This window comes from Macrobrachium nipponense, chromosome 47, assembly GCF_015104395.2.
Source record: "Macrobrachium nipponense isolate FS-2020 chromosome 47, ASM1510439v2, whole genome shotgun sequence".
NCBI lineage: Eukaryota > Metazoa > Arthropoda > Malacostraca > Decapoda > Palaemonidae > Macrobrachium > Macrobrachium nipponense.
Genome location: NC_087222.1, coordinates 1,886,963 through 2,022,258, shown reverse-complemented (window position 1 = coordinate 2,022,258; position 135,296 = coordinate 1,886,963). Strand labels below are relative to the sequence as shown.

Genomic DNA, 135,296 nt, shown 5'->3' with positions numbered 1-135,296 from the left:
CTCTTTTTTGCCAGATCAACCCTCTACTGACAATTATTCTAGATATCGCACAGGCGAACGTAGTACGTGTCAGGATAAGTGGGTTCTTCTGCTTTATAGACTTACATTGGTGAAGAGAACTGATTATTCTATTTAGAGGTCTCTCGCTTTCCTCAACCTTATGAGACAAGGGATAGAAAATATATCGGACTCATAAGTTAATCTGGGTGCAGGTTTTTAGAAAGACCTTGGCAACCCCTTTTTTATTGCATGTTTCGGCTAGTCCTTGAACCATGCACTCTCTCTTTCTCCTCTTTCATTGTTATTAAACAGGATGGTATATTATCCTACCCTCCCTGTAAACATATAATAAGGAAGACCTTGTAATGTTTTGGTACTGGAAAAGACTCGTAGGAGCTCTCCAGTATTGGGTGAGAGGCTCTTTCAAGTATCTGAACCGTACATTACGGCCTGATGTCCTAGGATAGGAATCTTGAATGATTCTCCTCGATCCTGGATCAGTTAGTAGGAGAATAGGAATAATAATTAATTTTGTTTTCAGAATAACGATGATAGAATTTTTCCATTCTCTCGTTGCCAGGCACGAGGACAGGAAGAGGAAAGAATATAAGAGAGAGGTAGCAATATACGCCATCTTTATGTTATAGAAAGGTGGGAATAAAATTTAGTCTTTTTTCCCCTAAAAGATAAACTCTTTACAGAATGTAAGACAAAGGGCGTCAAAGAAAGAGAGGATATATGTTATGCCTCATTTTAGACTTAGTGAGGTTGGATTCTCAGAGGTCACGTTCTTCTCACAGCAGGTTTTGGAAGTCTTTTCCAAGACAGTCTGAATATTCTTTCAACATCTATTTTGAATGGACCTTAACAACCTCTCCACTCTGAGTCTGTCTGCGTGCAGACTGACCAGAAGTGGACATGAATGAGAGGATGTTTCAAGGTAAATGACAGTAGTCATGGATAAGATATATAATTACTGCAGATCGTGCTTGAGGGAATGAGGAAACTGTCCTCTTCCGATACCTCTGTGAACCACATAGCGGTTTTTTTCTTCCCTTTCAGAGAAGAATTACCTTTGTATATATCTGCTGTATCAAAGAACGCAGTAAAAGGCTATACTCTGTCTCTATAAAGGGAATTGGAGATAGCAGAGCATTAAGATCTTCGGGATCTTGCACAATACCTCTATACGACAAGACTTGGAGATCTTATAGTTACAATGGATCCTATTTGGGCCTCAGATTCCGTGTTCTGACAAGATGGAACTGCTCCTCATCAATGTCTCTCTTGGTACTAATCGACCAAAAGGACAAGTGAGATTTTGGGCTTGGAATCTGGAATCAAATTCTAGAAAGATACGGCAATGGTTCCTGCCAGCATGGTATGTTTGGCAAAAGAACTATAACCTTTTATTCCTGGATCAACGCTTTCAGATAAAGGATTCGTTGTCCAGGCAATGTATTTACGTTGTTATCTACAAAAGAAGATAAGATTTAAACGTTTGCTGACAGTGTCTTTGGAATACGATGAGGGCTCAAAACTACTTCCCAGAAGGTTCGAAGAGATATATTTAAAAGGAGCTAGAAATCGGGAATCCTCCCAATTTCAGCTCAGTCTCTCCTTAAACTTCCAGGCTCTTTCCCTGCCTTCGTGCAAGGATAGGGAAGAGTTTGCAACAAGAGAACTCGTCAACATGTAAGGAAGAGTGCTCGTTAGCAAACTGAGTATCAAGTATGATCTCCTCCTCGGAGGAAGACTTGGTGGTCTACTCGGACTATTAGATTTCCTATCGTCTACTGGATGTAGCCGACTAAAATTACTCCCCTTGTTGCAGAGGCCATAAGCTCAAAGTGAAAGAATTTCTTCCACCCTTTTCCTTTCTCCTGATAACGATTGTGGATGTTCAGACTTTCGGACAATGTAGCGCCAATCAGGCGCCAAATGCCACAGGTGTAAAGACGCCAGAGCAAGACAGTCCATTAAAACACTGTCATTGTCTGATGAGGAGAAAGGAGTAGGCCTCCAATCTGGCGCAGATGCGCTAGAGGCGAATGAATCAGGCAAATAAAGTGTCCGAGGTGGACATCGCCAGTTTTCATCGAGACTCTTAACAAGCTCGAATCTCCAGCAAGTGGGGAGAAGTCAGCAGGCGCGAGGAGCCAGCCAGGCGCGAGGCGCCAGGCAAGCGAAGCACCAGCCAGACGCGAGAGCACCCAGGCAGGCGCGAGGCGCCAGCCAGGCGCGAGAACGCCAGGCAGCGCGAGGCTCCAGCCAGGCGCGAGGCTCCAGACAGGCGCGAGGTGCCAGTCAGGGGCGAGGCTCCAGACAGGCGCGAGGCGCCATTCAGCGCGAGGCTCCAGTCAGGCGCGAGGCTCCAGTCAGGCGCGAGGCTCCAGTCAGGCGCGAGGCGCCAGGCAGGCCGCGAGGCGCGCCAGCCAGGGGCGAGGCGCCAGCAGCGAGGCGCAGCGCCAGCCAGCTCTGGGCTTCATCTAGAAGAGATCTGTTGCAAAGAAGCCCTGGTCTTCTTTGGAAGAGTGGAATCTCTAAAGCACTTCTTGAGTAACTTGACGTTTCCTTCAAACAGCTAAGAATTAAAAGCGCTTGCAATGTGCGAGCTTTTAACAATTCTTCTTGTTCTTTCCATAACAATATGTCGTGAGAGTCATATAGCTGTATAACGGGAGATGCAACTCTGTGTTGACTTCTCTTTGCACGAAGGAGATCAAGTGGGCCTATGAGAGATCCTTCTCTCTTTGTTATACGTGTCCACGGACTGCGTTGCTTGGGATAGGGACCGACACTGAATCATTAAACTAATTTTGAATTAAAATTTTTTATTTTTTTTTATTTTTTATTTTTTATTTTAAACATAAGTGTATTATTTTCTGGGGTTATTTGAAATGAGTTTGGGGATAGCTCTTTTCAAATTAAGCACAAACCCTCGTGTTAGGATCAGGTGATCGGGATCGGTGTTGTGCTCCTTAAATTATGCCAATAGGCATTGGTGTATTGTCATGTAAGTGGATAAGACCCCATTGACAAATGACCACTAGATTCTGTCAAGTAAGTGGATAAGACCCCATTGACAGATCTACAAGAACTCTTAGCCATAGGTCACATCCTCGCTGAGGCTCTTGAGACGAAGCAGACTACTAGCAATAGCTAGGAAGTCGACCCCCCCTTCGTCTAAACACATAGGAACCAAGGTTTTATTTATTTATTACCTACAACGTATGTTGTTTACCTGTCTATTCAGTAATAGCTGTCTTTTACCCTCCACCAATGGTGTGAATCAGCTATGTATATATCTGACAGGTAAGTTGAATGTATAAAAATGATATTTTCATACAATCAACTTACCTGTCAGATATATACATAGCTAAGACTCCGTCGTCCCCGACAGAAATTCAAATTTCGCGCCACTCGCTACAGGTAGGTCAGGTGATCTACCGGCCTGCCCTGGGTGGCAGGACTAGGAACCATCCCGTTTTCTATCTATTTTCTCTGTCGCCGGTGGTATCAACATTGTTGTTATTACCTCTTGACTTGGATTCTTTTTTCAACATTTGATCAACGTTTTTTCGGCTTTTTGGTGACGTATTTGGATCGTGTTTTGGCATTCGCTACTGTGGACTGTTTTTGGAATAACTCTTTTGGATTTTTCTCAGTATGTCTGATTCTAATGTGAGTGTGAGAATGTGTGTGAATGTAGGCTGCAGGGTGAGGATACCGAAAGCTTCGGTTGATCCTCACACTGTATGCCGTAAATGTAGGGGGTTCAGTGTTCTGCTATTAACACTTGTAAGGAATGCGAGGGTTTGAATGCAGAAGAATGGAAGACTTTGACTTCTTATTTGAAGAAGTTAGAGAGGGATAGAGTTAGACGACTGAAAGGTGTGAATTCAAGGCCTATTAGACCTTTCACTGATAATTCTAACCCTACTACTGTAGATTCTCCCTATAAATCTCATTCTCAGAGTGTCTTTTCGGATTCGGCATCGGAAATCGCCAATCTGAAAGCGACTATTCGAGACATGAAGTCCAAGATGGCGGACTCGAAAGGTAAGGCTAGTGATAGTGAACATTTTAGTGAAGTGAGTCCTATCAGTGTTGTGGAGGGGGCGTTTGATCGTCCCTGCGGCGCTCCCAGGCCTAGACCTCTTCCAAGCTCACATGCCCAGAGGAGAAGGAAAGTCGAAAGCCTTAAGGAGGTCGTGGGGAATCCCCAACGGTCAGACGTCCCTTCAGCTAGCTCTGCTTCATGGCAGCCAGCTCAAGGGCGCTATAGAAAAAGCGTCCTTCGCGAGTGTTTCTCGTCCTCATCCTCTCCCTCACCTAAACGAGGGTGGAAGGAGTCGAACTTATCGAGACCAGCTTGAAGCGTCATATGAAGCAAGACATTGATTCAAGCCCGGAGCGCTTCTCGGATGACGCCCCGTCTGCTATTAAGAAGGCGAAGGTGGCGTCAACGTCATCGGACGCTTATGAGGAAGTACCCCATCATGCTTCTTCCCAGAGTGATGACGAGAGGCGTCAGGCACTAGACGTAGGAGAAGCGTCAAGAAAGATTATTATGGCGGTTCAGGAACAACTGGTCATCTCTTGTGGGAGTTTTAAGCGCCCCGTCGGAAGGACGTGACGCTTCCAATTAAGAGTCTCGTCCTCTCGCACCTGCTCGAAAAGACGTCTTTTAGAAGTGAAGCGTCAATTCAAGCGGATCTTAGACGTGACGCTCCGTCCAAGATTGTGACGCCGAGTAGAAGCCTTAGAGAGCGAAGCGTCTTCCAGACGCGAAAGCGTCATCAAGACGTCAACAAGAGACGTCATACATGACGCTCGAGAGCGGAAGCGTCATACAAGACGTCTTCTAAAGCGCGAGAGAAGCCGCAGGTTGTGACGCCTTCCAAGTCGATCAAAACGGGAAAAAGGAAAGACTTTCATTCCCTTAGCCCCTCTCCGATCAGGAGTTTGTCTCCTCCAGAAGAGGAAAGTTCTGAAAGGAGAACAGAAACTCAGGATTATCACGAGTTGGAGCAAAACTCGGATGATGACGATCATGGAAGAGAGGGCTTGTCCAACTATAAGGTGTTGACTACCCTGCTTCTGGAGGAATACGGAGACGAGTTGACTCCGGCTGCTCCTCCTTCTCCGCGCTCGCTCTTTTCGAGTGCGAAGGCGAAGAAGCCTTCGTCTTTTCTGGAGATGAAGCCCACCCCCATCTCGATGAAGCGGGCTTTACACGCCTTAGACTCCTGGATGAAGTCGAAGAAAGACTTATCAGGACAGTATTTTGCATGCCTCCAGCAAGATTAGCTGGAAAAGGAGGCAATATTGGTACAAGACGGGGGAGGATATGGGTATCGCTCTCCCTTATACTACAGAGGCAGACTTTTCGACGTTAGTTGACGCTTCAAGGCGTCCAAGTTCTTAATTCTGCTCGCATTACATGGAGTATTTCGGAAACTGGATCATCTCCTCAAGGGACTTTTCCATATATTGGAAGTCTTCAACTTCTTAGATTGGCCCTTGGGGTGATGTCCAAGAAAGCTCACGATTCGCAGGGAATCGAACCTGAAGCCCTGTTATGCATTTTGTCTTGCATCGACAAAGCAGTACAGGATGGATCTTTGAAGTCTCTTCATTATTTGAGCAGGTCTTTTGAAGAAAAGGACAGTGTATGGCGCCTTCTTAACAAAGGCAGTCTCGCATGCTCAGAGGGCAGCTCTACATATGCACCTCTGTCGGACTATTTGTTCCCTTCTAAGTTAGTGAAGGACGTAGCTCACTCTTTAACTGAGAAGGCGACACAGGATCTTCTGACGCAGTCAGCTAGGAAGAGAAACAAAAATGCTTTAGTTTCGGACAAGAAAGCACCTAGCACTTCTATGCAGCCCTTTCGAGGTGGTCCGATCTCCAGACCTCCCGCAAGAAGGAAGGCTCCAGAGAGAAGAGGTAGGTCCGCCTTTCGTCCCTTTAAAAAGGGAAAATGAAACATTTCTCCTCCAAACACCAGTAGGTGCCAGGCCTCCTGGGGATTCGTGGAGGCCTGGACAACTGATAGACGCAGACGCGTCCTTCACTAAATATCATAAGGAAGGGATATCGTATCCCTTTCCTGAATACTCCGCCCTAACGTCAATACCAAGGGAACTATCAGCCAAGTACAATGGATCCTGTGCTGAGGGATACTCTTCGATCGATGGTGGAACAAATGTGGGACAAGAGTGCAGTGGAACTAGTACTGGATCAAAACTCCCCGGGGTTTTACAATCGCCTTTTTCTAGTGGCGAAAGCCTCGGGAGGCTGGAGACCAGTACTAGACGTCAGCGCTCTGAACAAATTTGTTCAGAAGGAGAAGTTCTCCATGGAGACTTCTGCTTCAGTCCTAGCGTCATTACGACAAGGAGATTGGATGGTGTCTCTAGATCTCCAAGACGCCTACTTTCACGTCCCGATCCACCCTTCATCGAAGAAGTACCTCCGTTTCATGACGGGGGAAGGATCTTTCAGTTCAGAGCCTTGTGTTTCGGCCTGTCCACGCTCCTCAGGTCTTCACAAGCCTGATGAGGAATGTGGCGAGATTTCTTCATCTCAAAGGAGTGAATGTCTCGATGTACCTAGACGACTGGCTCATCAGGGTCCAGGATCGGAGAGACAGTGTTTGGAGGACCTAAAGTTAACTCTGGATTTGACCAAGCGTTGGGATTGCTTGTGAACCTCGAGAAGTCTCAGCTGACAACCCCAGACAAGACCTAGTCTATCGTGGGGATTCGGATGGATTCTCGGGGTTTTCGAGTTTTTCCTTCGCAAGAGAGAACCGCAAAAGGTTTGAGGATAATCTCTCTCTTCTTAGAGAAGCAGCAAACGTCAGCGAGGGAATGGTTGAGCCGTTCTGGGGACGCTTTCCTCGCTGGAACAATTCTTCCCTCTCGGAAGACTTCATATCCGTCCACTTCAATTCTTCCTCAAGAAGTCTTGGAGCTGGAAAAACGGACAACTGTCGACGTTTTTCCCATTCCAGTGGGAGGTAAAGGCACACCTACAGTGGTGGTTGCTACCTCTGGAAGAGAACAAAGGGATCTCTCTAAATCACGAACCCAGACCTAGTGTTGTTCTCCGACGCGTCGGAGACGGTTGGGGAGCGACATTAGGCTCGGAGGAAGTGTCAGGCACCTGGGAACCAGCACAGGTGTCCTGGCACATAAATTGCAAAGAGCTCTTCGCCGTACACCTGGCTTTGGTTTTGAAGAGCCTAGAAACCTCTGGTGAGAGACAAGATTAGTGCAAGTAAACGTGGACAACACCACCGCACTTGCCTACATTCGGAAACAGGGAGGGACACACTCCTCGTTCCTTTACGAACTCACGAGGGACCTATTACTTTGGACGTCTCACAGGAACATCTCCCTGCTGACAAGGTTCGTACAGGAGTAAGGAATGTGAGGGCGGACAGGCTCAGCAGGAGGAACCAGGTCCTTCATACAGAATGGACTCTGCACGAGGAAGTGTGTCTCGATCTCTGGTCTCTGTGGGGAACTCCTCATGTGGATCTCTTCGCAACATACATTTCAAAAGGCTCCCAGTGTTTTGCTCGGTCGTGGAAGACCCAAGAGCAATTATGGTAGACGCCTTCCTGCTAAACTGGTCTCGAGTGGACGTTTACGCTTTTCCCCCATTCAAAATCCTGGGTTAGTATTGAAAAAGTTTGTGGCGTCAAAGAGACGAGGATGACTTTAATAGCCCCCTTTTGGCCAGCCCAGGAATGGTTCACGGAGGTGGTAGAGTGGATCGTAGACTTTCCAAGATCCCTACCAGAAAGGACGGATCTTCTCAAACAACCACACTTCAAGAGGTTCCATCAAAACCTCCCCGCTCTCGCTCTGAACTGCCTTTCGACTATCGAAAGACTTGTCAGAGCGAGAGGGCTTTTCTCGCGAAGTGGCAAGCGCGATCGCGAGAGCTCGAAGAACCTCCACTACGAAAGTATACCAGTCGAAGTGGGAGGTCTTTAGAAGGTGGTGTAGAGCCAAGAAGTTGTCCTCCTCCTCTACCTCTATAGCGGAAATTGCTGATTTCTTGCTATTCCTGAGAGTAAGATCTCATCTAGCCGTATCCACAATAAAGGGATACAGGAGTATGCTCTCGGCTGTATTCAGGAACAGAGGTTTAGATCTGGCAAATAACAAAGATCTCCACGATCTCATAAGATCTTTTGAGGACTTCAAAGTCTAAGGAACCAGTACCTCCGAACTGGAACTTGGACGTAGTCCTCAAATATCTGTCTGGATAGATTCGAGCCTCCGCATCGGGCATCATTAGAGACAACTAGAAAATGCCTATTTCTTTTATCGTTAACGACGGCAAAAAAGAATTAGTGAGTTACAAAGCTCTGCAGGATAAGTAGGATTCAAGGGAGACTCGGCGATTTGCTCGTTTAAGACTCTGTTTTTAGCGAAAAAACGAGAATCCCACGAATCCCTGGCCTAGGTCATTCGAAGTCAAAGGAATGTCTAGTCTCGTAGGCAGAGAAGCAGAGAGGTCTCTATGCCCTGTTAGAGCTTTGAAGTTCTATCTTCAGAGGAAGCGTCAGTTGGGAGGCTCTAGACAAGGTCTTTGGTGCGCGGTAAAAGACCCCACAAGACTGATGTCAAAGAATGCTCTAGCGTTCTTTGTAAGAAACGTCATTACTGGACGCTCATAAGGTCTGTCCTGACGAACAATTACAACTACTGAGGGTAAAAGCTCATGAAGTAAGAGCGGTTGCGACGTCTCTCTCGTTTTATAAGAATATGTCGCTTAAAAACATTATAGATACGACATATTTGGAGATGCACTCAGTATTTGCATCTCATTACTTGAAAGACGTGCGTGTGACGTATGAGAAGTGCTTTTCTCTAGGTCCTATCGTATCGGCAGATACGATTCTGGGTAACGGGAGCCGACACCAATCCTTAAATGTATATACTGTTCTTCTGTTTTTGGATATGGTCGAGAATCTCTTCGAACAATGGAGGATTCAGGCTCGCACGGGCGGCCGTCTATGTTGTTCATAAGAGAATTCTCGTCATATCCAATTAGTTGAGTATAATTTTTTTTTGAAAAATTATGTATGTGTGCGTAGTGGTTTTTGAGTTACGGTTGTTTGTGACGAGTTCGCGGGGATAACTCGTAACAATCCTTAGTTCTAACACATGGTTAGGATCAGGTGTTCGGGATGGTTGTGTTTGCTCCTTCATAAGGTGTATTGTCATATAAGTGGATCAGCACCCATTGACAAAGTCCTTTTAGGCTCTGCTGAGTAAGTGGGTAAGACCCCATAGGCAGACCCACAAGAACTCTTGGCCATAGATCACTATCTCGCTAAAGTTTCTTGAGTGATGGCAGACTACTGGGCAAACACCCACCAAGTCTACCACCTATCAGGTAGGAACCAAGGTTTTATTTATACCTACAACATATGTTGTTTACCTGTCTATTCCATATAGTAGCTGTCTCTTACCCTCCACCGAAGGGTGCCAAATCAGCTATGTATATATCTGACAGGTAAGTTGATTGTATGAAATGATATTGTTATGTTACAATAAAGTTTCATACATACTTACCTGGCAGATATATACAATTAAAGGCCCACCCAGCACCTCCCCGCAGGAGACAGGTGGAAGAGAGAAAATATGATAGAAAACGGGATGGTTCCTAGTCCTGCCACCCAGGCAGGCCGGTAGATCACCTGACCTACCTGTAAGCGAGTGGCGCGAAATTTGAATTTCTGTCGGGGTGGACGACGGAGTCTTAGCTATGTATATATCTGCCAGGTAAGTATGTATTAAGAAACTTTATTGTAACATAACAATATCATTGTTATGATACAATAAAGTTTGATACATACTTACCTGGCAGATATATACAATTAAATGGCCCACCCAGCCTCCCCTCAGGAGACAGCTGGAAGAAAAATATGAATTAGAAACGGGTATGGTTCCTATTCCCGCCACCCAGCGGTCGGGGGTAGATCACCTGACCTACCTGCCGCGTGTTGCCGCGAAATTCGAATTTCTGTCGGACGACGGAGTAAAAGCTATGTATATATCTGCCAGGTAAGTATGTATCAAAACTTTATTGTATCATAACAATATCATTTTTCGGAGGGTGGCCAAAAATGTGGTAGTCAGTGAGTTGGCCAGTCCAGTCGGTTGTTTACCCTATATGAAACCGCCATAGGAACTAAAATGTGCAGGTAAGGTCTTCGTAAAATATGTTTTTAAACATCTAACTTACCTGGATAGGTTTATATATATAACTTACCTGGTAGTTATATATATAGCTTAAGTCCCTGTGACGTCACGCAGAATTTCACAAAACTCGCGGCAATCGCCGATTGGGTAGTCAGGTGTACCACCTGCGCCCTCTACCCAGGTACCTGGAACCATTCCAACTATTCTCAGATCTTCCCTGCCGAACAGTTTCGGTGAACATCGTGGATTTTTGCTCGTCGCTTTCGCCCTTGTTTTTTTTTTTTCGCAATTAGTTTGGTGAAGTACACTTTGGCTTTGGCTTTCGCTTGTTTTTGGGATTTGATTTTTGGATTTTCTTGGTACTGTTTAGATTTTGTTGGTTCAACCCTTGCTTTTCTTGATCTCTCTTTGACTTTTCAATATGTCTGACCCTTCGAGTTGTTAGGAATGTGTGTGTGGGGATGTAAGACCCAGCTTTCCTAAAGCCGCCTTAGACCCTCACTCCATTTGTGTGAAATGTAGAGATAAGGTTTGCGAGGTTGGATAATAGATGATGAAGTGTAATTTTGAATAATGATGAGTGGATGGAATATGATTGCTATGTACATAAACTTTAGAGAGACAGGATCAGAAAGGAGTAAAAGTAGTATGTCTCGTTCTTCCAGGGATAGTTCTGTTTCCCGTGTTAACAAGCCTATTAATCCTTCCCCTGTAGAAGTTTTTCCTGAGCCCACTCTTGATAAATCTAATGATCCAACTCTTAAAGATATGTTGGTAGCCATTCTAGCTCTGGGCGAGAAAGTAGAATCTCTCGCAGAAGACAGAGCAAAATTGTGGTCAGATGTTAGAGAGTTAAAAGTGCAAGTGCTAGTGCTCAAAATCAGTGCAGTGGAGGGTGCGGCTGCTCGGACCTGTCGTGCTTCTAGTCCTAGACCTCTTCCAAGCTCACCAACCCCTGTGAGAAGGAATGTCGACAGACGAAGGGAGACGAGAGGCGTTAGCTCCCGAGCAGTCGTCCCCTCGAGCGTTCCTATTGACGCTTCCCAGGACGCTCACCCTGGCCATTGGAAAGGCGAGGTAAGTGTATGCTCTTCATGTGATCTATTAAAGAAAAATGGTGTTTTATTTCGAGTTTCCTAACATGTAAAGATCATCAAATTATTAGTTGATAATATTGTCTGTTCGTCACTTTGTATCATTTCACCTAATATATAAATGTTTTAAATTTCCATTACATCGTTGTTTTAGCTCAAATGTATTAGAGAAATGAGATAATGATAGATTAATAGCATAATTCTGGTACAAAATTGCACCATATTTGGCATAAATTCTTGCTTGGACCGACTAACAATTTAGCAAAATTGTTTACAAACATTCAAACGTGTCGTGTCTTGTAGACCTTTGCGCGCATTTTCGTTTGCTTTTTCGGTGGTATCAACTCTATAAACGCAGTTACCTTTTGATTCATCATGGGTCCCAACATTACTACTGGCTATCTATGTTCAAACCTTTCGCTATTGTTAATCTCTGAAATAATGGAAAAGTGTTTACATGGCATCTCGCATTTTCCTTCTTCAAAATGTTTCCATCATTTCCAACTCCAAAATAAACCTTAAGTTTCGTCTATCCTCTCGCATGGAAGTGATGAGCGAAAAAAAGATTTAATCAAGCACCCTTGCTTGATTTTTTTTTTTTCAAGCGTAGACATATCTAAAACCATGCTCACACTTGAGGCGCACGTTTCAGTAGCAAAATGCAATACGTATTTAAGTGTTAGGTTTGGAGTGAAGGCAATGTTACGTACGTAGGTTACATGTGTGTTTCGGTAGCGAATGCAATCTTTAAGCTTTGTTAAGCTTGCCGGTATAGAAGAGGTTAGCCATAGCTTAAATCAGAGAAGCCACTATGCCATATTAAGTGCGTAGTAATTAAGAAGAATCTTTTATGTCGTACTGTAATACGTCAATGTTTACGTGTAAGATTTGGTAGTGAAACCAGTTACATACGTACATGTTCGGTTCAGTAGCAACGCAATCTAAGCTTTTTAAGCGTGCCGGTAAAGAAGAGGTTAGCCTTAGCTTAACTCAGAGGCTGCTACGTCATTGTTTACGTGTAGATTTGGTATGAAACCACTGTCACATACGTAACATGTCCGTTCGGTAGCGTACGCATCTTAAGCCTTGTTAAGCTTGCTGGTAAAGAGGAGGTTAGCCTTAGCTTAAATCAAAGCCGCCGCTATGGTATAGAATAATTATAGAAATTAAGACGATTCTCTTATGTCTAATGTAAAAAGACGTCAATGTTTACGTATGAGATCTGGTAGTGACACAGTTTTACATATGTAACGCTTGCGCGGTCACGAACGCCAATCTGTATGCTTGGTTTATAAGCGTCCTTGTAAAAAGAGGTTAGCTTGATATTAAACTCAAGAGATGCTGGTATGCAATGGTATAGTAATTATAGAAATTAAGAAGATTCTTTTACTTATATACGTACGTATATATGTACAATGCAGTAGCATAATTGTCAAAGTCCATAAGCTTGAAACCAGCCCTGATATTGGACAATTTGCTGTAAAAAGACGCACCTTTTTTATAAGAACATTTATGAAACAAAATCGTTAGTATCATAACACTACATTTACTGAAAGATAATTTTCAGCGATTTTGTATACAGTATTGCAGTCTACGCCGTAAAAGATTTACCATAAATTAATATAGAATGTAAACGTTTCTAGGCTTTAAGCGACGATATGTTTTGTTTTACTACCATAGTCCCGATATAAACCACCAGGGCTGCGCTATGGTTTGTTTACATCCTTAAATGCCGACTTACTGTAGGCAAATTTTTGCAAGTTTTTGATAAATATAAATTGGGTTGGGTTTAATTTTAATAGTTTATTAATTTACTGTAATAATTAGACTTGCTTTTCAATGTTTTTATTATGTTAGCAACACGTTTTATGCCTACCCACTACACTACGTTCTACTTATATTTACCTAGGTAGCCTATGGCGCTTGGTCAACAATTGGTTGGACACACGCTAGTTTTCTTTTATACTGTATATTATACATTTAAAATTATGAATATACATTTAACATGATATTTATTTAACTTTTAACTTATTTAGTTTGTAATTTACATGTAATGTATTGTATAAAAAGGCAAGGTTAGGGTAATAACTGATGGTCAAGAACGGATTAATCCATTTTCAGTTATTTCTTATAGGAAAACTTGATTCAGTTCTTGAAATAATCGAATTTCGACGCTCCTTCTGGAACGAATTAGCGTCGAGAACCGAGGCTCTACTGTATTATGTATTATATAATAATGTCACATTACGTAACTAAAGTGAAAATATTGAATATTGCTGTTTGAAAAATTTTGCCATCTGCGAATAATTTTATAGGTACGTTTCACAGAGAAACCCGCGAATGAGCGAGTCCTCCTGCGAATAATTTTTAGATAGGTTCCAAAGAAAAATCCGCTAAAAAATGCTGTTCCTCCAACAGCCCTGGTATTAAAACACCTTTCTATTAACCAAATGAATTTGAGACTTTCATTTTATTGACCAAATGACTTTGAGAAATGTGTCTCTTTGGGTCAGCACCACACTTTGTTGCCTATACGACAGACTTCTTATTGACCACAATACTCTACTCAGTTTTCTATTATAGATTGAGAATAATTCAATCGGACTGTTCATTTGTCCTTAAAGATGGTTTGAGATAGAGAGTTAAACAGGTTTCAAGAAGACCTGTAGTCATATAAAACTTCAATTATTGTTTCAACAGCCTGTGCGAGGCTTGAATTGGGGACTTATGGATATACAGTAAGCTTGTTTAGTCTTTAGGACATTGTATATTGATTGTTACTGAGGAAAACATTAATGCCTGTATACTAATGTAAGCCTAGCATATTTCCTATATGTATACATATTTATAATGATAAATGTCTTTATATTGCAGATAATTAGTGATACACCAAATGCAGACTTGGTCAGAGGTCCCAGAGAAGTAAAGTTAAAGTATTTGATCATCAAGAAGGAAGTGTGTGTTTTGTTCTTGTTGAGAACGTGTTAGGATTGCTATCCATTTTATTTTTCAGTAAGTATTTAAAAGATTCTTTGCATTTCTGTGAACACTGTCGTTTATGTATGGTTTAAATTTTAACTCCTGAGGCTAGGAACATTCTAAGTTTAGGCTTAGCCACTTGGCATCAGAATTGAAACAAATCAAATTATTTACTCCCACAAGGAAATAAACCTTTGTCTGCTATATGGTAGTACAGGTACACACTGTGTACGACAGAAATCTGTTCCTATGGTTTGCTGTGGGTAGAAATCTGGCATAAGTCAGAATAATAAGTAACACTGGGTTGTTTCTACGCCAATACTAACCTTCATTATTTACATAAGGCTATTACTTGCAGCACGAGCTGGAAACGACCATTTTAACTTTTAAACAAGATAATGTAGTTAGCTACCAATGGTAATGGTGGGCGGGACTGTTGGTATATGCACCAACTTTGCTTTCAGCTGTTGTCAAGTGTAGACATCTCCTCTGCCCAACTAACTGTTTGACTTACCATCTTTTCCTTTTTGTGTGTGAATACTTTTGCTATGCGAGTGCAATGGTTACTTTGTGTATACTGATATAATGCAAACCCACAACTTATCCAAGCCTAGGGAGAGGAAGCCGTGTGTCATGAGGCGTTTGCCTGGCACCGACAAACCATGCATCGCTTCCTCTCCTCTCTTGAGGTAACTCCTCATACCCTCTGTTCTTAATAAGGAAAACGTGTAACCAATATAGCCCTTGTTCTGAATGTCATGTCTAGCAGTCAGAAGAATGGATGCAATTTGCCAGGGAAAGGGAAAAAGATAAGAGCTTTTCCTGGTGTTTTCGGACTGCCGAGGGCTCTCTCTGATTCCTTTCTGCCCTGGGCCAAACTGGCTTCTGTTGTTGCCACTCCTAAGGAAGCATCCTCCCACTACTTTGTCAGTAGAGAGTTGGTGAGGAGGGGGGGGACGATGATATCCAGAGAATGATTGCTTGCTAATGGCATACACGTGGTCTTTATTATATTAATCACAACTGCAATCCCAAATAAGTTAAATCAAGTAAAAAATTCAGCCATCCCCCCATAAGAATGAGATTTATTTTTCCCATCTGAGTCAGGTCCTTCCCAGCATCATATTTCATTTTGCCCTCTTAGGAGTATTTTGACTTTCAAGCCCTTAATGGAAAACCGGGAGGAGTACCCCCTTAAATCCCAGAGGATAAATGACTTGTCAAACAAACTTTTTCCAAAGGAACCGATTCCCTCAGAAAAAAAGTGTGATCCACACCTGCAAATTACTTTTCTAGTCATACCCCCTAACCTCTTCATGGATAAATAATACCTGTCTGGCTGTAGCTATTGGTAGCATAAGAATTCGCACCTTTCACTGACCAGACTTAAGGTTCCAGCCTTACCATCCGGTCAGTCCCTCGTTCCATCCTTTGACCCATTAGCGATGATCTGAGGCATGACCCTGTCAGCTTTTAACAATTGTCATCCTCTCTTTCTTAGAACACATGCACTCGTACCCCCCCCCCCCCCCTTCTAAAACTCATACTGGCTTAATTGCTGTTTTCAGGATTTCAGTCTCCAAGAGGAAGGACAAAGGGAGCTGCGCTATCACTTCTCTGGGAATTCAGGATTGCAGCAGGGCGCTGCCGGCTAAAACACCGGCACCCATGCGACTTCAGTTTGGGGGAGGGCGACTCCCCAAAACTCCAATACCCTTCTTTCTGGGTATAGATTTGCCCTACGAAGTGCATACCCTCGCAGTGTCGTATCATAGGAGGTCAAAGACATGAAGGAGCACCCGCGACGACTGATTCAGGGTTCAAGTTAGAAACTTTAGTGCAGTCTTACCTTCACATCGCCTATGAATTAGGCTCGCAACCACACTCAACCGAGTCCTGGACACGGCTAGCGTTCGTGTCAATCCTCGGCCAACTATGAGGAGGCCTGGTCACTGGATTGTGACGTAGGCAGCTTGAGGCCATGGCCGCACCTGTGCGCGACCTTCACCATGGTGATTGCTACTGTTTGTTTTCTATAAGGTCAACGAAATCCTATCGTTACATTCTTATTATCATTGTCTTTTTATTCTCCAATAACGTACTTATTGCTAATAGCATTTTGTCCATGAAATGTTTGAAGTTTTCCAATATTTCTGGTAATCAAGACAGGGAAAGGAAAATGGTTTATATTATGAAAGACATTTATTCAGTTAGAAAATGTACGTATAAAGAAAAAAAACTAATCACGTGTTATTACAGGAAGGAAAGTAATGAAAAATAATTAAGAACAATAATCTGATAAAAATAACATTAATCATGATAAAAATAACATTGTTGAAAAAATATATTAATGGGCATTGGAAGTTAAAATTTACAGCTGTTTTTTTTTCTTCACTTCTACCATGGGCCAACGAGTCATTTTATTTCCTAGAAATATTGTTCAATATTGAATTTGTTGATGCCCAAACAAGCATTTTTTTCTATCTTTTCTGTGCTATGACCTGCATCACATACATCAGTGGGAAATCCACTGTCATTGTCTGTAAGTGCTTTCATTGTCAATGCCAAAGCAATAATTCGCTTATTCATTGCCCCTAGAAAAATTTTCATTTTAGTTATTTTACTTAGAATTACAGAACTATATATGATAATATTCACAGTTATAGCACTTGGGCGTAATAGAGAACCTCTGCTGACAACATTTATATAATTATAAGTTTGGGAAGCTCTTCATCGCTCGAATGTGTCGTAAGCTCTTTGCAAAATGAACATTTTATTTTCTTGTCAACAGAGAAATGGCAGTAACCAGCTAAATAGACTAAAACTGGAATAACTTCTTCACATTTGTCAAAATCTTTCCGTTCGATATTCAAATCCAAGTCCCCTAAATCTACGTGCTCATTATAATTCTTCCCACTTAATTTCCTTAAATTCAGCTAAATTAACAGACTTGCCATTAAGAGGTAAATTGTATCTGAGAATCATCATTCTAGTTTTTTTCTCATTAAAAAACCTGACGTACTGATATGTTATAATTGCCACCCTAGAGCTGACGGTATTTATTAAATCGTTCTTCCAGATTATCAGTTTGGAATTTGCCCATGAGAATGTAATCCATTTTCAGTTATGAAATAGTCATTTGTAAGCTTTATAATTGCATGTGTTGTGCGTTTCAAAGCTGTAAACGTTTCTCGTGTCAAATTTTCCATAGCTCCCATACAACATCTTCAGGAAAAAAATGTAACTCACACACCTGCAATGAAATGAACTACATTTCAGCAGATGTTCTGTATGTTGCTAGTTTATATCTTGTTTGAAAACTGAAAGGTATTTTGTATTCAGACAAATATAGATAAAAGATATGAATATACAACAAACGAGACATATATCGCAGGGCATTTTCTTTCAAACATATAGAGTTGAATTCGAGTGTCCCTTATATATTATTAATTTCTTGCTGATATTTTTGTATAACCTCAAATACGAAATATCAACAAGAAATTAATAAATACAATGGTTATGGGAGTTCAAATCAGTATTTTTGAAAATCGAGGTACAAAAATGAGCCACTTACCCTGCTGTTCTTTGTTGGTGTATATCCTTCTTCTCTTTTAACCACGTGCAGCCACTTCCTTTTTAGATTTTCGTCCTAAGGGAAGGAAAATGCACAAGCTTTTGCATTCTTATCGTAATTCCCTTGACAACGAGGCACACAGCACTTGTCTGGCATTATAAAACAGTGCAGAAAGGAAATATAAATCGATAAAAAATTATGTAGTAACCCAGTCCGAGGTTAGTGGAATACTGATTCATCTCAGTGATGAGGCCTGGATGATCGCCTCACCTTGATGACGTAGGTAATCTTTTTAGGTTCAGTGGCCAGGCCTCCTCTATAGGTGGCCATGGTCAACCTCCACTTACAGTCATGTGTCATACAAGCAGTCTGCATTTCCACAGTGCCTACAGAGTGCTAGGCCTCCGCCCAGACCTCTCCCGCTCTTAGGAGATAAGGTAAGAAAACTCCAGTTGGTTGCCAGTATTCACCTCTTTTGTCTTGCACTCCGGTTTTCATCACTGCCAAATTCCCATTGTTCCAATTCCCAAACTCTTTAAGATTCCGGTTTTTAGTATTTATCCCTTGAATGGTGTGTTTTCTTGCTTGTTATATATAAATGCTCTCACCCCCATTGTGAAGTAATAAGTCGAGTAAATTTCCAGTTTTGATTAATCGTCAGTGTGAAACTGTTATTGCTGCCGTAGGCATTGCACAATCCCAAACTCGTGTCATTACTGAACATTGCAGAGACCCCTCTCCGGTCCTCCGTTGTGTTCCCTGCATTTGCAGACTCCAGCAGAACCACCTCAAGTCTAACCGCCAGGAAGATCACGGGGTGCCACCCCTGCACTGCCAAAGTTATAATCTTTCACGGTGGTGCTTTACCACTGGACAGTGTTAACCTTAAGCTACTCTAGTTCAAAATCGTACTGGTTTAATTGCTAATTGGCACTAGTGTTCTGTGCTCAGTTGTTTATCCGAGTATATATAATATTCTTATCTCTGACACATTCCATTATAAGACTACTCAAGGAGGGTTCCTTCCTCCCTTTCTGTTTATATCTGCCAATCTGCCCAGTCAGATTTTGTTAAACCTCACACATTTTAAAGTATAAATTTATGGAAGAGTGATTTCCCAGGATTTGTCATATAACAATGACCCAGTATGACTTTTTACCAGCAGTCTCCTTTTGCTTGGGGGTTGGGGCGGGGGGGATTTGTTCCGATACGTAATACAAACCCTCGGTCCTTTAACAATAGGAAGGTAACTAGCGGCAGCTGGGACGGTCGTAAGCTTCGAACAAGGGGAGAACGGTAGTTAACTGCTTGTCCGATCGTCCGCGCGCCCGCGCGCCCGAGAGGTGGAGAATCACTTTTGCTTTCGGCCGCGGGTGTGAAGGACGTGTTCGTCATCGCTCTCTGCCCGCTTCATCGTCGTATGCTTTGTTTATATTGTGTTTTCTACTAATGGTTTGTTTGACTTGAAAATGAAACTGTAAGTACACTGTTTTCATTTTCATTACTTAATTATGAATCAACATGGAGCTATCGCCGTAGATGCGGCGATTTCCGCTCTTTCCATGAAATTGACTTGAATTATGTCTCGGTGCCGAGGGCGGGCGCACTCGCGCCGAGTCATGCATTTTGGGCGAAAGTGTGTAATTGAAAGATGTAAGTACTCTTTTTCATTATATTTTTGCCCTGTGCGTTCGTTGCCGAGCGTGATTGCGCTCGGCACGAGCCTCTTATTTTGTATGAATAGAATGCAATGAAAGTGGATTCCGCATGCAATATTTCTTTCATTTTCATTTATTAATTGCATCAAATTTAATTTTGGATCAATTTCCGCTCTTACCCGGGAATTAATCCTTACGATTTATTTCTGTGAAAGTGAAAATCGCAAGTGCAGTATTCTGTTTTTTCATTTTCATATATATTTTTATGATAGCATCATATTATTATGGGATCAGTTTCCGCTCTTACCCGGGAATTAATCCTTACGATTTATTTCTGTGAAAGTGAAAATCGCAAGTGCAGTATTCTGTTTCATTTTCATATATATTTTATGATAGCATCATATTATTATGGATCAAGTTTCCGCTCTTACCCGGGAATTGATCTTTCCCCCTTTAAGTTCTATGAAGTGAATCGCAAGTGCAGTATTCTGCGTTTTCATTTTCCATAATTACTTTTCACTGCTGTGCGGGGTAGGGGAAGCGAAGGTCTGCCAGGAAGTCGTCGGAAAGCTCTCCCGCGACTCCCTTGGTATCCGATTCTTCGTCTTCTTTCCTGCCCCCCGCTCAGCTTCCTCGTTGTATTTTGTATTTGGGGTCTTCCTTGCGTTTCGGGGGTGGGGCATGTCTCCCCCCCCGTGCGTGAGGGAACCCCTCTTACTAACTCTGTCTGTGCTACCGCAGGTGCTACATCCGTGGGAGACACCTTGGACAGGTATGGGCCACTGCGGCTGCAGGGCGTGCCTAGCATCCACGATCTGCTGCAGCGTCTAGCGAGGTCTGGGGCGGGGACCTTGGAGCGGTCTCCACTACAACCTCCACGCCGCTTATGCTGCTTCCCCTCCCCCCGCTGGTCTACACTCCCCATGCTGTGTCGGTGACGCCGTCTGCCGCTACTAGGGCCGGTCGCCGCCGTACCGAGGAGGGGTATGCCGCCGCCGCCTGTGTTTTCTTCGTGTTGCCTGCCCCAGACTTCCGCTGTTCCAGCAGCTCGCCCCTGGACCGGCCGCCAGTACCCAGGTTCCCGCTGGCTGCCGATGATTCTACGAGGCGATGGCTGGGCCTGCTGTACCTGCCGCTGATGTGGTTCCCGCTACTGGCTTGGCTGTCCCTTCTGTGTTTACCGCTGCCGCTGTTCCTGTCGCTCCTGACTGGTTGCTGTTCCTGTTGCTCCTGGTTCCTGCGCCTGTCCATGCTGGTCCTGCCCATGGTGTGTCTTCCCCAGTCCCAGGTCCTTCCGGACAGGTACAGTCGGGTCATGTTGCTTTGGCAATAGGCCCGACTCGCCTGGATGGAGGACCTGACGACTGTCCTGCGTGAGCTGACGAAGAAGAGGAAGGTGTCATCTTCGTCTTCGTCTGCTGCTGCCTCTTCCCCTTTGACTTCTAAGGCCCATAAGCCGAAGAAGAAGAAGGCTGCCTCCCCCCGCTAAGAAGTCTCCTTCGGGAACTTCTAAGGGCCCGTCCCACCTCGGTGGGACGGGGGGCGGGGGGGTCCTTCTTTTGGCTGGTCCTCCTGCTCCTTCGGGGAAGCGGGGGGGCGCCCGTCTCCCCTTCCGTAAGGAAGAGATAGACGGGGACCAGAGAGTATCGGTTAGCACTGGTACTTCCTCGCCTGGTGCTAGCGGCGATGGCCGCTACACCAGGTTCCGGCTCGGTCTCTCATTCGCGGGAGATCCCGAGTGTACGCTCTCCCCTCGGGAGACCGTGCAGCCAAAGTTTCGGCGCCAGAGTTCGCTCGGCGCCAAGACCACGGCACGGAGCCAAAAGAAGCTGGCGAGAACCCGCTCAGGTGACTCTCGCCAGGCCAGCGGCCGCTCTCGCAGCGACCAGCTGGTAACCCGGGTTTTTTTTTTTTTCCCCCCTAAGAAGACTCCTTCGGGAACTTCGAAGGGCTCGTCTCACTCCGGTGTGACGGGGGGGGTTCTTCTGCTGGTCCTCCTGTTCCTTCGGGAACGGGGCCCGTCTCCTCTTCTGAGAAGAAGAAGAAGACGGGGACCAAGGGTGTGCTGGCTACCGCTGGTACACCCTCGCCTGGTCTTGGCAGCTCTGCTGCTAAGCCAGGTACCGGCTCGGTTTTCTCATCCGCGAGAGTTTCCGAGTGTACGGTCTCCTTCGGGTGACCGTGCAGCCAAAGTTAGACGCCTGAGTTTTCGCTCAGCATGAACCGAGGCATGGAGCAGAAGACTGTCGAGAGCCGCTCAGGGTGACATCTCGCCAGGCCAGCGGCCGCTCTCGTAGCGACCAGCCGGTACCCGCCCCTCGGGTGGATGACGGTCTCTGACCGGCCACGGGTTGAGGCTGGGAAGAGGTCCCAGGTCCCCTCGACCGACGGTACCAGCCTCGGCTGGTACCCAGCGGTTTGACGTGCCACGAGGACGGCTCACACGCCCTCTCACCGTGAAAGCGAGCTCTGCAGGTCACCTGACCGCCGCTCCCACAGGGACCGGGCGGATACGGTTAACCAGCAGCAGCTCGTCTGACGCACGGGGTGGGAACCGGTGGGTCGACGTGCTCAGTCGAGCCACTCGCCACAGGTGAGCGGCACGACGGCCACGGCCTGCAGATCGATCCCCACCGCGGGTTGGTGATCGGCTGCAGCCCCCACGTACGCTGGTCCTGCAGCGAGAGGGGGGGGGGGGAGCGTCAGGTCTGTCTCTCCACTACCTTCAACTTCCTCGGGGTACGCCGGGAAGAGCGAGGTAGCTAGGAGTGATCGTGAGAGGTGCGCCGCTCACGATCCCGTCACGACGCCGCACGTGCCACGTATGGTCTTAGGACCAGCCGGACGTACGCGCAAGTGATTGGAGGCGACCGTCAGGGGGGGTGGGGGGTGGGGGGGGGTAGCATCAGTTCTGTCTCTCCGATACCTTCAACTTCCTCGGCATACGCCGGGAAGAGTGAGGTATATAGGAGTGATCGTGAGAGATGCACCGCTCACGATCCAGTCACGACGCCGCACATGCCAGGTATGGTCTTAGGACCAGCCAGGACGTACGCGCAAGTGATTGGAGGTAACCGTCAGGGATCTGTTTTGCTGGTCCTTCTTCTGAAGGAGGCAGGGTCTTGGGAGCTGCTCTTGTTGGAGGGACTGGACGGTCCTACTCCTCAAGACGCTGTAACTTCCGAGATTCAGAGTAACTTTGCCCATTGGTTATTGCACTGATTCGTCAGCACAACGACCTGGGGAGAGGATCGCCGCTCCACGGCTCAAGTCGTTCTCGAGCCCGAGTAGGGAACCAGACTGACGGTGGGCTTGCCGCGATAAGAGCTTCTCGACTCGGTTCTGAACCAGGAGAGCCTCTCGTCCCCGGACGAGAAGGCTCGCTCAGGTTCTAGCCGGTCGGGCAAGCTACTTTCCCCTCCCTGTGCCGCGGACAGCGGCTTTTTTTTTGAGTATTGCAGCTCTTCTTCCCCCCCCCTTCCGTCCTCCTGAGAGGTTTCGATCTCGACGAGGACTGGAATGAGTAGAGGACGGTTTTGGCTCTCCTGTCAGGTGTCGATCAGCCCACGCAGACGAAGTTCACAGTGGTGGCAGATGCTTACCTACAGCACGAGTTCGGTGACTCCTCCTCGGGGGGGAGGGGGGTGGGAGGAAGGCCATCGCCGCAAGGTGATGGCTGCTCCTACTCTCGTCTCCAAATGCTAGTGCCGCTGGAAGGCGAGCATATCCTTTTCCTTCCCCATTCCCTCTCTCCTTACGGCTACGAGGGAAAGGGGTAGGATCCTACAGACTTCTCTGTAGGATCCCACGATTGGGGACTGCGCTACCTGGGGGACCTTCGGGTCCTACCTGACGTAACCCCGGTCGTGGAGGAGGGACCCTGCACCATCTCCGATTTCTACGGGAATCGATTGAGGACAACCAACCGATATTCGTTTAACGAATGCGGTGGGGGTTTTGCTGGGCGCTTAGAATTCTGCAGAATTTCTAGCACACATGGCGAGACCACTGTCCAAGGGAGTTAGACGAGTATTCCCGATAATTGTTACCACGATAATCGGGGATCTCGCCGAATGCTCGAATTCCTGGAGTTCTTAGCGTTGGAAGAAGACTGTCGCCGAAGGAAGATATCTCACAGTGGCGGCCAGCCCTGGATTAGAGAGAACGGACGGGAATATCCAGTTTGGCTTGAATTTTCGTCTTCGTTATTCTGTGCACCATTGAAGCTTTCCTTCGGGGAAGACTTCTCCTTCTCTCTCTTTCTTAGAGATCGAAGGCGGTCGATCTCCAATCTTATTTTGTTTTCTTGAAGGGAAAGAATTTAGGATGGAGATCGTTGTTCAGAATCCTACAAATATACTACGTATATTAACCTCGCGACATGATTCGGCTAAGCAGTTGAATGGTCTGAGGGGTAGGCGCATATGTATCTGGATTGCGACGTAGACGAGAAGTATTCTAATTGAACTGCAACTCGGGGTTGCCTGCAACCTCCCTGGAGTTTCCAGTTTCAATTTTATATACTTATGGTCACAACAACACCATTTAAGCTTTTATATTTACCGAAATTCGTTTCGCATAAATATAATTGCTCGAGCATATCTTTTTATGCTCGGTGGTTCTAGCCGAACGCATTCCTTCGTGGAAAGGATTACTTGGCAACTCAGGATGACGAGTCAGCAACAGCTACTGCGTATTGAATTGCCCGAGGCATTTCAGTACCAGCTGCCGCTTCGAGATGCACGGTTGGCTATGTCTTTCTCACCTGCTTTGATTGAATACCAACCGTATCTCTGCCCAACAATCACGGACTTAAGTCTCTGATTAACGGGGATTCTCGCATACATGAATGACCATCTACTGCTGTGACACTAGTATTCATCGTCTTCGGTATTGCGAGAATTTTAAACATAGATATCTCTTCAACTCTCATCTTTCTGTTTACCGCACGGTAACAGAATTCTGTAATAGTTCTCTTGCTGCATCGTATCGCAATAATGCGAATGATTTTTGCGGAATCTGAAGTTTGTCCTCAAAATATCTCTTATTCGGAGGTGTGCAATTGTTCATTGTTCACCCCCCGGATTAGCAGATGTATTGAAAGACATCGCCTACTCCCACACCTGCCAGCTCTACTTCCAAACGTTCAGCCCATGAGAAGCAGTTCTTCAGGCGGCTCTCCCCTGTGTTGTCATTACTGAAGAACGCCCCGCTTTCATTGCACACCGGACAGCAATGAAATGGCGGTTAGCGTTTTCAGTCATTTGTAAGCACAGGTTCAGAATCTTGAGATTCCTTCTCTCGATTCAGCTGGAAGACGTAGGTTACATTCATTACCTACCTTCGTCTTCAACGTCACATAGTGTTGTTTCTCCTTAAGCTGAGATTCAACGTCTATGAGATTTTCTTGCCATCAGGGACCTCGGTCTTTTGAAGGCAATTGACTTTCGCCTTTTGAGTTTATGCATTAAGAGAATCATCACCGCGCCGTCCGGCATCGTGACTAACCAAATATATTATTTGTTTGGTCTCTCAGCATAACTCTTTAAAGGGCGAAGGTCACGTGACTTACCCGGATGCTTGGACAACTTGCCGATTCCGAAACAGTCAGTCGGCAGCTGTCAGAGCACCCGAGTCAGTTACGAACTACGCTGTGGACTTAGTTCGGTTGTTCCAGAGCAATCATTACTTCGTCTTAATAGCTTATCAGTATGAGTACTGTACATAACCAAAGTCGAGAAGAGGGATAGGTCATACGACTATTCCCTTCTTTTCGTCTTAGGTAACTGCATGACTTTTCTTGCAAAGTCAAGCACAAGGGGATGGGGATTTGTGACGCTCGATTACGTACCGATCTTCATAGCGAAGACTCAGAACCCTTTGGTCACTGACAATTGGTTCGAGTCCTTCACAATACCCTCCCTAATGGACTTCACCGCCTCCGATACGAAGGCTATGCTGCTTTGTCCTGTGAAGGCGCGACGGAGCTGTCTGAAGAAACTCGACACCCAGGATGAGTGTGGACGCCTCTTCATCATTCTCTCGCGTTCCGCAAGAACTTCTCCGTGGCGCAGCAGGTAGTGAAGGCAGGGGCCTGGTCCAACCAGACCGCATGCACCTCCTACCTACCTTCGGGATATTGCCCACAGTTTCCTTGGATCTTTTTCCTTGGGAAACCGTGGTGGTTGCTCAACACGTGTAGTTTAACCCAGACCCTCGCAGGCTGAACAGCATCGAGTCCTGGTGTGACCGTAAGAATGGATGAGTGAATGAGTGTGAGACTGGCTCCTCTTCCCATCTTTTTCTCTCCTTTACCTCTGGGTAGAGGGACACGGTCGTCACCCTGCTGGGTAAGGACGAGATGCAGGTGAGCTACTCAATAGAGCACCATCCTATCCCTTTCAGTAGGGATAGGAGTAAATATCCACCACTTCCTCCAACAAGGGGGAGGAAGTGGATGCCAACTTGAGACAAACCCATCATTTTATGATTGTCTCTTGCAAACAGGAACAAGTTCTTGCTTGCTGGTACGAAGAGATACGCTTGCCTCTCTCTTAGTACTTGGCCCAGAGGTCTGACCATTGATCCTGCGGTGCACACCCCGATCAATCGGACAGAGGTTTGGATCCCTCCCTTGCTCTTACGACCAGGGAGGCACTCCAGGGTTGGACGAACACCAGTCTGTTCACCAAAAAGACTCAGATTCCTCCCACCAATAAGTGAGTCTTCCTATTGTTAAAGGACCGAGGGTTTGTATTACGTATCGGAACAAATGACAATTTGTCGAAAATTGCATTTTTCCTAACTATACAAACCTGAGGTCCTTTACATATAGTCCCACCTCATGTCACCCCTCACTCTGCAACTTTTTGCATGGGCCTAAAGCAAAAGTGATTCTTCACCTCTCGGGCGCGCGCACGATCGGACAAGCAGTTAACTACCGTTCTCCCCTTGTTCGAAGCTTACGACCGTCCCAGCTGCCGCTAGTTACCTTCCTATTGTTAAAGGACCTCAGGTTTGTATAGTTAGGAAGAATGCAATTTTCGACAAATTGTCATTTTTCCTCGGAGCAAAGGGAGAGTGTCCCTCTTAACCCAGAATGTCTTGCAGGCGTGGTGGAGCCCAAGGGGCTCAGTGAGTTATAGCTCTCCCTAGGTCTCCTGGGGAGCCTTCCTTGGAGGGCTTAATCTCACACTTGAGGGCCACAAGTGCCCCTCCAGTGGCCTCTTATTCCATGACCGTAACCACAATCACGATATCTACGGGATATAGGACCACCACTACAATGTTGGTTCTTACAATCCTGCCTCCTATATCGTGCCCCCAAGTGCATACCCAACTTCCCTTGGGAGGGGGGGGGGGATGTCCTCAAATCCATGTTCAAAGAGGCCTGTCATAACCATAAGAAGAGGTTGAAAAGGAATAGTTACAAAGTATCTTCATCATCATCGTCGTTTCCATTGTGTGCCTATGCCTCCACCCCTTCTTATAATGCTAGCAAGCCAAGGAAGAAGAAATTCCTCGTCCCCTTCCAGCCATAAGAAGGCCTGTAGGGCTTCTAACGGTCGGCCTTCTTCCACGGAAAAGGTTAAGGGATCTGTCGTTTGCTCTTGTGATCAGTCTAGGGGGCGTGGGGACCATTGCACGGGGTTCTATGGATCCCTGTGTCATGGGAGCAACATGTGCATGGGTTCCACAGACCCCCATGTCTCCAAAACTGGTCACGGGAAGTCATGTACCCAGGCTGGCAAAGGTATTCTTCTACCGCTGCACTGGGTTCTGCTGACCCCCATGGCATTGGTACTGGTCACAGAAAGTTGCCTTCCAGAACTGGCAAGGGTCCTTCTACCACTGCACGGGATACCCGTGGCTCTGGCACTCTCCCTGGGACAGCCCCCATCCACATCCGCAAGAATGGAACTGCTCCTCTACCTATACAGCCATCGTTATTGCAGGTTAACAACAGCCCAAAGCCTTTCTCACACATTGGGGCTTTGGCAGGTCCATGAAAGGTGCTAGTCATCTTTCACCTGTCCCTTCCAGCTCCTCGGGATTTTCTAGGAACCTGGAGCAGGACAGGCCTAGGGCTCAGTACCAGGAATATTCATGCTTCGATCCCAGCCCAACCACGGAAGCATATGCATTAGGTATGGTCCTCGGTCACACTAGTCATACGCTTTAGTAGAGTGATCACCAGAGGACTGGTGAGCGTCTCTCTCCTGCAGAGGGAGTGATCTTGGAAGACTGTGACCTGGAAGGCCTCGAGAGCTCTACTGTGTATCCAAAGACTTGGATACCTCTGAATTGCAGATTTTTTTTTTAGAGATCATCCAATATGATACAGCAGTTTAACGATCTCGAGGAAGACCGTGCCTTTTCCCATGGACTGTTCATAACCATCAAAGCTTTTGGAGAACCCAAAATGAACCCAAAGTCTCGACGGGCTTGCCATAGTCGCCTCTTGTGGAAGGGGTCTTAGACCAGGTGAATTCGCTTGTGTATGAGCAGGACAATTCACTTAGGTTTAGCTGATCATGCAAGACACTTAATCATCGTCTCCATCAAAGGGATACTTCAATACCTTGGAGAGTCCTTTGCTGACCAAACAGGTTAACCCGGACCTGGTTCACATGTGTCCGGGTCCATCACTGGACAGCGTCCATGCAGAGGGAGTTATCCTTTTCACAGCAGGAGTCAATAGCTATGGAATCGACTGCCATAGCATCATTCCAGATGGTCTCCTGAATAGATTTTTGGTCTCTGTAATGGCCAAGATCACTTCTTTCTCTTTGGGTTCTTGTAATTTTGAGGAGGAATCCACTTTAGGGGTTTGATATCTGGAGGCAGAGCCATCACCTTCTTAGCCCACCAGACAGCTAACCTGTTGGCAAACTTGGTGCTCAGGAAGAAAGATGCTGTGTCAATTCAGGTCACCAGGTTTGTTGATTCTGATTCGGCATTGGCACTCAGGAACAGACTGGTACTGGGTTCCTCATCCCTCTTCCTTAGAGGAGAAGTGGATGCCATGGTGGACTCCTCATCCGTCCTCCTTAGAGGAGAAGTGGATGCCATGGTGGACAAGCAAAGGATCAGAAGTACCGATCTGTTCATTTAAGAAGCAGTGGCCAAGAGTTTGACACTGCAGTCTGACCCTTCCTCTTCTGGCTCTGGCAAGTCCCAGGCTTCCAAGGCCCCTGCTCCCAAGAACACCCAGTCTTCCTCTGCCCTTGCTAGGAAGGGTGCAAAGCAGTGCTCTGTTCAGCTCCCTGCCCTAGGAAAGGGGCCTAGGGTAAGAAGGAAGAAGGATGACTAGGTGTGGCATTCCTCCCCACCTGCTGCCATTGATGGGGTGAATACCTGTTGAGCTGTTGGAAAACATAGCAGTGATATGGAGCAGAAACCTTTAAGTTCCCGTCACCCCTCACCAGTGTTCTGGTCTGCTCCCAGACATACATTCCAGGCTTGCCAATGAACCTCAACCTGTGGGAAGAAGTGAAGGTGATGCTGAAGAAGACACTTTAGAAGTTGTGACAGAGTGGTCTGCTGGGGTTTTACAGACGTCTTTTTATCCTAGAGAAGACGACGGGTGGCTGGAGACCAGTCATGGATCTTTCTCCCCTGAACCGATTCATTCACCCAACTTGGTTCAAGATGGAAATGATATGGTCGATCCTTGGCGCCATCAGGGAGTCTTGACATCATGCTTTTGGAAGACTTAAGGATGCACATTTTTTAATACCCATCCACCAGTCCTCTCATTAGTACCAAAGATTAACCTCAGTTCTGAGCAGTGGCTCCTGAACAGACTGACTTCTTGATGTTAGTCACTACCTGGTAGTGCAGATCAATATCAAGAAGTCTGATCTCCCACCCAAGCAGAGGGTACAGCATTTGGTTATGCTGATAGATTTGGCAACAGCTGGAGTCTACCCCTCAGACTCGCATATCAGCAAGTTCAGAGAGGCAATGCAGATACATATTCCTGTCTAGACCGGAACAACCAGCTCGACAATGATGATTCATTCTTGGAGAAGTTGGTCTCTCATGGATGGCTTCACCTTTGTTTCCTTCAATGGAGAGTGAAGGGGTTTTGGTCTCTGGCAAGAGCCCCGGTTCTTCCCGATCCCTCTCGCGTAGGAAGGAAGGACTTAACCTAGTGGTAGGATGACTCACTAGGAAGAGTTGCTGGTTTTAGGTGTGTGAACCTGGAAGGATAGACATCTCCACATGAATATTCTGAAACTCAAGGTTGCATTTTAGCTCTACAGGAGTTTCAGGATCACGTGATGGGCACGCCATGGTGCTGATGAACGACAATTCCATGGTAGGGGCATATGTCAATTGTGTAGGGGAAAACTGGTTTTCCTTCAGCTCCACATGTTGGCAGTGCAAGTGCAGGAGTAGACGGAAGCGCAGTCAGTAGAGCTTTGAACCAATTACATTCCAGGGAAACGGAATGTAGTGGCAAACAATCTCAGTCGCCAGGGTCAGGTGGTAGAGACATGGTCCATACACCCAGACATTGTGGAAAGATTTTCTGATATTGGGGACCTCCCAACGATAGCTTTCTTTGCAACCCAGCACAACTGAAGCTGCCAGTGTTCTGTTCTATTGTTTCCAGAATCATGGGCAGTTATAGAAAAATGTCTCCCAACACTCTTGGGACAATCTTCAGGTCTAGATCTTTCCTCCGTTTTGTCTGATTCATTAGATGATCAACAGGGTCGTGATCACCCCGAATCTCAGAATGACCCTGATGGCTTCCAAGTTGCCACATGCTGAGTGATATGCAGACCTGCTAGCTCTACTTTCCAAAGTAACAAAAGAGATTTACTGTTGGCACAACCTGCTATGCCCACTGCACGTAGGAAGGTATTACCAGGCTGTGGAAGGGCTGTCACTTTGTTGCGGGATCACAAGCTTAGAAAAAACAAGTAAACTCCCCACAGTTACGTTAATCGTACCAGCTGACAAAATTTCCCACACTCACACTTTCCCCTTTACGTTACCTTTAACCTGCAGGACAATTGGTTCAATGAAATACCAAACACACAAAACACAAACAGGTACTCACCTCTGGCTTCTGATACTCAGGGCTAGCTGTGCTGTCCACCGGATATAGGCTATAGGCTAGCCGACACACAACCACCGTCGACAACCAAACACAACCCAACCAACTGAGACCCACAACCCCACAACAACCCAATAACCCAAGAAATCACTACAGACGAACACCAACAGCCCGAAAGAACACGACAACCACACGACTTACAGAAGCACAACAACCCGCCAAAACCAACACTGCCCCAACCACCACTCACATACACCGAAAATGCACCACCAACCTCCTTAACCTCACCACAACCAGACAGACACACGCACAACAACTTCACAACCCCAAAATCTATCAAATAACACCAAAACAACTAACCACCAAAGGATAACTGCTGTCAAAACCAACTCTGACTTCACCAGACGCCTCACTCCTTACGACTCTCGTAACAGACTTCCACTGACAAACTACAGAGCGCCACAACAGACATGCTTCTGACCGCCATTTAACCACTCCCATTCATTCTTCCACCAATCTCTCTCTCTCTCTCTCTCTCTCTCTCTCTCTCTCTCTCTCTCTCTCTCTCTCTCTCTCTCTCTCTCTCTCTCTCTCTCAACCTTTGGAGACGTCAAATATAAACTATCATTACTCCTCCATAACTTTACACCTGGAGACTATCCAGCATCTCTTGCGAGCGAGAGTTTTTTTCTAGCCACAAGACAACTGAGATATCTGGGTACCTTTATATCCTCTGCAGCTGGATACCAGGGGAAATGGACCTTTTCCTGTGGTTGGTGTTGTTTACAGGGTCTGTCTCTGGTAGGAGCTACTCTTCAGCAGGTAAAGGACTTTTTCACCTGACATCAACAGAGAGTCGGTGAGCTTCATGAGATTTCCTTCAAGGGGATAGAGATCTGTCACTTTAGTTTGTCCCAGAGCTCCTAGCAAAGACTCTGAATCCGTCAGTTTCTAACACTAGATTCAAATCCCCTTCGATCACTTTCCTAAAGAACTTTGTTGGTCATGATCAGGACAAGATACTACTGTGTCCAGTCAGAGTGCTGCAGTACTTTCTTATGAGGACTCGACATCACAAGCCTGAGTGTTGATGACTCCTCATAAGTGGTGGCTCGACCAAGAAGTGTTCAAGACCACGTTTTTTTTTTTTTTTTTTTTTTTTTTTTTCTGGCTTCGAGATAAGCAAGCAAGCATACTCTATCTGATAAGTTAGATGGGAAAATTCTTAGAAAGACCTCAAAGGTTAGGGACTTTGGCTTGTCCCAAACACTCCTGAAGAACCTGTTGGTTCTACATGGATTAAGGTCGAGTGCGGTCTTGACAATCTACGTTCACGTCCCTCTACCTTCAGGACATTGCCCACAGGTCCTTGGACACAATTTCCTTGGTTCCTGTGTTGGCTGCTCATCAATTTGTGTGGCTCCCCTGGCTTCCCTAGAGAGACAGATAGCATCTCGCCTAAGGTGCATGGTCGCGAAGAAAGAATGTGAGTGAGTGACTGCTCTTGTCCCTTTTCTCTTAAACCTTTCCTCTCTCATAATGGAGAGGTGAGTGATGTACTGACACATAATGCACTGGCGTGGCATGCAGGTGGCCCTGCATAATGAGTATCCTTTCTATAAGCTAGAGTAGATTATTAGATGCAAGTCCTCCCCCTCTCTCTAGCGAGGGGAGAGAGGAGCTGATAATAAAATAAACCTGTAGGTTGTTTTTAGCCTTTTACTGTCTCCAACACTTGGGGTTCATCCAAGCCATTTTTAAAGTTATGACAAACTCATTAATTTAAAAGGCCCAGAAGCCTGGCAGCTGAACATTCCAAATGTTCAACAGATCAGAGGCAAGGGACTCCTTTCTATGCTCTTTGAGACCAAGTGAGCAGAACTACCAGTCGGTTCAGAGGTTTACCCAGAATCCACCCACCAAAGGGTATGTGTCCTGTGTAAAGACTGAAGGTTTGTATTTGTGTAAGAACAAACGTCAAATTGTTAAAGTAATTTGTATGTTTATATAAGTAATTTACCGGGAATTACATGGCTAATAGTTTCAACTCGTATGGCAGCTTAAATTCAAATTCTGCGATATTGCTTCTGATATTCACTGGTGGTGACTAGTCCCACCCACTAATGAGTGTGTCAGGAACGCCTAGCAGACAACCTCATTCTGTTTCTGGCGTACCAGATGTAAACATTGGGTATTTGCAGAATCTTTGTTTATTATTTGTGGGTTAATTAACTGGATTTCGATGAAATATGCCTATTCAAGCCAAAAATCAAGTAGCCTCCAAGCTGAAAGCTTTTGGGATGAGTTTTTTCTTGTTTTGTTGATAAGTTGATTCAGGTTCATCAATAATTTGCAGTTAAGATTAACTGCTTCTTATCACACTTTCCTTTCCAGAATTGTTTGAAGTGTAAAGGTACTATGTAGCAGGACAGAATTTATCTGTAATGGGCTTCAACGAGATGAGACCTTCTCGACAGCCGAGAACCGTGCCTGAATGCCAGTTCTGATTCCGATACTTGCTTCGGCAGTACACATGTTGAATTTGGAGGAAAGATTAGCATAACCCCTACACTAGGATGACAATGCAAACCATGAAATGTTCCACCTTTCTTAGTGCTTGCTCTTGCTCCAAGCACCCAGGAGCCCCTGCCAGTTCCTGAGCTACTAGCTCGCCTGGCACCATCTGTAGCCTGGTGCTGTCTCATGCTCCAAGCACCCAGAAGCACCCACCCTCCCAAGCTACTAGCTTGCGTGGCGTCATCAATCACTTCTGAAATTCAGGTTATGGAACAACTGCTGCCAGCTCATGTTTTGAATGCCCAGAAGCACCCACCAGCTCCCATGCTGCTAACTCTGAGGACACAGCACCTGGTGCCATCTCTCATGCATTTTTTTTTCTACTACTAACTTTAATTTTTTATCCATTTGCTCCTGCACCTAGCTCCCTCACTTCCTTCCTGTGCCATTGCCAGTCTTGTGTTTGGGTTAACAGATGTCAACCTTGTAATAGTGAAGTGTTGTGCAGTGGAGGAGGTGGCTACTCGTCCCTTGATGCTCCTAGATAAAGGTTCCAGTCATACTCTCCTAAACCTGGGAGGAGCATGCTTGAAGTCCAAGGGATATTGGGGGTTAACACGCATATAGTCGGTCCCTCACTCGATCCTGTTGTTGGTCCCAGGTATCAACAGACAGCCACTGAAAAGGCATCTTACTGGATGTGTTGCTGAGGAGGTGGCCATGCAGCCCTATAGGATCTCCGAAACCCGGTTCTAGGACAGAATCCCCCCAAGAACATAATCCCCTTGGACAAAAAAATCCCCCTGGACAAAATCCTGCAGGACAAAATCCCCCAGGATAAATTTAAAGTCATGAAAATGTAAGCAACCAATAATATTGTTTTATTTTCATACAATCAACTTACCTGTCAAGATATATACATAGCTAAGACTCCGTCGTCCCCGACAGAAATTCAAATTTCGCGGCACACGCTGCAGGTAGGTCAGGTGATCTACCGTCCTGCCCTGGGTGGCAGGATTAGGAACCATTCCCGTTTTCTATTCATATTTTTTCTGTCGCTTGGAATGTAAACAACGTTTGCAGTTCCTCCTGACTTGATTTTTGGATTTCATCGCCATCGATCTTCTGGGCTATCTTTGCAGGGAAGTACTGGATCTTTGGTTCGGCATACGCATATTAATTTGTTTTTATAACTTTGGCTTCGAAAATTTCGAAGAATTGTTTACGTGTAACTACCGAACTTTTCGGTAGACACTCACATAGTTTGCAAGAAGGAAAATTTTAATATTTATTCATAATAACGTGTAGTAAATGTTAGAATTGATTGAGCTAACTTCCTTCTTGAAGATGTAAGGAAAGAATAGTTACGCTTCCTTTAGAAGTTTATATAGCTCTCGTACTAACGAGCAGTTAGAGCATTAACATTACTAGTAGTGTGGTATCCTCATCTCCTTCTTACTTCACAGAATCTTCAAATTCATATTGCAATTTGAAGACAAAGGAATGTAGCTCAAAATACGAGCTATTGAAAGGTAAGAAGTGATTTTAGTGTTAGTGCAGTGGAGGGTGCGTTCTGTTCGGCTGTTTCGCTCCCAGGCCTAGACCTCTTCCAAGCTCACATACCCAGAGGAGAAGGAAAGTCGAAAGCCTTACGGAGGTTATGGAGAATCCCCCACCGATCAGGCGTCCCCTCGGCAGGATCTGTAGAACGTCCCAGACTGCCAAGTTCGCCATTGAAAGGCGTCCTAATTAGTAGAGGGTGCGTTCAATCGGCTCTGTCTCGCTCTCAGGCCTAGACCTCTTCCAAACTCACAAGCCCAGAGGAGAAGGAAAGTCGAAAGCCTTACGGAGGTTATGGAGAATCCCCACCGATCGGGCGTTCCCTCGGCAGGATCTGTAAAACGTCCCAGACTGCCAGGGATAGCCATTGCAAAGGCAGCCTTTAAAAAGTGCGTCTGTTCTTCTTCCGTTTCTTCATCTTACATCCGAAAAGACGAAGAATGTACATGTTAGAAGTTCGGACGATCTGGCTCGTTCTCTGAATAAGAGAACACTGACTCACTGAGCGAGAGGCTGAGAGCCAGCCAGCAAGCTAGCGCGAGTCACGTTTCCAACAGCCAGCAGCGAGCCGCGTTCCAACAGACTAGCGCGAGCCGCGTTCCAACAGACTAGCGCGAGCCTCGTTCATACAGATAAACGCGAGCCGCGTTCCAGCAACTGAGTGCGAGCCGCGTTCCAGAACTTTTTCTTGGCGCAAGGCGCCTTCAAAGAGAAAACAGACGGCTTAACTAAGGAGCCTTATAGTAGAGTGGCAATCAGAAGGATGCTTCCATTGAACGTTTTCTGGCAAGAGGCTCGTATAACAAGACTAGAGGCGCTCGGATCTATTAGGGCGCACGGGACCTTCCACGCAAGCGGAACGTTCCAGGAGCGAGTCTCCTTTCTAGCGTGCGGAACATTCCAGGCGCGCGGAACTATCCAGACGCCAGGCGCTAGGCGCAAGGATCCAGACGCCAGGCGTCAGAAGATTCCAAAAATCTTCATTTGAGAGAGAGGTCAGTCGCGAGACTCCTCTTTGAATTTTTAACTTGAGCAACTTTCCCCTGGCAAATGTGCAAGATGTCGCACAGGCGGCCGTTGCTTTTGTCAGAAGGATTCTGATACTAAGAGAAGCCCCTTTTCATTATTCAGAAGACTCCTTTGTTAGGCAGTTCCTCTCAATGCGGACTCTCTCCTTCATCCATGCTCTCCTCGTTTTGAGGAGGCAAGAGCTTTGGGAGTTTTTCTTAATAAGACTCATCGACGTTTGGGTATGATGGCGGATAGAAAATATCTACTTCCTTTCCGTAAACCCTAGTGATGAACAGGAATTCTGTCTCTTCCGCGATTTATGAATAAATCACGAAGATTTAAAGAGTTCCTTGATTAACTTCGTTCCTTAAGGATATATATATACTCTTTCTATCGTTCTATTAACGAAAAGAACGAAGATAGTAGAAGGTAGTAGAGTTTTCTGCGTTTGAGAATACGATACGGTCAAATCATAAACACATAACCGTAGTTACTTCTTTTCTGTGCAACTCATTACCAGTATCCTTCTACGTCTTTCCTAGGAAGGACTACGCTTAAAGGGATTGTTAAGACAACACCTACTTAGCTTCTAGATTTATCGAAGTCTTGTTTCGCTTAAATATGCTTTAATAAGAACTTCCTGAAGTTCGATAATATTTTATAAAATTCCTTTATTAATTGGAGTAGCTGGCAACTCTGGAAGAGTAAGCGGGGACTGCTTTCGCTGAGAGCCTGAGACCAACGCAGACGCCTACGCGGCCAGTTACTGTCAGTACCATGTAGGTGTCAGTCATGAGCGGTCGGGCGTATCTCTCTCTCCTGCTGGATGGAATAACTATCCGTATCTCTCCCCTACAATCGCGGTCTTAACCTCGGATTGAGGGGATAGTTAAGCTAACATAAATAAAATATTGTATGCCTTTTGCTAAGAAGCTTTCAATAAGAGAGATAGTACAACCTTTCAATGCTGTTTACCGTAGGTAACATTATTAAAGGATTCTATCGCAGCAGAACATTGTATTATGTAATGCTCTCAGGCTTACGAAAGCATAGCTTATTAGAGTACCTGCTCAGAAGAAGAGGATGAGTCTGATGGGAAACATTCTCTTTGGGGCAGAACTTGTTTCCCTGAATGGACTATACTACGTATATAAAGCTTTTTCCTACTAAGAACGGAATTAACATGTGAAAGGATGTCGGGTACCATAAAGGCACAGGTGTTCTGGCACATAACATAAAAAGAATTAGAAGAAAGCGCCAGTCTGGCGCGTAGTACCAACCTGGCGCAATGCTCCAGAAGCGCCAGCCTGGCGCAGTGAGCCAAGAGCACCATCCAAGATTTTCTCGTTTTAGCGAGTTATTAACCTAAGAGTCCAGTAGCCTATCGGACACCAAGCTCGGTAACGGCAAGATTCGTTCCTGATTTCGTTACCCATTTAATCACTTAAGCCATTTCCACGACTCTCATATCGCATAGAGCATCGAGAATCTCTTTTTTTTCGCTCCTATTCGCGTTAACAAAGAGATCCTTCTCGATCGACGATAATAACTGTTAACATGTTTAACATTTATTGGAAAGAGTTGTGAGAACCTGCGGAAAAGTCTTCTCATAGCAAGAAGTCTCGTCCTCTCTCCCCTGTGAAGCGAGAGGCGTCATGCAGACGTGAAGCTTCCAAACATATCGCAGAGGCTTTCGGTTTCGAGAGCGAGATCGGGAGAATCTTACGGAAGACACGTAATGCCAGAGAGACGTGAGACGTCGTCAAGATATGAATCGTCATTTAAAGCTGCTTTTAGACGCGAGGCTCACCAAAATTTTGGCGCCAGTTAGGACGCCTTTTGAGAGCGAAGCGTCTTCCAGGCGCGAGGCGTCATCCAGACGTCAGCAGCCACACAAACGGGAGGCGTCAGCCAGGACGCTTGGCGGACTAGAAGCGTCATCCAAGCGGGAAGCGTCATCCATTTATGGAGAGAAGTCTGGGCTGTTGGCGCCTTCCAGGACTATTAAAGCGGGAAGAGGAAGGAATATCATTCCCTTAGCCCCTCTCCTATTAGGAGTTTGTCTCCTCCAGAGGAAAGACGTACTGAATTAGCAGTGGAGACTCATCTAGACCCCGAGTTAGAAGTAAACTCGGAGGAGGAGTATCAAGGAAGAGAATGACTGTCGAACTATAATGTTTTGACAGCCTTGCTTCTAGAGGAGTATGGAGACGACTTGACTCCTGCCTCTCCTTCTCCGCGCTCTCTTTTCTCGAGTGCAAAGACGAAGAAATCTTCGTTTTTTCTTAGAATGAAGCCCGCCATTTCGATGAAGAGGGCTCTTCAGTCTTTAGACTCTTGGATGAAGTTGAAGAAGGAGTTAGTTAGAACGGTCTTCTGGCATGCCTCCAGCGAGACTAGCTGGTTAAAAGAGGCATTTGATATCAGACGGGAGAGAATATGGGTATTTCTCTTCCGTCTACGTCAGAAGCGGACTTTTCTACCTTAGTTGACGCTTCACGTAGACAAGGTTTGAACTCTGCCCGTATAACTTGGGGCATTTCAGAACTGGACCATCTCCTCAAGGGACTCTTTCATGTATTGGAAGTTTTCAACTTCTTAGATTGGTCCTTGGGGTGATGTCCAAGAAAGCCCATGATTCTGAAGGACTCGAACCAGAAGTCCTTCTGTGTATTTTGTCTTGTATAGGACAAAGCGGTTCAGGATGGCTCGGTTGAGATCTCCTCTTTGTTTGGAGCAGGTCTTCTTAAAAAGAGGACAGTATATAGTGTCTTTTTAACCAAAGCGGTCTCCCACGCTCAGAGGGCAGCGCTTCTGTACTCGCCTTTGTCTGACTTTTTGTTCCCTTCTCAGTTAGTGAAGGACATTTCTCGTTCATTAACTGAGAAGGCGACTCAAGACCTTCTGACACAGTCAGTAAGGAAGAAGAAACCTGCAGACAGCCCCAAGAACACTGTCATTGTCTGATGAGAAAGAAAGCCGGGCCTACAACCTGACACAGATTCGCTAGATGCGAACATATAGGACATATAAGAGTGTCCGTATGTGGACATTGCCAGACATCCTCGAGACTCTACCAAGCTCGAAGCTCCGGCAAGTGGGGAGGAGCCAACCAGGCGCGAGGCGCCAGGCAGGCGCGAGGTACCAGCCAGCCGCGAAGCTCCAGGCAGGCGCAAGGCGCCACTCCAACCGGGCGCGAGACGCCCAGCCAGGCGCAAGGCGCCAGCCAGGTCACCAGCCCAGGCGCGAAGCTCCAGGCAGCGCAAGGCGGGCGAGGCGCCAGGCAGGCACAAAGCGCCAACCTGGCGCGAGACGCCAGCCAGGCGGCGAGGCGCCAGCCAGGCGCAAGCCAGGCTCTAGGCGCGAATCTCTAGCTAAGACGCGAGGCGTCAACCAGATGCGAGGCGCCAGTCAGCGAAAGGTACCAGACAAGTGCTAGCGCCAACCAAGAGCGAAGCACCAGCCAGGCGCGAGTTCCTGCCAGGCTTCAGGCTTCAGTCGGGAGAGATCCATTTCAAGAAAGCCCTGGTCTTCTTTGAAACATGGAGATCTCCTAAGCACTTCATAAGTGACTTGATTCCTTCAAACAGCTGAGAATTAAAAGCACAGGAAGTGCGCGCTTTTGCAAATTCTTGTTCTTTACATAACAATATGTCATAGACATATTAGCTGTGTTGTACGGTAGAGGCAACTCTGTGTTGACTTCTCATTACACAAAGGATGTCAAGTTAACCTACGAGAGATCCTTCTCTTTTGGTTTATACGTTTCTGCGGATACGTTACTGGGATAAGGAGCCGACACTGATCCTTAACTTTGAGTTAAAGTTTTTTAACTTAGTGGAATTATTGGGGTTTTTGAAAGGAGTGTGTGGATAACTCTTTCCAATTTGAGCGCGAACCCTCGTGTTAGGATCAGGTGATCGGGATCGGTGTTGCGCTCCTTCATAAGGTGTATTGTCATAGAAGTGGTTCCAGTACCCATTGACAAAGTCCTTTCGGGCTCTGCCGAGTAAGCGGTTCATATCCCATCGGCAGACCCACAAGATCTCTTAGCCATAGATCACATATCTCGCTAAAGTCTTGAGGTGATGCAGACTACTGGGCAACAGCCACGAAGTCTACCACCTATCAGATAGGAACCAAGGTTTATTTATACCTACAACATATGTTGTTTACCTGTCTATTCCATGTTAGCTGTCTCTTACCCTCCACCAAAGGGTGTCAATCAGCTATGTATATATCTGACAGGTAAGTTGATTGTATGAAAATGATATTGTTATAATACATAAGTTTCATACATACTTACCTGGCAGAGATATCAATTGAATGGCCCACCCAGCCTCCCCGCGGAGACAGGTGGAAGAGAAAAAATATGAATAGAAAACGGGAATGGTTCCTAATCCTTCCCCCGGGCAGGACGGTAGATCACCTGACCTACCTGCAGCGTGTGCCGCGATATTTGAATTTCTGTCGGGGACGACGGAGTCTTAGCTATGTATATATCTGCCAGGTAAGTATGTATGAAACTTTATTGTATTATAACAATATCATTTTTTATTGCTTAAATAGTTCCAAGCAGAAATATATTAGAATACTTGTACAGTCATTTGCTGGTTTTACATTTGTTATTGCATATATAGTTGTAGTTTATTACTGATCGAATTTTTTTTAACTAACTTGGCTTTTATCTTCAGGAGATGGAATTCTTAAAAATAAAAATATTTGAGGAAAAGACAAATTTCAGGAAAAATGCTAAATTGTTTATTCAAAGACTGAACATGTGTTTCAAAACCTAAGTTAAATGCAATGCCTCTAAGATAATCTAAATACGTTTTTTCTTGGTATGTTAGAACAACTGATTTGATTCGTGATGTGACATCCTTATATTTCTACCTAGGTTGTTCACTAGCGATACCAGGTATTAATCTGATTCATCTGAACATCTTGAAAGTTGTTTCTTGCTCTAAGAGACTCATAAACTTCCAGATGACTGGATGGGAACACCCAGCAAGTGATACGAAACTGCGGTGCCATCCTTCCACAGAATTATTGGTACAATTAAGTTCATCGTCTGTTCTTGCATACATATTCCACAGAGGTATGGTAAATGTGGGTTTTGTACATTTAACTTCGCGGCACACGCTACAGGTAGGTCAGGTGATCTACCGCCCTGCCGCTGGGTGGCAGGAATAGGAACCATTCCCTTCTTCAAATCAGATTTTCTCTGTCGCCGGTGCCTACAACATCGTTGTTGGTACCTCCTGACTTGATTTTCGTATTTTCATCGCCGTTGATCTTCTGGACTGTCTTTTTGGTGACGTATTTGGATCTGTGGTTTGGCATACGCTTTTGTGGACTGTTTTTTTTGGATTTTGCTTCGGATTGTGCTCAAAATGTCTGACTCTAGCTGCGAAGTTAGAAGATGTGTGAATGAGGGTTATTTAGTTGAAGACTCACCGAAAGTGTCGTTAGATCCTCACAATGTATGCAAGAGGTGTAGGGGGTATGAATGCTCTAGAAATAACACTTGTAATGAATGCGTGAATATGATTGAGGAAGAATGGAAGACTCTAGATTCCTACTTAAGGAAACTAGAGAGAGACAGGGTTAGAAAAGCTGCCCCTAGAAGTCTGAGTAGATCTCGCTCTAATTTTTTCCAGCTTCAGCGCTCACTCGCGAACACCGCCGGCATACGGGAGACACTTTCGGAAATACCGGCTCGGCGTTTAAGGGTTATTTCTTGAAATACTGGTGCGTGTGTGTGGCTGTGTAATTACATTTTTGATGGACCATCACCTTGCCTCACTTAGACTTTTGCTTTACATGATGCTTTAGATCGCCTTCTTTCACATTCGTATGATACACACCGTTTGCCAATTCTTTTTGTTGAACGTAAATATATCCCTCACGGTGCAATTTCACCTGTCCTTTAATTGCTCTTCACAAACTTCATCTTCTATGGATGGAAGTACTAAAGTGATTTGTAATGAACTCTTTGTAAACTATGTAACTAAATGATTTAGTTAACCCTTAAACGCTGAAGCGGTAAAAAAAAAAAATGTCTCCCGTGTGCCGGAGACGTTTCAGAGTGAGCGCGGAAGCGGAAAAAATATTTAAAAAATCCCAGCGTGCTTAGTTTTCAAGATTAAGAGTTCATTTTTGGCTCCTTTTTTTGTCATTGCCTGAAGTTTAGTATGCAACCATCAGAAATGAAAAAAATTATCATTATCATATAAATAATGCGATAGATGATAGCGCAAAAACGAAATTTCATATATAATTGTATTTAAATCGTGCGCAAAACTTTTAAAGGTAACAAGTTACTGGGGGTTTTTTTTTTCGTTGTAATGTACACTAAATTGCAATCATTTGGTATATACACATTGTAAAACGATAAAGCAACACAGAGAAAATATTATCACAAAATAATGCATGAATTCGGTACGCGCTGACGTAAACAAATATTTTTTTCAAAAATTAACCATAAATCTAAATATTGTTCTGGAGACTTCCAATTTCTTTTAAAATGAAGACAAATGATTGAATATTACTATACTGTAAGAATATTAGCTTACAAATGCAGTTTTCGACCATATCTGACGAGTTAAAGTTGACCGAATGTCGAATTTTTTTATATATATTATTATTTTATATGCAATTATTACGGAAATAAGAAAAGCTACAACTTTCAAATAATTTTAGTTTTATTCTACATGAAATTGCACACATTTTCATATATAAAACTCTATGAAATGCCTAATATGAAACGGAGCAAATATTCCGAGAATGGGACTTTCGCATTTCGGAGATTTGTGACGGAGAATCCGCGCGCGGAGGGAAGGAAAGATTTTTTTAAAATTCACCATAAATTTAAATATTGTGCTAGAGACTTCGAATTTGTTTCACAATGAAGATAAATGACTGAATATTACTAGACTGTAAGAGTTTTATCTTACAATTGCGTTGTTTTTCGACCATTTCGGTAGTCAAATTTGACCGAACGTGGTTTTTTTTTTCTATTTATCGGGATTTATATGCAAATATTTTAAAAATGAGAAAAGCTACAACCTTCAACTATTTTTTGTTGTATTATACATGAAATTGCGCACATTTTCATATATAAAACTTTATGTAACGGCTAATTTAAAATGGTGCAAACATTACCACAATCTCACGTATGATTTTTTTGGAAGAGTTACCGCGCGGACGTAAAGAAAATGTTATTTTTTTCATAAATTCACCATAAATCAAAATATTGTGCTAGAGACTTCCAGTTTGTTGCAAAATGAAGGTAAATGCTTGAATATTACTAGAATATAAGCGTATTTTTAGCTTACAATTGCGTTTTTTGACCATTTCGGTACAGTCAAAGTTGACCAAAGGTTGAAAAATTTGTCATTATCATTTTTTATATGAAAATATTTCAAAATTGATAAAGCTACAACCATGGGTTGTTTTTTAGTTGTATTGTGCATGAAATTGAGCACATTTTCATATATAAAACTTTATGTAACGGCTAATTTAAAATGGTGCAAACATTACCACATCGCATGTATGATTTTTTTCGGAAGAGTTACCGCGCGGACACAAGGAAAAAGTTTTTTCATAAATTCACCATTAATCGAAATATTGTGCTAGAGACTTCCAGTTAGTTGCAAAATTAAGGTAAATGATTGAATATTACTATAGAGTTTTAGCTTACAATTGCGTTTTTTGACCATTTCGGTGAGTCAAAGTTGACGAAGGTTGAAATTTTGGCACTTATCGTTATTTATATAAAAATATCTCAAAACTGATAAAAGCTACAATCATGAGTATTTTTTTGTTTTATTCTACATAAAAAATGCACACATTTTCATATATAATACTCCATGTAACGGCTAATTTAAAATGGTAAAAAAATTATGTCAAAGTGACAATAATTTCTGAGATGTGTCACAGATACTTTTTAGTGCGGCAAGAAAGAAATTCGCGCTTGCGCGCCTGCGTAATGATTGTAAACAAAACAACACCTTGATCCGTGAACTCCCATCATCCCCCAAGGCGCGTGATTCAAGAGTTTTCGGCTGGTAGGCCTAAAAGTATTTTTTCGCGAATTTTTAAAAAAACTTTTGTATGTCGACGTAAAATACGTCCAGTCGGCACCCGAGAGACAAAAAATGTCGACGCAAAATACGTCCAGTCGGCGTTTAAGGGTTAATGTGGCTGTTAGTAAAAAAAAATATTGCCTTGTTAGAAAAACAAGCAAACGGTAGAAAACGGGAAATTCTGGCAACAGGGATTTTGTCCTCGGGGTGTGGGGGATTTTGTCCTGATACCTCATAACCCAGTCCCTGTCAGACTCCCTTAAACCTGGGAGGAGTCATAATGTCAGTCTGTGGGAAGTCTTAAGGGGCCGGCCCGGAACCCCTATATACGGTGATATAGGGCGAAAAATGCAAAGTCATGAAAAAATCATGGAGCTTCATATGGCAATTGAGAATACGTATACAAAATATTTCGTCAAAATTCTCTTACTTTCGTAGTTACAAGGTAATTAGTAAACATAACTCAATAAGCCTAAAACATTCATTCCGTACAAGAAAATGCAATATTTCTTCTGTTATCGTAAATTTTGATAATTATTGGCAAAGAAATTGTGAGAAATGGCATCTGTAGAAGCGAGTATCTGGTTCAACCATGAATCAGTGCGACATAGACTTCAAGTAGATTACACGTTCAAGTTTCACCTCGTGACTTTCGCTTGCTTTCACATATGTTTATGTATGTTTCGGCAAGAAGTTCATCATGCCAGTGAGGAAAAGACAAGGAAAACATCTCGCTAACATACAGACGAAGGGAAAAAATTGCCCAAGCATTATACAGAATATCATAATATATGCGTAGTTAGTGAGGAAAGAGGGGAGCGTTGCTTAGTAAACGCCCCCTTCTGCCTGACAGCACACGTCACACTATGCCCAAGGCTACGACCTTTGAGCAAAGAGATCTTCATTTATGATAAATAACATAGTTTTGGTTTTTTAATACCCAAAATGGACTATGAAATTCATAATAATCATGATTTATTAAATTGCCTTTGTAAAAAGAGAGTACATCTTCAAGTTTCACCTCTGACATTCTCTTTGCATTTATGTTTGTTTATCTTTGTTTCGGCAAGAATGTCATCATGCCAAAGAGGAAAATACAGGAAAACATCTCGCTAACATACAAGAAGAAGAAAATTCGCTGTAATAAGCCGAGTTATTGAAGGGGAGAGAGGGGGTTACGTTGGAAGGAGTTGCCCCATCTTGCCTCAAGCAGTGCCCCAGGCTACGATATATGAGCAAAGGGATCATCATTTATGATTAAATTATGATAAATAAAATAGTTTTGGTTTATTTATACACACAAAAAAGAAATATACATTCATAATAATCATTATTTATTAACATTGTCTTTATAGAAATATGAAGGAAAACTTTGAACGCCCGTATCTCAAAACTATACTTATTGACCTTCAAAGTCTATCTCCTCACTTAGTTTTAAAGCTATAACATTGGAATTTGGTATATAACTCAGAAAGACATTATAGAACAATCAAATAGAGCCCTTTTTTCCAATTTTTGTTTCGTCTTTTTTTTATACATTTTTTTCTTGTGATTTATAGGGTTTATTTTTTTACCATATTGAAAAATTCATATCTAGTCAAAAAATGACTTTTAGAAAAAAAAAAAACTCCATTTGATTGGAGGTCTACATCAGGTCTTATATATGGTAGTAATCCCAGGTCTTAATATTAAATATCAAGGGAGGAGATAGAATTTGAAAAGTGGTTATTTTCGGGATAAATTGCCCTCCCATGGCGTCACAAAACCGAAGGTCAGAGGCGAAAATCATATGCTGTTCGGAGATGTCCCAAGTCAAATAAGTGGTATGAATGTCAAAGTCCTGTCGTTAAAAAACTGGCATTAGCCGCCGGCCGGCCCCCTTAAGGGGTTTTAGCCCCGGATAGTTGCCCCGTCAGTCAAGCCTGCTGTTCGCAAGTGTTGAAGGACAGCCATTGGAAAGACTTCCATAGGGATGGGCTTTTGTTGTCCTCTAGTGATACTTCAGTGTAGGTAAGAAGCGTAGTTGGAGATTTTCCATGTGAATCTCGGCCTTTGAAGAGGCACTTTAAAGAATGATTAATCATTCTTCTCCCCACCTCCTCCGGTAAATGTCTCAGGGAGCAGAAGCATTGTCCATACCTTATAACTTCTTGAACTGGCTGGAGCTTTTTGTCTCCCAAACTTCTGGTTGTGGAATGCCAGTACAGGCGGTCCCTGGGTTACGACGGGGGTTTCCGTTCTTGAGACGCGTCGTAAGCCGGAACATCGTCAAAAATCCTAAGAAAACCTTACTTTTAATGCTTTGGGTGCATTGAAAACTATGTAAACTGCATTCTTATGGCATTTTTCATAAAAAACCTTCAAATATTGATTATTTTGCATTTTTGGTGTCATATTTCATCTTCCTGATGAGTGTTTGTAGGCGTCTTAACCCTGGAACATGCGTCGTAACCCTGGAAATAACGTCTATTGACAAGCGTATCGTAACCTCGGAACGTCGTAAGCCGACACCGTCGTAACCCGGGGACTGCCTGTATAGTCTTCTCCCAGTATTTGCAGGGAATGGGTACCAGACACCCCCCTCCCCCCCCCCCCCCAGATAGTTGAAACCCACTATAAAAAACACTTAAAATTGCCTATTTTGTTAGTTAAAACTCGAGAAAACCCGCCACAATGTTTATAGTATTTGGTTTTTTAAATTTTTTAAAGTAGTTTTTCACATAAATTGCATTTTATGATGAAATTGATAAAAAAAAAAGGAATGTGGATATTTCTCATAGAAAAATACTGCGATTAATTGTCGGAGAGAAATCCGTGAGTAAGGGGGCTCCGCGAATGATTGAGGTGTATGTTCCAGAGAGAAATCTGCGAGTACGGGGGTTCACAGCATTTGGCCCCAAAATAGACCAGCGGTGTCCAAGCAGTCTGAGCGCCCAGCAGTGTCCAAGCAAGCGTCCAGCATCATTCAAGTGTCTAGCAGTGGCTGAGTGTCTGAGCACTCGGCACCAGCTCCTCCTAAGAGCAGTGGATGAGCCTACCCTTAACTCCATTGTTCACCGAGATGTTAGTCAAGTTGGACAGACTTCATAGAAGAGTTTTACAACTCTTCGTCCAGTTTTCTTCCAGTCCCGAGCATTCCAATGCACCTGGAAACGCCATAATGTCTGAACCCTCTTTGGTTGGACTGGCTTTGGAAAGCGATACCTTCTCATCAGTACATTTTTTGTTGATTGACCTTACTTCGGCTTCAGCAAGAAAGAAAGTGCCATGAACCCTCTAGAACCAGTGCTCCCATGGGTGCCCATTCTTGTACACCTGTGCTTAACCCTGGAACTCCTGTCGCCAATTTCCCTACACACGGCGCCGATTCCTGAGCGCTAGACACCTGTTCCACACCACTTGGGACTTTTCCTATTTGTTGTTAGCTCCCACAGCTGGACACACAGTTTAGGGACCTGTGTGTGCTCCGACCTCTCTATGACACTTCTGTTACTCACTCAAGATGTATGGCAGAAGCTATTGCAAGATGTAGAAATCCATCTTCTTTCTTCATCTACCAGACTTAGGGGTTGATTTTCTGAAACTGTTTCTAAGCATTGCATCTCTTCTTATGAGACATCTATGACCTAATTACAAATTATCGCCTTTTCGGAGGAGATCCGGAATCTCTTATTCCACCATCAAACGGTATTGAATTTTGCTTAACTCATGTTTAAGCATAGAGACCTAGTTCTTTAATCTTACCTATCATACGACCTTTCAAGTCCTTGACACGTCCAAGCAAGGAAGGAGACATGGTTTGCTCATTTTCCCTTGGATCTTTAGCCAAGGACGAGGACCCATCCAAGACCTGGATCTGTTTCTTTCTCCCTTAAGAACTTTATGGACATCCTTTACTTTCAAGAGTACGAGCCTGTTCCAGAGCTCCTACCTTGCCTAGCACCCAGCTTTCCTGGCGCCAGCTCATGCTCTGAGCGCTCAGAGGCACTCACTAGCTCTGAGGAAGAATACAGACCTCTCTATCCAGTTGGAATGTTCAGGTATTACCTGAAATGGACCAGAAGTTCAAAGGCCATCCGTAACCTATGGTGTTATAGCAAGAGCTTGTGTCGTCCTCTGTTTAGAATGTCTTGTCGTTTATCTTAATGGACTTTATTTTTTGAGACAGATTTAAGAGAACATTTTCCTCCTTTTAAGTGGAAGCTAAAGACCTCAGAACAGCTTCTATCTCATTAGCTTTCAGGCACTATATGCCCCTATGTATATTTTACGGTCGACTTACTGGAAGTGTAATCGATCTTCGCTTCTCACTATTTTGGAAGAAGGTGAAAACAGTGTTAAAATTTTGAAGTTCCTTGCAAGTCTGGAGCACCCACCACTCAGTGGATGGGTTGTGATTTTATTTCATTGAAGGTGACAGTCTTATATGGTTTGTGTTTGTATTGGAACTTTGCTGAGGTCAAGGGCACTTATGGATGCTTTGCTAGCTTGCTAGCCATCGGTTACATCCTTCGCTGCAAAGCTCCCCTGATACTATGAGCCATTGGACAGCTCCTTTGCTGCAAAGTTTCCACTTAAGTAGAGGAGCTCCACAGCTTTACTGCCATGCCACTACAGGTCAAGTTGAGCACCAACCAGTGGCAGTTTCTATTGCAAGGCTCTTTTAACTAACATGGAATGACAAGCATTGTATTCAGTGCTAGCAACTTTGCTATTTTGAATTCATTACATGAATGAATGCTTTGAAAAAGAATATGTCAATGTTTCCCACCTCTTGTCAATGTGGGATTCAGCTTGTCACCTGCACTGAATGTCAGAAGCACTACTACATTATTTTTAATTTAAGCTGCCATATGAGTTGAAACTAATAGCTATGTAATTATTTGATAAGTATGTATAAAACTTTATTTGATCATGAAAATGTCATTTTTCCTAACATACAAGCCTACATTTATGGCAAACCTCAGCCACCTCTCATTCTGTTACTTGAGCAAAAAGTCAAAGTGGAGTGCGGACCTACAAGTGGATAGGGCTTCCACCCCTACCGTTGGGAGCTAACTACCTTGTTTGAAAGTTTGAAAGCTAAATCTGTGTAAAGACCTTCATGTTTGTATGTTAGGAAAAATACAAATAACACAAATTACTGCATTTTTGTTATATACCTCATATTGCCAATGTAATACAGGATTTTTTTATGTTGAAGAAAAAGATAAAATATTGAAAATATTTGACATTAAAGTACTGTAATGTAAGATATGACAGTTTGCATTATTGACTGAATATTTTGTTTGCTGTGACAGTTTGCATTATTGACTGAATATTTTGTTTGCTGTAACCACCTAGGTTTCTAGCTGGATTTTAATTATATACAATCTGTTCACTAATATTAGTGATTAGTTTTAAAAAACATCAAGAGTTATAATACTTATTATAACTTTTGATGTTTTTTTAAAACTATTCTCAGTATTATTACCATTATTATAATTACTTTAATACTACTTCAGCAACTATGTGGATATTGTTGATTATTCATTTTTTATCATGTTATCTCATGTATCTAGATTGTGTATGTTATTCTCTATTCTGTGCATATTCCATGTTTATGGCCTTGAGCTGAAAATAAAATTTATTTATTATTATTAATTTTTTATATAGTCCTCCAATTCAACTTGGTGTATTTATAGTGTGGGGTTCCGGGTTGCATCCTGCCTCCTTAAGAGTCCATAACTCTTCTTACTATGTGCACTGTTTCCTGGAGCACACACTTTTGCATTAGTCCTGGAGTTAGCTACTTCAGCCTCTAGTTTTTCCAGATTCCTTTTCAGGGATCTTGGAATTGTGCCTAGTGTTCCAATGATTATGGCTAAAATTTCTACTGGCATATCCTAGTATATCCTTATTTCTATTTTAAGGTCTTGACACTTAACGATTTTCTCCCTTTCTTTTTCTTCAAATCTGGTGTCCCATGGTTATTGCTAACATCAATGAGTTATACTTTCCCCTTGACTTTGTCAATCAAGGTCACGTCTGGTCTTTTTGCACGTATCACCCTATCTGTTCTGATACCATAGTCCCAGAGGATCTTTGCCTGATCATTTTCTATTACTCCTTTGGGTTGGTGCTCGCACCACTTATTACTGCAAGGTAGCTGGTGTTTCTTGCACAGGCTTCAGTGGAGGTCTTTTGCCACTGAATCATGCCTCTTATTATTATTATTATTAATTTGTTGCTAAGTGTTGTTGGCCTCGTGAAATATTTTGGTTTTTAACTAATATGATTATGTTTTAGTTTGTGCCAGATTGATTCTATTTTGGTTGAGGAGTTCTTTTTTTGTATATGAATATTTGATACACAGTATCATTGAAAACAGGCTGAAAAGGAGCTAGGATTATGTTGAACTTATAAAAGACCAGAGTGCAACCTACCATTCTGTGAGATGTAGATTTTGTGATAACAGGAATGAAAATTGTTTGGCAGTACTTAGTTGGTTCATGTTGAGAACTTTTCGTGGATGAAACTGCATATTCATTGACATGAAACTGATTGTTTCAAAGCTGCATATTTAACATTTATTGAGAATGGAAGCTAAAAAATCAGTTTTACCTTCGATCAAACAATAAAAGGGCAATATAGTGATGAACATACCAAAATCACAGTTGATGGCTCTTTATTAGTAGATTCTTCCATATAAGTCGATGGGGAGCCAGAATATATTGATTGAGGTTAACCCTTAAACGCCGACTGGACGTATTTTACGTCGAGATAAATTGTCTGTCGGGTGCCGACTGGGCGTATTTTACGTCGACGTACGAAAGTTTTTTTTTAAATTCGCGGAAAAATACTTATAGGCCTACCAGCCTAAAACTTTTGAATCACGCGCCTTGGGGGATGCTGGGAGTTCACGGATCAAGGCCTTGTTTTGTTTTGAAGCGTGACCCAGGTGCGCATGCGCGATATCCCTTCTTCTTGCTCCAGCCAGCATGAGTAGCGCACCATCCGAGAGCGATCTTTCGTGAAAAGCGTGTTTTTCTGGACTTGTGCGAGACTTTGAGCATTTGTATTGCTACAGGACATTCATAGATATGTCTCAACGACGTGTGAACCGTGAAAGGCGCGTTTTACCCGTCGGAAGGGATCGTGTAAGGCGAGTTTTGGACCTGGATGCTGGCGAGGGGCCAAGCACCCAGCATGACCCCGCGCCTCAAGGCCGTTCTGTGCGGCCACGTGTGGCTGAAAGTGTTTCAGGAACACATCGTATGCCTTTGGTTACCCCTAGGAAGCATGTGGGCGTCCTTAGGGGCATTCGTAGGCATTTGGGAGGCCTCCAACCAAGGGACATAGATGAGTATCTTTCGGAGCTTGATCGGGAACATGTCGCAAGTCCTCATTTTGATGGCGGATGGTCATAGAGTGATGAGGACATCGGTCCCGATGAAAGTGAGGATGAATATTTGCCCCCAATGTCCGTTCGAGGCTCATATCCCAAAAGCGAGCTCGAATTCAGTGGGTTCAGTGCTTACGAGGGGGAATCTGAGTAGTTAGGGGGAAGGAGGAGGGGGAGGGTGGGGATACGGGCTCAAGTTTAATCGCAGAGGACGATCAGAAAGTGAGGGCCTAAGTGAGGGTGATGGGCCAACGTGGGTAGTGTGCATCGTGCCACACCCGTACGCGCACGGGCACGTAGAAGGTCGGCTCGTCGCACCAGCCAAGGTGAAGGTCGGTCGTCGGAGAGTGACAGGGTGGACGGAGGACCCCACCCCTCCTAACATGCACCCCTTCATGGCAACAACCCCTGGGATGACCGTACCAGTACCCTGACTGTTTTGGGGTTCATCCAGCTTTTCCTGACGCGGGGAATTGCTGGAATACCTGGTACACAAGACGGTGGACTACGCTCGGTACTGCCGGTATGAGCTGAGGACGACCTTGTCGTATTACTGGCGGGGTTGCAACCTCATTGACATGGCACATTTTTTGGGGCTCCACATTTATTTTGGTATGACACCTGCTGTCGACGTCTCAGGCAATATTGGAGGAGAAATTATTTTTTATGTATGCCAAATGTGCCTGGCGTTATGTCCCGTGATAATTTCCTGGCGATGGACAGGTACTTCAACGCTTTCAACCGAAGGGCCATACCCGGAATAACAGGGATCGCCTCATTTTAGTGCGTACAGTGTTGGATTATATCCGTGAGCGGTGTAGTAATCTCGTGATTTCCTGGAAAGAACCTGTCTTTGGATGAGGGGATGATGCCTTACAAAGGACGTCTTAGTATAAAAAGTGTATAACCCCAAGAAGCCAAAGAAATATGGTGTGAAATTCTTTCTCATTACCGAGGCCAACACTGGATACGTTGTGGACTTTCAGTGTATACCGGGGTCTTCTCCACGCTGCGTGACACTGTATTCAACCTTGTGGGACGTTTCCGTAACCAGGGATATCACCTGTTTATGGATAATTATTATAACTCGGTATCCCTGGCCCAGGAACTGTATGAAGCAAGGTGTTCACGTCAGTGGTACCCTTCGGTTGGTGCGTGGGGCCCCGAATGTCCTCAAGAGGTTCGCTAAGTCATCCACAAACACCTGGCAAGAGGAGAGACAGAGTGGCGGCGGAAGGGCGCTGTCTTCGTCATCTGTTGGAAGGGTGTCCGACTCGTCCCCATGATTTACAAGGAGTCATGAACCCATCCAAGAAGAGATCGTACAGCGGAAGAAGACACGTCGACAGGGCCGAGTTGTGTTTGAGGAGTTTCGTACCGAGCGGCCTACTGTCATTGGGCACTACAACAGGCACATGGGAGGAGTTGATCTCTTTGATCAGCTCATCCAGTACTATCCCTTCGCCAGGAGAACCAGAAGGTGGACACAGAAGCTCCTCAAAATACATCCTTCAGTTGGCCCTCCAAAATGCCTACATACTGTACTGTGGGTACCGCGGTGACAATCTTCCGAGGTTGACCCACATACAGTTCCCTAGAGGTAGCGGGAATGCCCTCATCAAACTTCGATCCCGATGAGTGGCCTTCCATAACTGACCCCCTGCCCCGAGCTGCAGATATGCCCCTAGAGGAAAGGGCAGATAGGAGGGCCAACTTCGTCGACCTCGACCGCCCTGCCGCCGCCCCTGCTGCGCCGCCGCCCCTGCTGACAATGCCCCTGCTGCCGCCGCCCCTGCTGACGACGCCCCGTCTTGCTGCCGGCCCCGCCATCACCGCTTCTCGTTGGGTAGTGGACCCTGCGTGTCGGCTGCAGCCAGGGGAACACATACTGGAGGCCTTAGAAGGGCGAAGGCAGAAACGGTGCCGGGTGTGCCATATGAATGGCAGAAGGAGAGACACCCGGTTCTTCTGTCGTCTCTGCAAAGTTGCTCTTTGCAGGATAGGGGAGTGTGACCGAAAGTACCACACTAAGGTCATGTATTTGGAGCGCGCCCCCTAAACCGACAGCGGAGGGCGCACGGGGGGCGGGGGCCGCCGGGTCCATCAGCAGTAAGGGCGCGCGTCTCCCTCCTCCACCTGTACCTCGTCATGTCGAGTGGAAAGAAAAATGCAAGACTCTTCAATGGAGGAGGGAGAAAACAAGAATAGAACGAAGAGTCAGGATTACGAGTGAGTATTCTGCATTTATTTTATATTTAGTTTTATATTTATTACAATTTTTTATATATCTGAATGTGTGCATGATAAAATAATAATAAGACATTTCATTGTATGCGAAAAGAGAAGTGTCACCTGCATTCCTTTTATTTATGTCTTGGTACCAGAATCGAAGAATGTAATATATATATTTTACGTATATACATATTATATATATATTATATATATATATATATATATATATCATATATATATATATATATATATATATTATATATATATTATAAATATTTTTTTTTGGGGGTAAGCAAATTACTTACAGTCTAGTAATATTCAATCATTTACCTTCATTTTAAAACAAATTGCAAGTCTCTAGAACAATATCGCGATTTATGGTGAATATTTGAAAAAAATATTTTTATTCCCTCCGCGCGACGATTCTCGGCCGAAAAATCTCCAAAACGCGTAGGTCACATTCTCCTAATATTTTGTGCCTTTTCATATTACGCTTATTTTATAGTTTTATATATGGAAATGTGTGCAAAAACATGCACAATATAACAAAAAATATTGAAGGTTGTAGCATTTCTCATTTTTAAAATATTTGCATATAAAGTACGATAAGTACGAAAAAAACTACGATCGGTCAACTTTGACTCGACCGAAAAGGTCAAAAAAGCATTTATAACATAAAATCTTACAGTCTAGTAATATCAATCATTTATCTTCATTTTAAAACAAATTGCAAGTCTCTAGAACAATATCTCGATTTATGGTGATTTGAAAAAAAAAAAATGTTCTCCCTCCGCGCGCCGATTCTCGGCCGAAAATCTCGGAAACCGCGGTAAGGTCACATTTCTCCTAATATTTGAGGCTTTTCATATTACGCTTTTTTTAAAGGTTTATATATGGAAATGTGTCAAAAACATGCAAAATATAACAAAAAATATTGGAAGGTTGTAGCATTTCTCATTTTCCGAAATATTTGCATATAAAGTACGATAAGTACAAAAAAAAACTAGGAATCGGTCAACTTTGACTCAACCGAAAAGGTCAAAAAACGCATTTATAACATAAAAAATCTTACAGTCTAGTAATATCAATCATTTATCTTCATTTTTTAAAACATATTGCAAGTCTCTAGAAACAATATCTCGATTTATGGTGAATTTTTGAAAAAAATATTTTTTTCCCCTTCCGCCGCGACGATTCTTCCGGCCGAAAATCGTCCCGAAACGCGTAGGTCACATTCTCCTAATTAATTTGAGCCCTTTTCATTAAGTACGCTTTTTTTTTAAAAGGGTTTATATTATGGAAATGGTGCGCAAAAAACATGCACAATATTAAACAAAAAATAAAAAAAATTGGAAGGTTGTAGCATTTTCTCATTTTTGAAATATTTGCATATAAAGTACGATAAGGTAACGAAAAAAACTACGATCGGATCAACTTTTGGAACTCAACCAAAAAGGTCAAAAAACGCATTTATAACATAAAAAAAATCTTTACAGTGCTAAGTAATATTCAATCATTTTATCTTCAATTTTTAAAAACATTCATTGCAAGTCTCTAGAACAATATCTCGATTTATGGTGAATTTTTTGAAAAAAACAAAAAAATATTTTTTCCCCTCCGCGCAAACGATTCTCGGCCGAAAATCTCTGAAACGCGTAGGTCACATCTCCTATTTGAGCATTTTCATATTACGCTTTTTTAAAGGTTTATATATGGAAATGTGCGCAAAAACATGCACAATATGTAACAAAAAATATTTGGAGGTTGTAGCATTTCTCATTTTCGAAATATTTGCATATAAAGTACGATAAGTACGAAAAAAAACTACGATTGGTCAACTTTGACTCAACGAAAAGGTCAAAAAACGCATTTATACATAAAATCTTAGTCTAGTAATATTCAATCATTTATCTTCATTTTAAAACAAATTGCAAGTCTCTAGAACAATATCTCGATTTATGGTTGAACTAATTTGAAAAAATAAAAAAAATTTTTTTATTTTTTTTTCCCCCCCCTTTCCCCTCCAGCGAGCCCGATTCTCTGGCCGAAAATCATCGGAAACGCGTAGGTCACCATTCTCCTAATATTTGGAGCCTTTTCATAATACGCTTTTTTTAAAGGTTTATATATGGAAAATGTGCGCAAAAACATGCACAATATAACAAAAAATTACGGAAGGTTGTAGCATTTCTTCCATTTTTTGAAATATTTGCATATAAAAGGTACGATAAGTACGAAAAAACTATCGATTGGTCAACTTGACTCACCGAACAAAAAGGTCACAAAAAACGCATTTTATAACATTTTAAAAATCTTATTAGTCTATAATATTCAAGCCATTTATCTTCAATTTAAAACATATTTGCAAGTCTCTAGAAAACCAATTATCTCGATTTATGGTGGGCAATATTTGAAAAAAATATTTTTATTCCGTCCGCGCGCCGATTCTCGGCCGAAAATCTCGGAAACACGTAGGTCACATTCTCCTAATATTTGAGCCTTTTCATATTACGCTTTTTTAGAGTTTTATATATGAAAACATGCACAATATAACAAAAATTATTGGAAGGTTGTAGCATTCTCATTTTTTTATATTTGCATATAAAAAAAAAATTTTAAACAAAAATTCGACATCGGTCAACTTTAACTCGTTCGAAATGGTCGAAAAACTGCATTTGTAAGCTAAAACTCTTACAGTATCATAATATTCAATCATTTTCCTTCATTTTGAAACAAATTGCAAGTCTCTATAACAATATTTCGATTTATGGTGAATTAAAAAAATTATTTTTTTTACATCCGCGCGCTACGAATTCATGCATTCATTTTGTGATAATATTTTCTCTGTGTTGCTTTTATCGTTTTACAATGTGTTATATATCAAAATGATTGCAATTTAGTGCACATTACAACGAAAAAAAAGTAACTTGTTACCTCTAACCGTTTGGCGCACAGCACGATTTGAATACAATTATATATGAAATTTCGTTTTGCGCCATCAATATATCGCATTATTATATAATGATAATGATAATTTTTTCATTTCTGATGGTTGCATACTAAACTTCAAGCAATGACAAAAAAAGGAGCCAAAAATTAACTCTTAATCTTGAAAACTAAGCGCGCTGTGATTTTTTGAAAAAAATATTTTTTCCGTGCGCTACGAATTCATGCATCATTTTGTGATATATTTTCTCTGTGTTTGCTTTTATCGTTTTACAATTGTGTTATATATCAAAATGATTTGCAATTTAGTGCAACATTACAACGAAAAAAAAGTAACTTGTTACCCTCTAACCGTTGGCGCACAGCACGATTTGAATACAATTATATATGAAATTTCGTTTTTGCGCTATCATATATCGCATTATTTATATATGATAATGATAATTTTTTTTCATTTCTGATGGTTGCATACTAAACTTCAAGCAATGACAAAAAAAGGAGCCAAAAATGAACTCTTAATCTTGAAAACTAAGCGCGCTGTGATTTTTTGAAAAAAATATTTTTTCCGCTTACGCGCTCACTCTCAAACCCCTCCGGCATACAGGAGTCATTTTTTTATTTACCGCTTCGGCGTTTAAGGGTTAAGTTCATATGAAATATACATGCCAGTCTATAAAGAGTGAAGAAGACCAGATCATCCAGATTTTGATGTGGAATGTGGAAAGAAGAGTACTAGAGAAGAAAATATATACCACTTTCTACTGCAATTGCTGATGATTTTCACGTTACTTACGTCTTGCAGAAAAGTATTTCATGAGCAATAATTTTGTAATATTGATGAAGGTAATTATTAAAACTTATATATTTTTTTTTAACAGAACACCAACATGGTGGGGAAGTCTATAGTTTGTGCAGAATGTCAGATTACTTTTTCTCACTTGAGTCATTTCGGAATTCACCTCAGAATCCATGCTGGAGAGAAACCGATTTTCTTGCACTGAATGCCAGACTACTTTTACACACTTAAATCATCACAACTCTTGCATGAGAATTCCTACTGGAGGGAAACCATTCACTTTCCCTGTATGTCCAAGTAGTTTTTCTCACTCCAATAATCTCAAAATACACGTGAGAACTCTTAATAGTAGCGGTTTGGAACAAGGAGGAAGATGTGACAGTACCCATTGACTCTGATATTAGAGCTGAAAGGCATAAAATACATAGCAAAATACCAAGACCTGAAAAGCACATGGGAACTGAAGGAAATAGAAATAATACCTGTGGTGGTAGGGGCAACATGACATAAAGAAAAACCTGAGAAAATATCTCCAGGCAATACCAAGTTTCCCAAGTATAAATGAGGTGCAGATTGCTCCCTTCAAAGGAATGGTAAACATTAAGCCGAAAATCGTCGTAAACCGGAACGACGTCGGAAAAATGTATTAAAATAATAAAAATATTTGTAAAAACCTTTCTTGTAATCCTTTGGGTACATTGCATGTAGTTTCCTGATGTTTTATGTACAATCTGGAGTTGTTTTCATCCAAAAAATGGTGGTTCTGGAATGTAAAAGTACACAATTAGTACAAAATACTACACAAAGTCCTGAATGCAATATGTAGAGTATATCAAGAGTAAAAGAGTGTTTTTATACATTCAACTTACCTGTCAGATATATACATAGCTATTACTCCGTCATCTCCGACAGAAATTCGAATTTCGCGGCACACGCGGCAGGTAGGTCAGGTGATCTACCCCTGCCGCTGGGTGGCGGGAATAGGAACCATACCTGTTTTCTAATTCATATTTTTTCTGTCGCTTGGAATGTAAACGACGTTTGCAGTTCCTCCTGATGGATTTTCGTGTTTCATCGCCATCGATCGTCTGGGCTAACTTTTACAGGGAAGTAATGGATCTTTGGTTCGGCATACGCTTTTGTTAACTTTTAGAATTTTTTGATAAAATTAACTTCGAAAATTTTGAAGATTAGTGACGTGTAACTACCGAAGTTTTCGGTAGACACTCATCCACTTTCACGAAAGTGAATTACTTATACTTTCATGAAAGGGAATTACTTATATTTATTCATTAATACAAATAAGAGTTAGAGTTTGATTGAGGAAATGTATATCTTTTTTCCTAGTTGGGGAAGTCAGAAAAGTAACTATCCTTTAGAAGCTTTATTAGCTCTTGTGTTAACGAGCAATTATAGTAGTACAGTACTAGTAGTTGTTGTATCCTCATCACACACCATTCTTACTCTCCGCAGAATCTACAATATCATATTTGCAAATTGTAGACTTTGGATATAGTTCAAATGCGAACTCTTAGAATGTAAGAAGTGAATATAGTGTTCCCCCCATTACAATGGAGGGTGCGTCTGATCGGCTCTGTCTCACTCTCAGGTCTAGACCTCTTCCAAGCTCACAAGCCCAGAGGAGAAGGAATGTCGAAAACCGTAAGGAGGTTTCAGAGAATCCCCACCGGTCAGGCGTCCCCTCGGCAGGTTCTGTAGAGCGTCCCAGACTGCCAGGGATAGCCATTGGAAAGGCATCCTAAAACAGTGTTTCTCCCGTTTTTATGCTTACTGTTCTTCGATGGATAGAACTTCGAATGAATGAAATTGGCAAAGATCCTCGTATAATGCCTTCTGGTAGAATTATTCAAAATGGAGAATGACATTATTCGATCCACCTTTCGGAATCAGGCGACGATTTAGCGCCTTCTAACTATTAGAGATCATTCGATAACATTTGTGATAAAGTCATTGTTCGAACATTTTTTCGCAACTAGCCGAGAGCGCTATCCCATGGGGGTATGAAATTGTTATTTCAACATAAAAATTTCAACATAAAATTCCCCATCGGTGCATTTTTAGATATAGATCTATTCTGATGAGAACGATTTAGATTATTTGTCAATCGAATGAATTATATGGATCTCGTTGAGTGATAAAGCATATATGTATGACTTTTAAGCTTCTAGCTCCTACCACGCTTAGGACAAATCGCCTTAGGACTAAGGTATGGCAAGGCATATACATACCGAAATTTATGCTATAATGGTCAAGTGAAATCCTTACAAATTTCCTAAACTAATACGGTTTACCTTAATGTAACAGTATTATAGAGGATTCTATTACGCTAGAGTATGAGTTATATGATGCTATCGTGTCTTCGACAAGTGATCAGAGAAGCATATCTTTATTGGTGGATTGAAAGTAGGATAGAACATTTTTCTTCGTGTTAGAAGAGGTTTCCATGAATATCCAGTACCCTTCTAGGACTTTCCTAGGAAGGAATATGTTTAAAAGGATTGTTTAGAAGACACCTATTTAGTTTCTAGACTTGTCGAAGTCTCGTTCGCTTAATTATGCTTATATAAAAACTTCCTAAAGTTCGATAATAATTTTATAAGATTCCTTTTTTTAATGGAGTAACTGGCAACTCTGGAAAGGGAAGGCCAGACGGCTTTCGATGACTGCTTTCGCTTTGAGATTGAGACCAACACAGTACCATATTGTTCTCAGTCGTGAGCGGTCGTTTACAGCTCTCTCTCCTGCGGAATGGGATAACTAACCGTATCTCTTCCCTACAATCGTGGTCTTAGCCTCGGATTGAGGGAATACTGAAGCTATCATAAATAAAATATTGTCTGCCTTTTGTTAGGAAGCTTTCAATAAGAAGGATATTACAACCTTTCAATGCTGTTTACCGTAGGTAACATGATTAAAGAATTCTAATGCAGCAGAACATATATTTTTAGAATGCACTCATACTTACGAAAGCATGCTTATTAGTACATACTTATGAGAAAGAGAGATGTAATAGAGATTCACTTCAAGACTATGGTATGGTTAAGTCTTTCGAGAAGGACACAACCGTATTTAGATTCGGATATTTGCGCAGGTACCAAAAAGTTGTATGAGTCGGATGGGAAACATTCTTTTAGTGGGAAATGGTTTCCCTGAATCGGATTATCACTACGTAGATAAAAGTTTTTCATAAGAAAACTGGAATTTAACTTATGAAAGGGATGTTCGGGTACCATAAGACGCAGATGTTCTGGCACATAACATAAAGATAATTAGTAGGAGGCGCCACCCTGGCGCAAGTTGTGCCAGAAGCGCCAGCTTGGTGCAATAAGCCAAGAACACCATCCAAAATATTTCTCGTTTGAGCGAGTTATTAAATAAAAGCAATGCAAGAATTTGCGAGTCCGTGAGAACCTCGATCGACGATAATAACTGTTAAAGTATGTCTAACATTTATTGCAAAGAGTTGTGAGAACCTGCGAGAAGTCTTCTTCATAGATCTCTTAGCAAGGTAGAAGACGAACAGTCTTTCTGTAGACTGCTTCCTTATCCTCAAACCATGCCATAAGGAATCATAAGCGCCAGCCAGACGCCTGGCTCTAACTAGAAAATAATTAGTTAATAGATATACCTTAGAGCAAATTATGCTTTCCTACATAGAGCTGGGAAGTTACTCAGTCCCTCGCACTGGAGTAGTCCTTCTCGTTCAGGAAAAAGGGGGGGGAGGGGGATACGGAAGAATTAACCGAAGATAGAATAATTCCCCTTCCGATATACTCGAATTAGAGGAAAATTGAGAAGAAACATCCAACTATGGAAGTACTGTAGAATTATAGGATTCTTACAGCACCTCTTCTTATTTTGATATCGAGATTTCCTGACCACGGTTGCAAGTAATGGGCCATAAAGGCTCCAGCCAGGCTTTAACCAGGCGAATAGGCGCCAGCCAGGCGCGAGGCGCCAGACAGGCGCGAAGCGCCAGCCAGACGCGAGGCGCCAACCAGGCGCAAGACATCAGGATCTCCAATTTCTCAGTATTTGGAGATAGACTTTCCAAGAGTTTCCTCTTTGAGAACTGACACAAGATCAGTTTTTTCCTGACAGGGACACAAGTTGTCGCACAGGCGGCCGTGGCCCTTGTCAGGATTAACTGAATTGCGGAAGTCTCTAACAAGAACAGAATTCTCATGTCAGGTAATATAGTGGTCGCGTGAGCGACTTCTTTCCTGGCAAGAGGAGTTGTTTTGGGAGAAACTTTCTTTGCCAGATCAACCCTCTACTGACAATTATTCTAGATATCGCACAGGCGAACGTAGTATGTGTCAGGATAAGTGGGTTCTTCTGCTTTATAGACCTTTACATGGTGAAGAGAACCGATATCTTTAGAGGTCTCTCGCTTTCCTCAACCTTATGAGACAAGTGATAGAAAATATATCGGACTCATAAGTTAATCTGGGTGCAGATTTTAGAAAGACCTTGGCAACCCCTTTTTTATTGCACGTTTCGGCTAGTCCCTTGAACCATGCAGCTCCTCTTTCTCCTCTTTCATTGTTATTAAAAGAATGTTATATTATCCTACTCCTATGTAAACATATAACAAGGGAGACCTTGTAATGTTTTGGTACTGGAAAAGACTCGTAGGAGCTCTCAGTATTGGGCGAGAGGCTCTTTCTAGTATCTGAACCGTACATTACGGCCTGATGTCCTAGGATAGGAATCTTGAATGATTCTCCTCGATCCTGGATCATTTATTAGAATAGGATAATAATAATTTGTTGTATTGCAGAAGAACGATGATAGAATTTTCCATTCTCTCGTTGCCCAGGCACGAGGACGGGAAGAAAGAATATAAGAGATAGGTAGCAATATACGCCATCTTTATTTTATAGAAAGGGGAATAAAATTTAGTCTTTTTCCCCTAAAATATAAACTCTCTACAGAAAGTAAGACAAAAGGCGTCAAAGAGAGAGAGGATAATACGTTATGCCTCATTTTAGACTTAGAGAGGTTGGATTCACAGAGGTCACGTTTTTCTCACAGCAGGTTTTGGAAGTCTTTTCCAAGACAGTCTGAATATTCTTTCAGCATCTATTATAAATGGACCTTAAAAACCTCTCCACTCTGAGTCTGCGTGCAGACTGACCAGAAGTGGACATGAATGAGAGGATGTTTCAAGGTAAATGACAATAGTCATGGACAAGATATATAATTACTGCAGATCGTGCTAGAGGGAATGAGGAAACTGTCCTCTTCCAATACCTCTGTGACCCACGTAGCGGTTTTTTCTTCCCTTTCAGAGGGAAGAATCACCTTTGTATATATCTGCTATCAAAGAACGCAGTAAAAGGCTATACTCTGTCTCTATAAAGGGAATTGGAGATAGCAGAGCATTAAGATCTTCGGGATCTTATACAATACCTCTATACGACAAGACTAGATCTTATTCTTACAATGGGATCCTGTTTGGGCCTCAGATTCCGTGTTCTGACAAGATAGAACTGCTCCTCATCAATGTTTCTCTTGGTACTAAATGACCAAAAGGACGAGTGAAATTTTGGGCTTGGAATCTGGAATCAAATTCTAGAAAGACTCGGCAATGGGTTCCTGCCAGCATGGTATGTTTGGCAAAAGAACTGAAGCCTTTTATTCCTGGATCAACGCTTTCAGATAAAGGATTCGTTGTCCAGGCAATGTATTTACGTTGTCATCTACAAAAGAAGATGAGGTTTAAACGTTTGCTGACAGAGTCTTTGGAATACGATGAGGGCTCAAAACTACTTCCCAGAAGGTTTGTAGAGATATATTTAAAGAGCTAGAGATCAGGAATCCTCCCAATTTCAGCTCAGAGTCTCCTTAGACTTCCAGGCTCTTTCCCTGCCTTCGTGCAAGGATAGGGAAGATTTTGCAACGAGAAAACTCATCAACATGTAGGAAGAGTGCTCGTTAGCAACGGAAGTATCAAGTAGGATCCTCCTCGGAAGAAGACTGGTCTCCTCGGACCTATTAGATTTCCTATCGTCTACTGGATGTAGCTGACTAAAATTACCTCCCCTTGTTGCAGAGGCCATAAGCTCAAAGTGAAAGAATTTCTTCCACCCTTTTCCATTCTCCTGAGAAACGATTGTGGATGTTCAGACTTTTGGACAATGTAGCGCCAATCAGGCGCCAAATGCCAAACAGGCATAAAGACGCCAGAGCAAGACAGTCCAAATAAACTCTGTCATTGTCTGATGAGGAGAAGGAGTAGGCCTCCAATCTGGCACAGATGCACTAGAGGCGAAGAAATCAGGCAAATAAAGTGTCCGAGGTGGACATCCGCCAGTTTTCAATCAAGACTCTTAACAAGCTCGGAATCTCTAGCAAGTGGGCGGGGAGAAGTCAGCCAGGCGCGAGGAGCCAGCCAGGCGCGAGACGCCAGGCAAGCGAAGCACCAGCCAGGCGCGAGGCGCCAGCCAGGGGCGAGACGCCAGGCAGGCGCGAGACGCCAGTCAGGCGCGAGGCGCCAGGCAGGCGCGAGGTGCCAGGCTGGCGCGAGGCACCAGCCAGGCGCTAGGCGCCAGCCAGGCGCGAGACGCCAGGCAGGCGCGAGGCTCCAGCCAGGCGCGAGGCGCCAGCCAGGGGCGAGGCGCCAGGCAGGCGCGAGGCGCCAGGCTGGCGCGAGGCACCAGCCAGGCGCTAGGCGCCAGGCAGGCGGCCAGGCGCATGCCAGGCTCTGGGCTTCATCCAGAAGAGATCTGTTTCAAAGAAAGCCCTGGTCTTCTTTGGAACAGTGGAATCTCTAAAGCACTTCTTGAGTAACTTGATGATTCCTTCAAACAGCTAAGAATTAAAAGCGCTTGAAGTGCGAGCTTTTAACAATTCTTGTTCTTTCCATAACAATATGTCGTGAGAGACATATTAGCTGTAATAACATGGAGATGCAACTCTGTGTTGACTTCTCTTTGCACGAAGGAGATCAAGTGGGCCTATGAGAGATCCTTCTCTCTTTGTTATACGTGTCCACGGATGCGTTGCTGGGATAGGGAGCCGACACTGATCCTTAACTAGTGAATTAAAAATTTTTTTTTTTTTTTTAACATAAGTGTATCATTTTCTGGGGTTATTTGAAATGAGTTTGGGGATAGCTCTTTTCAAATTAAGCACAAACCCTCGTGTTAGGATCAGGTGATCGGGATCGGTGTAGTGCTCCTTAAATTATGCCAATAGGCATTGGTGTATTGTCGTGTAAGTGGATAAGACCCCATTGACAAATGACCTCTAGATTCTGTCAAGTAAGTGGATAAGACCCCATTGACAGATCTACAAGAACTCTTAGCCATAGGTCACATCCTCGCTGAGGCTCTTGAGACGAAGCAGACTACTAGCAATAGCTAGGAAGTCGACCCTTCGTCTAAACACATAGGAACCAAGGTTTTATTTATTTATTACCTACAACGTATGTTGTTTTCCTGTCTATTCAGTAATAGCTGTCTTTGACCCTCCACCAATGGTGTGAATCAGCTATGTATATATCTGACAGGTAAGTTGAATGTATAAAAATGATATTGTTATGATACAATAAAGTTTTATACATACTTACCTGGCAGATATATACAATTAAATGGCCCACCCAGCCTCCCCTCAGGAGACAGCTGGAAGAAAAAATATGAATTAGAAAACGGGTATGGTTCCTATTCCCGCCACCCAGCGGCGGGGGGTAGATCACCTGACCTACCTGCCGCGTGTGCCGCGAAATTCGAATTTCTGTCGGAGACGACGGAGTAATAGCTATGTATATATCTGCCAGGTAAGTATGTATAAAACTTTATTGTATCATAACAATATCATATTATTTATAATTCTTTACTTTTAGTTTAAAGTTGTGCTATGTAACCCTGGACAATGCTTTTTGTGGCCACATAGCCTACATCATTCAGGGGTTCTGGGATTCTGGAATGTAAAAAAAATTATATTAATATTGAAGTCCTCTATGCAATAAAGTATGTTACAGTAGTGCATATACCATACAGTAGTTTATAAGATATAGCATGTATAAAACTTGGTTAGGAATTCCTAACACACTTACCAACTTTTAGCGAGTCTCAAAGCTGTTAGCTAGGTTGTGGGAGATGGAGGTCTGCATGTGTAGGGAGCGTGCAGTGATAAGGATAATCACAGGGTATGTGTATGTACAGTAATAGAAGTTCTATATTATTTCAGGTATTTCAGAATGCTATGTTTAGTACTATCAGTCAAAACTAGAAAAAGATGACTTCCATACCTAATTTCAGTGTGCTTTTAACATATGATAGGTTAGGATGAGGGAGCTTGAAAAGGTGATGGGCAGCCTGGAATGATATAGAATATTAAAGGACACTGAATACAATGCTTGTCATTCCATGTTAGTTAAAAGAGCCTTGCAATAGAAACTGCCACTTGTTGGTGCTCAACTTAACCTGTAGTGGCGTGGCAGTAAAGCTGTGGAGCTCCTCTACTTAAGTGGAGACTTTGCAGCGAAGGAGCTGTCCAATGGCAAAGGATGTAACCGATGGCTAGCAAAGCATCCATAAGTGCTCTTGCCTTCAGCACAGTTCCAATACAAACACAAACCATATAAGACTGTCACCTTCGATGAAATAAAATCACAACCCATCCACTGAGTGGTGGGTGCTCCAGTTATTAATGATGATTGCAAGGAACTTCCAAATTTTAACACTGTTTTCACCTTCTTCCAAAATAGTGAGAAGCGAAGATCGATTACACTTCCAGTAAGTCGACCGTAGAAGTAAACTGTTACATAATTAACAATTTATAACATTCAAAACACTTGAGAATTCTGGTTTATGTACAAGTTGTATGTCAGTCTGGAATGATAATGTACATATGATTAGTAAAGTTACATTTACTAAGTACACTAATATATACAGTATGTACATATTACATGTGTAATCAAATGTATAACAATTCATAAAATAAAAAAAAAAAAAAAAAAAAAAAGTTTCCTTACCAAATTCTAGTGGTTGGCTTGCTTACTGGGATGGGCATATGGTGTAGATGAGAATGGCTGGGCTATGGAGTGGAATCTGCAGGTGCTTGGGAGTCTGGAATGATAGAAAATAAAAATGATAGAGTATGCATGTAGGTATTATTAACTACTGCACACAATAGGTATAGTATTATTTACTGTTTGACATATATAAAGTTTAAAAAATGAAGAATTCCTTTATCTGATGGAGTTGGAGAGGTGATAGTATCAACTGATTTGGGCTCTGAGGAGGCTACATCTAGATCTGGAAAGAATGATAGGGTACATAATAAGGTGGATGTAGTACTTAGTGTACATACACTTTTTTAAAATGTCTATTAGCAATTTATAAAACATTTTAAAAAATTGTTAAGGATTCCTTACCTGATAAATAGGGTGAGACATCAAAACCATGGAAAGGCTCAGGGTCATCTGGGTCATCATCACTATCAAAGGGTTCCGGAAGGATAGGAAGGATACATAAAGAAAAATATTAGGTTATGCAACATCAAACACATTATGTAATAGTACATAGTATGTAATAATGTACAAACAATTTACAACATGAAAATGAGAAAAATGAAATTCCTTACCTACTAGAGGTGGATGGGCTGCTACGGAAGGTTCAGGTACAGGGGGATCTGGATTTGGCATCACTTCCGCAATAAAATACAAATGATGAAAATTAATGAAGTTACTATACACTAACAGTTTCATTAAAAAATTACCACATTTTACATTATACATACATTTTATATTACAATATGTAAACAAAATAAAAGAGTTCAGAATTCCTTACCAGGGCTAGGAGTGGGAGGAGGTGCTGGAGACTTCTTGAAGAAAATGTCAAGCCTAGACTGCACACTTTTGTTCATCTGCTTCTTCCTCAGGGTTTCCTTATAAAAAGTTACCAAATCCATGATCCCTCTCCGAATTCTGTCAAACCTGGCAGCGTTAGGGTCTTCTCCCTCAAAAGAAGTCAAAGCTCTCTCCTGAGGAGTAAAACCCTCTGACAAGCCTTTGACAGTTAATGCCCTGAGTTTTGGGTCTAGTACCTCTAACTCTTCCACAATCATCTGCTGCTCCAGCTCAATGAGGTCCTCTGATGACAACTCCTTTCCATGGGATGCCAGCAGCTCTGTGACATCCTCAGCTTCCAAATCTAGTTTCAGCCTCTTGCTTAGCCCTACAATTTTCCTCGTCACAGTCTCGACATCTTCTGCCTCGTCAAATCCTTCAAAACTGTGCACAAACTGTGGACACCATTTCTTCCAGGCTCCATTTAAAGTGGTCGTCTTCACCTCGTCCCAAGCACTTGCAGTATTCCTGACTGCATATGCGATGTTGTAGCCCTTCCAGAACTGCTTCAACGTCAACTCCTCGTTACCTTCGATAGCCCTCAAAGCAGAGCGTATTGTTCTTCTAAGGTAGTATGCCTTGAAGTTAGCAATTACTACCTGGTCCATTGGCTGTATGAGTGATGTTGTATTTGGTGGAAGGTACGCCGCCTTCACATTAGGGTGCATGTTGCTCAAATTTGAAGGGTGACCAGGGGCATTGTCCAGGACTAAGGGGGCCTTAAAAGGCAGACCCTTCGAGGACAAATACCGTTCCACTGCTGGTACGAAGTGGTCATTGAACCAATATTCGAAGACCATCAAGGTAACCCAAACCTTCTTGTTAGACTTCCAAATGACAGGGAGTTGACTCTTGAAAATGCCCTTAGAAGCCCTGAGATTCTCTGCCAAACAAACTAGCAAGGGCTTAAGTTTCAAGTCACCACTAGCATTGGCCCCAAAAAGTAAAGTCAGTCGCTCCTTACCAGCTTTATGGCGAGGGGCTGACTTCTCCTCCTTGGAAAGGTATGTATGGTTGGCATTCTCTTCCAAAATAAGCCAGTCTCATCTACATTAAATACTTGGTCAGCAGTAACCACCATCCTTAATTATTTCAGCCAAACCACTAGTAAACAGAAAAATTTCAATAACTTGTATTTGTTTTTCTTAAAAAGTGTTCTACCCAAGCAAGCTTCCAGCAGATAAACAACTTGTGACGTAGTGACGCTCTTGTAGAGCAGTACCCAGGTGAATTGATGCTCGACACAATATTGGTTGTCGTCTGCAAAGCAGCCAAGTCAGGAACAGCATTCATTTTCCTTGGCGCTCATTGTCTGTACACTTGTTGTTGATTGAAACCTGAGTCCCATTTCACGAACATGGAATTGTGGGTACCGCGCATCTCTTAGCTTGATGCCATGCCAACCCAGCACCACTATGTAGAGTTAGCATTCGCGGATGTACTAGTACATAATTGCAAAAATGTGTTTTATGTATCGTCAAATATCTGTGTGAATCATGCTGAAAATGGCTCCTAAAAGCACCTTCTCCTTCCAAGCCTTCTGGCCTTACCTTACCTTACAGACCTTACATCTTGTTCAGGTTGCCCCAGGTCTCTCAGTGTGAGGCACCTCTAATGTCTACCAGAGAGTTGCTAGTGCATCTTCCGGTATATTTTGCATCTTCCAATCTTGGATGGTCTGGGATGCAATGAGCCTTGAAGAAAGAAGGCGGTCATGAAGCTCGACGAGAAGGTGAAAGTTCTCAATATCTTAAAGGAGACCAAAAGTTTGCTGTGGTTGGTCGCCATTTCAATGTGAATGAGAACACAGTGAGATACACAAAGAAATTAGAAAGTGAAATAAGAAAGAGTGGAATCATAACCTACTTTGATACAGCTAAAACAGTGTTCACAGTTTGAGACAAAACAATCTTGCCAATGGAATCTGCGCTGGTGTACTGGAATAAGGACTGCCGGAAAAAGAACCTGCCCCTTTACTCCATTATTTGTGAAAAATCGTGACAACCTTATCAGCAGATATCAGCAAAGGAAGGTGGGGATCTAGAGACACCGAAGGGAAATTGGAATATGGCTTTGATGAATCACCTCCTGAAGAGGAAGAGGAAAAGGAGGAAGAGCCACAACCAGGAGCATCTTCAGCTCCTGTAGGTTTTCAAGTGAGCAAAGGATGGTTTCACCGCTTCCAGATCTAGATCAACAAAGTCCTTCCGGAGTACTGGTTCCGTCAAAGCTTCATTCCTCAAGTTAGTCAATACCTGAGTGGCTTGGGCATGGCATTCAAGGTCTTGATATTAATGAACAATACTGGTGGCCATCCTCTCGATCTTCATTACAAAGGTAGTCCAGCTTGAGTTTTTCCCTCCCAACACCACCTCTCTCCTCCAGCCTATGGACCAGGGCATGAGCCATGCTTTCAAGGCACTCTACACTGGGAACTCTCTCCAGCACCATATTGATGTAATGGATCATGCCAGTGAATTTACAATGAATGATATGTTGGAGTAAATTCACAGTTGCCAAGTGTCTGTCCATCATTGACCGGTCGCTGAAGGACATGAAGCCCTCTTGTACATAAAGAATCCAGGGGGAACTCATTCGTTCTCCTGTTATGAGATGACGAAAGACCTCCTGCTGTGGGCAGATCTGAATCCTACCACTCTGTTGACGAGATTTATTCAGGGGAAACTCAGCATTCAGGATTTGTCGTTCTTAATTAAATCCTACGATACTACAGTAAGATCCCAAAATTATGCAATTCGATTTGCGCAAATTCACAGTAGCGCAAACTTTTCACTAGAACCTACTCAATTATCACTTGCGAGTTCTTCACAATAGTGCAAACATTTGTGAATCCTCCAGAAACACTGTAAAACTCTGCAAAAGTGTTTGTTTAATTATGTAAATTTTTAAGTTTTAAAGCTTTTCTGTGGAAAATCTTTATTAAAAGTGCATTATTTTTTTATTTTTGTACATGCATAAATATGATACAAAGGTAATTACAGCACCTACAGTTAGTGCATATATATACTTTTACAAGATGCATTACATTCAGAAAGTTACTGAACTTTTCAAAGATGATATTCCTTCTGAAATTGTTTAACCCTTAAACGCCGAAGCGGTAAAATAAAAATTGTCTCCCGTGTGCCGGAGGTGTTTCGGAGTGAGCGCGGAAGCGGAAAAAATATTTTTTTCAAAAAACCACAGCGCGCATAGTCTTCAAGATTAAGAGTTCATTTTTGGCTCCTTTTTTTGTCATTGGCTGAAGTTTAGTATGCAACCATCAGAAATGAAAAAACTTATCATTATCATATATAAATAATGCGATATATGATAGCACAAAAGCGAAATTTCATATATAATTGTATTCAAATCGCAAAATTTCATATATAATTGTATTCAAAACTTTTAAAGGTAACAAGTTACTTTTTTTAGTTGTAATGTACACTAAATTTCAATCATTTTGGTATATAACACATTGTAAAACGATGAAAGCAACACAGAGAAAATATTATCACAAAATAATGCAGGAATTCGTAACGTGCGGACGTAAACAAATATTTTTTTCAAAAATTCACCATAAATCTAAATATTGTTCTAGAGACTTCCAATTTCTTTCAAAATGAAGACAAATGATTGAATATTACTATACTGTAAGAGTATTAGCTTACAATTGCAGTTTTCGACCATATCTGACGAGTTAAAGTTGACCGAATGTTGAATATTTTATATATTTTTTTTGTATGCAATTATTTTGGAAATTAGAAAAGCTACAACCTTCAAATATTTTTATTTTTATTCTACATGAAATTGCGCACATTTTCATATATAAAACTCTATGAAATTCCTAATATGAAACGGAGCAAATATTCCAAGAAAGGGACGTACGCATTTCGGAGAATCCGCGCACGGAGGGAAGGAAAGATTTTTTTTTAAATTCACCATAAATCTCAATAGTGTGCTAGAGACTCCGAATTTGTTTCAAGATGAAGATAAATGACTGAATATTACTAGACTGTAAGAGTTTTAGCTTACAATTGCGTTTTTCGACCATTTCGGTAGAGTCAAAGAAAATGTAATTTTTTTCATAAATTCACCATAAATCGAAATATTGTGCTAGAGACTTCCAATTTGTTGCAAAATGAAGGTAAATGATTGAATATTACTAGAATATAAGCGTTTTAGCTTACAATTGCGTTTTTCGACCATTTCGCTAGAGTCAAAGTTGACCGAAGGTTGAAAATTTGTCACTTTTATCATTTTTTATATGAAAATATTTCAAAATTGATGAAAGTTACAACCATGGGTTGTTTTTAGTTGTATTGTGCATGAAATTGCGCACATTTCCACATATAAAACTTTATGTAACGGCTAATTTTAAAAGGGTGCAAACATTACCACAACCGCTTGTATGATTTTTTTCGGAAGAGTTACCGCGCGAACGTAAGGAAAAAAGTTTTTTCATAAATTCAAATATTGTGCTAGAGACTTCCAATTAGTTGCAAAATTAAGGTAAATGATTGAATATTACTAAAATATAAGGTTTTTAGCTTACAATTGCGTTTTTCGACCATTTCGGTAGAGTCAAAGTTGAAATTTTGGCACTTATCATTATTTATATGAAAATATCTCAAAACTGATAAAAGCTACAATCATGAGTATTTTATTGTTGTATTCTACATAAAAATGCGCACATTTTCATATATAATACTCCATGTAACGGCTAATTTAAAATGGTACAAAAATTATGTCAAAGTGACAAAATAATTTCCGAGATGTGTCACAGATACTTTTTAGTGCGGCAAGAAAGAAATTTGCGCTTGCGCGCCTGCGTAACGATTGTAAACAAAACAACACCTTTATCCATGAACTCCCAGCATCCCCCAAGGCGTGTGATTCAAGAGTTTTCGGCTGGTAGGCCTAAAAGTATTTTTCCATGAATTTTTAAAAAAAACTTTTGTATGTCGACGTAAAATATGTCCAGTCAGCACCCAAGAGACAAAAAATGTTGACGTAAAATAAGTCCAGTCGGCGTTTAAGGGTTAATTTCTGAAGTTTGTACAGTACGGCCCCCAATAATTCAAGAATTTGGTTGATCCATGGCCTCGCACAGCTGGAAAATCGCAGATTTCATACCTTATGGGAATAATTCCATTTGGGTCAAGGCAAACGGCAACTTACCCAGTCAGACTTTTTTTACTACCCATTTCAGTACTTTCTATGTACTGTACTGTATTTTTTTTAATATGAAATTGTTCTTATGGATAAACAAAACATTAAAAATGTTTTAAAGTTTTGATAACTTTAAACTGTTCAAAATTACACCCAGGATGGTGAAAACTCCCACACGCAAATACTGTCACCATTGGGGGCAAGTGTACTGTATGATACAGTCATTTCCTGCTGTATCAATCTTTTAAAAAACCTTTTGGGTGGAATTTTATCTACCCATCCTCTGGCCAAAAACTTCAAACTCCTCTATCACATCCTGCGTGAAGAGTTCTTCTGCAGAGAAAGTCTGTGAACCGTTTAAGGTTTCGGGGACTGGCGGATCATGCATGTCTTCACTTCCCTTAGGCCTAACGAACTTGGTTATGAGTGCCCATCTCACTTTGTTCTGTTTCTGGATGTGAAGATCCTAATAAAATCTACCATATACTACTACTCATGTAATGCGATCTCACATATTGTGCGACCCCAAATTTTTACCCTAAAACAATGATTTGATCATGTATCTCATGTAACATGCGAATTAAATTTTTGAGACCAAATTACAATAGGCTAGCCCCTTTTCCTCCATCTCTTTATCTATCCCATCTTCCAGTTAAGTTAAATAAGTAAAATAGAATGCTAAAAGTATCGTTAGTAATGTGTAAACCCATACAGCCAGAAACAGCTGGTTAAGATTACCGTAGTTATGTTACAAATGGCGTTAAGTAGAATAGGACTGATATATTTTTACATTACTATATCCTCATTCGCTATGGAGTAAAGATCGACAAGGGCATATACTGCTAAATTGAAGCTGCATGTTGTAGCTGAAGCTGAGGAAGGAATGTTCTTCAGCTAACGACTATTATCATGCATCAGCAACATGGAAACTTTGGCATAGAACCATCAAACTCAACCTTAAAAAAAATTTGAGAGGAATGTGTTTTAATCAAAACTATTTGGCATGAAAGAACACATTTTACTGTGTTCACTCCAGTAAAAGATAAATATGTAAAGCTCGTAATATTCTTAAGAAATCAAGTGAAGATATTAAACGCAATCTGTTTATTTTTTTATGCCAAAATCATTCGCTCAGCACCGTCTACTAACGAAAAAAAATAACAATGTCGTTCACAACGATACATATTCAAGTGATATTTTGACATGAAAACACTTCATATAACTTAAAGTAACCGTGTCCCTTATCAATAGAGTATGTTGAGATTCATTTATGCTAACTAGAAGCAAGAAAATTGCTCAGATTTGAGTTCAATACAGCAAAAAAAACTTACCTCATAATCATCCTCAGCTGATTTCCAAACCAAAACATTGATTGCTATGTTTGTATTTTATAATACAATAGTAATAGTATGAAAATACATACAATACTATTGGATGCAGTGAAGTAAAGCATAACTTTATCAAATTGAAAAGATCCATGAAAAAGATGCATATTCATTATGTTTGCATTTTATCATACAGTAATTTTATATCTCATGTGTGATGCGATTCCCTTAAAATTGGCTCCAAAATTAGGTTTCAAAAGCCGCATGATATGCGAGTATATACAGCGAATGTTTGGTTGGCACTCTGATTCATCTCAACCTTCCGAACCTCGCAAATTAGGGAACCCCCCCCCCAAAAAAAAAAAAATACTTGAAAAGACAATAGATTTGATGCGTTTTGTGGCTCATGACTCTCAGACTTTGAATGGCTTTGCAGATACAGAAAATTCTACTTAGAGAACTACCGACCACATGAAAGGGGGAATTGCACAATCCGATCACGCATATTTCGGGACCATACTGTACTAGTATGCTACAATTAGTATAAGTTTTCATCCTTTTAAGTGTAAAATCAGTATGGAGATTTTGTGTATGCTATTTATATTTTTGAAAATAATACAAAGGCAGTACATAATTCGCAGTGGTTGTCACTATATAAGACCTCCATGATCAACTAATAAAACAACACATCAGAGAAATAACAGAGTTGTCGTTCTGTGAAAATTACTTTCATAACCTCGGAGAAAAGTGCTGGTACAATCTGTATGTACTACATATGTTACATAATCACAAAACATACAGTTAACGTACTTTCAGAGGATGTGATCTCATTTGCACTTTTTAAAGATGATAGTCCTCCAGAGTTTTACCTCGCATGACGTACGTATTTCTCTCTCTCTCTCTCTCTCTCTCTCTCTCTCTCTCTCATAGTTAGCCCTCATACTAGTATACATGATTTTAAATTGATTGAATTTTACCTTCACCCCATGCAAACATTACGTATGTACATATGTACATGTTTTCTTTATTTTATTGAATTGTATATCTCTGAATTGTATATCTCTGTTATGACTAACTTGTTAAGTTTACCTAGACGCAATGTTATGACTAACTTGTTAAGTTCACCTAGACGCAAAGAAAACTTCTTTTACTCTGAGGGAAAAAGGCATCCTATGAATTATGGGTAACATTAGTATAGTACATACCAAAATGAATACGCATGTACGTAGTAGTTACTGTAACTATTTTTATGTCAACCAGTTATTTCTTTTTTAAGGGTAATGTAGTAAACTAGATTTTAAATCAAATTACAGTAACTTTAATTTCATTTAAAAGTTAGCGTAATACTTAGGGAGCATGATTAGGGTCATATTTAGTGTTCAAACTCTAGAAGTAAGCATTTATTAGCATTTTTAGAGACCGTGATAAACTTCAGTGAAACTTCCCCTTGGGCGAGGGGATCTTGAACCTAACCTTGCGTAAGTTCAGGGTATTACTGTCCGGGACAGGAGGAAGTGACAGTGTTTCCTTGTAATTTAGATATCCATTTAACATGGTTATCAGGCTCACGTTTTGAACCATTAGATGCAATCTCTCTAAGAGATTTTACTAGGAAAACCCTTTCCCCAGTAACATTAGCTACTGCAAAAAAGTATCAGTGAAATCCACGCTTTAGGTAAAAGGTGGGTTTTCTGTAGGCTTGTTAGCCAAAAATGAGTGAATCTCTAATCCTTGCCCTGCTCTTTCATGATTAGGAGCCTGTCAGAAATTTTAGGTCCGAGCGACTAAGAATGCTATGTCCTGTGAGAGCTCTAAGTTTCACCTTCGCAGAACAGCAAAGATGCGGGGTCCTTTGTCATCATTATGGTGTTCTGGTAATCCCACATGACCTCTGTTGAAGAATGCCCTGGCATTCTTCATTGGGGATCTGAGTACAAAAGCTCATTCCTCTCTGGTAGAGGACAATTTCCCATTTTGCAAAGTGGAAAGCTCATAAAATTAGAGCCAGAGCCACTCCCATGGCTTTTAAACGTAATTTGTCTCTGCAATTTTGCAAAGAAGTCGAAACTGTCTTATGATAATTGCAGTACTTTGGGGCCATTTTGGTGGCTGGCATGGTGTTGGGGGAGGAAGTATAGGAAGCATCCCTTTCTTCCTTTCTTCGCCTTGAATTGTGGTGTTGGATTTTATGGGAGTCTGGGCCTACTATGTACCGGTGTACCCTCCAGTTATTTTTGGTTGGGTAGTGGTGTAATTTTTTATTTTTTTTTATTTTGGTGGTGTTAGGTGACATTAACTTGATTTGTTGTTATGTACTGCGCCCTGGGTAAGAGCAACTTGTCGTCCTTGTCAGCATTGGAAACATCCTTGCTACAAGACACCCACTATATAATAGGCAACCTTCGGCTTTACTGCCGCACCACCATGAGATAAATGAGCACCATCCAGTGACAGTATCGTCCTGAAGTAGCTCATTTATCTGGTAAGGAACAACAGGCATTATTGCAATGTTAGCAGTCTTTTCTGTGTTCAATTCATTCTTGTTACTTGTGTGTTGGAATAGATGTGTTCCTATATCCCCCCACCTGTCATTGTGGGAATCAGCTATATAATTACTGGGCAAGTTACATAGTTAAAAAGGACATTTTTATAATAAAATAAAGTTTTAATTATACTTACCCAGCAATTACATGATCGGAGCCATCCCTCCTCCCCATGCATGAACCTAGGCATAAACAAATTGAAGCCATGTTTGATAGTTGTTCCTCTCTAGCCCCAGAAGTGGTTGGGGCTCATCACCTAGCCATTAGAAATGGAGTGACCTGCAAATTGTCAAAATTGTTGCTGCCAATTTAGAAACTTTTAGCTATGTAATTATGTACTGAGTAAGTATAATTAAAACTATTTCATTGTAAAAATTTCATTTTTATCATTCCTTTTCTCTCAGAATACAGAATACATATGAGAACCCATACTGAAAAGAAGCAGTCATTCACCTATACCAAAGGAGTTTTTCTCTATCCTGTGTTCTCAAAAGGCACACGAAAAGACTTACTAAATAGAAATTATTTAAATGCAGTCTGTCCAAGTAGCCTTTTCATTAGAGCCACCTCAAAATGCGCATACAATTCATATAAGGAAAAACCATTCTTCTAAATAGTTTTATAATACTCCCAACTCGGGAAGGAAAAATGCTGTTTATTTGATTGTTGAAATTAGAGCAATTCCAGAATTTGTAGTAAAGGCAAAAATTGGTTGTCAACCAACTTTGGCGTGAATAAATTTGTTGAGTCCAAACAGAATGTAAGGCTCGTTTTTTCTTTTTGAGACAAATTGCGTTTAGATGACATTTGTTTCCACAGTGGATGCTTATTTTAACAATGGAGAAAATCACATCCAGGCACTCCCCAGTTATTGGCAGGGGTTCCATTCTCAATGGCATGAAGATAACCGAAAATCAGCAATATCAGCGCCGATAACCGGTGATCAGTGCTGCTGTTAAGTGGCAGTTGGTGCTGATAAGCAGAGATCAGCACAAATTGGTGCCAAAAATCAAGTTATTGTCATCACTAGACAAGCACTGTAAAACTGGATTGGCGATAACAGAGGCCACCAATGACAGGGGACTGCGTGTAACTGTAACGTGAAATTATTTTGAATTTCTCATTGTGTATTCTTGACCATTGCTATTCCGAACATGGTTTTCTCATATTTTTTATTCTATTTCAGATTATTCCAAACTGGAAAATTTCATCAGGTCCTAACTAGGATTGAGAATTGTAAGTAGAACGTCCTGTGGAAATGCCGTTAATCAAAGAGGAGCAGAATTTGGAGGAGGATCTTTTTGAAAACACGGATGAAGGGTCTTCACTTGCAGATCCTTTAGAAGTCAAGACAGAACCAGAATATTTTAACCATAGTGTATTTGTTGTGGACTGTTCGTCCCAACCTGTCAAGTCCGAGGACAGTTCACCAAGCTGTGATGATGAAAGGGGAAAGAAGATCTGTATTGCAGAAGAAAATAGACATTTGGATGGAACAAAAGTATTTTCAAAGCGAAGCAACAAAGCAGGGAAGGAAATAACATGTGCTGAATGCCAAAGGACATTTTCAAAGATGTCCCGCCTGAAAACCCACATGAGAACTCATACAGGAGAGAAACCATATACTTGCTCTGTATGTCAAAAAAGTTTTTTTGATTCAAGTACTCTCACAAAACACATGAGAACTCATACAGGAGAGAAAGCATATACTTGCTCTACATGTCAAAGACATTTTTCTTGTCAAAGTCACCTCAAAAGACACATGAGAACTCATACAGGAGAGAAACCATATACTTGCTCTATATGTCAAAGAAGTTTTTCTTTTCAAAGCGCTCTCAAAACACACACGAGAATTCATACAGGAGAGAAACCATATACTTGCTCTATTTGTCAAAGAAGTTTTTCTCAATTAAGTCCTTTCAAAACACACATGAGAACTCATACAGGGGAGAAACCATATACTTGCTCAATATGTCAAAGAAGTTTCTCTCGTCCAGGTGATCTCAAAATACACACGAGAACTCATACAGGAGAGAAACCGTATACTTGCTCTATATGTCAAAAAAAATTTTCTCAATCAAATAATTTCAAAACACACATGAGATCTCATAGAGGAGAGAAACCAAATACTTGCTCTATATGTCAAAAAAGTTTTTCTCGTCTAAATAATCTCAAAAAACACATGAGAACTCATACAGAATAGAATAGAACCACTCACTTGCTCTGTCCGTCAAAGTTTTTCTGCTTCAAGTCATCACAAAACGCACGGGAACTTGTACTAGTCAGAAACTGTATACTTGATCTTTGTCCAAGTAGTTTTTCTGATTCTGAAATTCTCAAAAGACACATTAGAAGTCATTGTAGAGATGGGTTAGTCTCCAGTCTTAATGTAAAAAATGTTACACGACTTCAAGTACCTTGAAGTGACTCATGAAAATTTTTAATATCTAGAGGGCAATTTAATGTACTGAATCCTAAAAAGATTTTTAGTTATTTGGTATCATCACTTTCTTGTGTTCTTTAAAAGGAAAAATAAAGTCCACAGTAGTATATATGTAGTATATTGCTAAATACAGGTAGCTTTTGCCAACTTGATCAGTTAGCCTCCTCAGCCTGAATAAACATAGAAATAATAATACATTTAGGAGAACCTGCTTGAAAAATGGAAAAACTGCTTATTATTCTTTCAGGTAACTCCAGAATTGCTCTATGGTCTGTTGTTGGTCATACTGCTTGTCGGGTTCCCAAAATTGGCGAATTAGGTGGTTCTTCGGTTGTTCCAGAAATTGCTCTTACATTATTAATTACTTCAGCAGGGCATAATGCAGAAGCAGAAGCAGGTGGAGCATTCAGAAAAGAATCTAAATTTATTTTGGCAGCTGAACAAACAAACTTCTTAGCGTAGAAATCTTCCCGAGTATATGGTTTATTATTCTCAAAAGTTGAATTTGTAAGGGGCCCCTCTACGACCCTACGCTTGCCAATATTGCTACTCCTTTACAATATTTCAGCATTTAACCAATCTAGCCCTTGGGTTCACCTTCTTAAGTCCTGTACACGCCAATTTATGCATGGGGTTTACGGAATCAGAATTTATACTATTTGTCCCAAAAATATTAGACCTTTCGTTTGGTTTAGATATATTGACGATGTCTTTATTATTTATATCAGAAAGGGATAGATAAATTCAATGAATTGTTAACTTATGTAAACAGTTTAGTTCCATCAATAAAGTTTGCTGTGGAATATGAAAATAATAATAGTTTACCTTTCTAGATGTAATATTTCACCACAATCCGGATACCTTTTCTTTCACTTTTGAAGTATATTGTCAGCCAAGTTATTCATAAATGTATATTCATTATTTTTCCTACCATAGTTCTAGTGTAAAGTCTAATCCCATAGTGAATTTAGTTACTAGAGCCCTTAGAATCTGTGACCCTTGTTACATTGATGAGGAATGTGAACATTTAACTTAAGTTTTTCTTGATTTGGGTTATCCAAAGTATTTCATAACTCAGTGTTTTCTAGAACAAAAGGTAACTATACTACAATCCCAAAATAAGGAAAAATTTGATGTCACTAACACTTTAGAGCGCCTCAGTGGCGTGGTTGGTGTGGTATTGACGTCCCACCACGGTGGTCACGGGTTCGATTCTCGGCCATTCCATTGAGGAGTGAGAGATGTGTATTTCTGGTGATAGAAGTTCACTCTCGACGGGGTTCGGAAGTCACGTGAAGCTTTTGGTCCCGTTGCTGAATAACCACTGGTTCCATGCAATGTAAAAAAAACACCATACAAACAAACACTTTAATTTTGCCATATCACCAATCATTATCTGGGGCAAAAAATTTCATGCAACATAATACATTATCATCCAAAAGGGGGAAATTAGTCTTTAGTTATAAGATTTCTGTAGTAGTCAGGTTATAAGAGATAGGAAAATTAAAAGTTGAGAATATCTTAGTTTTCCAGACCACTGAGCTGTTTAACAGCTCTCCTAGGGCTGACCCGAAGGATTAGATATTTTTACATGGCGCTAAGAACCAATTGGTCACCTAGCAACGGGACCTGCAGCTTATTGTTGGATATGAAGCACATTATATAGAAATTAATTTCTATCACCAGAAATAAATTCCTTTGATTCCGCGTTGGCCAAGCCGAGAATTGAACTTCGTTCCACCGGATTGGTAGATGAGCGTAAAAACCACTCTTCTAATGACAAACCTAATAGGAAAATGGTGCCACCAATAAGGTAGTTGGTGTTTATTTACCTTTCAAAGACTGCAATAAAAGATCTTATAGTGGAACAGGAAGAGAACTTTCTATTCGTGTAGAGGAACATAAGCAAGATTGCAGAATAGGATCCCAGAAAAGTATAGTAGCAAAACTTAATTTGGAATTGGTCCATAGGATAGATTGGTTAAATGCTGAAATATTGTATAGGAGTAGCAATAATGGCAAGCATAGGGTCATAAATTTAATGTGTACTTTTGATAATAATAAACCATTTACTCAGGAAGATAGATTTCCACACTAATAAGTTGGGTATGTTTAGCTGCAAAAATAAATTTAGATTCTCTTCCGACTACTCCACCTGCTTCTGCTTCCCCATTAAGCCCGTAAGAGCAATTTCTTGAACAACCGAAGAACCCCCCTAATTTGGCAGGTTTGGAAACCCGACAAGCAGTACGACCAACAACGAATATGCCAGCCTCTTAACATGGTAATAGTAGACCATCGAGCAATTCTGGAGTTACTTGAATGAATAATAAGCAGTTTTTCCCTTTTTCAAGCATGTTCTCCTAAATGTATTCTGATTAGATTTTTAGTATTCCTCTGCTCTCAAAAACCTTATAAGATATGGCATTCACTTATGAGGGCCAAAGGAGATATTTTGAATCAAGGTGTCTTAAAAGGTGCGTGAAAACTTATATATTATATATATATATATACTAGAAAAAATCATATATGTTCAACTAACCAAGTGGAAACAAAAAGAATGATTTTTCATTAAACACCAATGAAAATTAAGTGCAGTTTTATTTGATTATGACTTTTTTCAAATGTTCTTGGTTTCGGTATCCTACAAAGAATGTGTTATCGCATTAGTGAATCCTAATGCTTTGTATTAGCCCACTGGAGACAATGGGCTGACTAAACTACTGTATGTGTTACCAGTTTGAAGTGTTGACACATTACTTGCCAGTCCCCAGTTATAGGCCGGGCTTCCGTTCTCGGCAGGGTGCTGATAAGCAAAAACCGCCGTTAACCGATTGGAAGACAGCTTCCCTGGGTCCTCCTCGGTCTCCCCACTGCCCCAAGAGCCAACGGTGCCCACCAGCGCCTTCTTGATACAGAGACCTGCCTCTCCCGTCCATTCACCAGAGGACCAAGGGCGCCCACCATCTGCTCCATCCTTCCCCACCACAGATACGCCTCCCTCCTCCAGGAGTTTCCGGACGTCTTCGGCCCCGAGCTTCGCCAGGTGGCTGGGGCCGCACCCAAGCATGGTGCCTTCCACCATATTGAAACCAAAGGCCCAACACACGCCAAGTTCCGCCGCCTCCCACCAAAGCTCCTTCAGGAAGCCAAGACCGCTCTCAGAGAAATGGAGAAGATTGGGATCTGTAAAAAGGCAGCAATCTCCGAGGGTGTCCTTTCTCCACAATGGTGAAGAATGCAGGCGTTGCGTTGAGGCCCTGCTGTGACTACCGGCGCCTGAACCTCGTCACCATGCCTGACAGCTACCCGTCCTCGAAAAATGCCAAAACATGCTTGGAAGCTGATGGGATCCATTAATGGAGTCAGTGTCGTCCTCTAAATGGAGCTTTCAGAGATCTAAACTGTGGCGCCGTATTGATTCCGCTAAAGGTTCTCTGAAGGTAAGCAACCGTAATTAGTCCGTTAAAGGCTGGGCCTAAACTGCTGTGTCACCGACTGAAGAAGGTCACCAGTTGTGAGGACCAGATAGTAAGGCAGACAAACTGGGTTGACATGGACATGTGCGGATGGATAAATAGTACTCACTCGCACCAAAAGCAGAAATGACTCTTGAGACAGTAGATTTGTTTTCTTACAGACGTACATTCAAAGATAATGAGATATACAAATAATGGTATTACATGAGTTATACATTGGCGGAAAGGAGCTCATGATGCTCTATAGAATGGTTAAAGGAACAATGCTGATTGATGATTAGATACAATAAAAAATAGGGAAAAGCATTGTCCTTACGGTAACATAAATTCAAGATCCAAGAAAACCAAAATACCACACTTATCTTCATCCTTCGTTTCCAATAGGTCATTTAGTACCACTGAACATATAATTGTTTCGGTTGAATATAATTGTCTGTAGTATGCTAACTGGCAATCGGGAATAACACTAACTATTTAATAAGTGATCCACTAATTGTGTAAAGATCGCTAGTCCATAATTTATATATATATATATATATAAGCAATTTGATGCAGGCCTATATGAGCTCATCTGGTAATCAACAGTACCCTTTAAAACATGGCTTACAACTGCAATTTTCTTAGTTATAGGGAATTTTCATTCAGAAATGTAGCAATTTACAATCTTCAAAATCACATAATCAAAAGACAAAGTTCTCTGCTGCAACTATTTCTGATATAAGTATGAAGACAGGAGCAATTACTCATAGAATAAATATACTATATTCGAAAATGAAGAAGCGTTCTGTCCTTTATCCATTTATTAGCGCCAAAGTTTCTTATCAGCTTGTTACATTTTCGAGACTGAAATTGCAAGTAGGTACATATCAGTTGCATATAAGCAGTAAAAGATATATACATTTAATGTTTACTAACGCCATAATTTTAAACCTATTTAAATCTTTTTATATACAATAAATAAAGAATAAAAATGTAATAAAAAAAAGAAACAAAGAACAACAGTGAAAGGGCCAAGAGCTAATAAAAAAAAAAAAAAAAAGACGCCCCCCACAGCTGTAGCGTAAGGAAGACAAAAAATGGTTATTGAGGGAATTGGTGATTAATTCAAGGGTAGTTCGCTCGTGTATATGTCGAGAACTTCGTACAAAATCAAATTGACTGGGATCCAAGTGTGTGTTGCAACTTTTACTATGATTTCCTATGTTGGATTGTTCTGGATTTGGTAGTCGACAACCCGTTCTGTAGCTAATTCCTTGATGAGAGGAAATCCAGACTTTTAGCAGCAGCCTCCTGGTGCAACCGATGTAAGTGCCGAGATCACATCTGGGACAATTATACTTATAAATGACACCGGAGGTGAACAGGGCGCTGATCTTATCCTTAGCTTGGAAGAGTGATTGAGCCGATAGTTCGGGGGTTTATCGGCATTAGTTTTAAACTAAGGGCAGGTAATTGTTTTTTGAATAGGCTGATACATTTTTTCTACATTTATTTTTATGCAAGAAAGGGAAATCTAGCAAACATACGGAGCTTGAGGACACTATGGACTATTGGGGGTGGATTTCAAGTTAAGTAGCTTGTTAAGGGATCTATGAAAAATTGCTGAAGGTTAATAATTATTCTTTAAAGTAACCAGCAAGGAAAGTAACTTCAGTGTGAAAGGTAGACCACCTTCTATAAGTACCAGTATGAAAGCCATACTCGTCCTTAGATATCCTCACATCAAGAAACGGAAGTGAATTCTGTGTGTGTTAATTGTTTCAACTGTAAATCTAATGTTCGAGCGCCTCAGTGGCGTGGTTGGTTTGGTGTTTGCTTCTCGCCTCAGTGGCCGCGGGTTCAATTCTTGGCCATTCCATTGAGGAGTGAGAGATGTGTATTTCTGGTGATAGAAGTTCGCTCTCGACGTGGTTCGGAAGTCACGTAAAGCAGTTGGTCCCATTGCTGAATAACCACTGGTTCCATGCAACGTAAAAACCATACAAAAAAAAAAAAAAAAAAAAAAATCTAACATTCAGGTGTTCTTTAGATATTCAAGAAAGGTATCAGCACGGTAATCGGTAATCGCATCTGGACAGGGGCAAAAGTGTCAGCTACGTATAGCTTTTTTATAAGAGTGGCCGGAAATTAGGGGGACATAAATCCAGAGCTTGCTCCTTCAGGGAACACACAAATATGTTAGCAAAAGTAGGACCCAGAGGTCTTCCCATGGCCATCCCCTCAGTCTGCTCAGAAAACATATTATTGCAAAAACAAAGGGCATGTCCAGCATGGCTAATTCTAGAAAAGTCTTCAATTGGGTTCTATCAAAACTTGAACGAGGAAACATAAACATCAGTGGGGAATAGCCTATCTAAAATGACGTCAATAGTCTCGACATGGAGAACATTGTTAACAGAGATTCCACATAAAAGCTCGCCATGTGCAGGCAGATTCCTGCGTGGTAGTGTCGTGTTAGTTTATTCACACGATTCTACGCATGTGTCAAATCCCTTGATTCAGGGGGTTGATGATCACAGTGACTAAAAATTCTCATTTATTTTCTGAGTTACAATCCCTATAAATTCAACGGGAGAAACTAGATTTTGTTTCTATATTTCAGCTTTTTCATCCCTTTGCATTATCTTTTTGACAAGTAAAAAGTAATCAGACGATGTACTGGAGAAATTGTACATCTCTCCTCAACTTTTATATTAATAACACTTGGATTTATAGCACCACATAAAACCAGGTCTAACGTTTGAACACACATATTGCAGTAGTCATTTACATTTCATATGACAATGCGACGCCAAGTATATCATTGAACGCTTCGACACCTTCACAGGTTGGATCATCCATTCCACGGTCTAGTTACAACAGGTCAGCCAGCGTGCAGCTTTGGGTATGAATCACCAATACCGTGACTTCACATGCCCTGGTCTCTCACTCGTGGTTAACCAAAACAATGCTTTTATTTGCTACCCAGAGTCGTAAGGTAAACAACCGAACTCGTTGTGTGTGCCCATATATCTTTTTATTCATTCATTTAGTCTATCAGCTATAATGCCAAGTAACTATACGTGGTATTTGGCTGTTCTAATACACGTGAAAAATGAAAAACTCCAATATATAATACCATCGTTTTCCAAAAGAAAAACCATGCAAAGACCATTTGGTACATACATGCTTGTTGTCGTGCAGACAGAGTTAACGTTGTGTTCTCTGACGTTCCCCATTTAATTAAATTAGTAGGAAATAGTTCCATTGACTCTGGTTTTTTCCTTAATAATGGAGAGTGTATTTCAGATTCTAGCATACGAGAAATGCTTAGTAAAACCAAAACAGACTATGGGCTTGCTTATAAGATGAATGAAATGCAATCAAATGTAAATGGTCAACAAAGACATCGCGTTAAATTAGCAGTGAAAATGGTGTCTACATCATGTGTCAATTCAGTAAAATATTTAGGCAAAAGGGGACTGTTGAAGTGTCAAAAGTGGAGTGAAATGTCTGATTTTATTCTTTTGATAATGAATGATTGGCTTGACATCATGAATTCTTACATGTATGGAGAGTTTGGCTAACTGCTGACACACACAATAAATTTTGTTGCCTTGAATATTTCTATGGGCACATATGGCAAATGGATGTTCACCGTGATCATCCGAAAGCATTTAATTTTAAATTCAGGCTTAAAAAATTGTTGTTAGGGAAGGATGAGGGTAATAATGTGTAATATCACCTCAGTTGAAAAATCCCTTGAATCTGCCAATGAAGATGAATATGTAACAAAAGGAAGGGAGTTTGCATTACAAATATTTCTAACTATAAAAATATTTAGAAATTTAGATTTGGATTTAGAAAAAAATGTTTTTGATGAAGAAGACAACGTTTTGAGAGCAAACACAGAGATAAAAATAGATATCGAGGGAGTAATTGAGGAGAAGGCACTCAAATCTAGGGGGGGGGGGGGGGGGAATAGTCAAAAATTTTTGTGTGAAATACCCCCGAGTTAGGAAATAAGAATAAATAAATACCAATGAATGATACTTGGATAGACTGTGTTAGTAGGGAGGAGTTTGTATGCACTTTCTAGTTTTTTTTTTCTTTTTTTTTTTTTTTGGATTAGTACTAATGCGGGAGAGATCTCATGCCGTACACGGGATAGCACTCATGGAGGGCAAACATAGTTTTAAAAAGCTTTGCTTTGAATTGGAAAAGTCTGATATTGAAGTTCCTGATGATGTTATTGCTTTCTTTTGTAAAAATATCGGTATATTTTCGAATATCTTGATAAAATGATAAAGTATATGAAACGTAAATGGCAACCATGCATGCAGGGAGGCACTAAGGAAAAAAATTGTTAAAGTTGTAACTTGATCAAATATTTCCAAAAGGCAAATGTTGTTTTATTTACAATTTTGGACACTTGAAAGATCACATTTTCAAAAACATTTTCTTCTAAAAATAGAGAGAGAGAGAGAAATTCTTGACGGTGTGTTAGACCTATAGACGTTCTTAATGGTGGCCGAATCACAAGCAAAAAACAAAAGCAAGCAACAAGATCTTCCACATTTACATTAATCGTTCTGACTGACAAATTTTTCCACAGCCACACTTACCCCTTTATGTTACTAAATACACGGAGGACAATTGGCTTGACGAGATACAGAACAAAACACAAACACATGTACTCAGACACTCGGGGCGAGACACTGTGCCGTCCACTGGATACAGTCGTCGAGACAAACAACCGCTGAATTTCAGTACACAAAGACAGAAGCATCAAAACCATACAACAACTCAAAACAACAACACAACATTCACTATGCAACGAATACCAGCAACTCGAAAACAACACAACAAATCATGCAACTCAAAACCAACACAACAACCCACAAACACCAACACTGTCTTGAACAAACAACTCACAAACATCAAAACACAAAATCAAGTACAACAAACACTCTTCAGCTCAACAACAACCAGACAGACACACACACAACAACTATACAATCTCAATATCAATTAAAAAAAACACCCAATAACAACTGAACATCAATAAACTCTGCCAATAACCACCGTCTTCTAAGACTACTCATCACAGACTGCCTGACTGACCCGGCAACCACGCTAGCAGACGACCCAGACGATCGGCCAACAAGCAAACCACGCATTAACTGTCCATTCACACGAATACAAACAACTTAACGAGACAACAACCAAACAACCAGCGACTCTCACCTTCTCTCTCTCTCTCTCTCTCTCTCTCTCTCTCTCTCTCTCTCTTACAAGCGGCCCTTGAGAACGTTGTCAAATGCAACTACTAGTTAGTTAGTTAGTTATTTTTATTGACAAGATATACAAAATATAAGTACAAACTTGTCCCAAAAAAGATACAATACAAAAAAATACAGAGTAGATAGCTATCTCTTCTTTTTTCTGTAAGTACAAGGCCCATAATGACAAAAAAAATACAAACATCAAGTACACATTACATCAGCACATAATATCATATACACGAAAAAGTAAAGAAAAAAACATATCCACCTATAAACCTTGGCTTATTATTGTTAAGTCTCAAACACAACGCTTGCAAAAGAGAGAAAAAACCTACTTGAGAAAAAAAACATAAAACAGAAGACAAAGACGCATATTATTTATAACTAAGAAGAACTTCATAAACATATGCACACAAATCAGTAATATAATTACTTTCATTTAATAAAGTATTCAAAGACTCGTAACTTAAGTTTGGATATTTATGTCTACACGGCATTGACAGAGGACAATTGATGAGAGCGTGTGACTCGTCCTGAATAGAACTATTATCACAGGCACACACCCTTAACTCTGGAGGAGTTCGGCTCCACCTACCCGTTTCTATACAAAGGTTATGGGACATTAACCGTAAGCGACTGAAAGCTACGCGAATGTAATCAGCGACATATAATTTTTACGGTATATAATCTCTGAACTTCCAAGTTGGGATTCAGTTTGCTTCTGTAAGTAACATATTTAGTTGCTGAAGTTGGTCTATTTCTAATTGATGATACGATGTCGTCTAGTGGGTCAATTTGGTCATTGAAGGTTAGGGAATTTTGAATAAATCTGTACCCAGGGGAATCTGCATCCCTACACATTCCATATACAATATGAAAAGGCTCATCCATATCAGGGTTAGACAACTTTGACATAAGAAAACGTTTCCGTTTTTTGGCCACAATGAATTTCGCTGGGGGTATCCCAGACTCAACCAAACACAAATCTGTACAGGTATTTACCCTCACATCTAGCAAACTTTTGACTAAGTGATTGTAATTACTTATTTGGTTTTTGTAATACATTTGTTAACCATGTTTCTGACCCATAAAACAAGGATGAAGTCGCCGCTGCTTCAAAAACTTTCTTCTTAAAATAGAATGGCATCTTGGTATTCGTGTTACAAAATATTGAGAACTTGTTTAAGGTGATTGCCAGTTAGGCTGATGTAAAGAGAGGCAAGTTTTCAACTTCCCGTCATCTGTGAACCAAGTTCCCAGATAGAGATAATGGTCACAGTAACTCACAGTTTGACCTTGAGCTGTTATTGGCAACTGGTCACCTACATTCTTGTTTATCACGAAAAATTTGCTCTTCTTACCATTAAGCTGCATGCCATATTCATTACAGTAGTTCATCATAATGTCAAATTTTTTAATACACATTTCTCGAGAAGTGGCAACAATCACTGTGTCATCCATCAACAAAAGCACATGTAAACTACCCAAAAAACCATCGACTGGAATTGCATCTTTTAACATCCTAACCATTTTATCCATATAAATGACAAACAGTAAACAACTAGTGGGGGCTCCCTGCCGAACACCGACAGAGCTTTCGATCACAGCTGTTCTTAAAACATTTTTAGTGTTACTGTACATCTCTTGAATTGCAGACAACATTCTTTTCCCACATCCTAGTTCCTTCAAATAACTTATCATTTTTCTTCGGGGAACTCGATCATAAGCTTTACTGAAATCTACAAACATTATATACAGTTTTTTCTTCTTGAAGATAGCCAAATCTATTAACAGTCTTAATGACAATATTTGTTCTATACATCCTCTTTTCCTCTGTGCTCCAGCTTGACACTTATCTATACTGAACCATAATTTCAGTCTATTTAATAACAATATGTCATATATCTTATTACCTACAGTATCCATGATACTTATACCTCTATAATTCCCACAATCCATTCTGTTTCCAGATTTAAAAAGTACAACAAGTTTACTGTATCCCCATGATAATAAATCATTTAAATTCAAGAACAAAGCATTAAACACGGCCAAGAAAAACATCAGCCACAAGGCGGGCAGGCGAACGAACAATCCAGGGCACAGGCCACAGAAGCTCTTATTCATATTCACGTCTTTCCGAGCCTCGTCCAGCTCTTGTGGGGTAAAAGGGTCGTCAAGAACAGGGATGTAGGGGGCGTCATCAAGAGCACTTATACCTTCACTTTGATTATCATTATTACCTGGGTTTAAAAGTGATTCGAAATGAGTCTTGAATTTGCCGTCGTCTGGTTGCAATGTATTTGCCTCTAATATCTGTCCCCTCCAGTCTATAGCTCTCCAGATTGCTTTAGAATCGTTAGACTCAAGTAAACGCTCCCATCTAGGTTTTGTTACCTCCCAATCAACACTTCTGCCCTTCACGTTACATTTTTCGGCAACTCTCCTGATCGTCTCTAAGCCTTCACTCATTATAGTTTCTATGTGGCCCCTGTCTATATTAGTCACATCAGGAGGTTGAATCTGACTCATGCACTGTACAAATTTATCAATATCAACATTGTTATGTGAAATAGTTTTTTTAATCAACCGATTATTATCATATTTTATATAAGATAGTCCTAAATTTTCTGCTCTTTCTAATAAAAATTTAAATGACAGATTTTTGACACCTGTGGCAAGCACCACACTTAAAGGGGCGTGATCAGACCCCCGTATGCCTTGATGCACTTCCAAACTTTCTAACAACCGAATACATTCTCCTGACATTATACACAAATCCAATTCTGATACCCATTCTCTCTTTCTATATGACAAATTTCCACCCATTTCTTTCCCCTTATATGAAAGATGATTCACCACAACCAACGATCTATGGTTACAAATGTCCAGAAGCTTCCGTCCATTGTTATTAACGTGATTATCTTGAATATTCTTATAATACATAAGGAACACCGTCTTTCATTGACAATATTTGGATAGCCTACACGGGAATTAAAATCTCCCATAACTATTTGTTCATAATTGTTCATCACAGACTCCAGATTACCAAATTGCAATACATCAAAGTAAGGAGAATCCTGTGGTGTAATGTATACACCACCGAGAAAGACACCTGGCCAACAAGACAACTGAACCCAAATTTGGCCTTCACAATCAAGCTTTACGTTTGTTATCAATCTCATGATGTTGCTTTTAACCAACAAAAGTACGCCACCCCTATGTTTGCCTTTCCGAGAAGGGTTGTGATATAAACAAAAACCTGGCACACTCAAATTACTTACTAATTTCGCTTCTAAAAGCCACACAATATCGTAATTCAAAACAAAACGAAAAATATCAGGATCCTGCAATTTATCTCTCACACCCGCAACATTCCAGGAACATATTTTTATTTCATTTTTCCAAGGACCTAGAAAAAATTTACAATATATTTATCAATAACTACATTGTCTCGAAGAAGAACACGATTTTTCCAGTCGTACCTAATATTAGTACCAGCATTTTCTGGCTTACTCTTCTCTTCTCGTTCTCTCTAAATCTCTAAAAGTCGAGCCATCTCCTTCCTTACTGCTGGATGTAGGTCCTTCTTGATGAATATTCTAGCAAAAGGTCCGTCACAGTTCTTCAGATTTTTTGCTTTCTCCAAGATATGGTTCCGTTGTTGCTGGTTGTTAAGCACGACAAGAATGGGTCTATTACGTCGATCGTTCTCCTTTCCAAGACGTCTTATCTGCCACTTTTCCGGCTCCATTCCCATGTCGTCTGCATAGCCAGTTGCCTCGATCACTTTCCTAACCTTGGCAGCATCGTCGTCTCCGATCTCGTCGCTGTTCTCTGATAACCCAGTTACAACAATATTTCTGCTTCTTTCTCTTGCATCAACTGCTTCTAAAAACCTTTGCTGCTGGCTTATAACCTTGTAAGCTTCGTCCAGTCGGGCTGAGAGATCCTTAACCTCTTGTTTAATTGCCTTTACTTCACTGATTTCGCCTCTGAGTAGCTTCAACTCATCCAGTATCTCGGTATTGGATGGCTCTTGATTTCTACTGGCATTAATCATTGTGCTTAAAGCTTCTTTCAACTGAGGATTGGTAAGTTTGCTTAACCGGTGTTGTGATAATGCTGTCACGGACTCCACACTGTCATAGGTAGGCATTTTTCCTGAATTTCAGCACTAGGCCCAGTGCCTAAACTCGAGTTTATTAAGCAGCGTTGTCAAGGACGCGAGGCGTTGCTATGGCTACTGCGCATGCGCAAAAAATCTAGAAACGGGGGGCGTGTAGCATGAATTTCAAAATTTTTCTCCTCAAATTACGGCTAAGTCCAATATAGACTAAACTGCTTTCTCACGTCTAAACAACCACTGGACATTCATGCATTCGGAAATAGGTTTCAATGCTTACAGAACCTTGTAATTTCCTTCAAATCTCGACAGAACATCAGAGCTTCCTTAGCCTGTTTGTTTATGTCCCAAACGCCATCTACATCCTCCCCTGTTACATTTTACATCTCCTCACATACTCACAACATCCATGCTATAATGCTTTCCTTAAAACCCAGGGATGTTCGAATACTGGCCCCCTGGATCTTGTTCGAGGCCCCTCATACACTCTCTCAAGTGGCATTGTTATTCAGTCCTTCCATACTGTTTCCATTCAAACTCACACTACTTCCCTCGTTACTGTCCTCCCAACTCCCATCTACTATCTCATGTACGCCTTCTAAATCTTGCCCCAATATCTCCTGTAACTCTGCCACCAAATCACTCACTTCATCTATATTCCCGCCAAACTCCCGAAGAGACTCATTCATACTGCTAATCACTTCCTTACTACTTGGTTCCCCTCCTGTCAAAATCTTACTTAACTCTAATCAACTCAAACTCACACACACTATATGTCTCATCCATCCCCTCCTCAGACTTAACCGTATTGAACGCCTTATCAACCATCTCTACCCTAACACTAACCCCTCTATCATGCATTCCCTTCTCTTACCTTCTTCCGCTTTCTTCCATTCTCTTTACCCTAACACTAACCCCTCTATCATGCATTCCCTTCTCTTACCTTCTTCCGCTTTCTTCCATTCTCTTTACCCTAACACTAACCCCTCTATCATGCATTCCCTTCTCTTACCTTCTTCCGCTTTCTTCCATTCTCTTACCTTCCGCTTTCTTCCATTCTCAACCAACACTAACTGAGGATCCCTCAAATCTATGTGCTCACTGATGCTTGGCTCATATTTATTCACTTTCAACTATGCACTCATTGCATTCTCACGGACATACTGTCGCATACTAGAGGACCCACCCAACTAGTTTCTCGAATTCCCACACACACTTGCCACATGACCTTCCATTCCACATTCAGCACACTTTGTACGCTGTTCCTACACATCCTAGCATAATGCCCATTCTTTCCACAGTTGCCGCAAACCACGTTTATATGAGTACCGTGACATCCACTAGCTATATGCCCCGTTTGCCCACACCTATAACATTTAATGTCCCAATCTCTCTGACACTCACTAACTAAATGACCCATCTTCCCACACCCGAAACAAGCTCCTAACGCCCACCGACATTCATTCTTCTTATGCCCTGATTTCCCACATCTATAACACTTCTGCCCTCGCTCACAGCTAACTGACCCTAAACCTTCCGACACTGTACTTCTATCTCTCTTAGGTTTCACCACACTTACATTACTTGCTCTAACGCTCCTAACAACCACTAACTCTGCCATTCGCCTCGGTCCTGACGCTGACACTTCTACTCTCTTTTATACATCAATCTAGCTCATAATCCCCAACGATCTCTTAAAATGTCATTCCATGTTAACCTCTCATTCGTCCATCTCATTTTCTCCTTATGTTTTAGATTTATAAACTCTATACACTCTCAGGTACAGTCGCTAACAACTTCCTCACTAACTCCTTACACTATTTTTATTCCACTATAACAACATGCTAAATTCTAATGTACATTCGTCTTATGGAGAATTCTCAGGCATTTACACTGATACTATATATCCGTCTGCAGCCTCCTTTATGACCCATGTTTACCTGTAATGAACATCAGTACACAGTTACCTGTTTTCCTCTCTTGTCCTGACAACTGGTGACCTCCTGGATTGGACGGTGACAAAGCGGTTTTGGCTCGGCCATTAATGGACTTATTACGGCTGCTCACCTTCAGAGACCTTTAGTGGACTTAATACAGTGCCACAGTCTAGGTCTCTGAATGTTCCTCTCCGCAGTCGACCCAACACCATTAACGGCGCTCATTTTGAGTCTCGGTGTGTGAGACAATCCATGAGGATGGTAGCTGGCTGCTGGTTAGCCACCACACAGAATCAAGTGGCAGTCCAGACACACCCACATCGACGCCGTGGGTTTCCTTGCCTCAATCGGGGGACGCCAGATACTTTTTCATCCAGCCCAACACTGCTGCCATACCTACGGGCCTCCTCAGCTCCTCCCTGATGCCACAGCCTCACATGCGAGTCCCCAGGCAACCTCTTGACGTTGCTGCCACGCCCGGGGAACTGCTCTGCCCGCCCAACGTCGCTGCCACACCTGTGGTCTGCTCGGCCCACATGACGCCACTGCCTGTGGGCCCTCTCGACACCCCGACACTGCTGTCACTCCTGGGGGCTCTCTTAGCCTGCCCAACGTCGCTGCTGCACCTATGGACTTGCTTGCCCTCCCGATGCCACCACCTGTAGTCCTCCTTGGCCCGCCAACGCCACTGCTGCACCACTCTGCCCGCCTGATGACGCTACCGCTGCTACACCTGGGGACCTCCTGGGCCCAACCGACAACGCCGCACTTGGGGACTGCCTCGGCCCGTCCCACGCCACCACCACAATGCAGCTCCCTCCTTGGCCTTCATTGCCCACAGTCGACAGTCAAACCCCCTAGGCAACCGCCAGGGGGGCCATCCTGTCGGCCTGCAACGCCGAATGACTCAGTATCAATAACGCCTCACAACAAGTGATCACAAGGACATGGGGTCGTCTCCTGCCTCCAAGATTTTTATCATCCGATCATTATTCCATAATAATTGTCTTGGTGTGGAGAAGTATTTGTAAAGACAACGTCCTTTCGCTATTTTTATTCCACTACAACATGCTAAATTCTAATGTACATCTTATGTAGAATTCTCTGGCCTTTCTGCCGATATAATTACCTTGTATGAACACAGACTGCATCTGTAGCTGATAGCTATTTATATATAATATATATATATATATATTATAGATATATATATATATATATATATATATATATATATATATAGATGATATATATATATATATTATATATATATATATATATTTTATATATATATATCTATTTTGTTTTCAATTATATATATATATATATATCTATATATATATATATATCTATATTTATATATATATATATATATATATATATATATATATATATATATATATATATATATGACTGTAAGAAAACAATTCTGATGGCTAAGACCCAGTTTTCTCTCTCTTCGGGTTGGATACTACATATCTGACCGCAGCTTCCTTTATAACCCATGTTTACCTGTAATGAACATCAGTACCCAGTTATCCTCACAATATAATTTACTATGATACAACCTTCAGGCTTCTTGTAAATGTTCATACAGATTTCTGCATAAAATAACATTTCAAGGTGTTAAAAAAGGGATCTGAAGGTTTCTTGAATGATTCTGAAAAGTTTGGTTCAACAAAAATGGTTAAAAAAGTAGCACCAACAGGTTGGATTTAAACCTGATTCTTAATCTTGTTCAAAACTTATGTCAGAAAAATGGTGAAATGTTACAGAATCTCTGCGATGTTCACTAATGTTTTTTTCAAAAGATATTACACAAGGATAAAGCATCGCTGTGCGGGCACTTACATGGACTAATGACCCACTTTTTCACTATATTTAATTGGTGAAAAAACGACGCAATTCAATATTTAAGCATACTGTTCAAAAGATTGAAGTTTCGTCAACAAAATTAGATATATGAAACGGCCATACGAACTAAAATAAGCATGAGGTTTTTTGTAAAATATGTTTTCGAGGCAGTTTTTTTTAAATCCAATATGGCGTGGTATTGTTTCGCAGACACCAGGCATACACTGGCGGACACGTCCTTCCCAGCTTTTCCAGCGCTCATTTGAACAATTATTTGCATATCTATGTAACGTTTATTTCTTTTACTCAATATTACAGTTGTAATCAGCACAATAAAACGCCATTTTGTTCCTTATATGAGTGAAAGTATGAGAAGTCTTATTCCCGCGATCATGCTTTGACCTGAAATGCATTTTTACCTTGTCATCGATGGTTTTATCCTTACTGCCATCACGAATGAAACTCCACAGTGCTTATGTGATTGTAATTTTAAATATTACGTTCTTAATTCACTCCAGATCAACTTAAAACAAGTGAGTTTGTTCACGGCGGGAATAATTTTGTACGTCTGGCAGCCAGAATCCACAAGTCGAGCAGACGACGGTTTAGTAAATTGTTTATGAAAAAAAAAAAGGACTTTGTGCTAGCACTTTTCATTTATTTAAATCTATATTACTATTTTGACTTTGAAAAAAAAATTATAATTGTATGGATGAAACTGTTCCCATGAATTCTAGATGTTAGATGTCATATAGTAATGCATAATGCTAAAATTTCTGTAATATTAATGTATATATATATATATATATATAATATATATATATATATATCTATATATATATATATTATATATATATATTGTGACGAAGTGGCCAAGAATATCTGGGTCTGGATACCATCAATACTTGGTGCACGAAGTAGCCAAAGATCTGTGTCTGTACACCATTAATTAACCCAAATTGCCAAGTATCTGGTTATTTCACTTAACATTTGTACTTGTTAGCATAAGAGAACCATTTATTCCTGGGTCTGGGACACCCTTTGTACTTAGGGCACAGTTTGTTCAAGTACCTGGTTATTACTTACCTCACTACAGCCAGACGCCTGACCCTTCATCACAAATACTAAACGACTGAATACTCTAAAGGTAATAGTGATCCCTTATAGAACTGAACAGTCAAGAAAACAATCAGTCTAAGTTCATTAAAATTTATGTGAGGTATTCTTAATTAAAGGGCATCACTCCTTCTATAATTTCAAATCTAAGTATTTCCCTGATTCTGATTTATTTGTGGGAAACGGCACAATTATCACTCTATATTTCTACCCAGACAAAAAAATAAAATATAATACTGGTGATATAATAAAATGCTCATATAAATTTAAAATAAATTTTTTTATTTCTAAATTCAAAATTTATAAGTGAAATTCACAATCTCAGGGAAATTTTTATTACTTGAAAACAAAAGTTTAATTAATTTTTGATATAATTATTAAGCAAAATTAAATCAAAGTTTATAAAGAAAATTAATTATGTAAAATTATAAAGCAATAATTAAATTTGAAATGAAATTTAATTAAATACAAATTAATTTGCAAGTGCTAGATTCAAACAATTACACAATAGAATATTATTCAAACTAATTAAACAAAATAAAGACAATGCAAAAAACAATATGTATAATATGAAAACAATTAAAGCATTGACAGTACAAACATTAAGCATATAAAAATGGACATGTCATAAGAACAAAGCAAAAGAAAAATGTATTGAAAATGATAATTTTATCCAACGGTAAAATAAAACCTCGAAGTGCACTTCAAAACATTTGTAAAATACCTGTATACGCAGCTGCAGCTTAATGGCCTGTTACACACTTTTACACTTTCGTGGGTGCCTTCACAAAACTAATAGAAATAATACTATGTTCAGATTCCACACATATTTTACTAAGAATTATAAGAGTGACCACCTCAAATACAAAATTGATGTGAGTTACATTCAGTTAATGAAACAGCCTCGCAAACGAGCGAGCACAAGAGAGAGAGATACTATCCCTCACGCCCGCGGCTAGGTCTCGGAATCGAATGAATAGTTATCTATCTCCCTATGAGTATCGGCATATGGGCAGTTAGCAAGACGAAAACATATTACGTCATCTCTATAGGGATATCAAGTATGGGGCCTCTTCGGCTGCGTTCGCATATGTCTATGAACAAGGCTTCCTTGTGTTCCTCATGGGGGCACTTCGGACGATAAAAAATTAGCTTAACTCATCTATTTTCAAGGGGTTGGATAACAGCAAGTTCTGCTCGGACAAAGCAGGCTCTCTCTATGTTAAACATGAATAACATCATTGTAGGGAAGGTTCTCAAAGGACTCGATGCGGCATGGGAGGTCCCTATGCACGTGTTTGCGCCGATAAAGAAATCAGCTGGGTCAGGCCTTCTCGAGGTGTGATTAACAACCTTCTCTGAGGCTTAAATATAAGCGCTCACTCTTTCTCTCTGTCTTACGTATGTTTCAAAATGAAAAGTTGCACTTCTTAATATGTGTTATCTTTATATGTGGGAATCTGAACACCAAAACATACATTTCATAACATGATACACAGGTTCTGAGGTGAATTAATCATATTAACTAAATTATAATTGCATTCCAAACCTAAACTATAAGAATATGCATATATATATATGTATATATGTGTATATATATATATTTATATATATATATGACCCCGGCCTGGGTCGCGTGGATCTCTTAAGTTACTGTGGGTCATGCAGAAATCAAACGCTCAGTGATTAATTTAACACCGGTCATATATTCTAATGAATTTACACAAAGGCCCGAGTGAAATGAACTTAATATCTACAGTACCAGCGAGGTTGAGACCGAACGAGGAAACCGACAGAGGCGATGAGGGGTAGGACGTCTTCCCCAACTCTTGACCGATGCCTAACTGCCACCTTCAAGGGGGCGGCTTGGTTTCCTCTCTCCTCCAATACCCCACAAAACCCCCCGATATATTCCTTCTAGGCCATGATTGGGTCTGGCACCTGTCCTTAGGTCTATTGGCCAATGATGTTGGGGGATGTTGGGGGAGGTGACGCTCTTTTTAATCTGAGAGAGAATGACCGTTAACGACCTCATGGCGTCCCGTGAGACGTTCAGAGATTCTTGGGGAGATTCTTTATAAGCCCTCTAGAATGGTTTATCACTCCCTCCCCAAGTTCCTTTGCGTCCTCGCAAAGCTGCAGCGTCTGCCTTGTCCCAGCTCGAGTCTCGTCCCTCTAGGTACTGATTTATCTAAATTAAAATGAACTATCTTAAAGGGGGCCATTTGACGTGTGTACAAACGAAAGGTTACAAGTAAATATAACACGTCTTACAACATCATAAGATCTTTAAAAAAAATTAGGAACAATCACTCTTTCCTGGAACAGATCAAAACCAAAAAAAAAAAAAAATCATTCAATAAGTTCAGGTTCATAATCAAAACAAAATGGTGAAAACAAAGAGACAGAAAATTCCACACATTCAGCCACTGCCCTTGGCAATCACGACACATGGCATCCATTTTTAATGATATTGTATCACGTTAATCTATTAAATTTCCTCAAAATAACAAAAACATAATTTAAACATACACAGAACAAAAATAATGCAATGGAATTTTCACGAAAATAAGAGAATCCTCTTGGAACAATAATTTACATTTAAACAACCACATAAAGAATATAAAAAAAATAAAAATGGTAATTAGGGCACTAACAAAAAAAAAAAAAAAATTTTTCATCATCTGTGAAAATCTGAAAAAAAACTTCCCAAGCATTAGTGTAATTTATGAAGGATAAAACAGGATGGAATGGGGGTTGCGGCAAATTTAACACATATAAGAAACAATAAATAAAAATAATAAAATAACGTATATAAGCAACACAACCACAACAAAACAAAATTACACACAAGAATATGATCCACAGGTAATAACATTTGTTCTGAAAATAATTTGGACAAGTTATATCAAACAACATAAATTCGTGACACATTACAATCTGATCGAGATATCAAGAAATAAGATTAAAAAAAAAAAAATAACACTGGTATGATTCTGAATCCTAGGCAAAGACGTGGGTTGGCATTTACAGACTCTGTTCACTGACCCCTGTTATTTACTTTGCAACAGCATTTACGTATGACATAGGCTCGGGAGCTCAGTCTTGTGCTCCCGGTGGGGCGCCCACTTGCGCTCCGGTATTTTTTTTCTGGCTCGTCTCCCAGGTACCCGGCCAACCCCAGGTATGGGGGTACTGTCCTCGAGCGCCGGACGTAAGTGCGACAGGTGGTGCTTGCTCACAGCCCCTGTACGAATATGCTGAATCACAGCAGAGGAGTGCTTGATCTCATTCACACGATACGGTCCCATATATGACGGTTCGAGCTTGTGTTTCGACAGTTGCATTTTCTTCAAGTAGATTCGATCTCCAACCTGTATTGGGGAATCGTGAGCTCGAAACCGTCTGTTGTACCACAAACGGTACTTTTCGTTTGCCCTCAACAGCAGACGTTGCGTAGCTTGGAACACACGTCGGGTCGCGTTACAGAACCACACCCGGTACTGTTCCACCGTATAAAGGGGCATCTGTTGAGGGTCCAAGACCACCGAATACGGCAGTCGGATGTCTTGTCCATACTTCAAAAAGAAGGGTGTGTCCCTAATCGAGCTGTTATATGTGGCATTAATAGCCATCTCAGCCGTCTGCAACAGAGATGGCCAGGAAGTCGTATTATCCCCGATGAGATATTTTAAGATGTTGACTACCTCTCTGTTGTGAGACTCAATGAGTCCGTTAGCAGACGGCCGATAAGCCGTGATGGTGAAATGATCTACTTGTAAGAGGGCCGTAAACTCGCGAATTAGTTCATTTACGAACTCACGGCCGTTGTCCGACACTAGTATTCTGGGACACCCAAATCGATTTACTAGGGAATGCAACGCTTTAGCCACTTCCTTTGCCGATTTGTCTATCATTGCGCACACATGTTTGAAACGTGTGAACGCATCCACAAATACACAAATATATCTAGGTTGTCCTTGCACTGAAGGTAGTGGTCCTACCACATCCATATCCACTCTATCCCACTTCACCGGCACCACAGGCCATAATCGGGCCTTCAGAATCACTGTTCTGTACTTTTTCATCATGTTGCATACATGACAATTACTTACAAACCTAGTTATGTCCCTACACATGCCAACCCAAAAGAAATGTTCACGGGCTCTTCTAAGAGATCTTTCTATGCCTACACGTTCAGCATAAGGACTAACATGAATCATGTGTATGGCTCTCTCTACTAAGGCTCGAGGAAGAACGACTCGGGCTCGGACATCTCCGGGCCTTTTTTCATATTTACACAACAAGACGTCTTCCTCAATGAAGAACGCATCTTTTGACAGATGCACAGAACTCGGGAACTCGTTGCTCTCACCTTTCACACAAGCCTTGATCTGACTAATCCAAGCTTCAGACACCTGACTTTCAACCAATTCTCGCACACTCCAACCACAAAAATCAATCACACTTTCATTCTCCGGGCATTTATTCTGGAATCCCCCGGACGAAGTTCCACCTGCATTTGACCCGCTACCGCCTCGGGCATTCCCATCCACCTGAGAGTGCGTTTACGTTTGTTTGACTGTCATTGTTCGGAACTGTCGGAACGTTGCTGGCACTATCGCCTGCAGTGCCTGTGCCACCAACGTCACGAGGTTTCTTTTGTCGTTCTTCCTTGCGCCTTGCGGCACGAGTTGTTACTCTTATGATGTTCCTGGAGAGAGCATCAGCCACCCTATTACTTTTCCCTGGGATATGTTCAATCTTTACGATGTCAAACTCTAAAATTCGCTCGATCCATCGAGCTTGGTGATTTGTAATCTCGCTCTTCTTTAACAGATATGTTAATGGTTGATGATCTGTGAAAATCTTTATTTTGTGTCCCAGCAAAAAATAATGGTGTCTCTCCAGCAACCATAAGACCGCCAAAGCCTCTCGATCGAAGGCACTATAATTTTTCTCTGCCCCTTTTAATGCGCGTGATGCAAAACAAACTGGTCTTTCATTACCTTCATCGTCAATCTGGGAGATTACTCCTCCTATCGCAATATCACTTGCGTCTGTGGTCACAAAAAAGGGCAATCGAACCTTGGATAAGCCAAGAGTTCGTCGCTCATCAGGGCATCTTTTAGTTTCTGAAAAGCTTCTTCCTCTTTCTCACCCCATTGGAAGTCAGGTTGCTTCCTTAATGCATCTAATGGTCTCGCTATCTGTCCGAAGTTCCTAATGAACTTCCGATAGTAACCCGCGAGTCCGATGAAGCTGGTTACATCTTTCGCATGTTTAGGTCGTGGGAATTCTTTAATTGCTACAACTTTATCGGCACAAGGCTTAAGGCCTTCAGAAGTTACTAGGTGCTCCAAAAATTCTACTTCGGCCTGGAAAAACTTACATTTTTCCAAATTTATTTTCATCCCATGATGCCTTAATGCTTCCAAAACTTGTATCAGGTTACCTTTATGCTCCTCTACAGTAGCACCAACTACAATGATATCATCTAAATATACAAAAACCCCAAGGCCAATTATAGAAGCTAACACGGACATCATTAATCGTGAAAAATGAGCAGGGGCGTTCTTTAATCCAAAGGGAAGGAAATTATATTCATAAAGCTGATTATTCGCTATAAAGGCCTTTTTCTCTTTACTCTCATTATCAAGGGGTATTTGATGATAGCCAGACTTAAGATCCAATGCGGTGAAAAATTTACTCTCCCTTACTTTAAGCAAAAGTTCCTCGATCGAGGGCAATGGATAGGCGTTGTCCTTGGTAATGGCATTCAATCGTCTATAATCAACACACAGCCTGAGAGAGCCATGTTTTTTCTTAACTAAAACGATCGGAGAAGCCCAGGGAGACTCACTTTCCCAAATTATACCCTGATCCAGCATCTGTTTTATCTTTTCCCCAATTACTTGTTCATGACAGGCAGGTGTTCTGTAAGGCTTACTTCGGATAGGGGGATGATCTCCTGTTTCTATTTTAAAAGGTAACTTATCTATTCTCCCTGGAGGCTCTTCTCCTATCGCCATCTTGTCTTGATATTCCCTTACTATTTCTCCTACGCAACTATGATAATTCAAGGGTGTTGCTTTAACAGCTGTTTGCAATAATTTTCTAAGCCGGGTTTCGCCGTGACCTTGACTCTGGGTAGTCAAGGCCGACACTGCGTTATTGGCTTCTACAAGGGAACACACTTCCAAATCACATAGAGACTCGTTACTTAATTCTAATCTACTACTACTCACATTTACAAAAGGGACAGTTGCCTTGCCATCGACGATGGTAGCGATACCAGGCAACATAAAGTCTGCCCACTTTCTATGGGGATTTATATACACCAACGTTCCCTCTTGTAGTTTCCTTGCCGGGATGAGGGGAAGGGAGTAGAGATAGGCGGGTGGGATCACCTCCCCCACCTCAGGGCTAGTGGGCACCACTCCCATATCCCCGTGGCGGCCAGGGCAATTCGGACAACTTCTTTTGTTTCCCCAAGTATGGAGACCCGTTGGTACTGTCCCTCTCCTACTAGCACCGCCACTCACACCTCTCCTCCCCCTACCCCAAGGAGAAGCACTCGGTGCTCGCTCATGAATCTGATTCCCAGTAAAATGGGAATGCCAGGGAGGTGGGTGGTAGGCACCACATAGAATTTGTGAGTGAACACTCGTCCACCGAGGGAGATAGTTTGTTGCACTGTTCTCTGCAACACGATGGTATGCCCACTGGCACTGTGCAACGTTAGATACCCTTTAGATGCCGAAATGGCGACCCGTCACTAAGTGTTCCTCGATCAAAGAGACACATGCCCCACTATCTAATAATGCGTTTGTGGTTTTTCCAAGTCTATTCTCACTTCTAGAATACGTAACGCTCCATCTCACCCTCGTGAGGGAGGGGCGGAGGGAGACATCCGTCCAGCCTCTCCTACAGAAGCACTCACCCCAGGGCCAGTGGGAGCACCACAGGGTGGGGGTAGGTCCCTTCTTACTTGCTGGCTGGAGGTGGCATCGCTGTCGTTCCTCTGGTCGCGGCTGCCGCTGGCCCTTGAAGTGCCGGAGGGGGATTGTTCGTCGGCATTCGCTTTCCTCCCCTTCCTCACGGCCTTCCCCTTCCTCTTGAGGGAGGGACCCCGCGATTTGGTGCGGCGCCGTTTTTTGTACACTGGCTGACCAGGTGATCAGCTGCACCGCACCCATAACAACCCAAAGAAGGGGCATTGTGGCGCCAGTGAACCCTACTGCCGCACTGCCAGCAGCGCCCCCCGGTCGTGTCCACGCTCCCCCCTCCCTGGGCTCCCCTCTGGCGCTTGGCACTAGGGCCAGCCCTGGAGTTGGATGAGGCGGGTAGGGCGCGCCTTCTTGTACCAGGACGGCGGCAGCTACGAAAGGGCAGAGAGCAGCCCCACTTCCTTCTTGTTCCTGCCGTGTGGTATCCACTAGCGATTGTATGGCTGGGATAGCGTCTTCTAACGGCGCTTGTAGTCCTGCGTTTCCATAGAGGATACCGATAACACCTGAGGGAAGGGCCTTCTCCAATATATGCCTGCAGAAGGCATCTTTATTGTCTTCCGATCGAGCCATTGCAGGTGCCAGACTATCATAGTCCTGTGACAGTCGGTCGACAAAAGAGGCCACGGTCTCCCCCACCCTCATCGTGGGGTGGTAGGCTGCCCATAACCTTCTTCGTTCACTCTCCCGGAGGCCAAAACGGCGGATCATTTTCTTTTTGAAATCACCCCAATCTTCGAAAGAGCCATGTTTCCACCCTACCATCCTACGCTGAGCGTCCCCGGTAATTTTCTGTTTGGCAACCAATACTCTTTCCTCGTCCGTCCACCTTTCCGTAGCGAATTCCACATATGTTAAAAAGGCCTCTACGGAGAGGAAACCTTCTTTGGGCCGCGAACCGTCGAATTCCGGCTCATACCCTCCAAGGGCGGGTAATTTTCTTACAGGACCTGGTCTTTTATCTGCGGCCGGAGGCGGAAGCGGAGGCGGTAACATACGTCCCGACGATGTGGATCCGTTTGTTACACTTTCACCGTTACTATTTGTGTTTCCCGACGGTCTGCTACACGGTCTGCTACTGTCCGAGTCCCTCGCGTTCGTCTGGTTTTCCCCCCCACGCTGTCTCCGTTTCATGAACGCTTTAAGAAATGCATATAGCCCGTCTATTTCTTGATCTATCTCGCTCCTTACCGGGCTACTTTCTACTGCTCTAGCGTCTCTCACGCCCTCGGCATCACTGTCAGGCATCTGGGCCCTCGTGCTTCGTGTATTATACACCATTGTACCTCACTGTTTTTCACTTTTGCGGTTAATTATCAAGTTGGCACAACCTCAATGACCCACAGTTGGTTAACAATTAACCAATTAGCGTATTGCACTGTATTACGACGCACACTATGGCACCCCACAGATCGCTATATTTAACGTTAATTAGTGCTTTGCAGCGCACCCCACACCTGACACCAGAATTATGACCCCGGCCTGGGTCGCGTGGATCTCTTAAGTTACTGTGGGTCATGCAGAAATCAAACGCTCAGTGATTAATTTAACACCGGTCATATATTCTAATGAATTTACACAAGGGCCCGAGTGAAATGAACTTAATATCTACAGTACCAGCGAGGTTGAGACCGAACGAGAAAACCGAAAGAGGCGACGAGGGTTAGGACGTCTTCCCCAACTCTTGACCGATGCCTAACTGCCACCTTCAAGGGGGCGGCTTGGTTTCCTCTCTCCTCCAATACCCCACAAAAACCCCCGATATATTCCTTCTAGGCCATGATTGGGTCTGGCACCTGTCCTTAGGTCTATTGGCCAATGAGTGCCCAAGTAAGGGACGCTCATGCCCAACGAACTTTTGGGGGGATGTTGGGGGAGGTGACGCTCTTTTTAATCTGAGAGAGAATGACCGTTAACGACCTCATGGCGTCCCGTGAGACGTTCAGAGATTCTTGGGGAGATTCTTTATAAGCCCTCTGGAATGGTTTATATATATATATACATATACATACACTAAATTCACTTATTTTCATAGTTTTTTGTTTGTCTTATGCCAAGTTTGGAGGGTAAACACAAAACACAATTGGAAACAGCATAGCTAAATCACAGCAAAACCGATGAAATTTGTATCAGGAATCTGATTACTTTTAGAACAACGAATATTTTCAAATGAATTATCATGAATACGTAATAAATATATGCAATTCATAACCTTATTCTGGTCTTTAACTAATTATCTAAATGTTATCTAGCGCACTCTTCTTCTTCCTCTTCCCGAACAAACGACATGTTTTCCCAGCTGGAGGCCTATACACCTCGTTGTTTAAGATTGTTGTGAATAAAGTGTCCCAGCATCTATGGGTACAAGTGGTGTGCGGATTTAGCACAGGAAATGGGAAATTAATTGACACAAGTGATTCCACAAACACCGATATGGTGTCAATCTTCTAAACATAAGGTGTTATAAGTAAAATTTCGAAAGCGTCATGGAAGTGAGTTTGCAATGCTCATGGATAGACTTTCATTAACTGTGTTTACCCAGAAACTATGGCATTATTTTGTGACTTGAAAGAAAACTCTTACTTTGAGAGGAAAGTGGAGGTCTCAATCTGTTGTTTCTATGGTGTAATTAAGCAAAACAATAATGTATCATCATTTAGACATTGATAAAAGTACAGCACTTCCCATATCTTTAAGGCAAATGGCACAAATGATAAAAAGACAGTTATCAGAGTTCAGCAACCATAATTGTTTTTACGGAAAATATTTCTTCAAAACTGAAAACAATTGCCAACACTAAAAAAAATAGCAAAATGTGTTTTATGCATCTGTAAATATATGATTGATAAAACTGAATGGATTCGAATGACCAGTACAATCATTTGTCCTTAACTTCCCGTATCAGTAAAACTACATCTCACTAAAGGGCTTATTTTATTTTTTTTTTTGTGAAGATGGTGAGGAAGGTGTACTATTGTAGAAGCAAAGCACTGGATTAGGTTAGCTGTTAATGATAGGTTCTAGACCTGTCACCTGCCATGAGCAATTGTTAATAATATGCCCACGTTATCTGCCATATCTACAGCGAAATGAAAATTCCTTCCTCTGTTAGGTATTTGATTTATGTTTTTCTAATTGACCTACGTAAATGCAGTTCGTATCTAGTTAGAAAAAATTACAATTGATATAGCTGGGGAGTGAATGATAGTCTTGAATACAAGCAAAAGAGTGAATATGACTAAATGGGTTTTGCGAAATGCACGAAACTTTTTCAACATCATTCGTCCTCCTCCGATGATTGACAGAAAGGGACATGCCGTCATTCTGTGTCACTTTTCTGGGCTGTGATTGGCCAAGCAGCCGTATGTTATGAATATGCTTCCTGCTTATCACAAGCGACAGACCTGAGAAAGTACACGCGCATGCGTATAAAAACTGTCGTGAACCTAGCCTTGGGCTGTGGCTACAGTTATGGCTGCCGTAACTGTAGCCAGTGTTATTTCAATATCCCTGGTGCGATTTTCAGTGATGTTTGAATGATTCGTTTAATCCCAGATGTCATGGGACGGACGACCTAACCTTTAAGAGGAAAAACTTGCAAACAGGTAGGTGAAGACTGAACGAGGATGGCATTTTACAAGGATTTTATTGCAAATATTAGACTGATAAATTTAACATAGAAAAGAAGCATGGAAATGTAACATCAAAAGCTTACTCAAAAGAACACAATAGGGAATTTTGAATATCACACATTCACACCCGTGGCGTTAAGAACTACCACTAAGCCAATTTTCCAATCATGGGAAAAATACCAAAATTAATTCGAATTGTATAATAAAATAAATCTTTATTTTATTAACGATTGCAATCCAAAGTTAAATCCTTTAGCAACCTTTTCATAATAAGATAACTTCCTTGCCTAATGGATGGTAAGATTATTTACAGAGAAACCTGATACAATCCCAACAGTTATGGGCTGCTCCAGGAGGAAGAGCCCGTGCCAGGAGAAGGCTGGCTTAATCTTCAACAACAGTCCTAACCTTATGAGTTACAACTGGAGCAAGGCAGACTTGGCCATGGGCCTGGGGATGCCCCCAAAAGATTGGCAAGAGTCAAGGCGCTCTACCCAAAGAGGCAAGAAAAGAAAGAAGCATGTCTAGAGGAAGAGCAGCCCCAAAACCTCAGCCCAGAAGAAAGTTTTACACCAGAGAAGAGCTGGAGGAATCCAGGAAGGAAACAGGACCCTGCAAAAAGAGAAACAGTTCCAGGTCTGCAACGAGAAGGCCCACCCTGCAACGAGTTCTCAAGTACCTAAACCATGCCAAGAACCATATTCATAAAAACAGACTTCTCCAACCGCATCATAGAGGGAGACATCAATGCAGAAACCGTTCAAGAGTTCATAGAAGTACTACTAAAGAGCTTCATTAGAGGAGCTTCCAAGTCCCCTCCCCCTCTACACTATGCAGGAGGGCAGCAACCCTAAGTTGCAGCAAACCCGCTCCTCAAACCCCTCACCCTCTACCTTCCACATCCTCCCTCAACCCTACACCTCCCACATCCTCTTACTCAATAACCCCCACCCCTCCAATTCATCCAACTCATCCTCATCCTCATCCTCATCCTCATCATCAGTCACTGAATACATGACAGGTGAAACTGGAAGAACTTGCGCACCAAGAGACCCAAGACAGTTCTTGTCAACATACCAATCATGCTGAAAATCATCAACTGGGACGCTGGTGGAATAAGGACGAAGGCACTACACTAATTGCAGTCTGCAAACGTGTGTGTGGGACTCGATACTAATACAATAATAACTGGTTGACGCAATTTTAAGCATGATGCAATACTGTGGCAATACTCTGAATGAAACGCGTCTGCCGATGACGTTATATACGTGTCCTGATAGTTACCCACAAGACTTTACTGTTTTGAAGTCCGTTTTCTTTGTTAAGAAGTTTTACAGAAAATGGCAAGTTTATTTCTCATGATAAATCCTTATAAGAAATATTGACATTATTTCTTTTGACAATTATAATGTTTTTTTGCGCTTGAGACTTTCCTCTCCCTTGCCAACATCTTCTTTCTATTGAAAATACCAACTGAAAATTTTGTATGCCTTTGACTGGAAGGAAGTCTATTACAAAATCGTCTACGGGGTGGGTGGGGGGGGGGGGGGGAAACTACGATATATTAAGTATCTTTTTTTTATATAAAAGATCAAGTGGCATTTGTTACCAACTTTAATGATTTTTGTATCATGTCTCAAATTTTCAAAGTAATGTATATAATAAAGCATAGTTTTTCTCTTACCTAGCATATAAACTAAATAGATGAGATTGGTGTCCATTTATATCTGTAATGCTGGTTAAAAATATATAAATAACAATTCCAATTTTGAGGAGTACAGCATTCGTCTGAGTGCTGCTCTACATGACTGGCAGCAGGGTTGCCGAAATGCAGTTTTCCGGGTTTGTGAGGTTTGTAAAAACTCACGGAGCGTGATATCGCATTTCAGTGCAGACGAAGATTCGTTCTTCTCGGATATGCAGAAAAAAATTAGCCACTTTCAATTACTTACATTTTCTTAAATTACTTGCAAATTTCTTACATTATTAAATTACAATATTTTTGTAAGCTTGCCTGTTGAAAATATATGTCAAACTGGCTACGTTTTGCTTTCAATGCTTGCGAACATTTGATTGGGGGTAATTAAGGATATATTCCCAGACTCTTCAACAGCCCAGAAAATGTCTTAAGAAGATCGAAGGCCACACGCGTAATTAAGAATATTGGAAAGATATCACAGGAAGTGATTTTAACAGCTTTAAAGTCCAATAGATTTTCTATTATGATCGATGAGAAAACAGATATCAGCACAGAAAAGACTTGTGCAGTAATAGTTCAATATTTCGACAAGATCAAAGGATCCACAACTACTTGAGCTACTAAACATATAACGCAGGCAACAGTGAAGATGAGGTATCAATGGGGCAACATATGTATAATATTTTAGTTACCTTTTATAATGAACACCAAATCCCCTCTTGAAAATTTAGTAGGATTTGCAGTAGATGGTGCGAGCAATATGATGGGGGTTAATAATTAAAAAAAAAAAAAAAAAAAAAAAAAAAAAAAAAAAAAAAAATTCAATCGCTAGCAGACTTAGAAATGCTGCGCTGTAGTAAGATGTATTTGTCATTCAAAAAAGCTGTTGCTCGAGTGTTAGAGCAGTGGAATGCCCATCTCTTTACTTTAGGCAAAAGCAACTGAAGATGGCTATCAACATCGAAGCTGATCTCCGACAGCCTTCAAGATCCTGCTGTCCATTTACATTATTTATTTCTAAATAATTTCCTGCTATAATTAACCATTCTTAATCTAACAAAATTCCCCAAAAAAAGGAACCCCGCTATGAACAGATGTAAAGTCCTCTAACTTGATATCTTGAGATACTATTACAACCTTGACACTCAAATAGACCCATCAATGAGCAGGCTTTCGTCTCATTAAATCAAGTTTACTTTGGTGCAAGTGCTACGTGTGAATTCAAAAAACCTCACGTCAGGAACAACAGAAAATTAATAAGATGATGTCCGTATACACTGCAGACAATTCATGATAACAGCAGCCGTCCAGATAAGAATGAGGTTACCTTTTGACTCGCACTTACTTAGACTTTGCAGTGCATTGTCAGTATCCAACTGCATTAGTAAGGACGTTTTGATGAAGACTCCATCGTTATCAACATTAGCTTCAGAAATACTTAGGGGATCTGCAGAAGTTAGATGATGAATGGCGCAACATTCCTAACATCTCTTTCCCCACTGATATAAGACAAACAAATAATCCACAAGATTTTTTTCCGTTACTTGTCTCATCTAAGAGATGCTGATGATGAGATGATATTTAAGTTCTTCCAGATTTTATTTTCAACATCCCGGCACTACCGACTTCCAACGCTGATGCAGAGATTTCTCTCTAAAATGAACCTGAATAAAACCAAGACCATAAATAAGAAGATGACTTCCACTCAGGCAGCGTTGGTGCTCATATCCGAACAGGTAAAAAGCTGAGGAGGATCCGCAAATTTTGATCCTAATCATGTTATGATTAAAGCAATTCAAAGATCCCAAAATTTACCAGATGAGGATGACCAAGAAGTGTAATTGCATTGTGTATGTCTTCTTTATTTCTTTGACAGTGCAATAACCCACTAAGTAATGTCGAATGTTTAATAAAACTGTGCAGTTGCAATAGCATATGTATTGTTACTTTGCAATAGTACTTATATGCTATAAAATAAATTGAGAATCCTGTAATTGTTTAAACCAAACAACCTGGAGAGCACATAAGCCTTCTCTCTGGAGGAGTTTGAAGAGTCTCACTACTCAACTCAGGCAACCTACACACTAGAGGAGGCAGATTAGATTTGACATTTGCCACAATAACAATCAGACACCTAACAAAGTGGCAAGTACACACGACACTAGTGAGCGACCACTTTGCCACAGTAACAGAGCTGGAGATGCAGCAACTACCACCAATACCGCCACCCCCTCCGACATGGAACCAAGACCCAGCAGACTGGGTTGTATTTCGTCTAGCCCTCGAAGAGTGGGCAGCACAATACACACCTCTAGAAGACATAGATCAGCTAGAAAAAGATCTAGTTGAGGCTATACACAATGCTGCAAACAGGGCAAAGCCCATGAGAGTAGGAAGAAGAGACCACACCTACAAAGAATCCTGGTACTACTGCCCAGAAGTAAGAAGACTGGAAACCCTACTGAACAGGATAACAAAAAATTATAGGAAAAGAAGGACAACAGAAAACAGGGAACTACTACAAGCAGCCAAAAATGATGTTCAACAGCAGCTGCAAGAGATAAGAATTGAAAAGTGGATGGAATGGTGTACAAAACTATCACAGTACACATCTCTCTCGGAGCTATGGAAGTGGCTGAACAGAGTAGCCGGAAGAAGAGAACACCCGTAGCAACTCCCTCAACCCACTAGAAGAGCGAAAGACGGCAAAACATCCTTCCGCCAATAGGACTATTCAGGTAACCTCTCCCCTGAAACAGGAAGAATTCAGGATCAACTAGCACCGATTCGATGGAGGAGATCGATGCGGCCTGCCACAGACCAGATGATACTGACACCCCCTTACACAGTAGATGGATCTGAAAGCAGTTTTTAAAGTTGGCAGAGGACACGCAGCAGAGCAGACAGGATAACATACACCATGATCAGCAAAATGGGTCCTGCAGGAGAAACAGCCTTTCTGAGAATCCTGAACAAAACGCACATCGAGCACACAAGACCACAAACCTGGCGGCAGCAAGACACACAGCCAATCCCCAAAAACCTAAAGATCCAGAGAACCCAAGACCAATCGCATTGGTGTCATGCATTGAGAAAACTGGAGAAAAAATGGTACCAAATAGAATGAGTACAAGATTGGTCCACTGCACAAGCAGCTATATGCATATCAGGAAGGAGTCGGAACTACAGAGTGCATAACAGATGTTCTCAGCTATATAATCAGAAGAAGGCCACAGTAGTCTTCATAGATTTTTGAAAGGCTTTTGAACTAGCCAGTCCCTAGCAGCAATACTTCAATCATAGTAAGGAGGAGTCCAAGGACACTTACTAGCCTGGACAAAAAACTACGTGCTGAGAAGGCAGGCCCATAGTCAAAATTTCCAAGGAGTGATGTCGACATTCCACGACTTGGAAATGGCACCCCTCAGGGAGGAATTCTGAGTCCATTTCTATTCAATATACTAATGGAGAATATATGCCTCCCTGCAGCTTCCAGAAGCGTCGAAATCTTCATCTATGCCGATGATGTGTGTGTAGTAGCAAGAGGAGCTGTTAGAGTACCCAGAATGCAAAGGGCACTCAATGACATTCAAACAATAAATCAATGAGCTAGGCCTAAAAATAAACATAAATAAAACAAAGGCCATGGAACAATAAAACCCAAAAGCCCACAGGAGACCGCTGCAACCATTAACAATAGGAGCTGAGCAATAGAATGGGTAGACAGCTACATGTACCTGGGAGTTGTCATAGATCAGCAGCTAACTTTCAAGGAAGCAATCAAGTACTTGAGAGAAAGAGGCAAATGCAAGACTGGCCGCTATGAGATACATGTCATCCCCTGAAGGAAGGAGTAAATGAAAACACATACAAAGGAAGTACTACCTAGCCTGCACAGAAACATTGGTGGACTATGCTGCCCCCACTCTGATGAGGCTGACAGAGGCTCAGAAAGAATCACTGGAGGTCATTCAAAACAATGCAATGAGGCTCATGGCTAGGAGCACCTACATGGACAAGGCTGTGCAACCTCAGGCTTGAAACTAACTTTGCCAAAACTAGAGGATAGGATTGCACAGCGAAATGCAAGCACAATGGCCAAGATGTTCCTCTCAGAAAGAGACTCCATCTCTAAGAAAAGAGCAAGAGAGGAACTTGCCAAACACCCAGAGATTCAAACTTCGAGTTCCTATGGTAAGGACCAAAGTGACAACATCAAGCGTCTAGGCATGGCAGAAACACTGCTGCAACTAGGTCCAGACACAACACAGGGCACACAACAACTACCACCTGGAAGAAGGACACTGCAATATACAAATACACAAGCCTGCCAAGAGCAAAAGAGGACTGCACAGGAGAAGAGCTAAGAGCGGCAGCCTATGAAGCAATCAGAACACTGACATAGGGGCACAAACATACTACACTGATGGCACTGTAGATCCTGAGAATCAAACTACGGGAGCTGCAGTATATTCAAGAAACTTCACAGCCTGCTGGAGGACCTCCAACCACGCCTCTACTATGCAGACAGAGTTAACAGCAATAAGACAGGCACTGCTGCTGTACTCACTGGAGAATGAAGAAGGGCCTGTAATCATCCACACAGACTCAAAGTCCTCAATGCAAGCCCTGCAACAACAGAAAATTAAGAAAATAGGCACTGCTGGCTGGAATTAAACACTGCTACATCAGCAAGCGAAAGAGGAAGACCTGTCACCTTAAACTGGGTACCCAGTCACATAGGAATTCCAGGCAACGAGAGGGTTGATGAGCTAGCCAAAAGTACAAAACACATTGACAGAGTGCAAATACATATACAACCTGTACTGCAACAAGTCAAGAATGCAATGAAACCACTCTGCAAAGAAAAATTGCTAAAAGACCATCGTGAGTGGGTAGAAAAGAACTCGCCGTCTGCCAGATGGTATAAGACATCGACTGGTCTAGTGCCTCCTCCCATAGACAGGCACACACCAGAAACTTGCTGTGATCATCCACAGACTCAGGCTAGGATATAAAGCCTGCTGGGAAATTGTGGAAAACAGTGTCAGACCATGTGAACACTGTCAAGAAGAAACACAGCAACCACTCCTTCACTACCTGCTGGAATGCAGAGAAACAGCACAGCTAAGAGGTGCAGCACAAAATGCAGTACCTGCACAAGATGCTGAGCATGCAGCTGCCACAGTCACAAAGACAATCATTGAAAACTTAGAAGAGCATGCCCAGGCGCTCTACAACCTACCTCCACCAAGGTAATCAAACTAATAAGTGAAATCAATCACCCTCATCACATCCCCTCATTGTAAGGCTCTATCCACATCATCCACTATCATTCTTTTTAAAAAAAAACTTTACCTACAACTGAATCCTCCCGCAGGGACCCAAGGGAGTAAAGGGTTGGACAACCCCACCTGCACCGCTTCTCCGATTTTCGAAAGCCTTACACTCATTCAAACTTCTTCTATAATATGACATGATGGCCCTCTCTTACTGACACCATCATCCTTCCCCTGTCCACTCCTATCTCTACAACTAAAGATATTTCCAATTTAAAAAAACTAACCATGTACCTAAAGAATCTTTTCAGATCACCTACGGGCTGAACAAGGGAAAGGCCCGTGCCAACAAGAAGTGTTGGCTTAATACAACAATAACAACAACAACATATAATTGTTTTGCTTAAGTTCTTAGGTTTGTTTATGTATGTATATACGTATAAAAATGTGAAGTTCTTAAATTTTTATGCATTTTACATATAAACGAATTAAAAAATAAATATTTTGTACTCCTACAATTTGTATGACAAAGTTAATAAATTTCATATATAGAAAAAATAATCCGGTGTGCAGGCATCATGAATAACAACCAAGAAACACACCAGAAAGGTCGCAATGGAAAATACATGGCAAACTTTTGTTGGTGGGATTCTTTGGTTACTATTCACAGATATTTGAAATAGAGCAATGTTAAAAACAGCAAAGAAATATTTCGGTTATCCCTCTTGTTTAGAAAACAACTGCTTGATTGTGTCCTTTCACTATTTAAGAAAACGTGCAGAATGCCTCACGCAGAATGAACGGCAACACTGACTGGCAGTTGTATGAGTACTGGTTCTGACAACAGTTTTTGGATACCAACGCTGTCTGTCATTATATTAGTGAAAGTGTGCTGTGCGTGACTAGCCTCCCTCCCTCCTTTCTCTTTTTTGTAACTTTCCACTTACAGTGGGCTCAGGATAGGTTGTCAAACTGTCATATGCTGGACGAACACAGATGCAGGTGAATGATTAGCCTTTCTATATTTTTTTCATTGCTATGATCTAATAGAAGCAAGTCCTGGGTGAGAGGTATGGGCAATAAAACTAACCTATTACATACCCTAACTTTATTGTCTGACACAATATTCTTCCAAGCGTTTCTCGGAGTAATGTTGCTTTCACACCCATTACTTCTTAAGGGCCCATCCCATAAATCTGACAGTCGAGACATTTTTTGTTCCCATGATCAAAGGCTGTGACTGGTTTCTCTGATCATCATTGCACGGCCAGGAAAAAGTCCTTGGCGGGGAAACCTCCAGTCGGCTAGAAGGTCTACTTAGAATCTCCCACCGAGCGGTGAGTCTTCTTATGTAAAGACTGATGGTTTGTATTAATGTAAGAAACACATGAAAAATTTTGAAAGTAATTTGTATTTTTCCTAACTTAAACCTCAGGTAATTACATCAACTGCCCACCTCTAGCCACGTACCCCTCATTCTGCTTACCTGGGCGATAAGGCAAGTAGTTACGCAACTCAGCAAAGGGAGATGATTGAGTGTACCCCACTGGTAGTGTAACTACCAAACTACCTGTTTGTGTAGAATAGCCTGCTCCAGCTTGCAATGAAGGCAATTCCTATGTAAAGACCTCAGGTTTATATGTTAGGAAAAATACAAAATACTTCAAAAATTTGCCAGATTAAGCCAATTTGACCTTCCTGTTGGTTTGACAAGGTCCATGCCATACCTGATTGTACCCCCTTCTATACCAAGCCAGGAATATCAGACCCTAATGGTACAGTCACAATTACAAATTATTGCATCAGTTCCCATAATCTGTTTTAGACATACAGCATTTGGCAATAATCAGCAATTGGTATCTGGCAACTCAGCACAGGCGAAACATGTGCCAAGTTGACAGGGGACTGATATCGTCTCACTTGGTCGGTTGAGGGTTGCCCTAGAGTCAGCACAAGGCTTGCCTAATCTTAAACCATGAATTAATCACTTCTAATGAGTGTTGTTAGGAAAGTGTAAATTAGTTTCTTTATTTGCATTATGTAAATTTAGATCAGCCTTGTTTGAAATTTCTAGGTTTAATAACTACTTTTAAAAGAGTCATTTTGTGGCAGGATTGCCTTTGTTCTGTCTGAGTATTTGTTTATATTATTTTTGAAGTTAAGTGTCTGTTTGTTTATATTAACGAACTATCGTTTTTACGACGTTGTTTTTCTGTTTTCACAAGTGTTGATGATGCCTTTTGGTGTTCTGCCCGAGTCAGTACAGGCTAGAGCACTCCCCTCCCCTGGTATTATCTCTTGAAACAGCTAACTGATGATATTTGGCAGTATTTTTTTTTTGGATTACGCTTTGGATCCTCGCTTTGGTCTGTTGTCTGCAGGTTCTCTTGTCACATGTGACTTTAGTGTCTCCTTCTTCGATCACAGTTTGGGTGCTTCATACAAGACTCGTAAGTCCTCCTGTCACCTGTCAGCCTTGCCTGCCTATCCCTGTTTAGGAGGAATTCCCACAGAATTTAGTGCTGTTGCTCTCTCCCAGCACTGACGTGAATTTACATGCCACTTCTGCGTCTCCATTCAGCTGCTGTGGATTTGGGAACTTATTAGCTCATGAGATGGCCTGTAGCTGGTGCCAGATAAGACTAAATATCACTGATTTTCGTTCAAGATCGCCTTACCTCTGTGTTGATGCTCTGGCGTTCTTGACCTGCCCTAATAGCTGAATTGGTGATTTGATCATGGCCTTGGAATTGTTTCTCCACCAATGCCCCATTGATGTGAGAAAAACTATGTAGTGGTTGAATTACCTAAGTGCCTAAAAAAGTCACTTTTTCTCCCAGTCACATTAACATTCGGAAGATTTTTGTCTCAAATTCAGAGAAGCACATATACCACTTCACAACATAAATCTTTTAAGCCTTGGCGTAGATTCCCTGTTCACAAAACAGGACGTTCTTCATTTTTTGAGGGAAAAATTATCCCCCTATTCAGATCATTTCCCATAGGCGCTTGACAAAATAATAAAGTTAGTTGAATTATGTGCATCTAATAACGTATTTTCATTTGGGGAATCATTCATAAGCAAAAATTCTGGTGTATTATGGGTTAGTCCTGGAATACTTTGAAACTACAGTAAATAAAATTATTAAAAACCCAAAAACATGCTGTGGTTGAGATATGTAGATGATATTCTAACATTTGGGATAATAGGTGGGGCAATATTAATGAATTCCTTTCAAAAATTAAATGCATTAGTGCCCAGCATCAAATTTAAAGTTGAATGGGAAACAGACAACAAAATTGCTTTTCTTGATTTTTAATAATCAGAGACATGACAGAATACAAATTTACCATATACAGAAACCAATGTTCTCCACTTTCATACATTCACTATTTTAGCTATCACAACATTGCTATCCGATAGGTGTAGCAGCAACCTGTTCTTAAGACCTTACTAATTTGTTCCCCAGATTTCCTGGAAAAGAATTTGAACTAATTCCTAAGCAAAACTTTTGGTCTTTAAAGTATCCTGACCATATAATTGAGAAAGCAATTCACAGAGCAAACATAATTTTCTATCGACCCCTCAAGACAAGACCAGAGATACACCCATCAATAAAATAAAAAATTCCATGCCTGGACACAATTAAGATGGTAACCTCAGACCGTTGGAAAATCTAACCCTTTTGCATTTACTTACCCAAACACTTAGCCAAATCCCTGATAAACGTCCAACAAAAGACATCCCAAGGACAAAGGGGTTTACAAAAATCCCATGCCAGGATTGGTGACCAATCTTACATCAGATTTACAGGAAAATCACTTCCCAGAGATTTAATACAACACAAACTGTCAGTTAGGTATGGACAACAGAACTCAGCTAATTTTTAACCATATAAATGAACATAACCATAGAATAAACTGGAATTTGTCACATATAATTTATAGCAGCAACTGCCGGTACAAGAGTCAAATGATGGAATCGGCCTTAATAAAAAAGAGGCAGGTAATGAACATCTCAAAAGGAGAATGGGATTCAGATGTGATCAACAAAAATTTTCATTGCAACCAACGCTTTAAGAAGATTAAAGGAAGATTATCAGCGGGGGTGACCTAAATTGGCTTACCTGTGGATGGACCTCTTGGTATAAATACCACTTTTTCTGTAAACTTTTCTCATTCATCTACATTTCTCCTCATCACCATCAAAATACAAGTTCCTCTTGCTTGAGCTGGGCCCATAACCTGTGACCGACGAGGACATGATGGTGGGTTATTAAATAAGCAATCACTTCATAAATAAGTCACTTTAATGGAGAATGTGGGAGATACAGCAGTACAGAGTACCTTCGGCGATCAACTTGCCGGTTACACTACTTTCAAAAGCGGCGTCATGCCACGCACATCATAACGCAAGAATTATGGGTAAAACAAATGACTGCACCCACGCGTATAATCACATTATCAATGCATCATAAATAAAAGTTTAATATTCTAACATACTGGACAGTATAGTCGGCAGCAGTCTTGGAAGTTAGTATTGGATGGTCAGTTATATTGTGTTTTTTTTCTGAAGTTGTTTTGAATTGCTGGTGATATTGTATGTTAGCAGTTTGTTGTGCCTGTATTGTTGAAGTTTATTGTGTTTGTGCATTGGAAGTTTGTTGAGCTTGTGAGTTTCTGTTGTGTTGTATGTGAGTGGTTGTAGTTGTGGGTTGTTAGGGGTTGTTGTTGGTGAGCTGTTGTGATTTCTTGATGTTGTTTGTGGGTGGTTATATATGGACTTGTAGTGTTGTTGGTGTTTGTCTGTGCAGTGATTTGATGTGTTGTTGAGTTATTGTTTGGTTGTAGTACTCGGTTGTTTGCTTTGTGTTGTGATTCTCTGCATTTGTTGTGTCTCAACGACTGTATCCAGCGGACAACAGAACAGCGTCTAGCCATGAGTGTCTTGAGTCTGAGGTGAGTAGTACCTGTGATTGTGTTTGTATGTCTTGTATATAGGTAAGTTAATTGTCCTGTCAAGTAAAAAGTAAGTGCACCTAGGGGAACATTGATAGCAGGTAAGATTAACATAACCGTGGAGAGATTTGCTCAATTTTGTGTTGGCTTTGATTCTGCCACAATGTGAGCATCAGGCTCAATATACTACAATCATGAAGCATATCCTACATTCATGAGCTAGAGTTTGCAGGATCGAAACGTGTGTGTGGGACTCGATACTAATACAATAATAACTGGTGACGCAAATTTTAAGCATGATGCAATACTGTGCAATATCTCTGGAATGCACGCGTCTGCCGATGACGTTAGATAACGTGTCTATATGAGTTCCCCACAAGACTACTGTTTTGAAGTCCGTTTTCTTTGTTAGAAGTGTACAGAAAATGACGTTTATTTTTCATGATAAATCCTTATAAGAAATATTTGACATAATTTCTTTTGGCACAGTTATTTTTTTGTTTTTTTTTCATGTGACTTCCTCTCAACTTGCCAACATTTTCTTTCTATTGAAAATACCAACTGAAAATTTCGTATGCCTTTGAATGGAAGGCAGTCTATTACGAAAATCGTCTACGGGGAAAAAATTACGATTATAGTATATATATATATATATAATATATATATATATATATATATATATATATAAAAGATTTAATTTATCAAGTGCATTGTTAACTGGTTTAAGGATTTTTGTTTATGTCTCAAAATTTCAAAGTAATGTATATAATAAAGCTTAGTTGTTCTTGCACCTAGTATATAAACTAAATAGATCAGATTGGTGTCCATTTATGTCACTTAAGTTCATTATTATTAATAAATAAATAAATGTGATTTTAGAGAGTACAGTATTCATTCGAATGCTGCTCCTAATGACTGGCAGTCGTATAAGGAATGGTTCTGACAACAGTTTTTAGATTCCAATGCTCTCTGTCATTATATTAGTGAAAGTGTGTTGTGTACGTGTGACTAGCCACCCTCCCTCTCTCTTTTTTCGTAACTTTCCACTTACAGTGGGCTCAGGATAGGATGTCAAACTGTCATATGCTGAACGGACAAAGATGCAGGAGAATGATTGGCTGCCTTTCTATAATAATAAAATAGTAATAATAATAATAAAGTAATAATAATAATGGCAATAAATAACATTTAATTACAGTTTCAGGTTCTATAATTTAATTCTTCTATGCAAACTTTAACTTTGTTTGGTGCCCTAGGTCTTAAAGGGTTGGACAACCCAACCAGGCGCACTGGCTGTCTTTACTCCCCCCCACCCCCCCCCCCCCCCCCCCCCCCCCCCCCCCCCCCCCCACCCCCCCCCCCCCCCCCCCAACCTTTTGACTTGGAAGCACCCCTAAGGATGTCTGAAATGGAACTGCAACAACAACAGGCAGTTCGTATGGAAGCCATAGGAACTGCTGAGGATCAAAGGAAGAAAAGAACAAAGGAGGACGATGATGATGACCAGGAATGGACTATGGTTAATCCAAAAAGGACCAGGAAACAGGAAAAAAGGACGAGCTTCAAGGACAACGCAGCAGAACAAAACTGCACCACGGGAAACCAATTCAAAGAAAAGATCACACACTGCAGAGTCATGGCCAGCAACTCCACTGAAGGCTTCAGGGCTATAGCAGCCTTCCAAAATAAATTCAAGAACCTGCAATTCCAGGCTAAACCTAACAGGCAGGGACAATGGACGATCTCATCCAGAGATTCAAGGACGATAAACACCCTGAGGACCCACCACAGCCATCACCATCAAGGAGCTCAAGGAAGAAGCGAAGATCAAGAAGGCAGTAGTGGTAGGCTACCCACTTGATGTAATGGGAAAAATATTCCTTTAATTATTAGTGATTTATTTAGGACTTGATTCATCATCCTCCTCTAATATCTTTACACTGCTATTGTAAGTGGGTGGAACTGTGAAATGTTTTCGTTTCTGTTGTGGACGAGTGTGGCAGTGTAGCCAGTCCCTTGTTTTGTTTATCTTTCACTTTGAGTAGTGGAGCGCTGCCCTGAATCTTTCGTCTGCATTTTGGTAACACTAAAAGACACATGTAAGAAACACGAATGCTCTCGTGTGAGAAGGACGCAACCGGTCCAGCCTTCAATTTGGCTATTTTACCAATTATTAATACAAATGATTATCTACCCCTTGCAAGGTAAGCTTTTAAAGTCGTAATATTACCATTAGTTCATTAGTTAGAACAGGTCACTATCCTGGAAGAACAGTAGCAGACGAGAATTCAAGTGCAGAGTTGCCTGCCCAGTCAGACATGTTGCAATGCCTTAACGAGGAAAATTTTCATTGTCGTGAAAGATACTTCACGTTCATTAGTTGTCATGAAGTTTTGCTGTGTTAGTTTGAGTTGTAACTTAGCGTTTGATAGGGTTGTAAAACGTTAAAAAAGTAGTTATAAGAGTTTTGTTTGTATACAGTTTTTGCAAATACCAGTGCCAAAGGGTACCACAACATGGCCCTCCTCTCTCATGGAAATTTCCACTGCCGATCATGATCTTAGACTAGGCTATACAGTAATTTAAGAAGGCCTACCCTAGACTAATCCTGTTTGAATGAGGAATTATGACTATTTTTGATAAATATAGTTGGGCTATATGTGTATAAATTCATGGAAAACTTAATTACGTAGAACTTAGCCTTTACCCTCATTAAACTAACCTAATTTAGTGGCCTATTGTAACTTAGTCAAAAATCAGCCATGTAAACTTTGCATAGGCTATCCTTAACGATTTCTGAAGAAGCCTAGGCTAGACTATATCCTGTTAAAGGCACCTTGGCCTAATTTTACCTCATTTTAGTTTAAGTTTTTCTCAGAAATCTTTCAGGTAACCTTACCCCTTGTCATATGTTGTGTAGAAACATTTATGTAGTACTGTGTGGAGTAGGGTATCAAGTGATTTACACCTTATTGTAAATTAATTGATTCCAGGGTTGCTCCACGTTTGATACTTATCCTATTATGAAGGAAAAGCAATTCCCATAATCTGTAGTTGATATATTTTTTTTGAAGTCTCAATATGAAGAATTATTTTTTGTTATAGTTTTAAACTGTGCACTTGTATTGATTTCTGGAAATAAAAATTAAATGAAATAAACATTTCCAGGGATCTAGTCCAGAAATCTAGTCCAGGAGTTCTGAAGACTAGGTAAATTAATCAAGTCCAGGAGACTAGGCTTGGGAGAAATTTGGCATGATGTAATGAGTAATAAAGAAACAAGCTGAATACCAGGAATTTTCGTCAATACCCCTAAAATGTAGATCAGCACTTCAACTGCCTCCCAGTGGGAAGACATCACCTGGCCTCATCAGTAGTAAGACCCATACACACAAGGAATATCATGTAATAGCAGGTAGGACAGGCCTACCCTATTTCCCAGGCAGCGTAAACATCAGTCTTCATACCTACCGTGTCAACAATGACACAGTACCATTCTCCGACCCGTGTCTCCAGGCAAGAAGACTGACAAATGTGTACATGCATAATAATGTTATTCTTATTCTCGTATCTTAATGTCGTGGTGAGGGAAAAACCGCCCGCGACATTGAAATGCCAGAAAGCCACTTAACAAGCACAAGCAACATAACAGCTGCAGTAAGGATGAAAAATAAGCCAGGCATCCTTACCAAAGCTGTCCTGGTTACTTTCTTGGGGATCATTCCAGAGAGAGTTGACCTGGGAGTCTTTGGAATGTATGGGGTAAGAACGTACTGCCCAGAACCACTCAGGTGTTACAAATGCCAAAAATTTGGACACCACAAAAGCCAATGTCAGGCAAAGCAAGAGACCTGTGCAATATGCAGCAAAAAGCACCCTACTGAGGAGTGTATGCAAACGTAAAGCAGCGAAGCCGACAAGAACACCAAAGTGCTCCAACTGGAGCAAGGCAGACTTTGCCATGGCCTGGGGATGCCCCAAAAGATTGGCAAGAGTCAAGGGCGCTCTACCCAAAGAGGCAAGAAAAGAAAGAAGCATGTCTAGAGGAAGAGCAGCCCCAAAACCTCAGCCCAGAAGAAAGTTTTACACCAGAGAAGAGCTGGAGGAATCCAGGAAGGAAACAGGACCCTGCAAAAAGAGAAACAGTTCCAGGTCTGCAACGAGAAGGCCCACCCCTGCAAAAAACGTTTCTTTCAAGTACCTAAACCAATGCCAAGAACCATATTCATAAACGGACTTCTCCAACCGCATCATAGAGGGAGACATCAATGCAGAAACCGTTCAAGAGTTCATAGAAGTACTACTAAAGAGCTTCATTAGAGGAGCTTCCAAGTCCCCCTCCCCCTCTACCACTATGCAGGAGGCAGCAACCAAGTTGCAGCAAACCCCCCTCAAACCCCGCTCCTCAAACCCCCTCACCTCTACCTTCCACATCCTCCTCCCTCAACCCCACATCTCCCACAATACCCCTCACCCTCTAATTCATCCAACTCATCCTCATCCTCAGTCACTGAATACATGGACAGGTGAAACAGGAAGAACTTGCGCACCAAGAGACCCAAGACAGTTCTTGTCAACATACCAATCATGCTGAAAATCATCAACTGGGACGCTGGTGGAATAAGGACGAAGGCAACTACACTAATTGCAGTCTGCAAAACGTTTGTTGTGTGGGACTCCCGATACTAATACAATAATAACTGGTGACGCAAATTTTAAGCATGATGCAATACTGTGCAATATCTCTGGAATGAACGCGTCTGCCGATGATGACATTATATACGTCCTGATAGTTACCCACAAGAAAACTTTACTGTTTTGAAGTCCGTTTTCTTTGTTAAGAAGTTTTACAGAAAATGGCAAGTTTTTTTCTCATGATAAATCCTTATAAAGAAAATATTGACATTATTTCTTTTGACAAATTATAATGTTTTTTTTGCGCTTTGAGATTTTCCTCTCCCTTGCCAACATCTTCTTTCTATTGAAAATACCAACTGAAAATTTTGTATGCCTTTGACTGGAAGGAAGTCTATTACGAAAATCGTCTACGGGGTGAGGGGGGGGGGGGGAAACTACGATATATTAAGTATCTTTTTTTTTATATAAAAGATCAAGTGGCATTTGTTACCAACTTTAATGATTTTTGTATCATGTCTCAAATTTTCAAAGTAATGTATATAATAAAGCATAGTTTTTCTCTTACCTAGCATATAAACTAAATAGATGAGATTGGTGTCCATTTATATCTGTAATGCTGGTTAAAAATATATAAATAACAATTCCAATTTTGAGGAGTTATAGCATTCGTCTGAGTGCTGCTCTACATGACTGGCAGCAAGGTTGCCGAAATGCAGTTTTCCGGGTTTGTAAAAACTCACGGAGTGTGATAATCGGCATGTCAGTGCAGACGAAGATTCGTCTTCTTCGGATATGCAGAAAAAATTAGCCACTTTCAAATTACTTACATTTTCTTAAAATTACTTGCAAATTTCTTACATTATTAAATTACAATATTATTGTAAGCGTTGGCCTGTTTGAAAACTATATGTCAAACTGGCTACGTTTGTTTTTAGCTGAGCCACCAAAATATTGCTCTCAATGCTTGCGAACATTTGATTGGGGGTAATTAAGGATATATTCCAGACTCTTCAACAGCCCAGAAAATGCTTAAAAAGATCGAAGGCCACACGCGTAATTAAGAATATTGGAAAGATATCACAGGAAGCGATTATAACAGCTTTAAAGTCCAATAAATATTCTATTATGATAGATGAGAAAACAGATATCAGCACAGAAAAGACTTGTGCAGTAATAGTTCAATATTTCGACAAGACCAAAGGATCCACAACTACTTGAGCTACTAAACATATAACGCAGGCAACAGTGAAGATGAGGTATCAATGGGGCAACATATGTATAATATTTTAGTTACCTTTTATAATGAACACCAAATCCCCTCTGAAAATTTAGTAGGATTTGCAGCAGATGGTGCGAGCAATATGATGGGGGTTAATAATTAAAAAAAAAAAAAAATTCAATCGCTAGCAGACTTAGAAATGCTGCGCTGTAGTAAGATGTATTTGTCATTCAGCTGTTGCTCGAGTGTTAGAGCAGTGGAATGCCCTCTCTCTTTACTTTAGGCAAAAGCAACTGGAAGATAGGCTATCAACATCGAAGCTGATCTCCGACAGCCTTCAAGATCCTGCTGTCCATTTACATTATTTATTTCTAAATAATTTCCTGCTATAATAACCATTCTTAATCTAACATTCCCAAAAAAAGGACCCTCTATGACAGATGTAAAGTCCTCTAACTTGATATCTTGAGATACTATTACAACCTTTGACAGACTCAAATAGACCCATCAAAGAGGCACATTTCGTCTCATTAAATCAAGTTTACTTTGGTGCAAGTGCTACGTGTGAATTCAAAAAACCTCACGTCAGGAACAACAGAAAATTAATAGATGATGTCCGTATACACTGCAGACAATTCATGATAACAGCAGCCGTCCAGATAAGAATGAGGTTACCTTTTGACTCGCACTTACATAGACTTTGCAGTGCATTGTCAGTATCCAACTGCATTAGTAAGGACGTTTTGATGAAGACTCCATCGTTATCAACATTAGCTTCAGAAATACTTAGGGGATCTGCAGAAGTTAGATGATGAATGGCGCAACATTCCTAACATCTCTTTCCCCACTGATATAAGACAAACAAATAATCCACAAGATTTTTTCCGTTACTTGTCTCATCTAAGAGATGCTGATGATGAGATGATATTTAAAGTTCTTCCAGATTTTATTTTCAACATCCCGGCACTACCGACTTCCAACGCTGATGCAGAGAGGATTTTCTCTAACATGAACCTGAATAAAACTAAGACCATAAATAAGAAGATGACTTCCACTCAGGCAGCGTTGGTGCTCATATCCGAACAGGTAAAAAGCTGAGGAGGATCCGTAAATTTTGATCCTAATCATGTTATGATTAAAGCAATTCAAAGATCCCAAAATTTACCAGATGAGGATGACCAAGAAGTGTAATTGCATTGTGTATGTCTTCTTTATTTCTTTGACAGTGCAATAACCCACTAAGTAATGTCGAATGTTTAATAACTGTGCAGTGCAATAGCATACTGTATTGTTACTTTGCAAATAGTACTTATATGCTATAAATAAATTGAGAATCCTGTAATTGTTTAAACCAACCTGGAGAGCACATAGCCTTCTCTCTGGAGGAGTTTGAAGGAGTCTCACTACTCAACTCAGGGCAACCTACACACATAAGAGGAGGCAGATTAGATTTGACATTTGCCACAATAACAATCAGACACCTAACAAAGTGGCAAGTACACACGACACTAGTGAGCGACCACTTTGCCACAGTAACAGAGCTGGAGATGCAGCAACTACCACCAATACCGCCACCCCCTCCGACATGGAACCAAGACCCAGCAGACTGGGTTGTATTTCGTCTAGCCCTCGAAGAGTGGGCAGCACAATACACACCTCCAGAAGACATAGATCAGCTAGAAAAAGATCTAGTTGAGGCTATACACAATGCTGCAAACAGGGCAAAGCCCATGAGAGTAGGAAGAAGAGACCACACCTACAAAGAATCCTGGTACTACTGCCCAGAAGTAAGAAGACTGGAAACCCTACTGAACAGGATAACAAAAAATTATAGGAAAAGAAGGACAACAGAAAACAGGGAACTACTACAAGCAGCCAAAAATGATGTTGAACAGCAGCTGCAAGAGATAAGAATTGAAAAGTGGATGGAATGGTGTACAAAACTATCACAGTACACATCTCTCTCGGAGCTATGGAAGTGGCTGAACAGAGTAGCCGGAAAGAAGAGAACACCCGTAGCAACTCGCCCTCACCCACTAGAAGAAGCGGAAAGACTGGCAACATCCTTCGCCAATAGGACTAGCTCAGGTAACCTCTCCCCTGAAACAAGAAGAATTCAGGATCAACTAGCACCGATTCGATGGGAGGAGATCGATGCGGCCTGCCACAGACCAGATGATAATGACACCCCTTACACAGTAGAGGATCTGAAAGCAGTTTTTAAAGTTGGCAGAGACACAGCACCAGGAGCAGACAGGATAACATACACCATGATCAGCAAAATGGGTCCTGCAGGAGAAACAGCCTTTCTGAGAATTCTGAACAAAACACACATCGAGCACACAAGACCACAAACCTGGCGGCAGCAAGACACGCAGCCAATCCCCAAACCTAAAGATCCAGAGAACCCAAGACCAATCGCATTGGTGTCATGCATTGAGAAAACTGGAGAAAAAATGGTACTAAATAGAATGAAGTACAAGATTGGTCCACTGCACAAGCAGCTATATGCATATCAGGAAGGAGTCGGAACTACAGAGTGCATAACAGATGTTCTCAGCTATATAAATCAGAAGGCCACAGTAGTCTTCATAGATTTTGAAAAGGCTTTTGAACTAGCCAGTCCAGCAGCAATACTTCAATCAGTAGTAAGGAAGGGAGTCCAAGGACACTTACTAGCCTGGACAAAAAACTACGTGCTGGGAAGGCAAGCCAGAGTAAAATTCCAAGGAGTGATGTCGACATTCCACGACTTGGAAAATGGCACCCCTCAGGGAGGAATTCTGAGTCCATTTCTATTCAATATACTAATGGAGAATATAGCCTCCCTGCAGCTTCCAGAAGGCGTCGAAATCTTCATCTATGCCGATGATGTGTGTGTAGTAGCAAGAGGAGCTGTTAGAGTACCCAGAATGCAAAGGGCACTCAATGACATCAACAATAAATCAAATGAGCTAGGCCTAAAAATAAACATGAATCAAACAAAGGCCATGACAATAAAAGCCCACAGACCGCTGCAACCACTAACAATAGGAGCTGAGCCAATAGAATGGGTAGACAGCTACATGTACCTGGGAGTTGTCATAGATCAGCAGCTAACTTTCAAGGAAGAAATCAAGTACTTGAGAGAAAGAGCAAATGCAAGACTGGCCGCTATGAGATACATGTCATCCCTGAAGGAAGGAGTAAATGAACACATACAAAGGAAGTACTACCTAGCCTGCACCAGAACATTGGTGGACTATGCTGCCCCCACTCTGATGAGGCTGACAGAGGCTCAGAAAGAATCACTGGAGGTCATTCAAAACAATGCAATGAGGCTCATGCTAGGAGCACCTACATGGACAAGGCTGTGAAAACTCAGGCTTGAAACTAACTTGCCAAAACTAGAGGATAGGATTGCACAGCGAAATGCAAGCACAATGGCCAAGATGTTCCTCTCAGAAAGAGACTCCATCTCTAAGAAAAGAGCAAGAGAGGAACTTGCCAAACACCCAGAGATTCAAACTTCGAGTTCCTATGGTAAGGACCAAAGTGACAACATCAAGCGTCTAGGCATGGCAGAAACACTGCTGCAACTAGGTCCAGACACAACACAGGGCACACAACAACTACCACCCTGGAAGAAGGACACTGCAATATACAAATACACAAGCCTGCCAAGAGCAAAAGAGGACTGCACAGGAGAAGAGCTAAGAGCGGCAGCCTATGAAGCAATCAGAAACACTGAGACCATAGGGGCACAAACATACTACACTGATGGCACTGTAGATCCTGAGAATCAAACTACGGGAGCTGCAGTATATTCAAGAAACTTCACAGCCTGCTGGAGGACCTCCAACCACGCCTCTACTATGCAGACAGAGTTAACAGCAATAAGACAGGCACTGCTGCTGTACTCACAGGAGAATGAAGAAGGGCCTGTAATCATCCACACAGACTCAAAGTCCTCAATGCAAGCCCTGCAACAACAGAAAATTAAAGAAAATAAGGCACTGCTGGCTGGAATTAAAACACTGCTACACCAGCACAGCGAAAGAGGAAGACCTGTCACCTTAAACTGGGTACCCAGTCACATAGGAATTCCAGGCAACGAGAGGGCTGATGAGCTAGTCAAAAGTACAAAACACATTGACAGAGTGCAAATACATAGAAAACCTTTAACCTGTACTGCAACAAGTCAAGAATGCAATGAAACACTCTGCAAAGAAAAATTGCTAAAAGACCATTGTGAGTGGGTAGAAAAAGAACTCCACCGTCTGCCAGATGGTATAAGACATCGACTGGTCTAGTGCCTCCTCCCATAGACAGGCACACACCAAGAAAACTTGCTGTGATCATCCACAGACTCAGGCTAGGATATAAAGCCTGCTGGGAAATTGTGGAAAACAGTGTCAGACCATGTGAACACTGTCAAGAAGAAACACAGCAACCACTCCTTCACTACCTGCTGGAATGCAGAGAAACAGCACAGCTAAGAGGTGCAGCACAAAATGCAGTACCTGCACAAGATGCTGAGCATGCAGCTGCCACAGTCACAAAGACAATCATTGAAAACTTAGAAGAGCATGCCCAGGCGCTCTACAACCTACCTCCACCAAGGTAATCAAACTAATAAGTGAAATCAATCACCCTCATCACATCCCCTCATTGTAAGGCTCTATCCACATCATCCACTATCATTCTTTTAAAAACTTTACCTACAACTGAAATCCTCCCGCAGGGACCCAAGGGAGTAAAGGGTTGGACAACCCCACCTGCACCGCTTCTCCGATTTTCGAAAGCCTTACACTCATTCAAACTTCTTCTATAATATGACATGATGGCCCTCTCTTACTGACACCATCATCCTTCCCCTGTCCACTCCTATCTCTACAACTAAAGATATTTCCAATTTCAAAAAACTAACCATGTACCTAAAGAATCTTTTCAGATCACCTACGGGCCGAACAAGGGAAAGGCCCGTGCCAACAAGAAGTGTTGGCTTAATACAACAACAACAACAACAACATATAATTGTTTTGCTTAAGTTCTTAGGTTTGTTTATGTATGTATATACGTATAAAAATGTGAAGTTCTTAATTAATTTTGTGCATTTACATATAAACGAATTAAAAAATAAATATTTTGTACTCCTACAATTTGTATGACAAAGTTAATAAATTTCATATATAGAAAAAATAATCCAGTGTGCAGGCATCATGAATAACAACCAAGAAACACACCAGAAAGGTCGCAATGGAAAATACATGACAAACTTTTGTTGGTGGGATTCTTTGGTTACTATTCACAGATATTTGAAATAGAGCAATGTTAAAAATAGCAAAGAAATATTTCGGTTATCCCTCTTGTTTAGAAAACAACTGCTTGATTGTGTCCTTTCACTATTTAAGAAAACGTGCAGAATGCCTCACGCAGAATGAACGGCAACACTGATTGGCAGTTGTATGAGTACTGGTTCTGACAACAGTTTTTGGATATCAACGCTGTCTGTCATTATATTAGTGAAAGTGTGCTGTGCGTGACTAGCCTCCCTCCCTCCTTTCTCTTTTTTGTAACTTTCCACTTACAGTGGGCTCAGGATAGGTTGTCAAACTGTCATATGCTGGACGAACACAGATGCAGGTGAATGATTAGCCTTTCTATATTTTTTTCATTGCTATGATCTAATAGAAGCAAGTCCTGCCTCTTCTCTAGCCATGGGTGAGAAGTATGGGCAATAAAACTAACCTATTACATACCCTAACTTTATTGTCTGACACAATATTCTTCCAAGCGTTTCTCGGAGTAATGTTGCTTTCACACCCATTACTTCTTAAGGGCCCATCCCATAAATCTGACAGTCGAGGACATTTTTGTTCCCATGATCAAAGGCATGTGACTGGTTTCTCTGATCATCATTGCACGGCCAGGAAAAAGTCCTTGGCGGGGAAACCTCCAGTCGGCTAGAAGGTCTACTTAGAATCTCCCACCGAGCGGTGAGTCTTCTTATGTAAAGACTGATGGTTTGTATTAATGTAAGAAACACATGAAAAATTTTGAAAGTAATTTGTATTTTTCCTAACTTAAACCTCAGGTAATTACATCAACTGCCCACCTCTAGCCACGTACCCCTCATTCTGCTTACCTGGGCGATAAGGCAAGTAGTTACGCAACTCAGCAAAGGGAGATGATTGAGTGTACCCCACTGGTAGTGTAACTACCAAACTAGCCTGTTGTGTAGAATAGCCTGCTCCAGCTTGCAATGAAGGCAATTCCTATGTAAAGACCTCAGGTTTATATGTTAGGAAAAATACAAAATACTTCAAAAATTTGCCAGATTAAGCCAATTTGACCTTCCTGTTGGTTTGACAAGGTCCATGCCATACCTGATTGTACCCCCTTCTATACCAAGCCAGGAATATCAGACCCTAATGGTACAGTCACATTACAAATTATTGCATCAGTTCCCATAATGTTTTAGACATACAGCATTTGGCAATAATCAGCAAGTGGTATCTGGCAACTCAGCACAGGCGAAACATGTGCCAAGTTGACAGACTGATATCGTCTCACTTGGTCGGTTGAGGGTTGCCCTAGAGCTAGCACAAGGCTTGCCTAATCTTAAACCAATGAATGAATCACTTCCTAATGAGTGTTGTTAGGAAAGTGTAAATTAGTTTCTTTATTTGCATTATGTAAATTTAGATCAGCCTTGTTTGAAATTTCTAGGTTTAATAACTACTTTTAAAAGAGTCATTTTGTGGCAGGATTGCCTTTGTTCTGTCTGAGTATTTGTTTATATTATTTTTGAAGTTAAGTGTCTGTTTGTTTATATTAACGAACTATCGTTTTAACGATTGTTTTTCTGTTTTCACAAGTGTTGATGAATGCCTTTTGGTGTTCTGCCCGAGTCAGTACAGGCTAGAGCACTCCCCTGGTATTATCTCTTGAACAGCTAACTGATGATTATTTGGCAGTATTTTTGGATTACGCTTTGGATCCTCGCTTTGGTCTGTTGTCTGCAGGTTCTCTTGTCACATGTGACTTTAGTGTCTCCTTCTTCGATCACAGTTTGGGTGCTTCATACAAGACTCGTAAGTCCTCCTGTCACCTGTCAGCCTTGCCTGCCTATCCCTGTTTAGGAGGAATTCCCACAGAATTTAGTGCTGTTGCTCTCTCCCAGCACTGACGTGAATTTACATGCCACTTCTGCGTCTCCATTCAGCTGCTGTGGATTTGGGAACTTATTAGCTCATGAGATGGCCTGTAGCTGGTGCCAGATAAGACTAAATATCACTGATTTTCGTTCAAGATCGCCTTACCTCTGTGTTGATGCTCTGGCGTTCTTGACCTGCCCTAATAGCTGAATTGGTGATTTGATCATGGCCTTGGAATTGTTTCTCCACCAATGCCCCATTGATGTGAGAAAAACTATGTAGTGGTTGAATTACCTAAGTGCCTAAAAAAGTCACTTTTTCTCCCAGTCACATTAAACATTCGGAAGATTTTTGTCTCAAATTCAGAGAAGCACATATACCACTTCACAACATAAATCTTTTAAGCCTTGGCGTAGATTCCCTGTTCACAAAACAGGACGTTCTTCATTTTTTGAGGGAAAAATTATCCCCCTATTCAGATCATTTCCCATAGGCGCTTGACAAAATAATAAAGTTAGTTGAATTATGTGCATCTAATAACGTATTTTCATTTGGGGAATCATTCTATAAGCAAAAATTCTGGTGTAGTATGGGTAGTCCTGGAATACTTTGAAACTACAGTAATAAATTCAATAAAACCCAAAAACATGCTGTGGTTGAGATATGTAGATGATATTCTAACATTTTGGGATAATAGGTGGGGCAATATTAATGAATTCCTTTCAAAATTAAATGCATTAGTGCCCAGCATCAAATTTAAAGTTGAATGGGAAACAGACAACAAAATTCCTTTTCTTGATTTTTTAATAATCAGAGACATGACAGAATACAAATTTACCATATACAGAAAACCAATGTTCTCACTTTCATACATTCACTATTTTAGCTATCACAACATTGCTATCCAGATAGGTGTAGCCAGCAACCTGTTCTTAAGAGCCTTACTAATTTGTTCCCCAGATTTCCTGGGAAAAGAATTTGAACTAATTCATAAGCAACTTTTGTCTTTAAAGTATCCTGACCATATAATTGAGAAAGCAATTCACAGAGCAAACATAATTTTCTATCGACCCCCTCAAGACAAGACCAGAGATACAACCAACAATAAAATAAAAATTCCATGCCTGGACACAATTAAGATGGTAACTCAGACCGTTGGAAAATCTAACCCTTTTGCATTTACTTACCCAAACACCTTAGCCAAATCCCTGATAAACGTCCAACAAAAGACATCCCCCAAGGACAAAGGGGTTTACAAAATCCCATGCCAGGATTGTGACCAATCTTACATCAGATTTACAGGAAAATCACTTCCCCAGAGATTAATACAACACAAATGGTCAGTTAGGTATGGACAATAGAACTCAGCTTAATTTTTAACCATATAATAAATGAACATAACCATAGAATAAACTGGAATTTGTCACATATAATTTATAGCAGCAACTGCCGGTACAAGAGTCAAATGATGGAATCGGCCTTAATAAAAAAGAGGCAGGTAATGAACATCTCAAAAGGAGAATGGGATTCAGATGTGATCAACAAAATTTTCATTCAACCAACGCTTAAGAAGATTAAAGGAAGATTATCAGCGGGGGTGACCTAAATTGGCTTACCTGTGGATGGACCTCTTGGTATAAATACCACTTTTTCTGTAAACTTTTCTCATTCATCTACCTGAAGAGGGAGACAGCAGTTACTGAAATATAGTATTTTTCTCTCTATATTTTTGGTATTTTAGGTTATATATATATATATATATATATATATATATATATATATCTATATATATATATATATATATATATAATATATATATATATTCCACATTTGTGCCATGACTATATAAGTTCAAGTCTTATAGACAAGGTTTTGTGGGATTAGCTTTGCGATCATAGGTAGGTTTTTAATTATTTCCTTGTTTTTGTTACTCTGCCTTCCTTCTTCTTTTGATTTAAAATTAGGGTAGTTTTTGGTCTGGCCAGCAAAATCGTTGGATCCAAGCAAGTTGTTTGTTAATGATTGTTATTTCCTCTCTTTGATAGGGTTTAGCTTTTCTAGTTTTAGGTAGTTCAGTGGGATACTAAGGACTGGTATTCGTCCTTTCCTGATTGTTACTGAGATATTGTAATATATTTTATTTTAATCCCACAAGGTTTGACCTAAATAAATTTTGTATTTATCAGCATTAAATACTGTTAAGTTTTCTTGAGTGTTTGTTTCCACTAACCTTTAGTACTGAGATATACTATAATACTGACAACTATTGTCAAATGATTTAAGAACTTGCATAACAACACTGAGGATTGTAACAATTTGGCAACCATGGTAGGATTGTTCTTAGGTGTTATGGTCCGTGGAACAGCTCTTTGTTAATTTGACAATATTTATTTAGCTGTAGATTATTACCTTTCTCCCCTGCTAATTTTAGTACTAATGGAATATTTTGTGTTTGGCCCAGTAGAGTTTTGAGGGTCGGCTGACTGTGTAAGTTGTGCCAGGTAGTTAGGTATTCCGTTGAGGGCAGCGGATACAAAAAATCAGTTGTTGGTCGCTGTTAAAAGTAAAGTTGCTCAGGTCTGGCTGAGGCTGAACATTTGGTTAGGGAAAATGAAATTGCAGGTGGTAGTGACTCAGAGCATGAGGGTAGTGTATTTGAGGGAGAGATTGGTGATTATGATGGAATAAGTGTCAATGTAGGTCCAACTTTATTTGAGGATCCTCTGTGGATAGAAACTATTTATGAGGGCCAGACTAATTTGCCTCGGAAACAATATGTTTCTGCTAATCCTTTTATGTTTGCAGAAAACCTTGTGCCAGGAGATCCTCTGGCTCCTGTTTGTCCTTTGGTGGTTTCTAAGGAGGACAGTGAATTTAATTTAATTTGCAAACGTATAGAACTGATGAAACTAGAATTTAAGGAGAACAAGATGGGGAAGCAGCATGAATTGGAGATGGCCAATGTTAATTTATAAATGGCTAGACTGCAGGGCACCTCTAATCATTTTAGTACACTTCGGGGCAACTCGCAGGATAAATTTAATATAGGTGTGACCTTGAAATTAGTACCAGTGTTATATGAGTTGAATGTCCCAGAATTTTTCAAGGCATTTGAACGTGTTGCCACCCGTTTGTCTTGGTCCCCCAGAAATGTGGACTGTACTGATTCAATGTAGGTGGTAGGCAAGGCAATTAGAGTATTATAATGTCTTGGAAGAAGGTATAGCCCGTGAGTATCATAAGGTTAAGGCACTAGTCCTCAAGGAATGTGATTTGGTCCCCGAGGCCTATCACCTTATGTTAAGAAATTTTACGAAGTAAGCCTCTCTTATTTATGTTGAATTTGCTAGGCTCAAGGATGGCTGGTTAAAAAATTGCCAGGTGGTCTCTTTCTCCTCTTTAAGGGAACTCATGCCTCTTGAATTCTTCAAGAAGGCATGCAGTATGGAG

General features: G+C 41.4%; 2 protein-coding genes and 1 pseudogene across 4 annotated transcripts; 2 read left to right on the top strand and 1 right to left on the bottom strand.

Moving 5' to 3' along the window:
- The first annotated feature begins 14,204 nt into the window (after positions 1 to 14,204).
- On the top strand, positions 14,205 to 85,187 carry LOC135204664 (gastrula zinc finger protein XlCGF17.1-like). 3 transcript variants are annotated; one of them, XR_010312279.1, is made up of 3 exons: positions 14,205 to 14,338; positions 77,245 to 79,597; positions 79,944 to 85,187. XR_010312279.1 is itself a non-coding variant. In XM_064234816.1 (3 exons), the coding sequence occupies exon 3, from the start codon at positions 77,317 to 77,319 to the stop codon at positions 78,259 to 78,261; it is 945 nt and encodes a 314-aa protein (XP_064090886.1). In that variant the 5' UTR covers positions 14,205 to 14,338; positions 40,683 to 40,794; positions 77,245 to 77,316; the 3' UTR covers positions 78,262 to 85,185. The 3 variants fall into 3 exon arrangements, 2 of the variants coding, with proteins under 2 accessions (XP_064090886.1, XP_064090885.1); XM_064234816.1 differs by adding an exon at positions 40,683 to 40,794 and having other exon boundaries at positions 77,245 to 85,185; XM_064234815.1 differs by having other exon boundaries at positions 77,245 to 85,185.
- LOC135204917 (U6 spliceosomal RNA) lies at positions 33,121 to 33,219 on the top strand (annotated as a pseudogene).
- On the bottom strand, positions 66,949 to 67,689 carry LOC135204396 (tigger transposable element-derived protein 1-like). The gene has a single exon (XM_064234611.1). The coding sequence runs from the start codon at positions 67,687 to 67,689 to the stop codon at positions 66,949 to 66,951; it is 741 nt and encodes a 246-aa protein (XP_064090681.1).
- Positions 85,188 to 135,296: the final 50,109 nt, after the last annotated feature.

Bases quoted from the DNA above. Each gene is read 5' to 3' on its own strand.
- LOC135204396 (XM_064234611.1), bottom strand. From the start codon at position 67,689: ATGCACCCTAATGTGAAGGCGGCGTACCTTCCACCAAATACAACATCA.
- LOC135204664 (XM_064234815.1), top strand. From the start codon at position 77,317: ATGCCGTTAATCAAAGAGGAGCAGAATTTGGAGGAGGATCTTTTTGAA.